Genomic DNA, 144179 nt, shown 5'->3' with positions numbered 1-144179 from the left:
GCATCAAATTAAAACGTTTCAAGTAAGAGACAAAAGATAGTATGGTATCAGGTTCATGACGTGCTAATGTATTTGAATTGAATTAAATCCACTGAAAGGAAATGATGGATCGACAGGTATGAAAGCAGTGAAGATGCAGTTACTTGAAATGATACAAGTGGAAACTTTTCATTTTAGTAAATGTGTTGCGACAATTGAAAATCTAGATCCGGCAAAAATTCAGTTTCCAGAATAAAATTTTCATTCTGCAGAGCAGAGTACTCTGATATGGAACTTCCTGGCAGATTAAAACTGTGAGCCAGAGCGAGACTCGAACTTGGGACCTTTGTTTTTTGCGGGTGAGAGATCTCCTGACGCAGCTGCTCAAGCACGGCTCAGAACTCCTTCTCACAGCTTTACTTCCGCCAGTGCCTCGTCTCCTACATTCCGCACGTAACAGAAACTCTCTTGCGAACTTTGCAGAACTATCTCTCCTAGAAGAAAGGGTATTGCTAAGACATGACTTAGACACCAGTTGGGGGATGTTTTCTGAGTGAAATTTTCACTCTGCACCGGAGAGTGCGCTGATTTGAAGCTTCTTGGCAGATTAAAACTGTGAGCCAGACCGAGACTCAACTCGGGTCCTTGGTCTCTAGTAGGCAAGTGCTCTCCCGACTGAGCATATCACCGCACACACCGCTGCAGATTGAAAATTTCACCTGGAAACATCCCCTAGGCTGTAGCTAGGCCATATCTTGGCAATATCCTTTCTTCCAGGAGTGCTAGATCTGCAAGGTTCGCAGGAGAGTTTCTGCGAAGTTTGGAAAGTAGGAGACAAGGTACAGGTAGAATCGAAGCTCTGAGGAGCGATAGTGAGTCGTGGTTTGGTAGCTCAATGGCGAGAGCGCTTCTCCGCGAAAATCAGAGGTCCCGAGTTCGACTAGCGGTTTGGCATACTGTCTTAATCTGCCAGGAAGTTTCAGACTTTCAGTTGTCAGGTCATATTAATTTAACTTTATTAATTATAACTTGATTTCGATGATCGAAGGCAGCTATTCTGAAATAATTCTCATAAGTCCTTTTAAAAATAGAAAATTCCGTAGCAAAGTAAACAATTAAAATTCAAAAAGTAAATTCAAATTACTGTGACCCTAAAGTCAATTGAAAATACTGTGACACGAGAAAACAAGCTAGCCTCTGCAAATGTGGAGACCGATAACTCCGTCCAACAGGCCTGGAAGGCCCAACGCCACCGACCGGCCGCCTTTTCATCCTCAGTCCACAGGCGTCACTGGATGCGAATATGGAGGGGCATGTGGTCAGCACACTGCTCTCCCGACCGTTTGTCAGTTTACGAGACCGGAGCTGCTACTTCTCAATCAAGTAGCTCCTCAGTTTGCCTCACAGCCCGGCAGCGCTTAACTTCGGTGATCTGGCGGGAACTGGTGTTACCACTGTGGCAAGACCGTTGACCGGAGACTAATATGTGAGCTAATATTAATGATTAATGAAAAGTGCCACAATTACTTTATTTGCTCAATTTTTAATTTATTTATTTATTGACTCTAATCCGATTGGGGAAGCCAGGCTTATTCTTACAACGTACATGGTTTCACTCATTTTTATATCATAGTTTCGAAACAAATAACAATTTCAATATGAGAAATAGTATTAAAATAATTGAGTCTCGGAAGTGGCAATATGAAAAAAATAATGCCAGACATGAAGGTAATGCTGGCAGTACTTGTAGAACAGCAGCCGCCGCTAATAATAGTAATGATAATCATATACCAACAGTGATACGGCATATATAAAAAGAATTTATAGATCTAGCAGACAGGTGTGTCGTGATACAGCGAGTTCTGGGAAAATGAAATTTAAGGAGACTGCATCAGCTAAGAATCCTGGGAACAGAGGAAGGTTTGGTTCGGAAGAAGGATGTTCAGGGACAACAAGTATGTACAGTGACTATAGTAATATTTATTTTTGCTTTTATAGATATGTCATTAGCTATCTTCCGAAACTGGAGGTGTTACTCAATTTTCTGATATTGAAAAAGTCGCGGATGTAAGTGTTGTTCTTCAGACATTTATTCATTCAAAACTATCTTTCTGAGTGCCTTACCGAGTTTTAAATCTAGAGGATATGCAAATTCGGTACGTCACTAGTATGAGTATCAAGGAGTATGCATACATTTCCTCTTTCTTACTCTCTTTACCTTTTAATTCAGTAACCTGATTTCTACTTCTTTTGACAAATTCTGTAACTGCCTCTGGTTGCAGTGAGTTGGCTCGTAGCAGCGCAGACTGTGCTAGGGCTGAAAACGAAGGCGAATTTCACTCGGGACCGCCACCAGCGTAAAGCCCTCGGGTTCCAGATATATGCCATCATTGCCGCAGAGGCGGGGAGGCATCACCCGCTGAGGTGGACACTACCGTTCGACAAGCGGCCACAGCCCGTGGGCTACCCAACGTAGAAGGTTTCAGGCTCGATGAAAACTTTGAACAAGCTTTCTCGTTGCCGTCTCACTGCACTGCAGCAGGAAGAAGCGTTCCTCATCCCGCGCTGGGAAGTCGGCTCTCATGGAAGTCAAAATCTTAAGAGTTTCGGTAGAGGTACGGTGGAATTCCTCTCCCGACCACTGCTGTTCACTTCTTCTCTTTTTAGAGAAATGCAGAAATCATTGTGAGAACACTGTGACTTTAGTAAAGCGTAGAAAAAGAAATTCTCATAGGCTTGCACGCCGTGAAGTCAGAGAAGCGACAGGAGACGCTTCCCTTCCTATGATAAAATGTAACAACATGTGGGATTGTACAGAAGTTGTTATTCGTTTTCGTAAGACAGACTGTGTGAGCTGTGCTCGTTCCTGTGATGGGAAGACGCATGCAAGAAAGGATACGAAACAGTGGAATGTGAGGCTAGATAACTTTTCATTGGAGAGTCTCTTCAGAATTCATCTGTTGTTTTCTGAATTAGGCACAATGCATTATGAGATTAACAGGCATCTCTATGTCCTGCTGCCCTGGCAACGCGCAAGAGGAGTTTCTGTTTGGTAATCAGCAAGTGCAGACCGCCCACCTGGCTTAGCACACAGCCAAGTGGACAGTTTTCTGTTTAACTTTCAGTTGGGACAGACTAAGCTCTGTTCATAATCACACGATTTACAGTCTGCTGATTACGATCGCCGAAAGTGTAATGTACTTAGAAAAGGATTCTTTTGCTCATCCATGTTAGGGGAGATTTGATTCTAAGTGTTTATTCAGGAGTTTCCTCAGGATCATACGTTTTACTATTGCGTTGGAAGTTTGTTCACTTTGTGTTGAACTTTGCACAAGTTTGAAGACTGGTTTTGCTTTTGTTCTCTTTCACATAAATTAGGATACTTTTTTTTTAATTATTTCATCGTAGTAGAGTTTCAGTCGTGATTCAACAACCGGCAGACGAGTCTGTAAGCACAGACCAGATATGCAGAACGCCAGTCAACGTGGCTACGACGCCGCTGTACAATCACTTGTTATGGCGAAGTACCACACAGCTCCGGAACTGCAGGGAAGTCGGGTGGAAACACTCAGGATAATCTCTTTCCGTTCAAGACTTTTTCTTTTCCTTTCACGGTATGCCCAGTTTCGTAAACATTTGTAATCGTCGTTTCTTGTTACTTGGGAAGGACGATTCGTCTCGTGAACGATATCAGACACTTTGTGGTTTCCAACACTACTTTTCTATATGGAAAGACACGTCAACTACTTCAGTTAAATTGAGTCTTCTTTTTCTAATGACGTTTATGGCTCATGTTTAATGTGATCAGCAGTTGTTGAAGTCATGTCCCATGTTCATTTTTTATGTGGTGAGAAAACATGGTGTGACGTTTGGTGTAATTGTGCGTGTGTTCAGCAAGAGTACAATAAAATTAGCTACTTCGTATTAATGTAACATGAGGTTTTATTTAATCACTGCTTTTCCCGGTTAATGAACGCTATTTTGTTAAAAAAATCTCCACCTGGGACGTGTAGCAATGTTGTCTGTCAAGCAGTATAAATGTCACTACGTTCATTCACTAAAGTCATCATTTACAACCAACAAACAAACTGAATGTGTGGTAAGTAATCTGGACTAAACACGATTAATGATTTTTAGTAATTTCAGTGCTGCCATTTGAAAGACTCTTTGCTAATTGCAGATCGTGTATCAAAATTAACGCTACTGTTACCTCGAGGAGGCGACACTTTTCTTTGCGCAAAATGGACAGTTTTGTCACACAATACCACACGTACACAACACTAATGTATTTTCCTATCAAAATATTACATAAAAGTTGTAACGAAATTACCAGCCTTCATGCATCAGCAAATAAGAATTAATATCTCTTTGCATTCATAGAAGTTCGATGTATCCACAGTCTAACTGGAATTTACTATCTGAGGGTGGGTCCTCGGCCACTGGTACACAATTATTATTGCAGTTATAGCCAATAACATTTAAGTCTGTATAGAAACTCAGTTGCAGTATTTCACTAAGATGGCGGTTAACATAAGTCAATGACTTATCGATTCTTCTTCAGGCTGTGTTTTACTCGTGATAGATAATAAGTATAAAATCTTTTCTCACCTTCACTATATGCATTAACATTTGAAAATATTTCTCAATGTTAAAAGACGCGTTAATATTCACCATTACCAATAAACTGCGCTATAGATCAACAGCGCTGATGGCTGCGCTTTTTGGTAACTCAGCAGAAAACTTAACATTTATATAGCACCAGAATTACAATCAAATAAAACCCCAAACAAAGAAGATTCATTTCAGTAACACATAAACTCTATTTTCAAATATCGGTTAGCAACATAACAGTATTTTAGTACAGTTTTTTTTACAGACCTCTGCATTACGAGACATCAGTCACTTCCTATGAGTGCAATAGTTCGAACAAGAAGAAGGAGGATTTTTCTGCAAAATCATAGATAACAAAAGAGGAAGATTTTCATTATTTTTTTACATGGGTACTTTCTGTGATACAATTTTACACGATATTAAATTATGTCGTTGACAATAATTATTCATTATTTTATTAACGCTGAAGTCCTTTGTATTAGTATTACTTGAATAGGATTAAAGTTCAGTCACATTCCACATACAATGCTGTCGTGAATATTATTCTGAATAAAAAATGGGCTGAGAAAAAATAGAACTAATTTATGTATCGCATTTTTTTCTGACCACCATATCCAAGTTACTTATTGTTCACTTTCAGTTCATTAACACACTGTTCTCATTATGCAAATGTTCACATATAACGTTGAGTAACAGATGACACAGTTAGTGTTGATGTGGTTGTGTAAATGAGTTCAGTAACTTGGAAAATGCGCCGTAGACTTACCGGATTGACTTATTCCCCCACCCCCATCTGGGTTCACTGGATCCGGAAAACCGGAACAAAACCATGCAAGGGGCTTCAAGAGAAAACAGTTACCTACTCTTTTGGGTCAGGCTTGACATGATTATAACAGAAAATGTTTTGAACACAAGTATTTATGTTTGTGTTTATTTGTATCAGAGCTAAAAAACTTTTTTTCAACAAGGTTGAACATGAAAATTAGAAGTTGATGTAGTTCAAATTAACAAAAGTTCATATAACGATTCTCCATCCACGTCGTGTAGCCGACCCCGCGTCGAGCCGCTGGATAGAGGGCAGGTGGGGCCGCTACTGGAACGCCCCCACCGCGTGAATGGAGCGTCGGCTGCCGTCGGCCGCACGCTGGTCTGGATCTGTTGCTGTCTGGAAGTATTACTGCTACATGTCTTTTTCCACGTCCTTCTCGCAAATGGAGAGTGCATGAAATGTCGAAAAGGGGTGTTAGTAACAAGGTAATAATTAAATTCATCCTATCCTCCCCCATGAACCACGGACCTTGCCGCTGGTGGGGAGGCTTGCGTGCCTCAGCGATACAGATGGCCGTACCGTAGGTGCAACCGCAACGGAGGGGTATCTGTTGAGAGGCCGAACAAACGTGTGATTCCTGAAGAGGGGTAGCAGCCTTTTCAGTAGTTGCAGGGGCAATAGTCTGGATGACTGACTGATCTGGCCTTGTAACAATAACCAAAACGGACTTGCTGTGCTGGTACTGCGAAAGGCTGAAAGCAAGGGGAAACTACAGCCGTAATTTTTCCCGAGGGCATGCAGCTTTACTGTATGGTTAAATGAGGAGTTTGTGGCACAACTTGACGAGAAGAAGGGACCGGTTGGTAGGACATGTTCTGAGGCATCAAGGGATCACAAATTTAGCATTGGAGGGCAGCGTGGAGGGTAAAAATCGTAGAGGGAGACCAAGAGATGAATACACTAAGCAGATTCAGAAGGATGCAGGTGGCAGTAGGTACTGGGAGATGAAGAAACTTGCACAGGATAGGGTAGCATGGAGAGCTGAATCAAACCAGTCTCAAGGCTGAAGACCACAACAACAACAACATGGAAGAAATGTTAGTTTTTAGTTCACTTTCATTCGGCTGCCGTCGGCCGCTTGCTGGTCTGGATCTGTTGCTGTCTGGAAGTATTACTGCAACACGTCTTTTTCCACGTCCTTCTCGTAAATGGAGAGTGCATGAAATGTCGAAAAGGAGTGTTAGTAACAAGGTAATAATTAAATTCATGCTATCCTCCCCCATGAACCATGGACCTTGCCGCTGGTGGGGAGGATTTTCGGATGATGTTCTGCATCTCAACGCTGTTCATTTGAATGTAGCTATTCACTGTCAACTTTAATATGCTGTGCACATATACGACGCTGAACCGTTTTTCAGTCTGGTGTCCATCGTGTGCTATGTTCATTTTCTGCGGTATGCAAAAGTTTGCGCTAGGCGCTGCGGAGCCAGCCTTGCATCATATTGTTACCACGCGGCTAGCTGTACAGTCTGTCTCATAACATTTGACACGCGAAGATGAAACAGCTTTATTTAAGGTCTGGAATTTTATATCAACTTTTATACTGTGAACAGTTTTTCAACTTCCATGTCGTTGCTGCTAACATTAACACTCCATGAGAGCTCATACATTCACTGATCACAACTATAATAACTGTTCATCACTTTCCTTAAAAGAAATCACAGTTTTTCACGCGTCCACTAGAATTTCACTATTCTTGTGAGACACTGACCTGATTACTGGTAGTGTTTCATAAACCGTGCAACAGACAAACTTTTATACAATTGACAAAGTAATGACTTTTGTTCATGTTCACATTGTTCCATATCGTAATAACATGATGACAAAGATCATATACTGTCAAAAAAATTATGAAAAGATGACTTTTGAAATCCTCTACATTGTTCTTACCATAGGATAATCATTGAACTGTGTAGACATCAGTATATTTTATTTCAGGTCCTCTGCACTCATTCATTCATATTCTTGCTAGAATTATTAGTGGATTATGTGACAGATGTCCATGACTGGTTCACCTAATAAGAGAAAAGTTCACGAGAGCAAACGGAAAAGACAGCCGGGTATGTAAAACGTACCCAAAATGGCACACAAGAAAGAAAATACTCCAAACGTAACGAATGCGAATACAGACAAACACGCTACTAACACGCAACAAACTGTGTGCGTTTACCTAGTTGAGGCCCATGGAAACATTCATGACTCATTTACCCTCTACATGAATAAATACAGTATATATTGGCAATTTCTGTAGCCTACATAGAAAAGACAGGATATTTATGTTTACTGAGATAGCATTTACACTAACTTTTCAGAATAATCAAAACTTTTATCACAAAAACATTATTCTCCCCATTTGATATTTACACTTCATGAATTCTACAGTGTAACTAGTGACATGCAAACTTACAAACTAGTACATATAAATTCATGAAATCGCTTATGATAACATTTTCACTATAACTACTATTTACATATTTACATTTGTGTAGTTTTGCATTTGCTCTGGCTATATTATTCTTTTTCCAGAGGCACAAAGGTTGTTTCCTGCTGCAAATACTTCTTAATGTCTCTATGACAATACAGTTCCTTTAGGTTCCCTGTACTGACATGTAGTACATAACATCCGTCATGTGGGATTGAGATTATTTTAAATTTTCCTTCCTACAATAATTGCCATTTTCTATTCTTCCTCTTGATTAGCGATGCCTTGGGATTCGTTCTTAGCAATACCAATTCAGCGACACAGTATTCCTGTTGGTAAGTTTTTTTGTTAAATTTTGCCTTGCAGAGTTCTGCTTGGCGACTTATATTCTGTAATGTCATATTCAGTTTCTCCTGATGTGTTAGTTTTTCTTCTTGGGTCTTTGGTATGACATTTACTTCGTTCTTCTGCTCGTTCATTAGTTCACACGGTGTAAAACCGGTTCATATGTGCTGTATATTATTGTCGGTTTCCATAAAACTATTTAGACAGCCTACCCATTTAGTGTGCTTATTGAGGGCGTCAGTTCGTATGAACCGTTTCAGCTCTCTAAAAGTTAATTCGTTCGGATTACTCCTGGGAGAAAACAGTGATATCAAGACATGTATGATGTTATGTTCTTCCATGAGATCTTTCCAGTTCTCCCCAGTCTAATACGTAGCATCATTAGCTAACACTTTAGATTGGCATCCGACAAGCTTGATATAATCGTTTGTTAACCTTTTCCCAATACTGATGGCAGTTGACGTTCGGAGTGGACACATTTTTATGTATTTAGTAAGCAAATCATACACTAGAATGAAACTTTCACTGTACAGTGGAGTATGCGCTGATATTAAACTTCCTGGCAGATTAAAACTGTGTGCCGGACCGAGACTCGAAATCGGGACCTTTGCCTGTCGCGGGCAAGTGCTCTACCAACTGAGCTATCAGTTGGTAGGAGTCCTGCAATGCCGATATCTGCGATCTGTCCCGGGCGTCGTGGAACGATGGGATGTAATTCAGTGCCCCTACATACAGCGCTTTCACTTTCTGCCATATCTTACGGGCTCTTATACGTTCTTTTTTTTCCTCCAAATTGGGATAGTAACAAAACTGATTAATCTTCATTGTGCATTTGATAATGCAGAAATGACCACACGCTCGATGTGTTAACCAAATTAGGTCTTCAAGCTGGTCCGATGATATACACACTCGCCAGTTACTGTAAGGATTGTCTAATATGTAAAACAGAATATCGTTGCTTAACCGATAATGTTGGTGAAAAGCACTGTCATTTTGCTGACGCCATATCTCTTTGACGTTCTTCCACATCGGATCACTTTCTTGGTATTGCTTCAGTTTTTTGCACAACGCTGGATACCTTTTTCCATAAGCTTTATCCTTTACCAGCAAGATCTTATATTCTGTGGAGTTTTCAACTAAGGCTGAAAACTATGGTAAGCCTTGCGGTTGGCTGGATAATGAGTCGGCAACTACATTATCAGGTCCATGGACGTACCTGATTTCAAAGTCATGTTCTTGTAGAGCTTAAGTCCATCGAGCTAAACGTCCGTGCATTAACCTGCAAGTTAACATAAAACACGATGCCTGATGACCACACGGAACGTTAACATGCTTCCCATACACATAGTAACGGAATTTTTTAAAAGCAAATACTACAGCGAATGGCTCAAGTTTCGGTCACTTTTATTTAATATCCTACTGGCAAATCCGATCATTTTTACTCCCAGTTTATCGTCTACCTGTTCAGTTTGAAACAGGCATGCACCGATTCCATAATTCGAGGCGTCTGATGCAATGAAGAAATCCTTTGACAAATCCGCCTGATGGAGAATCAGTGCATTAATGAGGGCCTCCATGATATTGTAAAAAAAAGTCTTCCCTGAACTGCAATGTCCAGCACCGTTGTGCATTTTTTTTAACAGGCTCAGTACCACTTCGTTGTTAAGCTGCTGAGTCGCTAGAAACTTTCTAAACAAATTATGGCAAACCATTGAAACTTCTGAGTTGCTTTTTCGTCCGTGGGTACGGAAAATTCGCAGTTGCCACTGTGGTGCCGACTTGCTTTCGGTGGTCGAAATTCCCCAGACGGGATCTCCAGGCCAACAATGCCATAAAATCATTTCATTTTTTTTTCTACCTATCATCATGAAGAATTACTAAATTTAAATTCGTGCAAGGCAGATGCATTGTTAAGAGGTACCAGCTTAAATTCATGGAAGTATTACAAAATTGTCCAAAATGCCGGACTTTAAATTGAATTTCACAGGGTCAAATTCATTTCATTAGATGAGGTTTTCAGATCCTTACACAGGTTTATCAGATATTCAGCTTGGGAGGTGGCTTTTCACGTGTGCACACAGGAGTCAGACGACAGCTAATAAAATAATCTCTCCAGCCGGCATTTCGCGTAAAAGTGGCATCCATTGCATAGATGCGAAATTTTGTCGTTGTCCTATGAAGCAACCATTAAATAAATTTAACTTCGGATGTACATTTAAATTTCAAAATCATTGTTTTTTATTTCGATGATAGTAGTCGCTTGATATTAGTAGTGTAGCGCTGACACATTTTGCAAACACTTGTATTTTCAGCTTGGTTCTGTAGGTTCTGCCCTACATCCCGTCGTTGTAATTCGGCGTTGCACTTTGTCGTTAAATTCACGGACATGTTTTATGATACCCAAAGCAATTTGTACCAGGGCTGCGCATTGCTCTGAAAATACATTTTTTTTTTGTCTTTGTCAGTTTTGTTGTCAAAGTAAATGTTACCTATGAACAGAGCTCGTAATGAAGAGCAAAATAAAGTCAATATCGCAGCTAATAACACGGAGCAATCGCAGAATAATTCTCAGGTCCAAATAACAGAGGTAGAATCAATTGTACCAGTGGAACAACCAATTCCCATCGGTTTCTGAAATGAACCGTTTGATAACGAAATGTTGATTCCAGAGAACGAAAATTTTGTAGTCAAGTCCATATTGGAAAATGCAGACCAACAGTACATAGAAGCTGTTGTAACTATTCAAAATTTTCGTGACAGTGACGAAAAGAAAACACGTTCACCTTCTGTCAACCACTAGAATGTTCAGATGAATTCTCTGGAATCATCACCTAACAGATTGACTGATAACGTAACTAGGAAGCATGATAAACTTGGCATTTTGTTTGATTTTATGAAACGTACTGTCGAAAAACTCACTGAGTATATTGACCGCAGGATCGAGTAGATGGTAGATAACTAGGAGAGAAATTGAAAAGAGTTGAGGACAAGTGTAATAAAATCGACGAAATAAAAGCAAGGCAAGGAGAAATGCGTAAAGGCTTTGATGAGCGGATAAGAAATACATTAGGAAATTGCGATGGCAATCGTATAGCAAGCAATTCGTTGTCTGCTTTAAAAGAACCAACAAAACAGGTTCCTGTGGTTCAAAATTCGGTTATCGAATTACAGAAAGAGCAACCGAATAGTGAGCTATATATTAAAGCCAAAAGCATAAAATTAACGCAACTGAACAACACTTCGCGACTAAACTTGTCAAGCTACCTATCAGTTGTCGAGAAGCAATCAAAATATATTAAAACAAAAATTCCTAAAGTGCAGGAATGGTCAGACGTCGTGAATCCAACTCCAAAAGGTGAAACCGAAGAAATAAAGGACGTGTTGGCTTCCGAAATGGGACAGGAGGCTACAGTAAGTGGCAGGAAGAGTACTTCTAGAGCTTGGAAAAGCGAATTGATAACTTTCAGAGTGAAACCACATAAACTAGAGTTACCCCGTTGTTAGTTAATTCTCGACAAAAAAATTGCATTCCTTTGCTTAAAAACTTCGCCGGAAGGCACACGTCGTGCCGATCTGATTTAGCAGTAAGTTTCGAACCCACAGAGCTTGCTAGTGAGAGTATTCAGAATGGGGGCACAGTAATCCAAGAGGCTGCAGGTTTCGACTTCAAACATTTCATTTATGTACACAATTTTCAGACATACAGAGAAAGCGGGAATTTTTTACATCCCAATGTTTGGCTGTACCAATTCAAAGTACTCTTATCAACAAATTGGCCTCTACAATTTAATTTTGTCCTACATTTACGGGTACCTCGAAGGAAATGTATCAGAAAGAATGTGCGGCATTGCTGCTACACCAAAGTCGTACGAGGCAGTCAAAGAAGCGTTCTTGGGTAACGCTGGTCCAATGATACGAATGAAAGGATACAACGAGAAATTATGATGTTTAAAGATTTCAGAGCATCCGGTTACAAGAGCCGTCTCATACATTTGTGGCGATGATTAAGGAAAATCAGGTCTTGGATACACCTTGAAGCACTAGCGAAATTATCCTCTTGTGCTATATGAAGTTGCCGTTACAGTATCAGCAGACCTTAACGGAAAAGTGCGACAGTGACACCGAAGAATTCAAGAAATCTTTACGGGAATTAGAATTTGCATTTGGAGAACCCAAGGACAGTGTAATAACAACAATAATCAGTTTGGTGGATGGCCTAGTCATGATAATAGTATTAATAATGATTGGAACGGCTGGTACAAAAGCAGAACTCCAGGATAGGGAAATTACAGTCCACAGCAGTTTAACAGTGATAACGGAAACCGAACCGTTAACACAACAGGCGTAACTGGTGTTAGCAATAGTCAAGGACAGTGGAACCAGCCTCACTATGGAAATGACCAGAAGCGGAGAGCGGAGAATTCTTGGCGAAATGAGAGAGGGGATGGCTAGCCAACAGAAGCTATTGAAACTAGGACACCGCAACTGAGATTACAAGACTCAAAACCCAGTCTTTCTCAGCAATAATGAGTAATTAACGCAAGCAAGAACGGCACCTTAAATCCCCCGCGAAAATTTCTCGGAGAAAGCCAAAATAGAAAGATTATGATAATTAGCTTTGCAGGATTTGATAACCGTATATGACACTGCCCACATTCAACCTTTTTTGAATAATGCTGGATAATGTATAGAATGCTTTTCCTATCTTGTGGTATTTTATATCCTTTTTGAGTGTGTCTATGTACATTATTTTGTGTCTATGGTTAATAATAAAGAGAAATAATAGCAGTTTAGCATATGTAAAGGTGTATTGTTTGTTGTATTTTCCTTCATGTAAAGAGCAGTGTGTATGAGAGAAGGGAAGACGAAGTTTTGTATTGAGGGTAAGAAGTTAGTAGTGAAGTCTGTTGTGTTGATTAATGTGTAATTTTGTGTCTAAGTTTATGCCAATGAAGAACGCATTACTGTGGCCTAGACAGACACGAAGTCCACACCTACTACAGTAGTACAAGTTTATATGCCAACTAGCTCTGCAGATGACGAAGAAATTGAAGAAACGTATGATGAAATAAAAGAAATTATTCAGATAGTCAAGGGAGACGAAAATTTAATAGTCATGGGTGACTCGAATTCAGTAGTAGGAGAAGGGAGAGAAGGAAACGTAGTAGGTGAATATGGACTGGGTCTAAGAAATGAAAGAGGAAGCCACCTGATAGAATTTAGCACAGAGCACAACTTAATCATAGCTAACACATGGTGCAAGAAACATAAAAGAAGGTTGTATACATGGAAGAAGCCTGGAGATACTGATAGGTTTCAGATAGATTATATAATGGTAAGACAGAGATTTAGGAACCAGGTTTTAAATTGTAAGACATTTTCTGGGGCAGATGTGGAATCTGACCACAATCTATTGGTTATGAACTGTAGTTTAAAACTGAAGAAACTGCAAAAAGGTGAGAATTGAAGGAGATGGGACCTGGATAAACTGAAAGAACCAGAGGTTGTACAGAGTTTCAGGGAGAGCATAAGGGAACAATTGACAGGAATGGGGGAAAGAAATACAGTTGAAGAAGAATGGGTAGCTTTGAGGAATGAAATAGTGAAGGCAGCAGAGGATCAAGTAGGTAAAAAGCCGAGGGCTAGTAGAAATCCTTGGGTAACAGAAGAAATATTGAATTGATGAAAGGAGAAAATATAAAAGTGCAGTAGATGAAGCAGGCAAAAAGGAATACAAACGTCTCAAAAATGAGATCGACAGGAAGTGCAAAACTGCTAAGCAGGGATGGCTAGAGGACAAATGTAAGGATGTGGAGGCTTATCTCACTACGGGTAAGATAGATAATGCCTACAGGAAAATTAAAGAGGCCTTTGGAGAAAAGAGAATCACTTGTATGAATATCAAGAGCTCAGATGGAAACCCAGTTCTACGCAAAGAAGGGAAAGCAGAAAGATGGAAGTAGTATATAGAGGGTCTATACAAGGGCGACGTACTTGAGGACAATATTATGGAAATGGAAGAGGATGTAGATGAAGATGAAATGGGAGATACGATACTGCGTGAAGAGTTTGACAGATCACTGAAAGACCTGAGTCACAACAAGGCCCCGGGAGTAGACAACATTCCATTAGAACTACTGACGGCCTTGGGAGAGCCAGTACTCTGGTGAGCAAGATGTATGAGACAGGCGAAATACCCTCAGACCTCAAGATGAATATAACAAGTCCAGTCCCAAAGAAAGTAGGTGCTGACAGATGTGAAAATTACCGAACTATGAGTTTAATAAGTCACGGATGCAAAATACTAACGCGAATTCTTTACAGACGAATGGAAAAACTGGTAGAAGCCGACCTCGGGGAAGATCAGTTTGGATTCCGTAGAAATGTTGGAACACGTGAGGCAATACTGACCCTACAACTTATCTTAGAAGCTAGATTAAGGAAAGGGAAACCTACGTTTCTAGCATTTGTAGACTTAGAGAAAGCTTTTGACAATGCTGACTGGAATACTCTCTTTCAAATTTTAAAGGTGGCGGGGGTAAACTACAGGGAGCGAAAGGCTATTAATAATTTGTACAGAAACCAGATGGCAGTTACAAGAGTCGAGGGACATGAAAGGGAAGCAGTGGTTGGGAAGGGAGTGAGACAGGGTTGTAGCCTCTCCCCGATGTTATTCAATCTGTATATTCAGCAAGCAGTTAATGGAAACAAAAGAAAAATTCGGAGTAGGTATTAAAATCCATGGAGAAGAAATAAAAACTTGGAGTTCGCCGATGACATTGTAATTCTGTCAGAGACAGGAAACGACTTAGAAGAGCAGTTGAACGGAAAGGATAGTGTCTTGAAGATGAACATCAACAAAAGAAAAACGAGGATAATGGAATATAGTTATTAAGTAGTAAGTAGTAATTAAAACGGGTGACGCTGAGGGAATTAGATTAGGGAATGAGACACTTAAAGTAGTAAAGGAGTTTTGCTATTTGGGGAGAAAAATAACTGATGATGTTCAAAGTAGAGAGGACATAAAATGTAGACTGGCAATGGCAAGGAAAGCGCTTCTGAAGAAGAGAAATTGGTTAACATCGAGTATAGATCTAAGCGTTAGGTAGTCGTTCCAGGAAGTATTAGTATGGAGTGTAGACATGTATAGAAGTGAAACATGGACGATAAATAGTTTAGACAAGAAGAGAATAGAAGCTTTCGAAATGCGGTGCTACAGAAGAATGCTGAAGATTAGATGGGTAGATCACATAACTAATGAGGAGGTATTGAATAGGATTGAGGAGAAGAGAAGTTTGTGGCACAACTTGACTAGAAGAAGGGATCGGTTGGTAGGACATGTTCTGAGGCATCAAGGGATCACCAATTTAGTATTGGAGGGAAGCGTAGAGGGTAAAAATCGTAGAGGGAAGCCAAGAGGTCAATACACTGAACAGATTCAGAAGGATGTAGGTTGCAGTAGGTACTGGGAGATGAAGAAGCTTGCACAGGATAGAGTAGCACGGAGAGCTGCAACAAACCAGTCTCAGGACTGAAGACCACAACAACAACTACGTTCAATCAGGTGCTAGAAGGTTTCTTGGGGAATGGCAGCCCATTCTTCACGGAGTGCTGCACTGAGGAGAGGTATCGATGGCGGTCCGTGAGGCCTGACACGAAGTCGGTGTAACAGAACATCCCAAAGGTGTTCTGTAGAATTCAGGTCTGGACTCTGTGCAGTCCAGTCCATTAGAGGGATGTTATTGTCGTGTAACCACTCCGCCACAGGCCGTGCATTACGAACAGGTGCTCGATCGTGTTGAAAGGTGCAGTCGTCATCCCAGACTTGTTCTTTAACAGTGGGAAGCAAGGAGCTGCTTAAAGCATCAATGTAGGCCTGTGCTTTGATAATGCGACGCAAAACAACAAAGGGTGCAAGCCCCCTTCATGAGAAAGACGACCACACCATAACACTACCGCCATAGAATTTCACTGTTGGCACTGTACACGCTGGCAGATGACGTTCACCGGGCATTCGCCATACTCACACCACGCCATCGGATGGCCACACTGTATGCTGTGATTCGTCACTCCACACAACGTTTTTACTCTGTTCAATGGTTCAATGTTTATGCTCCTTATACCAGGCGAGGCATCGTTTGGCATTTACTGGGGTGATGTGTGGCTTAGCAGCCGCTCGACCATGAAATCCAAGTTTTCTCTCCTCCCGCCTAACTGTCATAGTACTTGCACTGTACCCTGGGGCAGTTTGGAATTCCAGTGTGATGGACTGGATAGCGGTCTGCCCTTTATACATAACGACCCTCATCAACTGTCGACGGTTTCTGTCAGTCAACAGACGAGGTCGGCCTGTACACTTTTGTGCTGTACGTGTCCCTTCATGTTTCCACTTCACTATCATATCGAAAAGAGTTGACCTAGGGATGTTCAGGAGTGCGGAACTCTTGCGTACAGACGTATGACGCAAGTGACACCCAATCGCCTGACCTCTTTCGAAACGGAGCGTCCCATTCTGCTTTCTCATGGTATCTAGTGACTACTGAGGTTGCTGATTTGGAGTACCTGGCAGTAAGTCACAGCACAATGCTCTTAATGTGAAAAACGTATAATTTTGGGGGTGTCCGGATACTTTCGATCACTTAGTATAAAGGGAATCATATTAAGACGACCATTAGTCTATAATGCGAGGATGTTTCAGGTAAGATATTAGACAAAGCAGATATGGCATTGATAATTTATTTGTTTCTCTGTGAACTGTTACACAAACACAAAGGTATTTTTGTTCACGAAGGAAACACATTTTTGGAGAGAGATATCATATAATATGGGGTGATATACAAAAGGAAACCATTGGAAGAGTAAACAACGAATGACTGCACACAAAACCGTATGCAACGAAGAGGAAAAGTGAAGCATAAATCATTAATCTGTAAGTAGCTCCAGCTTATGTGTACGTCACAATGAATTTAAGATTTGTTTGGTCAATTGGTTTTCATATTAACTTCGAGAAAGACATGTGTTTTGTATAGTCAAGGCCGGCCGCTGTGGCCGAGCGGTTCGAGGCGCTTCAACACGGAACCACTCGGCTGCTACCGTCACAGGTTCGAATCCTGCCTCGTGAATGGATGTGTGTGATGTCCTTACGTTAGTAAGGTTTAAGTAGTTCTAAGACTAGGGGACTGATGAGCTCAGATGTTAAGTCCCACAGTGCTTAGAGCCGTATGAACCATTTTTTGTAGAGGGAGAAATGACCATTGACTCACAAGCCATTAGGACAGAGGGGCAGTAGAAGACGAATCTGTGGCAAATACTGAACGTAACAACACGCAGGGCTGCACAGAAATTTGTTTTCCTCTTGCAATACAGATTCTCTGAACTGTTCTCTAGCTGTGTGATTGGGATAGGCTTGCAAGAAATGATAGAAAGTGGGGGAATACGAAGCTTTGTAATTTCCAATGCGAGAGTCTAGCGTCATTCCTTATTTCACTTTTCGGAATACTTCTGCTATTTTCTGAGGCTTAAGGACTGATTTACGAGATTCACGGTCATCTGTATGTTCAACTGACCTGGCAATGGACAGGAGGTACTTCTGCTTGCTAACCAGCGAGTAAAGAGTGGCCATCTGGCTCAGCACAAAGCCAAGTACACAGTTTTTCCTTACCTTTCAGTTGTGACATACTAAGCTCTGTTCATAAATGTAAGATTTCAAAGTCTGTTGGTTATGATCACGGAAAGAGGAAAGTACTTAGAAAAATTTTTCATTGAAATCGATTATTGTTTTCCTGATGGTGCTTATGGTTGATGTTCAATGTGATCCGTAGCTGAAGTCATGTTCCAAGTCAGTTTTCACGTGGTGAGAATAAATGGTATTCATTGAACGTTATTTGAAGCAGTACCACCATTCATCCCTGAAGTTTGGTTGTTATGAATGCAGTTTGAAGAAAGTATCAATTTGACGTCATATAAGTCAGATGCTCCTTCACTTAAGACTTCCGGGTTGATAGGCCGTGGTCGAAGTATAAAACTCTCTCCTCACGTTTCGTCTCCGACTGCGGGAGACATCCTCGGAGGTAAAGCGGCGAACTGCGAAGAGAACTCGAGGAAGCGCTGATTGTATAAGCAGTACAGAGGGCGCCACAGTCGATCACGTGGCGTCGGCTATGAGATTATCTCTGGTGATGCCAACATTCTCGATCGTCACGCTTGCGGTGCAACGCTGACATCCAAATTTTATCCAGTTTAACACCTTCATCTTTCCTGTTAAAATTATTACGATGTTTATCAATCTCGATAGCCTCTCTATATAAGCGTGCATAATAATGCGAGGTTTTTGATATGACGCTTGTCTCGCTGAATTTTATTTCATGATCACCTTCCTGGTAAACAAGTTCCGCTACGGCCGATTTATCCGTGTGACCCAAGCGGCAATTCCTCTTATGTTCAACAAGACGGGTGTTCACACTTCTCTTTGTGGTACCAATGTAAGCCTGTCCACAACTACAAGGAATTTTATATACCACCGGTGTAGCCAAAGGGTGTCGTGCATCTTTTGCCGACCTTAAAAATTCTTTTATTTACCTTGTGGGTCTGAAAGTGGTTTCCACCCCATACTTGCCTAAAACTTTACCAATGCGATCTTTGACCTTCCTAATGAACGGAAGAAAAACTTTGCCCTTGGGCGACTGTTGTTCGTCGTTGCTCCTGATTCTCTGCCTAGAACGAAGTGCTCGATCTATATCCTTGCTAGAATAGCCATTCTTCACGAAAGTTGACCGTAGATGTTCAATCTCATCTTTTAAATAAACAGGTTCACAAAGTTTGTACGCCCTGTCTACCAAAGTTTTTATTACACCTCTTTTATGTCTAGGGTGGTGGTTAGAATCTTTATGTAGATAACGATCAGTATGTGTGGGCTTTCTATACACCTTATGGCCCAACGTTCCGTCCCGTCGTTTAATCACAGACACATCCAGGAAATTCAATTGCCCATTCCCTTCCGTCTCCATTGTGAATTGGATTTTCGGATTAATGCTGTTTAACTGTGTCAGGAAGGCATCCAACTCCTCTGCTCCGTGTGTCCATACTACGAACGTGTCATCGACATAGCGATACTATCTGGCTGGTCTCTTACTGGCAGTCTGCAACGCCCGTTATTCAAAAGTCTCCATAAATAAATTAGCCACAGCAGGACTGAGAGCCCATAGCCACCCCGTCAATCTGTTCATAAAAGTCATTATTGTATTGAAAGTAGGTTGTGGTGAGGCAGTGTCGGAATAATGCCACAATACCGATAGGAAAATATCCACTATGCATAAGATAGCTTCGTTTACAGGAATCATGGTAAATAACGCCACAACGTCAAAACTGACGAGGATATCATCCGGGCCCACGCTCGTTTCCTTTAACTTGTCAATGAAATGAGCTGAATTTTTAATATGATTGTCCGTCCTACCAACATAAGGCTGCAGCATTGAGGCAAGGTGTCTAGCTAACTAGTGTGTTGGTCCACCTATGGCGCTGACAATTGGCCTCAACGGAATCCCAGGTTTATGAACTTTGGGTGAGCCATAAAGTCTAGGTGGGTGCGCTTCCGTTTTACATTGTATGATTAAGTCAGATGTGTGAAGTAGAGCCAAATTTAATTTCATGCAAGTCATATGCATTATTAAGAAGTGCCACATTAAACTCGTGTTAACGAGATGTTTGATTACAAACATTTAGGGGTAGCAGTAATTTGTGCTAAATGCCGGACTTTAAACTGAATATCACGGAGTCATATTCATTTCTTTAGATGCGGTTTTCACGTCCATATGGAGGTGTATCAGACATTCAGCTTGAGAAGAATTGTATGGCACTTCACCTATGCACGCACGAGTCAGATGACTGTTAATAATGTAACCATTGAAGCCGGTATTTTACAATTAGACCAGGAGCTTTTGCTGAGTCGATATCCTGCTACTGAGAAGAACTTGAAGGAAGTGGCTGAACGATGGAGTGGGACAGAAAGGATTTCACTCTGATCGGAATGGATGTTTCTGCCATGTCGTTCAGATAAGAGCGTTTAGGTCGAAAAGAGCTATGAAAGAGTGTTGGGGTCGAAAAGAGGTAGGAAAGAGCTTTTAGTTGGAAAAGAGGTGTGAGCGACAGTGGCCGTTAAGAAAACAGTAGAGTAGACAGGGAGTATGGAAACAACTGCGCTTGTCTGCACGCAGCCAGGATGGCTGTGCATGGTACGGTGAAATGTGATCAAAATTTCGAACATCCGTGAAAGGCATTCCAGGATAACATCGCTGTAATCAATACTTGGAAGTACACATATTTGTTTTGGTTTTCAGGTTAAGTGGACGTAGTTTTTTATATTTATGTAGGGCATGGAGAAATACTGATGCCTTCTTACACACTGCAGTTACGTGCCCAGTGCTATTTAGGGTTTTAACTATTATTGATCTAAGTACCACTTGTGTTTTGAATGGGATGGGCTTTCACACGATACCATTTTGAGAGTGCAGGCAGGTCGGTGCTCAGATTGCTGGTAGTGTGTTCAACTTTGTTGGTTTTGCACTTGGATACAACTGGAGGTCATCAACGTACATGCGGAATTTGTAGTACGCCACATCTGATGACAATCATTTACGTAGAATAAAAACAGCACGGGAGCTAATACCGAACCCTAGGGGCGCCAGACACTACTTGCCTCCATGGTACCAGATATGCATTACTGGCGGGACATCAGATATGGACGAAATCATTACATTTCAACTTGGCGAGAAATTTAGGCCGATAAGTTTGGCAAGTAAAGTTTAGAAGTCGACAGTGGCGTAGGCTTTTCTGAAGTCTAACAACCACATGACAGTTGCCTCTTCGGCAACTATGGCAAGTTTCTGGTCATCTGTTGCGTTCGTTAAGGCAGATGTTGCGCTGAAATGTTTACAGAAATCTGGGTGGTATTCATCAAATAGGTTGTTAGTTATTACGTAGTTCGTTAGCTGGTCGTGGACAACTCATTCTAAGACCTTGGACAATGCAGGAACAACGCGAATAGGTCGCTTATCAAAATATGCTATGACAACGTCAATTTTTGGTTGTAGCATAATTAGATATTGATTGTATCACGACCGGTTTCGTTGCTTTAGAACATCGTCAGGTAGCTGAGTTCCACCAGTATCGTTATATAAGTGATTTAGCAACATTTGAGACAAAATCTGGAAATTAAATTACATAAAAATTATTGCGATGGCCTGGTGGAAGCATGTCGAGCAATAACGGTCAAACACAAGATTATTACATCTGGGGTGGGGATGATTCGGTCCGCATATCGTGAGTCAGCGCTTAATCAGGGTAGATACTACGCTGAGATGACAAAACCCATGCGATACCTCCAAATGTCGTGTCGAACCTCATTTTTCCGGTTTAGTGCAGTAACTCTGCGTGGTACGTATTCAACAAGTCTTTGGAGGTCCCCTGCAGAAATACTGCGCCGTGCTGCCTCTATAGCAGTCCATAACTGCGAAAGTTTTGCCGGTGCAGGATTTTATGCACGAATTGACCTTCCGATTAAGTCCCATAAACGTTCGTTGGGATTCATGTGGGGCGATCTGCGTGGCCTCATTCACTCGAGTTGTCCTAAACGTTTTGACAAGGCGCATTGTCATCCATAACACTTCCATCGTTGTTCAGGAACATGATGTTCGTGAATGGATGAAAATTATGTCCAAGTAGTCCAACATAGCCATATGCAGTCAATGATCGGTTCAGCTGGACCAGAGGACCCAGCCGGTTCCATGTAAACACAGTCATTGTAGAGTCACCACCAGCTTGCACCGTGCCTCGTTGACACCTTAGGTCCGTGACTTCTTGGAGTCTGCGCCACACTCTAACCTTACCATCAGCTCTTACCAACTGAAATCGGGCCAGGCCTCGGTTCTCAAGTCGTCTGGGCTCCAACCGATATCGTGATGAGCCTAGGAGTGGTGCTGCAGGTGATGTCGCGCTGTTGGCAGAGACACTAGCGCCGGTCATCTGCTGCCGTAGCCCATTAACGGCACATTTCGCAGCACTGTGCTAACTGATACGTTCATCGTACGACCCATACTGATTTCTGCGGTTATATCAAGCAGCGCTGCTTGTCTGTCAGTACTGGCAACCCTACGTAAACGCCGCCGCTCTCGGTCGTTAAGTGAAGGACATCGGTCACTGCGTTTGCCCGTGGTGAGTGGTAATGCTTCAAGGTTGGCATTCTCGTCACACTCGTGACACTGTGGATCTCGGAATATTAAAGTCGCTAACGAATTCCGGAATGGACTTTTCCATGCGTCTAGTTTCAACTATCATTCCGCATACACAGTCTGTTAGTTCCCACGGTGCTGCCATAATCACGTCGGAAATCTTTTCACATGAATCACCTGAGTACAAATGACAGCTGCGCTAGCATACGCGAAACTATCGCCATCCGAATATACGGTGAATCACCTAAAAGTTTCACCGAAAGTATTTTGGTAGTGAAAAGCGCTGTTGGTATGCGATTGTCACAGAATGGATTGGTATACAGTGGATCGTATTGTTAGCCAATAAATAGATTGTAATAATATTTAGAAAGTGTATTTTTTGTTCAAACATACACTTTCCTAAATGGAACAATGCCCATCGTCATTAACACACTAAGTGTAGGGTAAATTAAAATGTAATCGGTGTTTGTGACATGATTTAAGTGCAAGTCGTTTACGAAGTACCGTATTTTGAGAAGTTGCTGTATAAACACATTTCTGCGCCATTTGCGCCAGTCAGCCTGCACATTTGCTGGTAGGTACGATGTTGTTAGAGTTGCTTGCACTCTGCTTGTGTGTCCCTTGCGTGAATGGCGACTTGCTAGTCAGTTAGTGTGTGACAGTCCAAGCAGTGAGTGGACGATGGGATTAACTACTACAGAAAAAGCCGACATACTCGTGGTTTTAGCTCCCGCTAAATCGCATGAGGAAGTGGCAACAATCAGGCAAGTGTCCTACATATTTCCCATCGACATGGATTACATCCCTGTCACATCTCTCTCTATCAGCAGCTGCATGCAAACAACTACGATAATCGTGTTAACTTCTGTATATGGGCATCAAGACAGGATACTCCAGATGTATCACGTATCTTGATTAGTGATGAAGCCACATTTATCGATCATGGCCAGTAAAGCGCCGAAATGTGCCTTATTGGTCCTTTGACAATTCCCGTTTGTTTCGTCTGGTGAAACGTCAGTGTCTTTAGAATATAAACGTCTGACGTGGTATAGTGAACCATCACCTAATAGGCCCGTTTTTCATAGATGGAACATTGAACGGGCACAAGTGTTGTGGCCTCTTACAGACCATCTTCCACGGGTGCTAGAAGACGTTCCTCTGCAAGCGAGGAGGTAGTGGTGATTTCAACGTGATTGTTGTCCGGCCCATAGGGCACAAAGTACTACTGTATGTCTTTACAAATTGTTTCCAAGTCTTTGGACTGGACGCAGATGACCTCTACCTTGGCTGGCCTGTTCCCCGGATTTGACTCCTGCAGACTTTTTTCTATTTGGTAAGCCAAAAGACGCTGTCTACAAGGGCTTAACAACTACACCCGATGATACGCATTGGCGTACTACTGCAGCCTGCTCGGACATCTCCGCTGAAATGCAATCACGTGTGCATTAGTAGTTCCATACCAAAGTATAGGGGAATATTGCCACTGCCGGTGGTGATTTTGAAAACAAGGTGTGATGGTGAATTGACTCGTTATTGGTAAGAATTCACATAACTAGATTATGCACTTGGTTGTTCTTAAGTGTGTGGTACCACATGTACTGCACAAGTGTCGGTATGGGAAATGACTGGCACTAGAATCCTGCAATAAACAGCAATGTCATTCTAATTTACCCTACTTTTAATTTTAAATGTCAACAGCCATTATTCCATTTAAAAGTCTATGTTTGCAAAAAAATACACTTTGTAAGTATTATTATAATCTGTGTGTTGGCTAACAAAACGAGCCCCTGACTACCAGTCGATTCTGTGAAAACCACACAGCAATATCACTTTCCATTTCCGCAGTATTTGCCGTGCAAGTTTTAAGCGATTCGCCCTGTATGTGCGTATCACTATTCTATGACTTCTCTCACTTTCGTGTGTATGAACAAGTGCCATGAAAGCATTCACAGTATCGTGAGTTTTTTCTTAGTCACCAAGGTACTTGTTTACTGCGACGCCGCCGTCTGTTTCCGATAAAGGCCAAGTGCGGTAATAGGTGATCGAGTAGCAAGTATATGCGACTCAGCTTGTCTGTACACTAGACTCAACATGATCAAGATTATTGAACACAGCATACCGTGTCGTCTGCATATATTGCTCGCAGCCTCTCGCCAGGTGGTTGGCAGTTTATTTATGCGATCGTTGTCTTCTGAATGGGCTCTAAACCTCGTACGTCATGGTACTGGCACGACTCGACAACTTGATGGTGTTCTAAAAGAACGAGATCGGTAGTTACACAGTAAGCGTGTATTAATACAGCTGTAGTGGTTTTCATTAATGGTTAATATTAATGTTAGTCAGCTGTGGAGCTCACAATTAGCAAGCATACATGAGCGGTCACACGACATCAAATATAACGAAAGTGACCAACATTAATTACAATCATATTTATATTCCTGCAGAATATTGATTCCCTGATTACAATTAAAAGCATTTCGGCAGTAAATTTTTTTCAGTGTCTGAAAAAGAAGCTTTTTATGCGGAGTTTCTTCAAAATTGCAACAACCGTTAAGACCCGCACATAATTTCAACAGTTCTTTCTCATAAAGGAGGCGCCTTGCTAGAGAAAATCTCCTCCTTCACTTCGTTTGGCGCTCTGACATGATGGTAAATCTCTGAGGCTCGAAGGTGTAATCTGCTTTCTGTTCCCAGCAGTTACAGCTGCCTTTCTCAGCAGTTGACTGGAGACTCTAAATTGGTTGGGGTACCATGGGTGTGGTGGTGGCTGGGGGGGGGGGGCGGGGGGGGAGAGGTCGAACTGTTACCGAACACCCATCACTCGTAGGTCATAAACCTCCGAAACGCGGCCGCCTCCAACCCATTCTCCTCTTTCAGATATCAGCGGTTCCATCTTCGTAAGACGCCAACGGGAATCTCATTCGGTTCCAGACGCTTGCTGCGTAGATTCTCCGTTTGTTGTTCATAGCCTTGGACAGAGACGCGCAATGCACTTGAATAGGACACTGTCGTTTTAACGTGGCGCGAACAACTGATTTGAGCAGGAACGTTACAGTAGCTTACTGGATGTAGCACGCCACCTTCGACATCGCCATGATGTAAGAAGACATCGCTATTGTCCCTTCGACGTAGCTCCCAGAGTGCACTGATCGCTCTGATTTATAAACGCGGCTTTCAACAACAGTGTCAGCAGTGTAGAGACAAGATTTAGCTCCAAGAGTGATGGAACGTTATCCGGCTGTCTGTGACTACTACTTGTTTCGTAATTTCTTAACAGTGGTTGTTTCTCTTTAAGTGTTTTGCATGTGTTTGTCTGCAGTGAATTATTGAGAGCTTCCGTATTTTAATGGAGCTGTTCTCGCAGTACGGAAGTTTTACGTTTCAGTTCGTAAAAATTGTAATTATTAGACGTTTCCCTACGTACTGTAGCCCTGCTCACGTCCACAGTTTATAAATTAATCAATTTAGAAGCCCCTGTAAGTAACGACGTGTTTCATTGTCTTACGTAGCCAACATAAAGATCGGAAATCATAGTTGCTTTACCCAAGGACTGAGCACAAGATGAAAGCATTCGAAACTCTCACTTTGACTAAGTGACTGAGTCAGGCCAAGCGGTTACATCCCGCAGACCAATTCAGTGCTCTTTCGGGTTCGAACCAAGCCATATTACATCCTGGCAGCTGCGTCTAGAGCTCGTTTCGCGTCCCACCAAAACATTACTACCTGCTGCCAAGTCTCAGATTCACCCGAGCTGAAGGCCTATTTTCTTTGACCTAGCAGTAACGGATGAACTTTAGCACCCCCTGCTGAGTACCTCCACCCGGAGTTTCCACCCTGTCGCATGTAGTGGCGGTGACAGACAGTTGTTTCCCCGCGGAAGTTTAAGTACAGCAGTGACAGGCACAATAGCCGCTTCAATACGAGAGAGAAAGTTGTTACAGTTTTTCAAGCTCAACAAAATATTGGAGATATTTGTGCAGGTTACTTCTAATTCATGAAAAGAAACTATTCACAATGAACGCAACACAGGAATGTTCCAAATTCTATCGTGAATGTTGTTAAGGTGAGTCTTATTTTAAATTTCCCTCTGACACATTTTGACGTCACTGTACTGCAACGTATAAATTTACGTGTAGCGTTTGGTCGATGCCACCAGCGTTAACCTCGACTCAAAATTAACGCCTTGATAGTTACCTAACTGAAACAGCCTACCTGCTATACGACTGTGATAGGTTATAAAGGAAAAGCATAATATTGTGTATTTCTTTTATATTTATGAAGTTTTTCTGATAAGAAGTGATGCAACATTCGGTTAACTATGATAAGAATAAAAATTCACTCTAATTTATTTGCTAAGATGTAACAGCATGGGTTCAGTTCAGAACCGCAGTTCTGTAGAGCTCTTCACTTAGCCAGTAGTCCTGAATCTATTACATAGATGCCTAAAAATCTAAATTTAGTTATGTAAATGTGCCCCAGGCTATTTTTACTAATTCCTTTGCCCGTATACTAATATTCAGTCTGTTTCAGCAATTTGATAACTGCTTATTACAGAGAAGAAAGTAATTTTCATCAACAGATTAAAGCTGACACAGTCAAAGAGGCATCAATGTCATGTTCTTGTTCAGGTAAAGTTGTGCTGCAGTAAATGTTAAACCTCTCCGCAAGATTTCATCGAGTAAGAGCATGTGAAAATGTTGATGGTGGTCTGTCCGTTCCACGTGGACGTTAAATTCAATGGTCCCTTTGGTGTTGTTCTAGAAGCGTCGACTATGTTCTGGAACCAAGTTTCACCCTTATCTTTCTCAATTATCGTCATAACAAACACAAACACTTCAGTGCAATTTGCATATTTTATTCTGCAACATAAAGATACCAACAGAACCGTTACATAAAGAGGTATCGAGTAAATTAGCTGAAACTACCTGTTAGTTTTTCCAGTGAACAATAGGGACTTAAATTTTTTCTTGCACCTTAGCATCAAGCCTACCTGTTTTGTTTCGTGATTCTCCAAGCACAGGGCTTCCCAACATTTTCAGCTGGTGGACCCCTTCTTCAGTCGAAAATCCATGGCGGACCCCTATTCAGTCAAGAGCACAGTAACTTTAAATTTCAGAGCGAAACTCATGGGTACTGAAAGCTTCCTTATGCAAGTTCCATGTTCCCAATAACTCCCCCCCCCCCCCCCTCCCGAAGTATCAATAGTCTTTGGTTTAGAAATGAATGAAAACAACTTGAAGGTGAAAAATCGACTTATGAAAGTGGTGCACTGACAAAGCAAGTTAAACACTTAAAGATGCCTGGGGCCGCATACGTGCCAGCGAGCGCTGTTATTGGTCGACAAAGGTCGCTATGCGCATGCGTAAAAGATTAGCGCATCTACCGCCGTGACCCGGAGCATTGTTGCGAAACAATCAGGGAAGCCGCATTCTCTGGCACTAAACTGTGTATGCGTTCTCACTTAGGAACCGCAAAGGCTGTTTGGGAATACGACCTGAAATAAAAGTACACATGTTTTTTCACACGAAAAAAGTGATGAATTTGATTTTCACATTTTTATTCAATAATTTTACTCATCATTTTACACGATTTGGTGAAGGGTGGCCGCGGACCCCCTAGAAAGAGCCGGCGGACCCCTAAGGGGTCCGCGGACCACCGGTTGGGAAGCCCTGTCCTAACACATTAGGTAGACCTCTTTGAAGCTATCCTCGTTGGTAATTACTCCACAAACGTTACTATCTACATCTGTTCTTACATTTGGCAAGGCAAATCTTTTTTCTCTGCTAATCTGTTTCTACCATAAACCCTACAATAATTTCATTCCTAGAACTGGGAAGAAAAATCGGAAGACGTACCGTTTTCGTTCTATTGTCACCCACGAGTCAATAAGATTCTCTCAGCTCTTTGAGATGTAATGTTTGAACTAATAGTTACAAGACAGACACATAGGTGTTAGATGAAGGTGTTTAATGATGGTTAATGAAAATACAGGGTGGTTCAAAAGTCCGTTAACATTTCAAAATGCAGTAATTTACGGAATTATGTAGGTGGAGAGGTATAGACTGATACACATGCCTTAAATGACGTGGTGCTAAACCCAAAAAACCGCAAAATCTGGTCAACAGATGGTGATGAACAGCAACACATCAGTGGCACCACAAGATAATTGTGTATAAAATGATCTATAGTGAGAGGGAGAGTCAGATCATCCCTATCCCCACTGGAAGCTACGACTTTCATGCAGCATGGCGCTCCACTCGGTACTCCTAACTGAGTGAAAGATCTCTTGCGCACATCGTTTAGCGCTGAACGCGTGCTGAGCTGCCAAGTATGTCTTTCTTGGCCCCCAGGTCCCCAGGCCTCAATCCGTTTGGTTTTAGGGTTACATGAAGGCGCAAGTCTACCGCGATTGTCCGACCTCATTAGGGATGCTAAAAGAGAGCATCTGGCGGCAGTTTCTCACAATACTTACAGATGTTCTGTACGTTACTGTTCACAACATTGTCCCTCGACTAGGGGAGACCGGGCCGGAACGGCCCGTCGAACATTTGGAGGAAATTTTGGAGGTCTGGGAATGGACTCCCTTTTATTCCTCCTTACTCTCTTCGATGACACATCTTACAAGTAAGCTGGGCTGCATCGTCCTCAGTATCTACGTAAGCACGCGCGTTATAAGCCCACTGCTTGTACTGCTTCCTGAAACTCGAAGCAGGGAGGGCCGAGCCAAAGATCCAAGGACCCAGTTTCTCCAGCCAGTTTCGTTCCGTTATGGAATGGGTGCTGGCATCCGTTTCTTTCTGCTCGTTGATACGCTGATCTGCGCATTTCTGTCATAGTCATACCAAAACATCTCTTTCCAGATTCTTCATATATATGACATGTCATAACTCTTCCTCCTTATTGAAAACACAATGATATTTCCGTAGGTTTTATCAGTTGTTGGAAGGCGATTGCCATTTCTCATCTATACGTATAGTTTTAAAGCAAGCAAAGGCACGACAAGTTGTTTCGATGTTTTTCGTGCCTCATCGCTTTATTAATTTTCGATTCGACGTCTCGGTCCATGCTTTTCATGAACCACTTTTGTCTCTCCGTTTTCCGTACATAATTACCTACAATCTGCAAGTGAGAAAAGCATACAATGCGGTAGAATTCGTCAACGACCGGGAAGGAACGGACCATTCCGCCCTAAACGCTTATCTGTTGATTCAAATGGCTCTGAGCACTATAGGACTTAACATCTGAGGTCATCAGTCCTCTAGAACTTAGAACTACTTCAACCTAACTGACCTAAGGACATCACACACATCCATGTCCGAGGCAGGATTCGAACCTGCGACTGTAGCGGTCGCGCGGTTCCAGACTGAAGCACCTAGAACCGCTCGGCCACACGGGACGGCGCTTATCTGTTGAGAAAATATTCAGTGACCCCCGTAAACAATTTTTTTCAACTGCGTTGTATAAAAAGATAGCTACTAAGTACATGGTAATGTAGGTGGACTAAACGTTGATCGTGAAGAAAAAAACTGACAGATTTACCTTAGTTGGAAATGGTCCGGAAAGTTATGAAATAGCCGACAATTCGCTCACTTTTATAGGTAGGACACGCAACTCGCGCGACCACGCCCGCAATCTTACTAAACCATAACAGACATTAGCTTTTTAAACACTTGTCAGTCTGAAGACACCTTTGCGCCTCTAGACGAAATTAGACTACCGACATCGTTCTGTCCCGGTAATCCATTCCGCCTCCGTCTCCCCTATAGGCGTTGTTGATGAGCGACTGTCGACATACTGAGCATCTGTAACAAAGGTCATCGTCTTCGCTAAAAATCAATTCTTATTAATTATGAAGCGCTATCTGTTAGTCATTTGTGCACCTTTTCTTTGTTTCAGTTAACCCAATGTCATGTCAAAAATGTATTCAAATGTTTACCTCTCCACCTATTTTATTTCGTGAACTATTGATTTTTTCAATGTTTACTGCACTCTGTGTCACTCTGTACATACCGGCAGAGGAATGCAGAACTGTATGTTATATAGGAATGCTCAGAGCTGCCTTCACCTCAGGTGGCATGCAGCTGACGAGAGCCATGTTATCTGTTTCGTGTCGTTCCCTCGATAACACGCCCCCGACGAGGTAAATTACTCGAACCCAATGTTGCACGCGCATAAACATCGCATGCATGCAAACGGATAGGCAGCAAACCACAATTATTTGTTGGGAGTACGTCACTTATTGCCTTAGGAGAAAAACAATGAGCCTCTTGACCTTACGATAGTCCGTACAACTTGACAGCTAGAAAAATGTTAACACTACTTACGACCAAGTGACGCAACGTGGAATTTTCCAGTGCACTAAAGCCCCACGCAAGGTCTTTGTCTGACTATATAAGTTTTTGCTCGCAAAAGAACTGCTTGTTTGTACACCATGGAGTTGAAACTACTGACTGTGTTGGCACTCTTCGCCGTATGTGGTAAGTCTGCTCTCCACAAAATGCTATCGAGAAGCCAAAAATGCATGTGTCCTACTTCACACTTTAGTTACTGTTATTAGTATTCAGTAGTTTCATTCGTTGATAATTATTTTGTCACATGTCGGAATGTTACTCACGTAACTTTCTCGGGTGACAAATGATATTATCGTATGCAAGCGTCGTAGTCAGTATGGTACTTTACACAGTAACCACATCTTGTGGATCACAAAATGGATGAGCCGGCCGAAGTGGCCGTGCGGTTAAAGGCGCTGCAGTCTGGAACCGCAAGACCGCTACGGTCGCAGGTTCGAATCCTGCCTCGGGCATGGATGTTTGTGATGTCCTTAGGTTAGTTAGGTTTAACTAGTTCTAAGTTCTAGGGGACTAATGACCTCAGAAGTTGAGTCCCATAGTGCTCAGAGCCATTTTGAACAAAATGGATGAAATCGGAAACACGACTGAAAATAAGTTCTGATCGCGATAAACGGGTTGTTAACTTTACATGGCTGGGATGTGTTACTCCGTCAACACGGTTATAAATTTTTGCGCGAGACTTGCGGGTATTTGTCCATGGTGCAGTAGCTCCCAGTGCTCAGTGAGACACCATATCCTGCGTTCAAATGGTTCAAATGGCTCTGAGCACTATGGGACTTTACATCTATTGTCATCAGTCCTCTAGAACTTAGAACTACTTAAACCTAACTAACCTAAGGACATCACACAACACCCAGTCATCACGAGGCAGGGAAAATCCCTGACCCCGCCGGGAATCGAACACGGGAACCCGGGCGTGGGAAGCGAGAACGCTACAGCACGACCACGAGCTGGGGACTATCCTGCGTATTCTGCAATCTACCAACTTACGTTACTGGAATATTGTTCATGAATCCAACTCATGACTCTCGTCCTCTGTATTAACATTGCTAAAAACCAGAAATTTTGAACTGTCACACAAAAGAACTGTGAGAAATGATGCGATATAATTTTTGTAGCACAAAATGTGTCAGATTTAGAAAAAGACTTTAAGAACATTGTTACTGCAGTTTACAAATTTAGATCAGAGTGCATTTCGACCATATATCACGCATTTTGAAAGAAAACGACAGTTTGTCAATGGAGTGAGTGATTGATTATTTTGTAAAATAAAAAAATAAATGAACAAAACACATTTAACAATATATTACGCATTATTCAGAATAAACGTTTTTCTGCTAAGTAGATTCTTTATCTGAAGCATGATTTGTCATAGAAAAGCGTGATACAAAGTGAACACAAATAAAGAAGATAGTCTGAGTTACTGATCTTTTATAGGGGAGAGTGTTGTATCGTGGGACATGCCTCAGACTTTCGGTTTTAACTAGCTTATTCCATGTTTAAATGATGAAACTAACTTTCTTTTTGCTGCAGTATTTTTCAGAAGTTACAAAAATTAGTTCGGAAAATTAAGATTTTTGCAAATCTAAAATTATGTTCCATGGTAAAAAATGGTCATGTACCATGAAGCAAATATTCTGCTCACAAGTTAGAGGAGTCGGTGGAGCAGTTTATTACTCTGAGATTTATTTCACCTGACTACCATTATGACCAAACCGAATGCTGGAATGTGATATAACCTGAGTTGTATTAATGTATCGGTGCCAGTAGTTAGTCACTTAGGAGCCCTGGTGCCGCTTAGATTGTATTAAATCGGGCGCACAGCGGCCCAACGTCCACCTAACGTTTGTTACGTGTCGTAAGCACCACAGACCACGACCTCTGTATTTCACGAAAATATTTGGCTCTCAGAGATAGTTCTGCACTCCTGCTCTCGATGCTACTCAATGTAAGCAATTTTGGGAAGCAACAAATCGACCATGTATTACTGTAATGAAAAAGGGTGTTGCAACGAATAAGAACACAGACCTTCCGTGATAAACAAAATATAATTAAGATGAGCTGTGTCCTCCAATAAAGCACATGTTACAACTGCAAGAGATTGCTATTACAGCAATGTTTGACCCCTGTAGTTAATCCGAGAGCACACAGATAACAGAGTATCAGGCTAACGTCTTCCCTTACGTGCTTTATGATGACACATCTCTCATTTATGTTCAGAAATTACCTTCACACTGAATCACGTTAAATCCTTCAGAACAATACAATATACGTTAGCCTTCTCTACAACAATCTGTCTTCTCTTTACGTACATAGAATTTAGGTACCAGTTTTACTCAGAGCTAAACAACTACTTTTGCTCTGCCACGCGGGACTTCTAATGATGCAGCTACAGCAAACACTCGCTCGCCTGAACAATACCATATTACGCAGTTAATTTAGATACGTTTAACTGCATTCAACTCTACGGCCATCTTGTGTACAGTAAAACCTTGAGACCATGAGGATCAAATTAGAGAGATTAGAGCCCACATGAGCCATACCGACAATCTTTCTTTCCACGAACAATACGAGACTGGAATAGAAGGGAGAACCGATAGAGGTATTCAAAGTAACCTCCGCCACACACTGTCAGGTGGCTTGCGGAGTATGGATGTAAATGTTGATGTAGGTATCAGAAATTTACACCAGCCCTGAGCCAGGCAAGATATCGCTTACCCATGACGATGAGGCTACATGTTGATCGTTATACGCGGTTCTACCGTTGTTCTAAAGTTTATCAGAGTCTCAATGAGTCTCGTATCCCACAGTCAAAATCACTGCTTCGCTTACGCTTTTACTGGCGTATTAAATTGCGGAATAACCTGTCGCTACTCAACTGCTGTTCCAGACACTCGGAGCTGTGCCTGGCAAGCCATTTGCACTGTAAAAGTACTTACTGATCTAATAAAGTTAGCATTTCATCGGAGCGGTCTGATGTGGATCTGTCCATCATGAAAGACCCAAAGCGATTCTCCAGAGCGAAAGTATCAACACCGAAACTAGCACCCACCTCCTCCTTATTCGTACTTCTGCGCCACTGAGCAATCATGCCGTTACTCATTTTATAAATTAATGCAAGAAAATAGCATGTAGAAGAGGAGATCATTTTCTTAAGCCCTTTCCTAAATCATGTGCTTTAGATTACATCTGAAATATATTTTTCTTAAGCTGAAGGGTTAAGAACAAGTGGGACTATCTTCTCTCGACTCTGATGTCTCACAATATCGCCATCGAAGTTCTACGGGGGAGTGGCTCCCCCCCAGCATTCACAATATAACGCGTTTTCTGATGCAGGAACGGTATTATCACGCTGAAATTGGTCTATAAGGTACTATAAACCTATCATTTTTCCGCGCAACTGGCACTCCAATCTACACACTCGAGATGACTCAGAGCCTTCTATACCGATCGTTCGATGTATGCCTGCCCACTGCCTTCTGCATACTCTCATTTACATTTACTTTGATTAATAACGAAAACATGTTAATTAAAATCGCCTTTTGGATGGCGTGAATTACTTTGGTTTAAATTTTGGTGAAGCCCTTACATTATTATTATTACTATTATTATTATTATTATTAAAATTACTATCGAAGCCTTTAAATAAAATTGCAAAATATAGTGGGCATATTTATTCAGCATTACGTAACGTAGTTGCTACGTTACATACTGAAATTTAAAGGCGTTGAAAACGAGAAAACCTTGCCCAATCTGTATTTAGTCGTCTATCTGTGACATTATTATTTCGCTACACAGCAATAATCAGCAAGTGAAATCAAATTAGGCATAAGTATTGTGAAAAACGAGTTTCACATTAATATTCCAGTTTTCAACAAAGCTAAAACTGTTACAACGTTAACGAAACTCAATTAATTTTCAGATACCCCATGTTCCATGGTAAAAGACCTTCGAAGTATGGTCCACACATATAATTAATTTTAAGGACGTATAGAAATCCACTTTCCGTAAAATTCTGTAACTGAAGAATCAGTGTACAAGCGACAGGGCTCATACCTCAGATTCTATTGATTATAGAAAGATAGAGTCAAGTGTTTTAGATAGCCCTTAGACTAGGGACCCTATTTATACCCAAAGAAGGATCATCTTACTGTAAATATCCTACAGTACAGGGCCAAAGTTCTAACAACACACACTTCCTCTAGCTTGCTATATGGGACCTAATCGTTTGGTTCTTTTTGCATCAGATGTGGTCAACGGAACGCATTACGCAGCTGATGGAGGCACTATTTAGTTCATTGGCGGCTCCTGAGAAAACCCGAAAAATACGGTTTTTGATTATCAGAAACGAGCTCCGGATTCAAATGGTTCCAATGGCTCTGAGCACTATGGGACTTAACATGTGAGGTCATCAGTCCCCTAGAACTTAGAACTACGTAAACCTAACTAACCTAAGAACATCACACACATCCATGCCCGAGGCAGGATTCGAACCTGCGACCGTAGTGGTCCCGCAGTTCCAGACTGAAGCGCCTTTAACCGCTTGGCCACACCGGCCGGCCGGATTCAGAGACGGCTATGTACAGCAAGTGGATGAAATGTGTGGGATATTTTTCTAACATCCAGATCCTGGAGACCCCTGAAAATATTCTTGATATCTTTAAACTTTTTCGAGATGCAGCAGTTCAAAGTAATTCAATTTGTACACGTAAATTATGCACGTAAAATCCAGTGTGAGACGAAATCTAAATAATAAATATCCACAGAAAATTACTCAATTTTTGATGGTTTATTCTCTAAGTATTTGTCTATAACTACCATGTTTCCGTTTTCAAAATCTTTATGTGTTTTCGAGAAACACCTCCAAAACATGGTTTTTGAGTACTGAAACCTAGCCATGGATTCCTAGAGGGCTATGAACAGAAAATGGCTCTAATTTTTACGGTATATTCCTAAGATCCCTCTCTCGAAAGAACTTGAAAATAACTTTGGTATCTTTACCTGTTTCCGAAATATAGAGATTCAAAATTTCCCTACCGGTACACATAAAATCCAGCGGCTGTAAAATGCCTCCATTATCATCAGAAGCATTCTGGGAACACATGTTTTTTTCGTGCAAATAAAATCCGGTGTGATGTGAAAAATTACGTAACTGTGCACTATTGCAATTTCACGTAAGTAAATTTTTCTGAGTCATAAATTTCTTTTCAGATGAGTGGTATGCCCTGCCGTAGCAGGAGAAATAAGGGAACCAACGGAAAATACTCATATCGGAGCACAAAAATGAGAATATGCCCCTCTTTATTAAAAGACTAGGACTGAAAAGTGGGGTACTGGCTACCTCATTCCACCTTCCTCAGTACCTTTACAAAGTTTTCCTACAATTTTGACATGCGAACATATTCATGCTTTTTTTGCTAAGAGACGAGGAAACAGTGGCAGTGCCAAAAAGAAGAAAAGTAATAAATACTGGAAAATAGTAGTGGTTGTGGTACAGAGAAAGCGAAGGAGACAGGGGAAGTGTCGTAGAAGGAGACGGACATAGTCCCAATGGAACATAATTGGCAGTGACAGAAGATTGCTAGGAAAGGAATAAAGGAGGCAGTACTATTGGGAGAGGAATAAAGAGAAGGACAAAGTGGAAGCAAGTGAGAGTCAGTGATAATGAGAGCCCGAGTCCATGACAACCACAACGAAGAAGAGAGAGAGAGCTACAGTGAGAAGAGAAGCGTAAGTGGAAAGGAATTAATGAGCTAGCAGCAATAAGAGGGAGCAAGAGGGAGACAGTTAACAGCGAGAGGAGACAGTAGCAGTATTAGGATAGAACGAAGGGGACTGTGGCTGTGAGGCAGGAGACAATGACAGTTAGAGAGACACAAAGAGATAATGATAATGAGTTGGGCTGAATGAGTAAATGAGAATAAGCAAGTACGAGTGAAAGGGTTTGAGCTACTTACAGCACTAGACTAGTGGCTGTGAGCCGGATACAGTTCTGGGAGCTTGTGTGGGTGTCAGTTGCACGATAAGAAGAGCGCAAAATGTGTTGGCATGCCCAAGAGTTTTGGGAAAATCTTAAAGGTGTTGACGAGGGTATAATGAGGCAGCTGGTACCCCTTTCCCTGTCAGTCTTATATTAAACAGGAGCATATTCGTCTTGTTCGTGTTCTTATTGGAGAATTTTTCCGCTGGTTAACAATATGTTCCTAATACCTGCAATATATTATACTGCACTTCAATATGTGGAAGTCGAAATAAATTAAAATGTTGCATAAAACAGAATCTCATATATAACAACAACAAAAACTGTAGAAAATGGTGGAAACTGTCTGCGACGGGCACCAGTGGGCATTCCTACATGTCATTCTGAAATCAGTCGCTAGAGTGAAGTATCGACCAAAAAACTTCGTGTATGCCCTCCATGTACAACCATCTTCCCTAGAGAGAAATTGGTTTGCAACGAAACGAATTTCAGAATCAGTTCCAAGAATAGTTGTGTGTCTCTGGATTCACGATTTTTTCGCTTGGTTTTCTACTTCAACTTTTTAGTTGCTTCGTTGTATGTTTCGGAATTTATGGTCCCTGTTTGTGCAAATCGGTGCTATGATCATTTCTTATTAATTTCATCGGTATTTGTTCTGTTTAGCCCTAGTTCACTATACAGTGTGAGATAAGTACGCAATGTAACCGATTACAATAAACACAAGAATAGAGAAAAAGTTTCTCAGAACAGGGGCATAGCTATTTAGAAGTCTTTAAAGTTACCCAGAACATAAACAGAGCTATTTAGAAAACATCTAATAATTTGGAGTCTAAGGTGCCTGAATTAATTTCTGATATTTATTTTATCGACGAATGTAACCTACACCGTTCTCCCTGCTTCGCACATAGTTAAGGGCTCAAACTGACCGGTTGTCATAGGTTCAGCATTCTTTACTATAATGGCAAACTTATTGTAGTTTTTATCGTGCCTTGTGTGCAATGTAGCTATCGTGATAATTTTAACCGCACTTCAGATTTCTTAGTAATGTTAACAAACTGAGGGACTACACTGGAAAACCTGAGAGAAGTAGTCAAAACTGAAAGCAGATGTGTACCTATTATTATATTTTCTTCAACGTGGAAAACAGACTGTTGAATCTCTTGACTGCGCTACGCAGCAAACGGAAAAATGAACGACATTTACGCAGTGTTAAATGTGTCAGATATAGTTTGGGTATGAAATTACCTCTTCATTGCAATTAAGTTTCTACTTTGGAAATGCTAACTGATATATTTCGTAACACGTAAGAACACCTTTTTGTCGGGATGATTGATAGAACACGAATACGTACATTAGTAAGTAATGTTTCAAATATGTGAATGGAATAGAAAGGTTGTTTACATTTTCGAAGTTAGTAAAATTTTACAGCATCATCATTATCTTCTCCAGTGTGCTGCCTTAGGGCAGGTATTCACATGTAGCTCTACAAGCAAGCTTGTCACTTTTTACCTGCTTAGTTTTCTCTTATTTGTTTTCTATCCTTACACTATCAACTGGTATTTTCTGCGTCCCCTTCTTCTTCCATCCACACCATCCATCGATAAACTACATTTTTTCATTCAGTGTCCAAGAAAATCGTATTTTCTTTTACTGGTAACCATTAAAACTCCTCCCCCTTCACCCACTCTTCTCAGCAACTCCTCATTTTTCACTTAGTCTAACCATTTTATCGCTTCAGTCCTCCTCCAAATCCACATCTCAACTGCTCCTGTTCTTGCACCTTCCTCTTTCCTCAGAGTACATCTCAGCTCTGTATAATGCCACCCCCCATACAAAGCTCTTTGTCAGTCTCTTCCTCTGTCCATGCACTCACATCAAAGCCTCGTCTTGTTATTAAATGCCTCCTTGGCAATTGCTACACCCGTTTTGACCTCCTTATTGCTTGTCATGTCTTCTGTAATTATGTTCCCCAGATATATGGAAGCACTAACCTTTTTTACAGTTATCTTCAATGACGTTAAAAGTTATTATTGTTGTTAAATGTTAAGTCCTTTCTGTGACCACCATAAAGTATTAATATGTTAGTAACCAACATGGGTTTTCTTGTTTCAGGTATCGTACAGGCCAGGCAGGTCGCTCCGGTAAGTTATCCTGTTTTAGCTTTGACAAGTTTCCTAATTTTGAACCTCGAACGCACTTATATTATGTTCCATTTTAGAGACTTTCGCTTAATAACTCTATAGTGAATGGGCTTTTCTAATCCCACCTGTTTCCAAGAAATTATATCAACTGCTAAATATCAGTTTCCCTTACAAATGAATTCCTTCTTTGCAAATAGATACCAAGATGAGATCCGTTGACAATAGGAAAATACAGGAAGTTGCTATCTGTACAGATATCATTGATGATCTTCCAGCTCTCTAACAATGAAGTTATATAAAATCTAGACCTTTCGCTGCTTATAGGCATTGATAAATATCAAAGGGGACAGTTGAAAAACGTGTGCCTCAACTGGGACTCGAACCTGGGACTTCTTGCTTGCGTGGCAGACGCTCTATCCGACTGAGCCACCGAGGACACAGACAATATTGAAACTGAAACTTCCTGGCAGATTAAAACTGTGTGCCCGACCGAGACTCGAACTCGGGACCTTTGCCTGCAAGGTTCGCAGGAGAGCTTCTGTAAAGTTTGGAAGGTAGGAGACGAGGTACTGGCAGAAGTAAAGCTGTGAGTACCGGGCGTGAGTCGTGCATCGGTAGCTCAGTTGGTAGAGCACTTGCCCGCGAATAGGCAAAGGTCCCGAGTTCGAGTCTCGGTCGGGCACACAGTTTTAATCTGCCAGGAAGTTTCATATAAGCGCACACTCCGCTGCAGAGTGAAAATCTCATTCTGGACATATTGAAACTGCTTATCTCTGCCACGCTCTGTCCACACACTACATTTCTGGTGCCCCTGCCCACCATACTCATTACTCGCGGCAGTCAATCTACCGATTCCCGTAAGAGATTAAGCAATGTGAGTACACCCGGACTGGGACATGTCCGAAAGGATAGATATCATCTTCATATAGATAAGCCCGCATCTCGTGGTCGTGCGGTAGCGTTCTCGCTTCCCACGCCCGGGTTCCCGGGTTCGATTCCCGGCGGGGTCAGGGATTTTCTCTGCCTCGTGATGGCTGGGTGTTGTGTGATGTCCTTAGGTTAGTTAGGTTTAAGTAGTTCTAAGTTCTAGGGGACTGATGACCATAGATGTTAAGTCCCATAGTGCTCAGAGGCATTTGAGCCATTTTTCATATAGATAAGGATACCGGCCCATGGTCTTCTTCAGTGCGGATGCACTAAAATTGCCCGAACTCTTACGGGAATCGGTAGATTGACTGCCGTGAGTAATGAGTATGGTGGGCAGGTTCACTAAAATGTAATGTGCGTCTCACGGGGAGCGTGGAGGAGATACGTCTCTGCACTCGTAATACCGTCTGTGTCCTCGGTGGCTCAGTCGGAAACAGCGTCTGCCATGTAAGCAGGAGGTCCTGGATTTTAGTCGCAGTCGGGGCACACATTTTTCAACTGTCCCCATTGATATTTATCAACGCCTGTAAGCAGCGAAAGGTCTAGATTCCATATAACTTGCTACGTAAATACAGTCGCGAAGTACTTTGGAAACTGATTTTGTTGACTAATAACTACGAACAGAACACAGTAAAACGTGCAGTATAATTTTTCGTTTGGAAATTGAATGAAAATGTAGTTGTTAATTAAAAAATCTTAAAAGAAGTAGTTCTTGATGTACTGCAGCTCTAATAATGTTGTTCGTTTTTTAATCGTAGTGAAATACGCGGTTGCTATTCGGCAGGAAGGTCCAATCTGTCGCGAAATGGAAACCACTGTGAAAATCAAAGATGTTTTATTTGCAACAGCTATCTACACCTTCCAGCTAGTTCTCTACAAAGCCGCATCTCCAACTAAGACATCTGTCGTAGCGTTGTACCAACTTTCCAATACCCTCATCATAGAAAGCAACCGGCTGTGCTTTCCGCCAATTCTCTATATTGGTCCACAGCTCCTTGTCTGTGCCAGAATGTGGTCTTCGAAGCCAGCGGTTCATGTGAGGAGATACGAAACGCAGGGGGAGACAATTACTGGCTATATTGTGCGTGTTCAAACACTTTACATCGAAAACGTTGCAGGAGCATCTTCATTTCCTCTGCACAGTGCGGCCGAGAATTGTCGTGAAGACATCAGGCAAAATCTCCCACCAGACTCTCACACGTCACGGGAGACTCTATTTTTTAGACATATTTCTGTGCACTCTGTGCGCTCAGAACTGAAAAGAGTGAAGGGACGCGATCGATGGGAATACTAGAACACAGCCCATCACGTCTGTGCAAAGTTTCATTGGATTTTCAGCGAGATTGCACCTTACATTTTGCGGCGTGCACTGTAGCTGTAGCGGTTATAAGCTAAGTACTGACAAACTTATTTGTGCTCTGTAATACAGTTATTACATTTAATAGATTTCAGCGGTGTTGCGTACCGTTTGTGGCGAAATAACGACTTAATAAACTTTTGTAACCGTTCGCTCGCTGTGTTTTATAGAGTTTCCAGTGTGTTGAAGTCGTTTATGTCCATTATAATTATCCGGGCTGTTATGCCGTGGTCGGTTGATGAATTCTGAGGTGATTCCCAACGTTTCGTCTCCGACTGCGGGAGACATCTTCAAGGGGGTCCGTAGCTTGATGGAAGGTCCAACACACACACTGTCTCGCTACTGACTGACCTTCCACCAAGCTACGGACCCCCTTGAAGATGTCTCCCGCAGTCGGAGACGAAACGTTGGGAATCACCTCAGAATTCATCAAGCGACCACGGCATAACAGCCTGGATAATTATAATGGACATGATATTTCCGGCCGTGAAAGTTTACATTTTAGTATGAAGTCGTTTAGTAAATTTCGTGCTTTAGTTTTCAACTGACGTTTATTATTCTTTCTAGTGAAATATTTCAGTAAAATTTTCATTTAGTGTTTTAACTTCGCTTAGTGTTACAGTGGTCGTTTTAATTTTTTGGTTTTAGCTAATAATTTTGTGAAGTTTTGCTGGTATTGGTATCGGCTGTGTTGTAGTAGTATTAATACAAGTAGGTGCTTTCTTAGTAGGCAGAGAATTTCGAGACCATTATTGTTAGTTCTTAAACAGTTCTACTTGTGTAACTGAACTTTGGTAACGTAGACGTATAGTTTATTTTCAGTAACTGTAAAATTTTACCATGAGTGAAAAGTGTGGGCTCCGTCGTAGGTTTGTGAGTAGTGGATTACGGTGTGGGATTTGTTCAAAGTATTTTCATTGGGGGGAATGCAGTGGGGAAGCCAGTGGTCAATTTAGGGACATCCTCTCCTGGGAATGTAGAATCTGTAGTAGAAACAAGTTAATAGAGGAACAGGAGCGTAAGATCTGTGCCCTTCAGGTGCAGTTATAATGCACAAAGGAGGAACTAGGTAGGTTGAGGGGGGTGAAGGGTGGTGGGGAATGGGAACTGGCAGTTGGCAAGAAGGTAGCTAGGAAGAGGAGGTATTCAGTTTTACTTTGCATGAATGCAATAGATACGACCAACTGTCAGAGTTGAGTGGAGAGGAGCCTCGTGTAGCTGTAGATGTAGGTAACTTGCAGCAGTCCTCAGCAATTAGGAGGCCTAGGTTAGTTGCAAAGTCTAGCAGAAAGAAGGTTCTGCTGTTAGGTACTGACACGTTCCATGACCTTGGAGATTTGCACTTCAATTTGGTCCTACTGAACTTGACATGTAAATAAAATAAAATAAAATAAGCCTCGTAGTAGGTGACCAATACCAGTGGACTTTCAAGTACGGGCTCCTGGTGTCAGTTACCTTGGAGTTTCTGGAATATCACCGTATTCGAGGGAATGGTATCCGAATCTTCACAGGATTCCTGTTAGTTACCGTATACATTCATTACTGTGGGAAGTATACTAGCTCTAAAAGAATTATTCTCTGATTAATAAAATGTTGGACACACAGTAATATGAGGAGCAGCCAGATGAAAACTGAACACACGCCGCAACGGGACCTTGTAAGTAATAAACAGACACATTAAGATATTTGTCCCACTGGGAGATGAGACGACTAGTTCCTGTTTCGTTGGGCGCCCTCGGCCGCTGACGTATCCCCAAGCACACCTACTGTTCCACTTCCTCGTCCGACTGAAATCGAAGTCCACGCATGTCTTTCTTCAGGTCGCTAAATACATGAAAATCATGCGGTGAATGATCTTGGCCGTACGGAGGACGTTGTAGTGTTTCCCAAGCAAATTGCTGAAGAGTATCATTCGTCCCACTAGGAGTGTGGAGCTGGACGTCATCGTCCGAGACATTCCCGAGCGTTGTGACTTTATGGTGCACCGCAGTTTCTGCAAAGTGTTTCCATAGCACTGTACACTGATTATGGTTCCACGTTCGAGGAACTCGACTAGTAGCGCGGCCCTGCAGTCAAACACAAAGGTCATCATGACTTCAAGTAATGAAACCATTTCAAGGCCGAGGACAAACGCGAAGGCCAAAGTCGCCTTTCGGATGCGACTTTGTAATCCAGGCACCTTGTCGTGTACTGCCATAAAAGCCGAGACGTCAGCGACTCAGTCTACGGTATTACATCTACATCTACATCCATACTCCGCAAGCCACCTGACGGTGTGTGGCGGAGGGTACCTTGAGTACCTCTATCGGTTCTCCCTTCTATTCCAGTCTCGTATTGTTCGTGGAAAGAAGGATTATCGGTATGCCTCTGTGTGGGCTCTAATCTCTCTGATTTTATCCTAATGGTCTCTTCACGAGATATACGTAGGAGGGAGCAATATACTGCTTGACTCCTCGGTGAAGGTATGTTCTCGAAACTTCAACTAAAGCCCGTACTGAGCTACTGAGCGTCTCTCCTGCAGAGTCTTCCACTGGAGTTTATCTATCATCTCCGTAACGCTTTCGCGATTACTAAATGATCCTGTAACGAAGCGAGCTGCTCTCCGTTGGATCTTCTCTATCTCTTCTATCAACCCTACCTGGTACGGATCCCAAACTGGTGAGCAGTATTCAAGCAGTGGGCGAGCAAGCGTACTGTAAACTACTTCCTTTGTTTTCGGATTGCATTTCCTTAGGATTCTTCCAATGATTCTCAGCCTGGCATCTGCTTTACCGACGATCAATTTTATATGATCATTCCATTTTAAATCATTCCTAATGCGTACTCCCAGGTAATTTATGGAATTAACTGCTTCCAGTTGCTGACCTGCTATTTTGTAGCTAAATGATAAGGGAACTATCTTTCTATGTATTCGCAGCACATTACACTTGTCTACATTGAGATTCAATTGCCATTCCCTGCACCATGCGTCAGTTCGCTGCAGATCCTCCTGCATTTCAGTACAATTTTCCATTGTTACAACCTCTCGATATACCACAGCATCATCCGCAAAAAGCCTCAGTGAACTTCCGATGTCGTCCACAAGGTCATTTATGTATATTGTGAATAGCAACGTTCCTACGACACTCCCCTCTGGCACACCTGAAATCACTCTTACTTCGGAAGACTTCTCCCCATTGAAAATGACATGGTGCGTTCTGTTATCTAGGAACTCTTCAATCCAATCACACAGTTCGTCTGATAGTCCATATGCTCTTACTTCGATCATTAAACGACTATGGGGAACTGTACCGAACACCTTGCGGGAGTCAAGAAACACGGCATCTACCTGGGAACCCGTGTCTATGGCCCTCTGAGTCTCGTGGACGAATAGCGCGAACGGGGTTTCACACCATCGTCTTTTTCGAAACCCATGCTGATTCCTACAACCGAGCCAGATCGACATGGACTGCCAGAGACTGTTAACATTTAGTGTTTAGTTATGAAGCGTGACTCGAGTTGGAAACGGATGACAACCACATACGAGTGTAGAGGCAGCCTCGTGAACGTTACGGTTACGCCCTCGCTGCCGTGCACCACATCACCTGCACAGCTAGCGTTACGGCCTCAGGGCTATAGCCCACGGTAGGCGGTCCCCTTTAATTATGGTACATGGGACCTTAACGGTCCAGCGTTGTGTTGGCGATATTCTTGAGCCTGATTCTTCACCAGGGGTAGTTTTCCAGTAAGATAATGCTCGTCCGTGTAAAACTCGAATTGCTCAAGACTTCCTACGTCATGTTTCGACTCTCTCATGGCCGGCCTGCATCCCGGACTTGAACGCTACAGAGAGTGTGTGGGATCAGGTGAAACGCAGATGCCGTCACTCCGTACGTGATTTGGGGGTGTCTATTCAAGATTTGCGGGCCACTGTGCAGTGGGACATCAGACATCTAATCAGCTCGAAGGCAGGCGGTGTTGCGACATGTATTGTAGCAAAAGGCGGTCCAACGGGGTACTGAAGTTGCACTATACTAGTCTGCTTGTATTCACTGTATTTGTTTACTTGTCTTGATTTTAAGATCAGCTGAATCAGTCCACCGTATCATTATGCCTAATAAATGTCATTTCGATCCGGTGCTCGTCTCTTGGTGCGGTATTTTCGGTATTGCTGCGTCTATGTAAAATATTTTACAGGACGCTCGTGTGGAAGACTGACTTCTCGCATAGGCAAGTCAGACGTCCAACGGTGCTTTTGTTTTGGACACATTGGGTCATTTTGAACCAATTAATGTTCCAGATCGTAAAGTATGTTTTGAATGTGTGACACACAGGAAGGCTGCGGTCCCAATCATTCAGAGACGTCAACCTTTCCATGTAAAAGTCCAGCTGCCAATGTTCCGTTTGTCTTGAAGTCTTACGCCCGCTTATGGTGTCACCCATATAAATACCAGGACGTGCCGAGGAATAATGTCTGTGAATTTTTTGTTTTATTCGCAGTATCGGTTGAGGAGTTAAATGCCATGCATATTACTCGACCCACTTTCCCACTTCGCCGATGTAAATTGCAAACCTCTGACGCTAGAGGGATCCAAATTGGCGATGTGTACCGTAATTATGTGAGTTCGTGAGAAATAGTGTGTTGTAAACATGCAGAAAACGTGCCTCCAGCTGAGTGCCCTGTCCTTCTGTAGGACAATGGCAGACTGCACACGAGCGCTGTGCCATGTGCAGCACACCGACGCCTTGGGTTCACTGACACGGATCATCCTACATACAGTCATGGCTCGACCCCTTTCGATTTTCTTCCGTTTCGAAAATTTAAAGCAGCTTCGAGGACTTGACTTTGATAATGGTGAAGCGGTGGAAGCAGAGATGAGGTTGTCGCTCCGTGAACGAAGTCCAACATTGTACAGTGATCGTATCAAGAAACCAGTCTCTCTTTGGATGACATGTGTTCGTAAGCGGGCTGACTATGTTGTGAAATAAATTTGTAGACATGAAGAAAAAAGATATAAAATGTTAGTAAAGTTATTTTATTTAAAGAGCTTTAAGAATTTTCGCATAAAGAACTCGGAGGCATTGCTTCTCAGATTGTCATCTTACCTGCACAAAGGGCACTTCGTATTTTAAGTTAATCTTGATGTGTTACGGAAGTATGTTACTCGTATAAGTAAAGGGTAAATGAAATTAATTTGCTACAAGACAGATACATATTTGGGGTAATGAAGTGATAATGACGTACTTGAAACGCCCGCTAAACCCGCAGGGCAGAACAGGTGATAAGGATTGTGGAAAGGTCCAAACAAGGTGGCGGTCAGTTTCACTTCAAAATTGTAATTCATTGTAATTTAATAACACGTTTAAAACAAAACGGCGCTTAGCCGGACCTTTACTACTACGAGTTACAAAATGCAATTCTTTCACGGCTGAAGGCCCCCAAACAAGAAATACTGAAGACACCCAGCTAAAATTCCAAATAAAATAATTAAAATATATACGTATATCACAGCTAGGCTGAAAACCTCAAGGCAAAGGTGGCTAGAACAAACATAAACAAGGTTCAATACAAACGGCTAAATTCCACAATTAAATTTCAACATTTTAAAATATATTACCACAATCTCTTAAGGTAGAAGGCCGGAACGTTTTCGCTTAAGGGGAAATTTTAAGAATAAGGCTTTAAGCGGCTGAAGTGCCACAGTTGATTTTCCAAAAATTCAAAAATACCTTAAAACTTTAGGTTTTAAGTGACCGAAAGCACACTAAATGAAAAAGTAACGCAACGACAATAACTAATTTAATAATAAGGTTTTAAGTGGCTGAAGGCCTACAATTGATTTTGCAAAAATTCAAAATAGCTTAAACCTTTAAGTTTTAAGTGGCCGACAGACAACTAAACGAAAAGATAGCACAACAGCACTAGCTTTCAGCAAAATATCCGCTTGCCAGAATTCAAACTTACTTATACGGGCTGAAGGCCCTTGATTTACATAAACCACAATAATAACTTTTTTTAAAATCATTGGCTATAATACATTACCAACAGACCATTAAAAAAAGGACAGTAGAGACAACGGCACTCAGACGCCTCCAGGGGGGGGGGGGGGGGGGGGGAGGTTGGAGGGAGGGAGGCCTGCCCTCGAAAGATTAACGTTTACTTCGATGAGACAGGTGGTGGGCCCAACTACACTTGGCTGAGCACTATGGGACTCAACTGCTGAGGTCATTAGTCCCCTAGAACTTAGAACTAGTTAAGCCTAACCAACCTAAGGACATCACAAACATCCATGCCCGAGGCAGGATTCGAACCTGCGACCGTAGCGGTCTCGCGGTTCCAGACTGCAGCGCCAGAACCGCGCGGCCACTTCGGCCGGCCCAACTACACTTGATCCGTCGGTAACCCAACCAAGATACAGTCACGGACCGACTGACCAAACCACTTTCTAGCCACCAATCGGTACGTGAACTCAAGTACCAAACTGTTACAGACGTGATTATCCGCAATGAAATATGTATTAAGCTGTCAAAACTACACACCGTGTTGGACAGTGACAACAGGTGAGGAAAGGACACTGTCTGAAATTACGTTAGTGGCCAGGGCAGGTAACCGGAACACTAACGACCACAAGGCAGAAAATTCCGCTTGTGCACTTGAATTGTAGTGAACCAATACAGTTAATTCCACACCACGGCGGCTCGATTTCTCCACTACAAACACTCGGTGTTGCTCACAGGAAAAGCTCCCCAACAGCAAACCACCGAAACGAGCAACACAACATGAACGGACGTAGCTTGGGTACTTAGGACACCACTCAACTTTGACGCCCAGGGTCGGTGAGCCACGAAGCTCGTAGCGATCGGACGGCTACACACACGCTCCGACACTGCGCAGGGACTGTCAGCGGACCCAGCCGACCGGCCGCATTGACAAGGGAACCTCCCCATCGCACCCCCCTCAAATTTTGTTATAAGTTGGCACAGTGGATAGGCCTTGAAAAACTGAACACAGATCAACCGAGAAAACAGGAAGAAGTTGTGTGGAACTATGAAAAAAGTAAACTAAGTATACAAACTGATTAGTCCATGCGCAAGATAGGCATCAAAAAGGATAATGTGAACTCCGGAACGCCGTGGTCCCGTGGTTAATGTGAGCAGCTGCCGAGCGAGAGGTCCTCAGTTCAAGTCTTCCCACGAGTAAAAAGTACAATGTTTTATTTTCGGACAATTGTTTTGCGAAGCTGCACAGGTACACAAAGCAGTATTGTTTCCGTGATCGTGCGTCAATTATCAGAGTTCAGGCACTCACACATAATCAACTTCGCTGTCCAAAATTCCAAGACATATTCAGATCTGCTTGGACATATGCAGGATTTGACGGTCTACACACGGAAAAATTTGAAAACGTTAAAAACATATGTTTTGACAGAGCACAGGGAAAACTGTGCGACTGTGAAACTGTTTCATTCATTTGTTGCAGTTTATGTGACAAACTCTTATGTTTTCATCACTTTTTTGGGAGTGATTATCACATCCACAAGAAAACCTAAATCGGGCAAGGTAGAAGAATCTTTTTACCCATTCGCCAAGTGTACAAATTAGGCGGGTCGACAACATACTCCTGTCATGTGACGCACATGCCGTCATCAGTGTCGTATAGAATATATCAGACGTGTTTTCCTGTGGAGGAATCGGTTGACCTATGACCTTGCGATCCAATGTTTTCGGTTCCCATTGGAGAGGCTCGTCCTTTCGTCTACTAATCGCACGGTTTTGCGGTGCGGTCGCAAAACACAGACACGAAACTTATTACAGTGAACAGAGACGTCAATGAACGAACGGACAGATCATAACTTTGCGAAAATAAAGAAATTAAACTTTTTACTCGAGGAAAGAGTTGAACCAAGGACCTCTCGTTCCGCAGCTGCTCACGCTAACCACGGGACCACGGCGCTCCTGAACTCGCGTGAGTCTTGATGTTGCATATCATACCTATGGACTACTCAGTTGGTATATTTTGCTTATTTTTTCATAGTTCCACACAACTTCTTCCTGTTTTCTCGATTGATCTGTGTTCAGTTTTTCAAGGCCTATCCACTGTGCCAACTTATAACTAAATCTGAGGGGGGTGCGATGGGGAGGTTCCCTTGGGAGATATCCTACCTGGTCCGCACCAACCGACCGACTGTCCGCACACACACAACTATATGCACATGACCAAAGATGGTACACGGTGGAAATATCTATACACATCGCTGCTGCCACATGTAGAAGGAGGAAGAACCATGGTATAACCGCAACAACGGCGGGAACCGGAAGCAGATAGACAGCGAAGTTCAAGGAAAGTCATAGTTCGGAGTGAGCACGGCTCAACCTCCCCCTCCTCAAACTTAACCCAGAAAGGGGTTAATTCAAACCCCGAGGTACTTGAACTTAACTTCACTAAGCTGAACCCGATGTTGCTCGCCTGAGCTGTTCTCCTTAACCAAGAGATTTACTGGCCTTAATAGTTGCATAATAGCGCAAGGCCCCAGGAAACGCGGATTGAATATACTAAGGTTGGCACCGCACACCTGCCTCCCTTAGAAATTGCGGGCATAAACTTGGTCCCCTGGCCTACCCTTAAAGGTTTCCCAATTACGTTTATAAAGCTCGGCTTGCTTATTATGAGCTCTGAGTATATTAAGCCTGGCCCTTTTCCAGTTTTCCTTGATGACCCGCGGATTAACGTCATGTGGAATAAGGTTCTGGATTCCCCGCAAGTTGGAAAGAAGGGAATTGCCTGGATAGGAAAAGATCAAGGATGCAGGCGTAACTCACGAGGCTTCATGAATGGCGGTATTAAAGGCAAAACTGAGCCAGGGAAGACTGCAGTCCCATTTGCAGGGTGTTTTCTGATGGTAAATAATCAAAGGGGCTTAAGATTCCTATTAACCCTTTCTGCAAAGGACACCTGGGGATAATACGGGGTGGTGATGACATGCGTAACACCATTCTGAAAGCAGAAGGCCTTAAAGGGGTCCGAAAGAAAGGCAGGAGCGTTATCACTAACCAGCTGCTTATGTGCCAGAAAACACTAAAGACTCTAGTCAAGTCATTAATCATGGTGGTAGAGGTAGCGTTACAACTCGGAAGGAGCCAAGTAAACCTAGAAAAAGCATCAATCATAAGGAGTACATATCGATGACCCCTTTTGGTCCGAGGTAAAGGCCTCAGGTAATCAATATAGGGCTTGTGCACGGGAGAGGACTCTCGTTCAGAACTCAACCAGCCTTGTTGAATGGCATTGCTGGATTTGGCTACTTTACACAAGAGACATTTGTCTAACATCCTGGCCCATAGAGGGTCAAGTTAAATGCTCCTTGATCTTTTGGAGCGTCTTGTAAGTCCCTAAATGTCCATCCACCAATGAATCATGAAAATAACCGAAGGACGGACGCACAAAGGTAGCAGGCAAATAGATCTGAGACTGCTTAGCATTGCCCACCTTCCTGCAAAGAATACCCCTCTTAATCTCATATTCTTCCGAAAGCTCTACTGCCAACACACGTTGCTTAATACCAGCCCACACATAGTCCTGATCCTGATGGCGTGCAATGTCCTCAAACAAAAGGGGAATTACACCTAACACCATACAATTAAGATTGTCGCTGTCTACCTGCTCCCTTCTCTGAATACACACGTCTTTGGTAAACATCCGGCGGAGAACATCCGCCAAGACATTTTCAGAACCTTTAATATGTTTATCTTCGAACTGAAATGCTGAAATACGTACTGGCCACCTGGCAGTACGGCCAATTTTACGCGGCCTCGCCGGTACCCAGCTCAACGTTTGATTGTCGGTTTCCAATTGGAAAACCCGATGATCAAGGTAGAACCGACAATTTTCTAATGCAAACAAAACGGCCAAGGTCCCCCACTCATAGACAGTACTTAAGGTCGGCATCTGTTAACCGCCGAAACGCGAATGTAAATGGTTGTCTCTGCCCCTCAAATTCCTGGAGGAGAACAGCTGAAATACCGGCATTACAAGCATCAGTCTGCACGACAAACCTTTTGCTAAAATCGGGTACCCCAAGAAGCGGCGGGTTGGCCTTCGCTGTCTTAATATGCTCAAAGGCAGCGTCCTGGGCAGGTCCCCATTCAAAACGCACTCCTTTAAGTCGCCTAAAGTAATTTGCCATGCCTATAAATCTAGCATTCCCCGCATATCAACAGGAGGAGGCAATGCCCACAGGGCTTTCGTCCGCTCTTGGTCAATGCGAATACTCTGACCCGAGCCTATATGGCCTAAGAAAGATACCTTCCGCCTAGATAGCGCAGTTTTACTAGGTTTAACAGTCAGACAAGCTCGCTGTAACCTCAAAAGAACCTGCCGAACGTGTCCAAATGTTCCTCAAACGAACGACTATAGATAACCAAGTCGTCCACATGATTATAGACATCGACTAACTTCAAGTCCCCAAGAATATTATCCAATAAAGGAGTGAGCACCGCCGCTCCGCTAGCTAACCCGAAGGAGACTCTGTTAAATTCGAACAAGTTCCAATCAGTACAAAAGGCAGTGACATGTTTACATTCCTCAGCCAACGGAGATTGATAATAGGCCTGATTCAAATCAAGAACAGTAAACCAATTAGCACCGGCAAACCAAGTAAAAGAATTATGCAAATCTGGCAAAGGTACTGATTCGAGTACAACATTGTCGTTCAAACGCCGGTAGTCAACGACAGGTCTGAAATTCCGCCCCTGATCCTTAGGTACACGAAAAATTGGAGAAGCATAAACAGAAGTAGAGGGTCTGATGACTTCTTGTTGCAGCATCTGAGATATCTTAGCCCTGAGTATCTTAAACTTCAGGGTTGAGAGGCGTTGTGGAGATATCCTAGCGGGAGTGTCATCAGACAAACGGATATAATATTCAAGAACGCCGATGACAACCAGGTTATTGTTAAGCAGTTTAGAAAAACTATGCAACAAATCGCGCAGGTGAGACGCCTGATTGGGTAAGAGATGCGCCAGATCAAATTCATTAGCTGCAACCTCTACGCCGAAGGGCCTGGCAGTTCGCCATACACCAGGTTTAGCACACTTGCGAAAGCCAAACATCTCACCGGGTCATAACCTAAAGGAAAAGGTATGAGCGGAATAATCCAAAATGAGTCCGGTTTTATAAATGAAATCACACCCCAATATTAGATTAACAGGCAGTCCCTTAACCAAAGATACAGGCCAGGAATAATCGGCAACCGATGCATTCCCCGTACCCAACCCTGCAAAGGTAACACACAGCATTTGGCCACCCAACATCTCTGCACCGAGGATGGGACCAAGCGGAGTCCGGTAAGATGCATAAATTCCAAAAGCCACTCAAAACTCAATAATGACAAGGAACTACCGGAATCCAAGACCGCGCAAACGGGCTCGCCACCTATCCGAGAACAAACTTAAGGCAAAGGGAATGATGCGGGGGTGACCACGCCAGTGCACCAAGGCCTAGAGACTCGAACTCTGGTTCGCGTGCCAACCCGGCGTCATCTATTGGCTCCAGGAGCACGGGGCTGATCACAAAAGCGTACCAAATGAGCTGTAATGCTGCATCTGAAACAACGCCTGAATTCCATTTTGCTAACTTCAGCGGATGTGGATAATATGTAATCCGCCCCCATGTCGCACCCTGCAACCTTCCGACGCCCGTGGATCTCAAAGGATAATGCAGATGCAGCAAGGACAAGAAGCTGTGTGGACTATATCGACATACTGATATAACTGCTCATGACCCCGCTGCACTTCCTAAATGCGGCAGCACTCAAGTCGTTTCCGAATCCCAGTGGTTAATCTTTGACTAATCACGAGCCCCCTTAATTGTTGCAAGGTAAACACTTCGGCCATGGCTCGTGAGAGGATGTTCTGCAACTCGCCTCTAGCTAGCGGGTATACCAATGACAGCATCACGTGGTGTGAGAACGCGAAAAGTGGCCGTCTGTTGTTCGAGACGAACCGACAACCACAATACATTTTCTACTTAAACAGTTCGCTCTACAATCAATTCGGTCGGACCCTGAAAGAAATAAGCCAGAGGGTTAGGCAACTTAGAGAAACACGGCATCTAACTTAACAGCCACTGGAATAATGCGACCCCTGGCCTGGCCCCCATGTTCTGTTCTCCGTGATAGCGCAAGTCACTATCTTCAAACTTCCTCCCATCCAACTCCAAGCATGAAGGCTTTAACTGCAACACGCTCACCCGAGTCAAAATACCTCAAACCTTTAAGATTTAAGTGGCTGACAGCCCACTAAACGAAAAGATAGCACAACAATAGTAACTTTCAGCGAAATATCCGTTTGACAGAATCCACACTTACTTATACGGGCTGAAGGCCCTTGATTTACATAAAACACAATAATAATTTTTAACAGCATTGGCTATATTACATTACCACCAGACCATTAAACATCCATGAAAAGGACAGTATAGACAACGGAACTCAGACGCCTCCAGGGGGGGGGGAAGGGGGGGGGGGGAAGGCCTGCCCTCGAAACATTAACGTTCACTTAGATGAGACAGGTGGTGGACCTACTACAATTGATCTGTCGGTAACCCAAGCAAGATACAGTCATGGACCGACTAACCAAACTACTTGCTGGCCACCAATTGGTACATGAACTCAAGGACCAAACTGTTACGGACGTCATTATCCACAATGAAATATGTATTGTTGTTGTTGTGGTCTTCAGTCCTGAGACTGGTTTGATGCAGCTCTCCATGCTGATCTATCCCGTGCAAGCTTTTTCATCTCCCAGTACCTACTGCAACCTACATCCTTCTGAATCTGTTTAGTGTATTCATCTCTTGGTCTCCCTCTACGATTTTTACCCTCATCGCTGCCCTCCTATACTAAATTGGTGATCCCTTGAAGCCTCAGAACATGTCCTACCAACCGATCCCTTCTTCTAGTTAAGTTGTGCCACAAACTTCTCCCCAATCCTATTCAATACGTGTCCTACCAACCGATCCCTTCTTCTAGTTAAGTTGTGCCACAAACTTCTCCCCAATCCTATTCAATACCTCCTCATTAGTTATATGATCTACCCGCCTAATCTTCAGCATTCTTCTGTAGCACCACATTTCAAAAGCTTCTACTCTCTTCTTGTCCAAACTAGTTATCGTCCATAATTCACTAACATATAGGGCTACACCCCATACAAATACTTTCAAAAACGACTTCCTGACACTTAAATCTATACTCGATGTTAACAAATTTCTCTTCTTCAGAAACGCTTTCCTTGCCATTGCCAGTCTACATTTTATATCCTCTCTACTTCGACCATCATCAGTTATTTTGCTCCCCAAATAGCAAAACTCCTTTACTACTTTAAGTGTCTCATTTCCTAATCTAATTCCTTCAGCATCACTCGACTTAATTCGACTACATTCCATTATCCTCGTTTTGCTTTTGTTGATGTTCATCTTACATCCTCCTTTCAAGACACTATCCATTCCGTTCAACTGCTCTTCTATGTCCTTTGCTGTCTCTGACAATGTCATCGGCGAACCTCAAAGTTTTTATTTCTTCTCCATGGATTTTAATACCTACTCTGAATTTTTCTTTTGTTTCCTTTAATGCTTGCTCAGAAATATGTATTAAGCTGTCAAAACTACACACCATGATGAACAGTGACAACAGTTGAGGAAAGGACACTGCCTGAAATTACGTTAGTGGCCAGGGCAGGTATCCGGAACACTAACGGCCACAAGGCAGAAAATTCCGCTGGTACACTTGAATCTGAAATAAGGTAATAAGGTAATATGGTTGACTCCACCAAAAGGAACACGGCCTGAGTGTACGTCAGTGGTCAGGGCAGATAGCCAGAACACTAACGGCCACAATCCAGAAAATTCCGCTGGTGCACTTGAATTTTGGTTGACTATAGTAGTTAATTCCACTGCATGGCGGCTCGAATTCACCACTACAAACACTCGCTGTTGCTCACAGGAAAAGCTCCCCAACGGCAAACCACCGAAACGAACGACACAACATGAACGGACGTGGCTTGCGTACTTATGACACCGCTCAACTTTGAAGTTCTGGCTCGGTGAGCCACGATGCTCGTAGCGATCGGACAGCTACACAAACGCTCCGACACTGCGCAGGGACTCAGCAGAGCCATCCGACCGGCCGCACTGAGATATCCTCCCTGGTCCGCACCAACCGGCCGACTGCCCGCACACACACTAGCTGGAAACTATATGCACAAGACCAAAGATGGTACACGGCGCAAGTATCGATACACATCGCTGCTGCCACTCGTAGAAGAAGGAAGAACCACGGCATAACTGCAACAACGGCGGGAATCGGAAGTAGATAGACTGCCAAGTACAAGGATAGGCATAATTCGGAGTCAGCATGGCTGAGTAGTCTATTTACATTTCAGCAACTGCCGTTCCTAATACTCTCGTTTACTTTATTAACTGCTAATTCCACACTTCCGTGTTTTAATATACGAGGGTATGTCGGAAAGTAAAGATACACCGTACGCCAGAGGAACAGAAGAGTTTTGGGCACTCGTGTTAACCTTGAACCGTTAGCTTTCTCCTCGCGGTCGTTCAGCAATTGAACGTTGCTTCTGGTTGGTGTATGTCGTGTTTAAAATGGCTGCGCCGATATAAAATCCCACCAAATACGAAGTGCGCTCCGTCATACGTTTTCTTCATGCAAAAGGTCAGCGACCAGCAGATATTCAAAAAGAAATTGTTTCTGATTATGGGAACATCATGAATCGACAAAATGCAACGAATTCTCTGAAGGTAGGACCGATGTCCATGACGAACAAAGAACAGGTCGGTCATCTGTGATCTCTGATGCCCTTCTTCGGAGAACGGAGGAAGCAATTCATGCGAACAGACGTCTCACATTGAATGAATTGCTTCAGATAATACCGGACGTGTCAGTGAAAACTCTGTATGACGTTGTGACTGTCAAGTTAGGGTACAGGAAATTCTGTGCGCACTGGGTTCCAAAACTGTTAACAGAAGAACACAAAAAGAAAAGGATGGGCTTTGCACTCGACTTCCTCGCACGCAATGCTGAAGCAGGTGATGAGTTCCTTGATCACATTGTGACAGGTGCCTAGACGTGGGTTTATCCAAGCAACAATCAATGCAATGGCGCCATTCTAATTCATCAAAAGCCAAGAATTGCAAAACGTCGATTTCAGCGAAGAACATCATGGCTTCTGTTTTTTGGGACAGACAAGGCATTCTCCTATTGGAATTTATGCCTCCTGGAACGACGATTAATGCTGCTGCATATTGTCAGACTTTGAAACGTCTTTGAAGGGCAATTCAAAACAAACGTAGGGGAATGCTGACAAATGGAGTCCGCTTGCTTCATGACAATGCTGGGCCTCACACAGCGCTCGTAACCAAAGCACTACTCAAACAATTCATATGGGACGTATTGGACCTTCCGCCATACAGCCTGGACCTTGCGCCGACCGACCTCCATGTCTTCCGTTACCTGAAGTTATATCTTGGTGGAAAATCATTCCACGACGATGAAGAGATCAAAGATGAAGTTGAAATGTGGTTCTGACAACAGGTGGCAACCTTCTATGACTGTGGGATACAAAAGCTTGTGCACCGACTTAACAAATGTTTGGATAACGGGGGTGATTATGTCGAAAAATAACAAATAATCAAGTTAATAAGATGTAACTGACGATTTCTAAATAAATGTTCTGTTTAAGGACTGCCAACCACTGTATCTTTACTTTTCTAAACGCCCTCATATATATGTCAGTAATGTACAAAAAAAACTCTTAATTAAATCTCTGAATCTGAATGACAAATTGAAATTGATTGCAGTATCAAGTTTATCTTTTTGAGGCCGTTTTCCTCCTCTATTTTGAGACACTAGTTCTCACATCTATTCCAGTGTTTTGTACTCCCTTCTTAAGTTCCTTATATACACATGTGACACCCAGTTCCTAAACCACTATGCAGCGTTTCCCTCTGATTCAAATAATTTACATGTCACATATCACTCTTAATATCATTTATGATCCCGATCAAGACTGATTCCTGTTTATACATAATTATTACAGGTCGCTGTTTTCCTATATAAGAACTATGTTCTTTAATTGTTAAAAATATGATAATTTCTTTTTTACAGGATGATTGTGACTCAATCTGCCTCCACCAACGTGAAGGTATGTACAAGTTTAATTCATACGTAACTTATACACTAAACTAAGCTACAGTCCGTCCGAACTGGCCTTGGAAGGCCCAACAGTACCGACCGGCCGCAGTGTCGTCCTCAGGCCACAGGCGTCACTGGATGTGGATATGGAGGGACATGTGGTCAGCACACCGCTCTTTCGGCCGTATGTCAGTTTACGAGACCGCAGCCTCTACTTCTCAATCAAGTACCTTTTCAGTTTGCTGCATCCCGCTTCCCAACAGCGCTCAGCAGACCGGATGGTCACCCACCCAAGAAATAGAAGAACAGTTTATGGGAGAACATACGATCGGTACCAAGAACGAGAGAGGAGAAAGATTAATTGAGTTCTGTAATAAATTTCAGGTGGTAATAGCGAATACTCTATTGAAGAATCACAAGCGGAGGCTTTATACACTCCTGGAAATTGAAATAAGAACACCGTGAATTCATTGTCCCAGGAAGGGGAAACTTTATTGACACATTCCTGGGGTCAGATACATCACATGATCACACTGACAGAACCACAGGCACATAGACACAGGCAACAGAGCATGCACAATGTCGGCACTAGTACAGTGTATATCCACCTTTCGCAGCCATGCAGGCTGCTGTTCTCCCATGGAGACGATCGTAGAGATGCTGGATGTAGTCCTGTGGAACGGCTTGCCATGCCATTTCCACCTGGCGCCTCAGTTGGACCAGCGTTCGTGCTGGACGTGCAGACCGCGTGAGACGGCGCTTCATCCAGTCCCAAACATGCTCAGTGGGGGACAGATCCGGAGATCTTGCTGGCCAGGGTAGTTGACTTACACCTTCTAGAGCACGTTGGGTGGCACTGGATACATGCGGACGTGCATTGTCCTGTTGGAACAGCAAGTTCCCTTGCCGGTCTAGGAATGGTAGAACGATGGGTTCGATGACGGTTTGGATGTACCGTGCACTATTCAGTGTCCCCTCGACGATCACCAGTGGTGTACGGCCAGTGTAGGAGATCGCTCCCCACACCATGATGCCGGGTGTTGGCCCTGTGTGCCTCGGTCGTATGCAGTCCTGATTGTGGCGCTCACCTGCACGGCGCCAAACACGCATACGACCATCATTGGCACCAAGGCAGAAGCGACTCTCATCGCTGAAGACGACACGTCTCCATTCGTCCCTCCATTCACGCCTGTCGCGACACCACTGGAGGCGGGCTGCACGATGTTGGGGCGTGAGCGGAAGACGGCCTAACGGTGTGCGGGACCGTAGCCCAGCTTCATGGAGACGGTTGCGAATTGTCCTCGCCGATACCCCAGGAGCAACAGTGTCCCTAATTTGCTGGGAAGTGGCGGTGCGGTCCCCTACGGCACTGCGTAGGATCCTACGGTCTTGGCGTGCATCCGTACGTCGCTGCGGTCCGGTCCCAGGTCGACGGGCACGTGCACCTTCCGCCGACCACTGGCGACAACATCGATGTACTGTGGAGACCTCACGCCCCACGTGTTGAGCAATTCGGCGGTACGTCCACCCGGCCTCCCGCATGCCCACTATACGCCCTCGCTCAAAGTCCGTCAACTGCACATACGGTTCACGTCCACGCAGTCGCGGCATGCTACCAGTGTTAAAGACTGCAATGGAGCTCCGTATGCCACGGCAAACTGGCTGACACTGACGGCGGCGGTGCACAAATGCTGCGCAGCTTGCGCCATTCGACGGCAAACACCGCGGTTCCTGGTGTGTCCGCTGTGCCGTGCGTGTGATCATTGCTTGTACAGCCCTCTCGCAGTGTCCGGAGCAAGTATGGTGGGTCTGACACACCGATGTCAATGTGTTTTTTTTTCTATTTCCAGGAGTGTATTTAGTAAAGGCCGGGAGATATAGGAATATTTCAGTTAGATTACACATCAGTCAGGCAGAGATTCCGAAATCAGATACTAGATTGTAAGGCGTACCCACGAGCACATATAGACTCGGGTCACTGTTGAGCATTGATGAAGAGCAGGCTGAATCGTAAGAGAATAGACTAATCAACGACCATAGAGGAAGGACTACGAGAGTGCTAAGGAATGTAGAGATAGGGTGCGACAGTGATAGCTCGGTAGGCAGTTCAGTTGGAGAGGAGTGGACATCTCTAAAAGGGGCAACCGGAGAAGTTGGAAAGAAAACGTAGGTACAAAGGAGGTAGCTGCGAAGAAACCAAGCGTAACAGAATAAATTCTTCAGTTGATCGCTGAAAGAGGATAGTGCAAAAATGTTCAGGGAAATTTAGGAATACAGAAATGCAGTTCACTTAGGAATGAAACAAATAGGAAGTGCAGGGAGGCTGAGGTGAACTGACTGCACGGAAAAATGTGAAGAAATCGAAAAAAGATATTATTTTCAGAAAGACTGACTGAAAGTGTAGAAAAGCCGAAACAGGGTTCAGTAAAATTAAAAGCAAGAGGGCAATGGGTATTTTCATGTTAAATGCATAGAAGAGATCAGATAGATTGAAAGAGTACATTGAAGGCCTCTATGATGGGGAAGACCTGATGATGATGTGACAGACGAAGAAACATGAGATTACAGGGAAGAAACATCGGAATTTAAGAGAACTTTGGATGAATTGAGAACAAATGGCGCAGAAGGGATAGATAACGTTCCATCATAATTTTTAAAATCGTCGGGTAACGGGTAAAAAAACTACTATTCACGTTTCCTTTTCGAACAAATGAGTCTGACCGTATACCATCTGACTTTGGGGAAAACGTCATCCACACAATTCCGAGGACTGCAAGAGTCGACAAATCCGAGAATTATCGCGCAATCAGCTTAACAGCTACTTTCAAGAGTAATACACGTAAGACTGGTCAAGGAAATTGAGAATGTGCAGATGACTATCAGTTTAGCTTTAGAAATGGAAAAGGTACCAGCGAGGCAATTCTGGAGTTGCATTTGATGATGCTAGAGAGACTAAAGAGAAATCAGGACACGTTCATAGTATTTGTCGACCTGGAAAAAGAGTTTCACGACGTAAAATTGTGGAAGGCCTTCGTAAATCTGAGGAAAATTGGGGGTAAGCTATAGGGAAAGGCGGATAATATACAATATGTACAAGAGCCAAGTGGGAACAGTATGAAAGGAAGACCAAGAACGAAGTGTTGGGATTAAAAACGGTGTAAGGCAGGGATGTAGTCTCTCACCCATTCTGTTCAATTTATACACCGAAGAAGTAATGATCAAAATAAAAGAAACGTTGAAGATTCGAGGTGAAAGGATATGAACAATAAGGTTCACTGATGACATTAGAGTCCTCAGTGAAACTGAAGAAGAATTACAGGCTATGCTGAATGGAATGAACAGTCTAATTATTTCAGAATATGGGTTGAAGGTAGACCAAAGAATGACGCAAGTAATTAGAAGTAGCAGAAATAAGAACAACTAGAAACATAACAACAGGATTGCTGATCACAAAGTAGATGAAAAAATGGCTCTGAGCACTGTGGGACTTAACATCTGAGGTCATCAGTCCCCTAGAACTTAGAACTACTTAAACCTAACTAACCTAAGGACATCACACACATCCATGCCCGAGGTAGGATTCGAACCTGAGACCGTAGCGTTCGCGCGGTTCCAGACTGAAGCGCCTAGAACGACTCGGCCATACCGGCCTGCAAAGTAGATGAACTTAAGGAATTTTGCTGCCTAGGCAGCAAAATAATCCATGACAGACAGAGCAACGAGGAAACAAAAATAACTCTAGAACTGGCAAAAAGAGCACTCATGACCAAGAGAGGTCTACTAGTACGGGACATAGGGCTTAATTTGAGGCAGAAATTTCTGAGAATGTAAAACTGGAAACGAAGAGAATCGAAGAATATCAGATTTTGAAAATTAGATCGACGGATAAGGTAAGGAATGATGAGGTTTTGCAAAGAATAGCTGAGTAAAGGAATATATGGAAAACACTGAGAAGAAGGAGGGACAGTAGGACGGAAAACTTCCATGCTACTAGACAAGGCTGTATAGGGTACAAACTGTCGAGGTAGACAGATATTGAAAAGAAAAGAGAAAAAAGGAGGCGTTAAAAAGAATTGAATTGGGGGGTGGGGGTTACAAAGTTCAAGCAGCTCCACATAAACCATCAGCACAACTTTGCACCCTGTCGTAAAGAGGCATCTGTGAAACAACGTTTCGTATACAATATACCTGAAATAGAATGGCCTACCCAGACGCCCTGTCTGAATCCAATGTAACCTTTGGGATAAGTCAGAGTGCCGGCTGAACTCCAGATCTCAGTGTCTAACATCGTTACCTTCTCTAGTTTCGAATCTTGATGAAGATTTGGCTGCTGTTCCTTCACGGACATATACACCCTTTATTGAAAGTGTTCACAGCAGAGTTCAAGCCTTCGTAAAGACGAAAGATGAAAAAAAAACTCGTTATTATTTCCGCTAATAGGTATCCGGATACTTTGTATTAGATAGCGCTACACATAATGTTGTGAACTACGTACTCTAATCCCGCACATACAGCTTGCTGTTATTACTTTGTCTATGTGGCCTCAATAGACAGAGTGTATATAGCTTGCGCACGATTAGCACTCCAAAATCTCCTACGACTACCGTCTATACCAATAACGAGCGGAGCGATGATTGGACCCTCAACACTGCTACGACTTCCGTGGAAGAATGGAGCACTGCTTTTCCCAGTGGTGTCTCACTGACACCTCACCATTGTTAGTGTCTGCATTGACCATTACACCACTAAATACTTCTCAAGCTAGAGCTATTGTGGGTCGCACAGTTTTGCTACAAGATTTATATCATGTTTCTGTATTCCATTTATACCCGATCAAATTAGTCATTAAGATCTTACTCAGAACTCTGACTACTCATTTTCTTCCTTCCTAAAGATCTCCCATTTTTAAATAATAATTTAATCGATACTAACACTCCTGTCACTGAGCTTATCTTTGTTTGACAGTGTAATTATCATGTTAGCATAGATTTGAATTATAGTCTTCCCTTGTCGTCTTCAAAAGATTTGGGTTTTACAGATCATAATCTCATTAATTACTGTTCAATGGGTTTCCTCCATTGCATAGATACTCGTCCTGTCAAAACGTGATTAGATGCACTTTCAAATAAAACATCGTCTCACCACTGGGTCGTAGACCATCACCCACAAATTCGCATCAGAACAAAAAAAAAAAAAAAAAAGATAAAATAAAATAAAATAAAATCGCTATGCCACAGACTCCGTGGATTCCTCGCAATTGGCGACGTTAATCCCTCTCTTACACGACTCAATTCATGTTTCCTCAAAAACATCATAAAAAAAATCAGTGCACCACGCCTACATCATTAATAGGCCGCATTCACACTGAACATATCATGAAATGCTGTAAAGCCGTATGTTTCACCAACATATGTGTGGTTTCTGTTCTTTCGGAAGTGTATGAAAAATCAGGCACCACACATAAAAAAGTAAGAGTACAGGCGTGGCTCTAGCAAACATGAGACACTGGTGTTACATCTCACAAAAGATAATTAACACGGTAATCATCTATCATCTAGCTGTGAAATGAAACAATCACACAACTCCTTCTTTACTATAAAATTCTATGGTAACGTATGCACGCATATGAAATTATTACAGGCACTATTCGATCTCAGGAAAAGAATAAATCAGGAAAATTGACAATATTTTAAATTGGACAGTCCTAATCCATTAATTTAATTTCCCGGCAAAGACTTCTTAGTTAGGTAAAGGGCATATAACCATAATCTACGATTTACTTACAGGAAGACAAATATGCAGTGGAAACACAGTGATTGCCCGAATCTGCCAGAAGAATGAAAAATTACCACATGCAAATAACAACACTGGCCGAGTCGTAAACGAACCTTCAGTCACTCGAGAAAAGCAAAAGATTCGCGCAACTTCTTTTACCCTACAAACGCTGGGATATTCTCATACTTGCCTAGTCCCACCAGCAGCTTCTCACAACCTTCTGCACTCAGTGGAAAAATGGCAAGCGTCGTGATCTGCTGCTACTGACTGTCAGAACTGCCGTTCTCTTTATCTGCAGACGCCTCTTTCCCATTCCTCCGGATCATGTTATTGTTCCGTTTCTGCAGCTGAAGTATTCTCTAGCAGCTCAGAGGTCTCTGTTACTGACTACCTTCTGCAAAGCTTATTCAGATGGCGACCCGTCGGTACGGCCCAAAGTTCCTTTGCAATGCGCTTTCGTCGGAAGCATTGGGTCTAAAAACTAAGATTGTGCGCGAGTACAGGTGTTCAGCACGCTGCGTTGTTCGACTTCACGTTGCACAGGGAGCATTATGCGAGAAGCAGCCGTAAAGCAGCACCCATTCTGGTCCGAGCAATGCATTGGTTGCTACGTATGCCGGCCGGAGTGGCCGAGGGGTTCTAGGCGCTTCAGTCTGGAACCGCGCGACCGCTACGGTCGCTGGTTCGAATCCTGCCTCTGGCATGGATGTGTGTGATGTCCTTAGGTTAGTTAGGTTTAAGTAGTTCTAAGTTCTAGGGGACTGATGACCTCAGAAGTTAAGTCCCATAGTGCTCAGAACCATTTGAACCATTTGGTTGCCACGTATACTTATCACCAGCTGGTGCTTCGTCTCATTCCTCTGCTTTTCTCCTCCGAAAGACAAGCCGAAACTCCCACGAGCGCCCGACTGGACACAAGTCTCTACCCTTGGTCGGTCTCCGTGTGACCGTTGCTAGTCATGGATCAAGCTAAAAACCAGTGAATACCCATGAAAAATTGCCTCTAGTAAAGGATCTTTTTGAAGTGAAATATGGTAAAGGTAGGAAAGCAATTGATCCGACGTCTGTCATAGATGTGGCCACAGTTCCGCAAGGAGGGGTCGAGCGGTGGGGTGCAAACTTGCAGTGCGCGGGGAATTGCCCGAACCTTCGTCATGCCTGCGAGCACGGGGGGTAAAATGCTACGAAACATCCTACATTGCTATCCATACTACATCACCCACGTCCAGGAGTTGCCTCCTGCTGATCTGCCAGCAAGACAAACATCCGCGCTGGAATTTCTTGCTCTCATGGAAGCGGACAATGAATGGTCATGGAATATTGTGTTCCGAGAAGAAGCCCATTTCCATATCTAAGGATATGTCAATGCGCAAAATTGCAGAATATGAGGAAGGAAAATTCAGCGCACACGTCAACCGGTACCACTTCAGTCTGAAAACGGGACTATGTGGATGGTTGATGACATATTTTATCGCAGACCTCCATTATTTCAAGGAGGAGTTCTATGGATCCTGTTACCTATACTGTCACTGGTAAACGCTTCGAGACACTTTTCCGCACCATCTTCACGACAAAGCTTCAACAGCGTGGAAATGAGGGTAGTATTATTTTTAAGCAAGATGGCGCTACTCTTTACGCTGCACAGCCAGTGAAGCGGTTGCTGCAAAAGCGTTTCGGAAACGCTGTAATTATCAGCCGTCATTTCCTTATAGCCTGGTCATCCAGATCACCCGGTCTACATCCGTGTGACTTTTGGCTGTGGGGTACCTTCAAGATGTTGCCATCAGTGCTCCAGTTAGGAACATACCTGAACTAAAGACATGCTTTACGCAATGCATTCTGAACGTGACCCCCGAGACACTACGATTTACTGAGAAACATACTGTTTCTCTATTTCAACTTAAGGCAGGGAACGGCGAACAGCATACTGAACATATCTTGCTCCAGCCTCAATACAATTATAATCCAATATCATTTTGCTTTTTATACGGTGCCTGGCCCCAGGTCAATTAGAAACCGAAGTCTCTCTGCCTTTTATGCAGTTTTTAGTCTCAGGACAATTAAAACCCGATTCATCCATCTGGTGTGGTACGACCTTGCTGTGGTAGAATGGGCTTACCTAACTAACAGTGCCACAGCTGTTGATTTCCGAACTTGTGCAGTTATGTACATTGAACAATACAAATAGTGTAATGTGCAATTCAAAATATTGCAGTCATATTGCGATTCGTCTGTCATTTGTAGCCGACCCCATTTACGTTAAGAGCCTTACAACGTCATCTAGTGGTAAAATTTTGGTTAGTTTTGTTCATGACGTCTCTCTTGCGTCCATAACATTCTCTTCAAAGTTATACCGAGCAGAGGTTCTCTTTCCACAGCGTTTTGAAACTGGAATTTTAACTACGGACACCGTGTTTATTAATTGTTGGGAATAGAACGCAGATTGTAATGACTTTAAATAAATTATGAACGACACTTGAGACGCTTCAATGCAGCAATGGACTGACGCTTGTCACTTGACGTTTGAGCACCTTCTTGCAGCGAGTCCGTTTTTGCTGCTTCTGATCGACTCTGACGTCTAGGTGAATATATGTCTGACCTGCAGTACAAAATTCGATTGTTATCTCGCACAGCACTCAACAATTACGGAATGCATCTTTCAAAAAGCATTTTCATACCTAATTCTCCTCGAAAAATGTACTTCACTCTACATTCGAAATTCGTAGGTCGACAGATATTTTATATATCTGAAGTCGTAGTTAGGCTGGAAATATTTCGGATTTATCTGTTATTCTAAAATAAAAACTTGTGCCTTTGACGCCTGTGCAAATTCACTACCAATATTGTCTATTCAAATTTTTGGCAAACTCTTTTCTAACGTAACAAAAAATTGTTCAAATGTGTGTGAAATCTTATGGGACTTAACTGCTAAGGTCATTAGTCCCTAAGCTTACACACTACTTAACCTAAATTATCCTAAGGACTAACACACACACCCATGCACGAGGCAGGACTCGAACCTCCACCGATACCAGCCGCACAGTCCATGACTGCAGAGCTTAAGACCGCTCGGCTAATCCCGCGCGGCTAACGTAACGATAGAGAGTTGCTTTTCTATCTGGAAGAGCTAAATTCTCAGAGGAACGTTTTGTTACAGACAACAACTTCTTAACAAAAACCCTAACAGGATAGGCACGCTGGTCTACCCTGTTATGAGTTGCTCGTGGGTCAGTTCCCAGAGCAGTCTTTCAGAAGATTCGCTAACACGTTATTTTAAACTAAAGTATCCTTCTGCGAGGCGTTTCCACAAGTTTGGTAGGTGTCCCACTGGTCAGATACTACTTCTCAAGGAAATAAGCATTTAACAAGCAGCTATTAAACAAGGAGCCTGGTGACCTAACGATGCCTTCTTTGGTCCTCGTTGGTGAATGTATGAGCACTCGTCTTTTTACCACCCTCTAAACGATTAATGACTGACCGTCTTGGGCTCCTTTGGGTCTCTTAGAAGCAACTAATGGTCTTCTCCAGCTTCAAAACCTTTCACGTTTTCCCGAATTGTGGAAGTTTCCCGTTCCACGTCTTATTGTTTGCTAATGGATGAATATTATATGCCTTCAGTACATTGGTTTGAGACTCTCCGAATTACTAAACGATCATAAACTAAATCTTGCTCTCTCTCTTATTTTTGTGGGGTTATTTTAACTTGTGTGTTCCTGTAAAAGCTGCTAGTTCTCTTGTGATATCAGATAATGGCGCATATGTTGCCGGTACACCTTTATAAGAACCTGAGATCATCTAATTTTTCCATCATAGTCATTACCCATGATTTTTTTTTCTTCGAAGAACTGTTACGTTTCTCCATGTTCCTCCATTTATATTCGAATTTTTAGCTTTTAATTTTAAGAGAATAGTTCCACTATCCATGACTCTTTTGTTGTCTTCCAGTTCGGTCTGTCGATCATTTCACTGGAGCTCTAGCTTTTACGCCACCGTAGAAATACTTCTGTCGAATCCTATTCACTTGGTGGCAAAAGAGGAAAGGCCGCTGGACCTGATGGTATACGAGTTCGATTTTACACAGAGTACGCGAAGGAACTAGCCCCCCTTCTTGCAGCGGTGTACTGTAGGTCTCTAGAGTGTGCGCCCTGCCGCCGTTGGATAAGCAGCTGCAGCAGCAAGTCGTATACTCCTGGCTCACTCATTTGTTACATAGTTTAATTCTTAATTTCTTTGCGTGTTTTTGGTACTTACATTGTTTGATTCATAAATTTCGGGCGTATTATAGTATTTGAGAGTTGTAGCATCGCGTTTTAGTACCTGAATAGTGTAAAATCGCGTAGTCTCCTTCCGCCGCCGAGCAGTGTGTCAGCAGTGCGCAAGTAGCAGCATTACTGCATTTACTAAGCAATCTTGTATTTTAATAACCGTTTAAATTTTGTATCGATTTGTTTGCTGCTCTCTGTAGATTAGTTTAGACGTTCTTTGCACAACAGTTTTTAGCATGGATAGGGACTGCAACTGCTGTGTTCGGATGCAGGCTGAGTTGGCATCCCTTCGCGCCCAGCTTCAGGCAGTGTTGGCTTCGGTCACACAGCTTGAGGCTGTTGCCAATGGGCATCACTGTTGGGGTCCGGATGGGGGTTTGTCGGGGACGGCCAGCTCGTCCCACGCATCCCCCGATCGGACTACGACTGTGGTTGCCCGGGATACTGCCCGCATTGAGGCTGATCCCTCACCTGTGGTAGAGTGGGAAGTCGTCTCAAGGCGTGGCAGGGGGCGAAAGACATTCCGGAGGGCTGAACGGAACACCTCTCCAGTTTGTCTGACGAACCGGTTTCAGGCTCTGTCTCAGGCTGATACTGATCTTCGGCCTGACATGGCTGCTTGTCCTGTTCCAGAGGTTGCCCCTCAATCTGCAAGATCCGGGCGGTCGCAGAGGGTGGGCTTACTGGTAGTTGGGAGCTCCAACGTCAGGCGCGTAATGGGGCCCCTTAGGGATATGGCAACAAGAGAGGGGAAGAAAACCAATGTGCACTCCGTGTGCATACCGGGGGGAGTCATTCCAGATGTGGAAAGGGTCCTTCCGGATGCCATGAAGGGTACAGGGTGCACCCATCTGCAGGTGGTCGCTCATGTCGGCACCAATGATGTGTGTCGCTATGGATCGGAGGAAATCCTCTCTGGCTTCCGGCGGCTATCTGATTTTGTGAAGACTGCCAGTCTCGCTAGCGGGATGACAGCTGAGCTCACCATCTGCAGCATCGTCGACAGGACTGACTGCGGACCTTTGGTACAGAGCCGAGTGGAGGGTCTGAATCAGAGGCTGAGACGGTTCTGCGACCGTGTGGGCTGCAGATTCCTCGACTTGCGCCGTAGGGTGGTGGGGTTTCGGGTTCCGCTGGATAGGTCAGGAGTCCACTACACGCAACAAGCGGCTACACGGGTAGCAGGGGTTGTGTATCGGGTGCTGGTCGGTTTTTAGGTTAGATGGCCTTGGGCAAGTACAGAAAGGGCAACAGCCTCAACGGGTGTGGGGCAAGGTCAGGACATGTGGGGACCAAGCAGCAATCGGTATTGTAATTGTAAACTGTCGAAGCTGCGCTGGTAAAGTACCGGAACTTCAAGCGCTGATAGAAAGCACCGAAGCTGAAATCGTTATAGGTACAGAAAGCTGGCTGAAGTCAGAGATAAATTCTGCCGAAATTTTTACAAAGGTACAGACGGTGTTTAGAAAGGATAGATTGCATGCATTCGGTGGTGGAGTGTAGTAGTTTATCCTGTAGTGAAGTGGAAGTGGATAGTTCCTGTGAATTATTATGGGTGGAGGTTACACTCAACAACCGAGCTAGGTTAATGATTGGCTCCTTTTACCGACCTCCCGACTCAGCAGCATTTGTGGCAGAACAACTGAGAGAAAATTTGGAACACATTTCACATAAATTTTCTCAGCAGTCTTAGGTGGAGATTTCAATTTTACCGGATATAGACTGGGACTCTCAGATGTTTAAGACGTGTGGTAGGGACAGAGCATCGAGTGACATTATACTGAGTGCTCTATCCGAAAATTACCTCGAGCAATTTAACAGAGAACCGACTCGTGGAGATAACATCTTGGACATACTGAATACTGATAACAAACAGACCCGAACTTTCCGACTCTGTAAGTGCAGAACAGGGAATCAGTGATCATAAGGCCGTTGCATCATCCCTGAAAATGGAAGTAAATAGGAATATAAAAAAAAGGGAGGAAGGTTTATCTAAGAGTAATAGAAGGCAGATTTCAGACTACCTAACAGATCAAAACGAAAATTTCTGTTCCGACACTGACAATGTTGAGTGTTTATGGAAAAAGTTCAAGGCAATCGTAAAATGCGTTTTAGACATGTACGTGCCGAGTAAAACTGTGAGGGACGGGAAAAACCCACCGTGGTACAACAACAAAGTTAAGAAACTACTGCGGAAGCAAAGAGAGCTTCACTCCAAGTTTAAACGCAGCCAAAACCTCTCAGACAAACTGAAGCGAAACGATGTCAAAGTTAGCGTAAGGAGGGCTATGCGTGAAGCGTTCAGCCAATTCGAAAGTAAAATTCTATGTACGGACTTGACAGAAAATCCTCGGAAGTTCTGGTCTTACGTTAAATCAGTAAGTGGCTCGAAACAGCATATCCAGACACTCCGGGGTGATGATGGCATTGAAACAGAGGTTGACACGCGTAAAGCTGAAATACTAAACACCTTTTTCCAAAGCTGTTTCACAGAGGAAGACCGCACTGCAGTTCCTTCTCTAAATCCTCGCACAAACGAAAAAATGGCTGACATCGAAATAAGTGTCCAAGGAAAAGAAAAGCAACTGGAATCACTCAACAGAGGAAAGTCCACTGGACCTGGCGGGATACCAATTCGATTCTACACAGAGTACGCGAAAGAACTTGCCCCCCTTCTAACAGCCGTGTACCGCAAGTCTCTAGAGGAACGGAAGGTTCCAAATGAATGGAAAAGAGCACAAGTAGTCCCAGTCTTCAAGAAAGGTCGTCGAGCAGATGCGCAAAACTATAGACCTATATCTCTGACGTCGATCTATTGTAGAGTTTTAGAACATGTTTTTTCTCGAGTATCATGTCGTTTTTGGAAACCCAGAATCTTCTATGTAGGAATCAACATGGATTCCGGAAACAGCGATCGTGTGAGACCCAACTCGCTTTATTTGTTCATGAGACCCAGAAAATATTAGATACAGGCTCCCAGGTAGATGCTATTTTTCTTGACTTCCGGAAGGCGTTCGATACAGTTCCGCACTGTCGCCTGATAAACAAAGTAAGAGCCTACGGAATATCAGACCAGCTGTGTGGCTGGATTGAAGAGTTTTTAGCAAACAGAACACAGCATGTTGTTATCAATGGAGAGACGTCTACAGACGTTAAAGTAACCTCTGGCGTGCCACAGGGGAGTGTTATGGGACCATTACTTTTCACAATATATATAAATGACCTAGTAGATAGTGTCGGAAGTTCCATGCGGTTTTTCGCGGATGATGCTGTAGTATACAGAGTAGCTGCAGCATTAGAAAATTGTAGTGAAATGCAGGAAGATCTGCAGCGGATAGGCACTTGGTGCAGTGAGTGGCAACTGACCCTTAACATAGACAAATGTAATGTATTGCGAATACATAGAAAGAAGGATCCTTTATTGTATGATTATATGATAGCGGAACAAACACTGGTAGCAGTTACGTCTGTAAAATATCTGGGAGTATGCGTGCGGACCGATTTGAAGTGGAATGATCATATAAAATTAATTGTTGGTAAGGCGGGTACCAGGTTGAGATTCATTGGGAGAGTCCTTAGAAAATGTAGTCCATCAACAAAGGGGGTGGCTTACAAAACACTCGTTTGACCTATACTTGAGTATTGTTCATCAGTGTGGGATCCGTACTAGATCGGGTTGACGGAGGAGATAGAGAAGATCCAAAGAAGAGCGGCGCATTTCGTCACAGGGTTATTTGGTAACTTTGATAGCGTTACGGAGATGTTTAACAAACTCAAGTGGCAGACTCTGCAAGAGAGGCGCTCTTCATCGCGGTGTAGCTTGCTCGCCAGGTGTCGAGAGGGTGCGTTTCTGGATGAGGTATCACATATATTGCTTCCCCCTACTTATGCCTCCCGAGAAGATCACGAATGTAAAATTAGAGATATTAGAGCGCGCACGGAGGCTTTCAGACAGTCGTTCTTCCCGCGAACCATACGCGACTGGAACAGGAAAGGGAGGTAAAGCCAGTGGCACGTAAAGTGCCCTCCGCCACACACCGTTGGGTGGCTTGCGGAGTATAAATGTAGATGTAGATGTAGAAGAGTGTAGCGCTCCAAAGTATTGGAAAAGGGCACAGATCATCCCCGTTTTCAAGAAGGGACGTCGAATAGATGTGCAGAACTATAGACCTATATCTCTAACGTCGACCACTTGTAGAATTTTGAAACACGTATTATATTCGAGTATAATGACTTCTCTGGAAACTAGAAATCTACTATGTAGGAATCAGCATGGGTTTCCAAAAAGAAGATCGTGTGAAACCCAGTTCGCGCTATTCGTCCACGAGACTCAGAGGGCAATAGACACGGGTTCCCAGGTAGATGCCGTGTTTCTTGACTCCCGCAAGGCGTCCGATACAGTTCCCCACAGACGTTTAATGAACAAAGTAAAAGCATATGGACTATCAGACCAATTGTGTGATTGGATTGGAGAGTTCCTAGATAACAGAACGCAGCATGTCATTCGCAATGGAGAGAAGTCTTCCGAAGTAAGAGTGATTTCAGGTGTGCCGCAGTGGAGTGTCGTAGGACCGTTGCTATTCACAATATACATAAATGACCTTGTGGATAACTTCGGTAGCTCACTGAAGCTTTTCGCAGATGATGCTGTAGTAAATCGAAGGTTGTAAGAATGGAAAATAGTACTGAAATGCAGGAGGATCTGCAACGAATTGACGCATGGTGCAGGGAATGGAAATTGAATCTCATTGTAGACGAGTGTAATAGAAAGAAATATAGGTCAGCAACTGGAAGCAGTTAATTCCATAAATTACCTGGGAGTAGGCATTACGAGTGATTTAAAATGGAATGATCATATAAAGTTGACCGGCGGTAAAGCAGATGCCAGACTGAGAATCATTGGAAGAATCCTAAGGAAATGCAATCCGAAAACAAAGGAAGTAAGTTACAGTACACTTGTTCGCCCACTGCTTGAATACTGCTCACCAGTGTGGGATCCGTACCAGATAGGGTTGATAGAAGAGATAGAGAAGATCCAATGGAGAGCACCGCGCTTCGTTACAGGATCATTTAGTAATGGCGAAAGAGTTACGGAGATGACAGATAAACTCCAGTGGAAGACTCTGCAGGAGAGGCGCTCAGTAGCTCGGTATGGGCTTTTGTTGAAGTGTCGAGAACATACTTTCACCGAGGAGTCAAGCAGTATATTACTGCCTCCTACGTATATCTCGCGAAGAGACCATGAGGATAAAATCAGAGAGATTAGAGCCCACACACAGGCATATCGACAATCTTTCTTTCCACGAACAATACGAGACTGGAATAGAAGTGAGAACCGATAGAGGTACTGAAAGTACCCTCCGCCACACACTGTGAGGTGGTTTGCGGAGTATGGATGTAGATGTAGATGTGTGTTCAGTGTTTGTAGCGACGTCATCCAACTTCCAATTTTTCTGCCACTGGATCGTGAATTCCAGTCTTCATTGCTTACCGAATTTTGTCTGTTCCCAACATGTCATATGATAGATTATGAGACCTGGCAATGAGGGCTGATCAGTAGGGTCACAACTCTGGAAAACCTATTTTTAACCATTAGTGGTGGTACTTCCTTCGTTTGCGTTCAGACCCCCACAAGTAAATACTTTGTAACCTCCACTATTTCGCCTTAGTGGTAGAGGAATGGATGTTGCAACGCTGACATTACTGTGATATCTGTTGATTCCCGCAACTTCATATTAGGGACGTTTTTACTTCACGTTAAAAGTTTCATTTGAGACGTTCTGAGGTACCTTCTTTGCATTTTATCCTTCCAGTACTTCTATATCGAACTATATCAGTTTCCTGCTTCTTATGTTCCAGCGTGAAGAAACTTACGTTTGAGACACCAGAAAGATGTCAAGGTTGTTTTCAGTTATGATGTCATGCTAGTTTCATTTAACGTAATTCGTTACCACTCAAATACTCCATCTCTGCTGTTCGGTCATGTTATGAGTTACCACAGCGTACAAATTATGCATGCTAGAATGCACGCTAGAACCAGTTGCTAGTTGGCATCGTAACAATAACTCTAGATCCTGTAACGACCAAGTACATCTACGTACGCCGTTCAGCGTAGCTTATTACACACACTCAAGTTATGACAAGGGATATTCATAGTTTAAAGTGTTTTATATTTTTACATTTTCACACACACGTTCGAGGTTAAGGTCTTCACAGCAGTTTTTTTTCCACATTTATTATATATTCTTTCATTTTTCACGCACGCACACGCCACAGACGCACACACACACACACACACACACACACACACACACACACACAATAAAATCACTTACAAAATGTTCTTAAAGCTTTTCCTTTGTTAAGGCAGTAGAGACATCAACTTACGGTGTTTACATTAGGTACAGTTCTCATCAACTATATTTTTCATACGTATACTAAAATCAAAATTAATATTTTCACGTTTTCCTACATGTTATAAATGGAGGTTGTGATGCGTTTGGATACCTAGTTTAGGCTGATTCAGGGCCATGCAACCACCCACCTCGAACTACCTCTCAGCATCACCATCTAAAAGATGTATGTAGTTCATCATAACTAGGAGAGGTTTTAAAGGTTATTTGTAGGGTAACATGTAATAAAACAAATTTATGTTCACAAAATCTTTGTTAATTTTTGATCATCAATATACCCAAGAAACAATTTTATATTTGTTTAGTGTGGTTTTAGGAACATCCATCTTAACTTTAACTTACAATGTAAATCTATATTTAAGTCACCTGATTGTTTGTCCAACCACTAACTTCATAAATACAAAGAAAATACGTTACTGAATTCTAATACATATCTAATTTTTCTCCTACGTACTACCCCTTTTATCCCCTTAACAATCATCACCGTTGTTTCTAGTAATTCTTCTAGTTGAGAACTTTAGAGGATTTTAATGTTGCCTTTTGCTTCCCGCTTTGAACGGTTGGTAAAACATTCCACACCTTCATGGACGAAAATAGTGCACTCTTCACTGCCACGTTCTTGCAGAACTCCCATCTAAAATTTCCAGTTTAGTATGATTGTAAGTGATTGCTTGTTAAATTTAGTTATTCTGATGGTTTTAAGCTCTACAAACAGCTTTTCTGTTGCTGGATGCATAATGCTCAGGCCATCATATTTAGGTACAATACAGTTATCGTTTCTGAGCAGATCCGATTGGGAATGGATGTTTATAAACAGATTTTTCATATGTCTTTTAATACAGTAAACATCATCTGATCAATCCTTTTCTGTGTCTACCGGCGCCTCAAGATGCTGGAACATTCCTTTGATATCGCAGCATATGCTGTTGCCTTGTATTAGTTGTATGCAGATTTCTGCAATGGACTGTGTTTAAAGTAGTAGGTAAACATTGCTTCCACATCTGCAATGCTTTTTTTCCAGCAGTAGTTTATGTTCTTCCTTCACAACAATTTTTTCCGCCAGATAATCCAGTTTTTGTTTTTTGAATACAATCTCTCCTGTTTCCAGCGTTCTTTTGGGTACATGTAACACATTAACCGTACTTAAAGACATAATTACTTTAAATGAGCATGATTCAGTTCTATTTGATACTTTGGATCTTTTTATTAAACAAGAGTGGAATAATGTTATTTGTGGGAATGAGTCCCAATTTGGAAATGTCTTTATTTCACAGTATTGTGGACACCACTGTCCTTGATTTAGAAAAATTAGTTTCCTAAACTTCGATTTAACACACATGTATAGTACGTACATTCTCCTTGTTGGAGTCTGAGTTGACAGTTTCAAATAGTTTTCAGGTGTATAATTAAAAGTTATGTCCTTTTTCTGTACTGTCTAGAATGTTGATTTTTACACCCGTCGACTTTTGCATATTCTTACTGCTACAGCAGAACACTGTTAAACATAACACAGCAACTGATCTGCTAGCTATCCAGTAATGTATACCACAGAGAAGCATTTGGTGCAGAGTGTATTGGAGCACATTTTAAGTACTATTCGTTGGTTTTTAATATATTTAAACAGCCTTCCACTGGTTCGAACGCAGCAACATCCTTCCTATAGCTCTACATCGTAGCTTCCAGTCTGAGAATAATATGTTCTTTAGCCAAGGATAATGTAAATTTATTTTGTAGACAGATACGAGGACACTTTATAAAATCGATAAGATGTTGGTCAATATCCTGTGCTTGTAATTTGACACACATATCATTACAATTGGAGTTCAGTCATTTTAATCAGCCTAATCCAACTGTCCTATTGTTGCTCTCCATGACATTGCTTATTCGTCCGAAGTGTCCTTGCACTCAAAGGAGGTGGTTTAATGTTAGTGACCCCACATCTCTATTTTGCGAAAAATTACAGAAAAATCTTGTGTTATATCTAGTCGTCTACACAAAGCTGCTGCAATATCCGAGGCAGCTGATGCATTAGGACAGTCATTTTGATGTCATCCAATTCTACTTTATATGATAGAGCCATAGAATTTTTATATTTCCTGAAAATGGTTCCAGCACTTTGTAGCCGACATATTATCATCCAAGTGTAAGAGATATGACAGTTTTGCCTTCACGCCATCTCTTGCAGAGTTGACCATGGACAATTTACCACATAGATAATTGTTAAATGTAGCACACAGTTCCGTCTTTAATATTACAGACCGTCCCTTCTCCAAATTAATGTTCTTGGCAGTCCACTTGATCACCGATTTTAACCACCATAATATTGTTCTGTTATAGGTTTAAGCACATTAAAATTCTTCTGGTGAAAGAGTATGCCATTTTCGGAGAATTTATGTTCCCAATGTCAGTAACAAGACTGTCCAGGTTCTCTCATAATAACGACAAACCAAAGCCTTCTTCAGTTAGCCTCGTGCTCTTCCCTAATAGCTGAGTGGTGCTTAGCACCTTGGAGCAAGGCATGTTGACTGATTCTTCTACCACACAATACTGATGAGTTTTGCTTATCAAAGCTTGTTGTAGATGATAAAGCCCCAATATGGAGACACTATCATGAAATCATGCCTCCACTTTTAGTTGAGACGTTGATTATGTCTAGATCTAGGTGCCGTATACCATCGAGGCCATTGTTTATTATCTACACAAAAAGCAGTATTTAACATTTGTAGAGGTAGCAAACAGGGGTCTCTATGCTTTAAACAGTCGTCTTTCAAAGTCGGCCGAATGTAACAGTGACTCTATGCCTGCCATACGAAACATTTGTTACCCTATACTCATATCAGTAGCTTACGTTATCGCACAGTAGAAATTACATAATACGTCGCCCTCCACACATCATCAACTACAGATCAATTGTAAATAATTGCCCCACACATCGCTGTGTTATAGTAAAATCGTAACAAATTATGACAGTTAATTTACAGGGTGACTCCCATTACTCGCGTTGTGGGTCAATGAAGGTCAGTTCATTGGGTGGAGCAAACACAGTCAATTTATCGTTGTACAGTCATGGTCAGCTGACAGGGAGACGGCTACTCCTCACAGATTCTACTGCTTGGGACAAAGAAGGTTAGTCGACAGGGTTGCTCCTATTACCCCAATCTCGGTGACTAGCATTAGGCCTCGAATTTATGGTGACAGTATACGAGTACGTTGCAGAACTCTGCGGTAGGTGCAGGCTACTCTGCCTCAATAAAGTAAGATTGTAACCAGTTACTCAACATATCCACCTGAGACCTTACGGACTAACTGACTAAGTGCACGTAAAAATCTCAGTACACAGTGTAACATTATGTGATTGCCTTATCATTTTCAATCATTCACTAATCGAGCAGTCGCTCGGCAGCAGCTACAGTTAGCAAATAATATTGCGAGAATGTAAAAGGTGAACGACCTGTGACGTAACTTGTTTATTGTCGAAGCGCCGTCAGAGATGCAGTGAGTTACTGACTTTGAAAACCGCGCCGCGAAAAACGGACAGAAGAAGAAAACTTTTACACATTTTTTTTGATGTACGAGATATTGTCGATGAACAGTTACTCATTCGTCTCTTGTCTCTTGTAACTTGTGTCGGACGTGCATGTCTTGCCGCCGTATTCTTTTTCTTCTTCGCGGATGGATCACTTAGGACCACGCGTAATCAACATTTGTTGGCCTTCCTTTTCGCCCAGTATTCCTTCATAAACAACGAATGGGCTAGCTTTCGTTGCGTAGACCATGTATGTCGGTTAGTTTTTCTCTCTTCTTCCTCAAAACCCCGTGTGTTTGTGATTTTTCTGATTTCATTTCTATCATGTAGATTTGGAGACCCTAATTCTCTCAGGTCTTTCTCGATCTGTTTGTACCAGTTCGGTCTTGTAGTTTTGTCCTTTAAAAATGTATGGATTTTGTGCGTTAACCTGTTTGAGTCCATTCTTTCTAAGTGCCCCATGAAGTGGATTCTTCTCATGCGCATTGTGTCTGTTATTTTGGAGATATTTTTATATATTTCTGCATTGGATTTTGGATAATGTATCCCATCTTTAGTTCTTGGTCCTAGAATTTTCCTCATTATCTTACGTTCTTTCACTTCTAATTCCTCTTTTAGTGCTCTGTGTTGAAGGTTTAGTGTCTCAGATGCGTAGAGAGCTTCGGGTCTAATTACTGTTGTATAGTGTCGTATTTTGCAGTTCCACGACAGACTCTTTTTGTTGTAAATGTTTTTTGTTAACTGAAACGCCGTTAAAAATAATATTATTTTAGCGTAAAGTAAAAGTGCAATACTAAAAGTGCAATACTGCATAGCAGTAAATTTATTGTGCAACGTGAATGTGAAAACGTCAAAGGAATAATTTTTATTACAAGAAGAGAAGTGCCAGTCGAAATGGCATCCATGTTAAATCTTTCATTGCAGTGTAAGTTCATCTATTAATTGCCATAAATTCAGATTTAAATGGAACTGGTGTATGGACTATTTAATTAATATAGAATCTATGTCTCACTCCTTCATGAAGTTATTTAATTTTCTTTATGTTTCTGCCAAATAGAGAGTTCACAGTCACGAATTCTTTCGTCGAAATCGGACGGAAGTTGTATGCGGCGAAATATTATCTCCGCACCATATTCTACTGGTAAATGCATCATAAACTACGGTCCCTTAGGAAATTCATGTTGAGCTATCCAAAAATAATTATATTTTGAATAGGCATTTACTCTCCTCTGCAATGCAACTTCCGACTGATCAGACGATCCAACAAGAAACAGCCGCAAACGGTCGGCGTTCGCAAATATATTTCCACCGCTGATTATTGCTATATGTTACAGCACAAAAGTAAACATATTGTTATAATTAGCGACTACGAACGGGGACATTTATAACTGTATGTTTATGTATACACGTTACGTAAACATATCGTTATAACAAAAAAAAAAATGGTTCAAATGGCTCCGAGCCCTATGGGACTCAACTGTTGTGGTCATTAGTCCCCTAGAACTCAGAACTACTTAAACCTAACTAACCTAAGGACATCACACACACCCATGCCCGAGGCAGGATTCGAACTTGCGACCGTAGCAGCAGCGCGGCTCCGGACTGGAGCGCCTAGAACCGCACGGCCACCACGGCCGGCTATCGTTATAACAGTCCCCTTTTACGTGACTAACCCATAGTCGGCGAGTTGAGGTATATATGAACGCGTGTCAACCCAGCCTCCCTCGCATTACACACATGAGGCAAGGAAGGAGTGGACCACATACATCGAAACATGATATCTCTGTCATGCAATTAGCAACGTCTCCACAGTGACCTAATTACACGCTGACTCCATAAAACCGGCTGACACATACACACCAATTCACTGCCATGAATTACGTCAGCAAAGAAGGGGCACATGACCGCGAGGCAGCCGTTGTATACCACCTACAGCGCTCCAGAGTGGCTAGCGTCTTCTTTTCAAGCTTTGACCAATATTTGGTCCGGTGAGCTTACACTCATATACAGCGATGACAACCACTCTACCAATAATCGAGGACGACCAGGAATACGAACAAGATAGTAGAGAGTGTGTAGATGTAATGGAGACACACATTTCTATTACGGCACATCAGATTTACTGGCTGTGACTGTGCAATATTTCAGTAACAAGGAAAGACACACTGAGTGTATGTGTTCCTTCCAATTTAAGTTGTTCATAACTGTAATTCCCAGGTATTTAGATCATTTTGCGGCCTTTAGATTAGTCTGATTTGTCGTGTAACAGAAGTTTAACGGATTCCTTTTAGCACTCATGCGGACTACCTCTCACTTTTCATTATTTAGAGTCAATTGCCAATTTTCGCACCCTACACATCTTTTCTAGATCGCTTTGCAATTTGTTTTCATCTTCCGATGACTTAACTAGACGCTAAATGACAGCGTCATCTGCAAGCAGCCTAAGGCAGCTGCTCAGATTGCCTCCCATGTCGTTTATATGATAAGGAACAGCACATGGCATGTAAAACTACCTTGCTCAGTAACAAGGGAAGACACACTGACGTTGACGTTCGTCCTCACGTCTTTGTTTTCGGATTTTGGCAGGGTATAACGTTCACAGGGTGCCTGCAGTTTCCTTAGGTCCTATTCTGTGGAACCCGTTTAGCTACAGTCTGAGAACATCACACCAGAAAAAAGTAATGAGCCAATAATCACTCGAAAAATGGAAGAGGTACAGAACCGAGATGTAGCATTAAGAGAGTAAGATTGCTGAGCGTTCAGTGGTGCCATACCTTGTATAACAAGAAACATTAATATTAGACAAAGCGCGGTAAGATTAATGCCATTAAGTGAAGTGGAAACTCAACAGCTAGCGCATTAGCCGTCTCTCCTTTGCATGTGGCTCACTACTCGTCCGAAATTCAAACACATCACAACTTTCAGTCTCTCCAACTAGCTGTTCTGGCTTTGTTTACTGTATTCTCATGTTACCCCTCCACCTCTTCCTCTCTCTATAACGTCTCTCTCTGTCTCTCTCTTTCTCTCTCTCTCTCTCTCTCTCTCTCTCTCTCTCTCTCTGTCTCTCTCTCTCTCTCTCTCTCTCTCTCTCTCTCTCTCTCTCTCTCTCTCACACACACACACATTCACACACACATATTTCTCATTATTTCGTTGGATCAGTGGAATGGTGGCCCCACCTAGACTGCTTCGACATGTATTTTAATCTGTTCCAGGCTCCAGTGCCAGAAACGTGGTCCGTGGGAAGAAGCACCGCGCCTCCCGATCAAAGGGACATCTGGCGCCGGCCAGCCGACAACACGATTATGACTTCAGCACATTCTGCGCGTCTTGTTACGGCTCGGAGAAAACTGGAACATTAGTAAGCAGTTTCCCATCGCATACAAGACAGTTTATAGTAAATAATTTGAATAACCCTACCAAGGTGTCTTTCTATGAAGTATCTTGTAAGAAATAATCGTTTGGTATGCGTAAATTGGACCTTACCACGGTAGGTTACCACTGGAAATTAATTATTTACGGACATTAGTACTGAGACACGTTTACGAAAAATACTTTCTGTCTTAACATCTTTTTATAGTATTAACATCGCTTTCATTAACAAGTGTAGTGCGAGGTAGGTACTTCTGAGCGTACAATATGAACAGTAGGTCAGACGGACAGAAAGGTGGAAAACAAGGCGAACCTATAGCAATTCCCTACTAACAACCACTGTCCTATTGGACTGGCACAGTTTTCCGCTTACATAGGCACGATTTCAGCAACTGGAACCAATTAGAGACGGTTGAAATAACGTATGCGCGGATGGCGAGCTGTGCAGCTGACAGCAGTGCCAGTTAACCGCGGGACCAGTGACGTCACGGGGCACTAGGGGCCTACGCCTCGCGTGAGACTGCCGGTCCCGCATCCAGAGCCCGTCCGCACGGCCTACTAAATGTGTACCCTTGATCTCTGTTGAAATTTTATTTATTCTACTCGCGGCTAAGTCTTTTATAACAGAGTTCGAGCACGTTGACGCACGAGTCAAGACTCTCGGCTTTTCAGATTGTATTACGTGTCTATTAACCAGTCTATGCTCTGCTATGGCCGACTTGTCAAAGTCCCCTTGTTTAATATGTCGCTCTGCGAACTGTTTGACCAACACAAATGCTGCCGCATCCACAAGGGACATTATACACACCGGGCACACGAAAATCTACGTCGTTTTTAACATGGCGCAGCATATCTCGTATCTCAGCGGTGGGTCATTCCAAGTCTCTGCAGCACACGTTCTAACTCGCTACTCGTCGCCCTACAGTATGGTAGGACAGCAGGCGGTTGGCCTCTTCGGCCGATCTACAAGGCATCCTTCGTCGATGGCACCTATAAGCGTTGGCAGTGTCACCCTTGCTGTTACCATTCTCTCCGAACACACGTCACAAATGCTGCAATTAAGACTGTAGGTGGTCGTCATTAGAAATAATATTTGCTATGTGTAATAACGTGTCCAGGGCCGCTTTCTTGTGTACAGGGTGGTGAAAACGACTGGCAGCATGTATACAGGTCAAACGGTTCGCGCAATTGTACTGAGCACTAGTGACGTATTAAACAAAGGCATCGTAACAAGACGGCCTGAGTTGAGCACTGCCTGGAAAGTGGACACAACATACAATTTGGAAGGACGAGAGTCTAGCCTCGTGCGTCAACATATTGAGATTCCGCTAAAAAGGAGGCCCCCGGGATCAGAATAAATAGCAAAAATTTTAACAGAGCCCAGGGGTACGCACTTATCTGGGGGGGTGGTAACGGGCTTTGGATGTCGATAGGGAGCAAAGATGGACGCTTGACGTTTGTGAGGAGGCGGGTGCAGTTGTCTTAAACGTGGCGCCGACAACAAGCGCTAGAAGACATCACTGATCCTACAGCGGACTGCGAACTGCCGAAAGCGGCTTCCCCAAACGCATCACATCGGCCCTATCTGATAGGCACAAGATGCTACAACCGTTTCTACATAAGCGGGAAACAATACCAGCCCTGCACCATCCGTATCCCTGACTTTTATCTTACCAATTACGCCTGATCTCTCCAATTAACTAATCAGTTAAAATATCTTGGACTAACCCTCGACCGGCAACCTCAGCTCGTAACCATCCAACAGAAAGGCCGAAATAGACTAAAACTACTAACAGGCCGAACTTGGGTAACTCCCCTCCTCTATTCTCCACACATGGAAAACGCTGATTCGACCCACCCTCTACTACGCAGTTACTGCATGGATTTCCACCCCACCAAATTTCTATACGTTTCTCCATATCCTTGGACGACATGCACTCTCTCTCGATTTCCACATTCTTTTATCTGCCCCACAGGTATCCTCTACTATATCATCATATTACCGCCCTTCCTCACCTATTTCGAATACCTTTGGATCTCCTATACCATCCCCAAACCACATTCCAATATCCCATTGTCGACCCTCTGGTAACCAACCCCTGTACGTTGTTGCGTGTTTACAAGTACGTCCCACCATCCCTACACCAATATCCAATCCCAGCAAGACGTTAACCAACTCCCTCTCCCAGACAATGAGACTCACCCCGATATTTATCCCTCCAAGCAACCTTAACTCTTCCCCATCCATCCCACTCGCATCAGGGCTACTCTGTCCTTTTCCCTCTCCATCCTTACTCATCCATTTCCCCTTGTTAGCGCTAGCCTACCCACACACCAGAATCCTCCATGCCCTTTTGTTTTTCCAACCTGCTGTCTTTCCACTATCCACTCCAACACCAACCTTCATCTCATAGATTTCCTACTAAACAGACCCCTGAACCCTATGGAACATATTCTTTCAACCTGCAAACTTCTCTACCAGTTCACGTCCTTTAGATTTCAAGTGTAAGTGCAGTACTGCAGTGCTTTTAAATTTGTCTCTCTTTGATTTTTGATTTAAAAAAGATAAACAGTCCTAATGTTTTTCTCATGTTTGTTACATTTTTAAAAATGTTCTTGGCTGAAGAACAGAACATTGTACCGCTGGCTGCCAACCCCCACCCACAGGGGGTAGGAGGATGAAATAACAATAAACAAAACAGTTCTGCCAGTCAGCGGGTTTTTGCTCCTCACGATGATGGCAGAGACTGCCATCGAGAGCTCGAGTGTTTTAGTTCGCAAACCTGAAAAATTTTACTCAACCAAACTATGTGCAACCGCTTTTTTCCGTATAGGTGATCCAGAAGAGTTGGGTATTATTGGCAAAATATTGTATCACCGATTGTTTGGTAATCTATGAGAAGAGCCTCATTTGTATCTCATACTACTTACTGAGCATAACATGCCTGCCAGATGGACCAATGAGACGTTCTTGTTTCAGGGCCATTCGCCACCAAGCCGTGTGTTTATAATGCTAGTTTCTTTTAAGAAAGGGTAACAGATATATATTAATAGTAAAAAACTGCCACACAGACTAGGGATGATTCTATATGAAACGGTCCAAATACTGTCGACAAATTCGTTTCTACGTTTGCTCTTAGACAGCTTTCCGTTCAGCTGGCATCGCCATTGTACAATGTGTTTTAATGGTTAATTCTTCATCTAAAATATACCGTACGCCTCTTGCCGACGATTCTCTGGTGGTAGCTTTTGCATACAAAATTAACTGCCAATCTTCCGATACCATGTTAAACAATTTCTTAATGTTTTCATATGTGGGCAAAGTTTTGGGTCTTTGTATGGATCGATATTCCTGTTTCATCACTTCAACGTTAAGCAAACAACACAATTCTTCTGGAAAGCCGTGTAAACTAATCCAGTCACTAAATAAACACTACTCTTGAGTATGTTTGGACATCATGCACCAAAATGACGAAACTAAAATGTTATTCAAACATCTCTGACAGACCTTTTCATCTGGCCTTCATATATATTGTAACTCACATATTCTTAGTGTACAATGTACTAATGTCTGAAATTTTTACAGGATCGAGCGATCTCTTCAAGACAATCACAATCATTCCCTGCATCGATCGTGTCGACAGCGATGCGTAAGTTTCCTAGATGCACATACGAGTTAAGAGTTTAGAGTAAGTACAGTGCTCTTGTTAGACTAACAACTGTAATGAGCGTTAGTTTTATTTAGTTCCACTGCTTGTGACCAAACGCCACACACACAAGAGCAATGGGAAAAGGATTTTGGGTGAACAATCGCCATCAGTCATGTTCAATATTTTTCTACAATTCCTCAGATGTGCTATTTCTATATTAATTGAATTTATTCCACTTCAGAGACGACAAAAACAGTAGGTATATTGTGTTCATTCTTTCTTTGTGAGGTGTTTAGTGTGTTAACTGTGTAACTCTTCAAAGACGATTTTGATTTCCGTTTTGCAGAGAAGAATCTTCCTGTACTTGAATCAGCTCAGGCGTAAATAGTGATGACATTAATCTTAAATGTACTACCGTCATTTTGAGGCTTTCAGTTTTTGTCCAGTACAGGGCTAACAAAGAGTCCCTACTCAACATACCTATGTCTGTCCTGAGCTGTACGACGGAAACTAATGTTGTTAACAAGACAAATGTCTTCTCAGCTTACAAGTAATTCAGGAATTTTATTTTCGCTGCAAACCGTGTAGCGGATAATCAGTACATTTGGCCTTTGTGCTCCAAAGGCCAGCATGTTCGAGTTCTGACTACAGCAGTGCATATGTGTTTATATTTATTTTGAATTCAGAGTGCTGAGACTGTAGCAAGGGCGAATACTGTATTAATTGCTAATGCAAATGGAAATGAAGTCCCATACTTCTTGACAGAGCGTAAGGGAACGATACGGAAGAGAGGAAGAGAGGATATAAGGTGGGAATTTAAGGAGATGGGACCTGGATAAACTGACTACACCAGAGGTTGTACAGTTTCAGGGAGAGCATAAGGGAACAATTGACAGGAATGGGGGAAAGAAATACAGTAGAAGAAGAATGGGTAGCTCTGAGCAGCTTTGAGGGATGAAGTAGTGAAGGCAGCAGAGGATCAAGTAGGTAAAAAGATGAGGGCTAGTAGAAATCCTTGGGTAACACAAAGTATATTGAATTTAATTGATGAAGCGAGAAAATACAAAAATGCAGTAAATGAAGCAGGCAAAAAGGAATACAAACGCCTCAAAAATGAGATCGATAGGAAGTGCAAAATTGCTAAGCAGGGATGGCTAGAGGACAAATGTAAGGATGTAGAAGCGAGTATCACTAGGGGTAAGATAGATACTGCCTACAGTAAAATTAAAGAGACCTTTGGAGAAAAGAGAACCACTTGTATGAACATCAAGAGCTCAGATGGAAACCCAGTTCTAAGCAAAGAAGGGAAAGCAGAAAGGTGGAAGGAGTATATACAGGGTCTATACAAGGGCGATGTAGTAGAGGACAATATTATGGAAATGGAAGAGGGTGTAGATGAAGATGAAATGGGAGATACGATACTGCGTGAAGAGTTTAACAGAGCACTGAGAGACCTGAGTCAAAACAAGGCCCCCGGAGTCGACAACATTCCATTAGAACTATTGACGGCCTTGGGAGAGCCAGTCCTGACAAAACTCTACCATCTGATGAGCAAGATGTATGAAACACCCAAAATACCCTCAGACTTCAAGAAGAATAAAATAATTCCAATCCCAAAGAAAGCAGGTGTTGACTGATGTGAAAATTACCGAACTATCAGTTTAATAAGTCACAGCTGCAAAATACGAACGCGAATTCTTTACAGACGAATGGAAATACTAGTAGAAGCCGACCTCGGGGAAGATCAATTTGGATTCCGTAGAAATGTTGGAACACGTGAGGCAATATTGACCCTACGACTTATCTTGGAAGCTAGATTAAGGAAGGGCAAACCTACATTTCTAGCATTTGTAGACTTAGAGAAAGCTTTTGACAATGTTGACTGGAATACTCTCTTTCAAATTCTGAAGGTGGCAGAGGTAAAATACGGGGAGCGAAAGGCTATTTACAATTTGTACAGAACCCAGATGGCAGTTATAAGAGTCGAGGGACATGACAGGGAAGCAGTGGTTGGGAAGGGAGTGAGACAGGGTTGTAGTCTCTCCCCGATGTTATTCAATCTGTATATTGAGCAAGCAGTGAAGGAAACAAAAGAAATTCGGAGTAGGTATTAAAATCCATGGAGAAGAAATAAAAACTTTGAGGTTCGCCGATGACATTGTAATTCTGTCAGAGACAGCAAAGGACTTGGAAGAGCAGTTGAACGGAATGGATAGTGTCTTGAAAGGAGGATATAAGATGAACATCAACAAAAGCAAAACGAGGATGTTGTCGAATTAAGTCGGGTGATGCTGAGGCAATTAGGTTAGGAAATGAGACACTTAAAGTAGTATAGGAGTTCTGCTATTTGGGGAGCAAAATAACTGATGATGATCGAAGTAGAGAGAATATAAAATGTAGACTAGCAATGGCAAAGAAAGCATTTCTCAAGGAGAGAAATTTGTTAACATCGAGTATAGATTTAAGTGTCAGGAAGTCATTTTTGAAAGTCTTTGTATGGAGTGTAGCGATGTATGGAAGTGAAACATGGACGATAAATAGTTTGGACAAGAAGAGAATAGAAGCTTTTGAGATTGGTGCTACAGAAGAATACTGAAGGTTAGATGGGTAGATCACATAACTAATGAGGAAGAATTGAATAGGATTGGGGAGAAGAGAAGTTTGTGGCACAACTTGACTAGAAGAAGGGATCGGTTGGTAGGACAAGTTCTGAGGCATCAAGGGATCACCAATTTAGTATTGGAGGGCAGGGTGGTGGGTAAAAATCATAGAGGGAGACCAAGAGATGTATACAGTAAGCAGATTCAGAAGGATGTAGGTTGCGGTAGGTTCTGGGAGATGAAGAAGCTTGCCCGGGATAGAGTAGCTTGGAGAGCTGCACCAAACCAGTCTCAGGACTGAAGAGCACAACAACAACAACAACAACGGAAGGCTGCACCGCCGTACTAAGCAAGGTCCTAATGGAGGTGGTTTGCCGTCGCCTTCCACCACCCGGAATGGGGATGGATGATGATGAAGGCGACACAACAGCACCCAATCATCTCGGGGCAGGTGAAAATCCCTGACCCCGCCGGGAATGGAACCCGGGGCCCAATTTCGGGAATCGAGAACGCTACCGCGAGACCACGAGCAACGATTTCGATTCGATTAAATCATAGGTTTAAAATTTCCGAGCTCGCCGGAAAATACTATAATTTCAGTGATCTGTACGTAACTTGATTTTTTTCGGTCAGTTCGCAGTTAACCGGGAACTATGCCCTATCTTTGGCAGGTCACCTGCACTGGCACCGTCTGGCAGTCATCGGGGGTGCAAACCTTTACGGAACAGAGCCGACAAAGCCGCCAATCTTTTGTATCTTTCTTCCTCGTGCTGCCAATACCGATCTACAGAAAAGGGTTATTTGAACACCCTTGCGGGTTGATACTGGCTGCAATTTTCAATAACATCGTGAAGATGACTGCTATATACAAGTACAACACTTCCCCTTGCTGAACAACGTAATCAGAGTAGAAGTTTGCTATTATATGTTGACGAGGAAGACATGACGGTATCAGTCTGCAGTCAGGTTGATTTTGTTTCTTTTTATTTTCTGACTTATTCACCCCGGCAAGAATGACAGACCTTGCACAGTAGACTCCGAAGAGCATTGCCATGCTATAGGTGTGAGCATCCGTGTGAAAATATGTTCTCTATATGAACTGAGAGCTTTAAAAAGTCGGGGGGGGGGGGAGGGGGGCGGGGAATGGCGCTGGGCTGCACAGCACTACATACAATCATCGAGTTAGTTTTCAATCCTACAGTCGAGATCACCTTGGCTTAGTACTAAGCAGTTATAAAAATATAGCTTCCAGAACATGTCTGGTTGCCCTTTAATTATCCTAGTCGATATTAAATAGTGCAATGCTCGAACATAATAAAAACAACATTAACACTGTGGGACGAAAAAAAGGCGTAAGCCAGAAAAGTTTTGTATATGGCGTCACAGTTGAATAAATCACTTTTGAACCACTTTCTCCACTTTGAGGAGGCATGCTTTGATTGTTAATTTGGTTCCTAACCAACGGAATTTTCGCAATCATCCTTATTTTTCTATTTCATATTTTTAACTTTCGCTGATAACATAACATTACTCAAAAAGTAAGTTACGTTTCTTGTGTGTGAAAACAATAACGAGGATTTCATAACAAAAATGTGCGTCTGTTGGTATTATTAACGTAAAAAGACGTATTGTGCCGATGCCGATGAAATACGCTTATCACTTAATATCAAAGAAACATATTTTGTGTACTTTGTCAGTTTTAGTATTTTGGGCACATTACCTTTTCATTCTCACTGGAACAATTGCACATAAAATGTAAATTTTGGAATCTTGGCTCCTCTTGGATATATACCAACCGTCCAAAATGTTCCCGGACTGAGTTTATTCCTGGCGTATAATCGACATCGGTGCAGTAACTACAATGGATGTTTGAACTAGCAACACTTAGCAATAGATGTGCATTCGACTTGCCAACTGTGAACTGGGTGTGTGGAGTACTGGACGTGCAATCGTAATACGACAGTGCTGTTGCTTCACAAATCGTAAAGCAACAACATCTCTAGCTCAAGTGACAAATACATTGGCCAGCCAGAGTGGCAGAGTGGTTCTAGGCGCTACAGCTTGGAACCGCGCGACCGCTACGGTCGCAGGTTCGAATCCTGCCTCGGGCATGGATGTGTGTGGTGTCGTTAGGTTAGTTAGGTTAAAGTAGTTCTAAGTTCTAGGGGACTGATGACCACAGAAGTGAAGTCCCATAGTGCTCAGAGCCATTTGAACCATTTGTCAAAGACATTCCCCAGAATGTTTTGATAAATAATAGAGTGATACAAAATTTTCCCCCTACACTTTTCCTCAGAACAAGAACAGCCATACGTTGACGTCTACTGTTTCTGACAAAATTATCACTTATGACAAGACTTAGTGTAATCAATTGGACCATACCACAAAAGGACTAGAAAGTAAACTAAACTCCTCCAGAACAGGCCAAGAAGACCGAACGCTACCTACCTGCCACCGCGTCATAGGCGTCACTGGATGCGGATATGGAAGGGCATGTGGTCAGCATACCGCTCTCCCTGCCGTATGTCAGTTTCCGAGACCGGGACCACAAAAGGACAAAACGAAGAAATTCGAGTGTAGGGTTGGCTCTTTGACAACGTGACCGACATTGAAGGCAACGTGATGCGTAATTTGGGTAACATTCCAAAGTATGACTTTTCTGATACTTTCACGTGCTTGTATGATTGTTATGTGCATTTCACTCAAGACGGAATTGCGAAACATGGGTACATAGTATCAAAATTCAGAAAAAGATTGTCGATTTGACACGCTTCCCGACAACATGTTTTTGAACAGGATGAAAGTGAGGGTGGCTCTCCTGAAATGAGGCACGGTACAAGTAACTACAGTGGCCCTCCCAATGAAGAACGGCCAGTAAGGACTATTCAGGAATTCTCATGTGGAAATATGACAGTGGACGGATGACCACAAAGGTTTCATGATTCATACTAAGAGTTAAAGCAGTCTACCCTAGTACATCTACGTCTACGTGACTACTCTTCAATTCACATTTAAGTGCTTGGCAGAGGGTTCATCGAACGACAATCATACTATCTCTCTACCATTCCACTCCCGAACAGCGCGCGGGAAAAACGAACACCTAAACCTTTCTGTTCGAACTCTGATTTCTCTTATTTTATTTTGATGATCATTCCTACCTATGTAGGTTGGGCTCAACAAAATATTTTCGCATTCAGAAGAGAAAGTTGGTGACTGAAATTTCGTAAATAGATCTCGCCGCGACGAAAAACGTCTTTGCTTTAATGACTTCCATCCCAACTCGAGTATCATATCTTCCACACTCTCTCCCCTATTACGTCATAATACAAAACGAGCTGCCCTTTTTTGCACCCTTTCGATGTCCTCCGTCAATCCCACCTGTTAAGGATCCCACACCGTGTAGCAATATTCTAACAGACGAAGAACGAGCTTAGTGTAGGCTGTCTCTTTAGTGGACTTGTTGCATCTTCTAAGTGTCCTGCCAATGAAACGCAACCTTTCGCTCGCCTTCCCCACAATAATATCTATGTTATCTTTACAACTGAAGTAGTTCGTAATTTTAACACCCAGGTACTTAGTTGAATTGACAGCCTTGAGAATTGTACTATTTATCGAGTAATCGAATTCCAGCGGATTTCTTTTGGAACTCATGTGGATCACCTCAAACTTTTCGTTATTTAGCGTCAACTGCCACCTGCCACACCATACAGCAATCTTTTCTAAATCGCTTTGCCACTGATACTGGTCTTCGGATGACCTTACTAGACGGTATCCTTAGCGCGGTGCACTGCGGTTATTTATTGCACACTGAAGTACATTCTTACTTACAGTAATTACAAACTAAATAATGTTTAGTGCCTTGCAGAGTCGCTGACTCTGCCACATAACGACAGATAGGAACCAGTTCGCTAGTGAACAACTGTAAATTAACATAAAAGATAGCATGTCATGTCACACACTATCATTTAATGAAATTAGTCTTAGAAGGTACCAGCAGCTCGTAAAGCAACTTGTTTTTGTTTTATGTTACAGAGATTCCAGAAGAGGTAAGTCATCCAGTACATTTATTGAACGAACCATTTCCACAGAGATGCAGGTAAGTAGTTTGAATTAAACGGGACACTTTCAATGATCTCTGACCCTCGCCTCACGAGTAATCACGTAGTGGTGGTGGGTAGCACATTCTTTCCTGGTCAGCGGCAGAATGCATTCCTGCTGACGGTGTTCTGTTGCTTGTATCAGGAAATCCCCCTTAAAGTTGGGCCGACTTTACGGATGAAATTTCTCATCATTTTAATTCACATGTTGCCCACGTGCTACCAAAGTTTCTTAAGGTAAATTTTATTTCTTTCGTATTGTTGAAGTGCGACTCTAAGGTAACGCACATAAATGTGCACAATGAATGCAAAGAAAATTAGTGAACTGGGTGATATATACTATGAAAAATTTTCCACTATTTCTATGGTTTAATAAGTTGTACTCTGCCTGTGGTGGCTGTAGAGTTACTGTTTTATATAATTTTGATATTGTAGAGTTGGTAATGTAGACCTATTAAACCCTATTAGTTCTTAAATCCACTAGTGATAGTGATTTTTTATATATAAATTGAATTTTGGTGAAAATTACTTGATGTAAGGATTCGGTGATTCGATCATGTGAATGTCATGTTGAAATGACACTGTAAATGAATTCTGGTAGACGTCATATTCTATATGGATTTGGTGAGTCTAGCTCTGTTGCATTTCAGTTAAATCATCTTCTGGGCTACGACACTTACTGTTAGTTATCTCTTACCCTCGATCGAAATAGTAACGAAAGTTTCACTCTCTAACTGAACATCAAAAGTATAGCTAATGATGCCTCGTCAAGTACTACAATTTTGAAGTCTAAAAATATCGTAGTATAGTTCGAGGAAATTCTTTCCGTGTGAAAGTGAGCCGTTAGTACTGTTACATTATAAGGGTTTTGTGAGCCTCAGGTGAACATTCGACGAGGTGAAAACACTCTCCAAAGATCTTTAATTCATTAAACAAAGCTTGAAATGAAGCATTTCCTCGTAACTGTGTGCCTTAGGAAAGTAAATCTCTTTTGGCTTTCATAAATGAACCACCACAATATTAGATACACCTCGGTCAAGATGATCGGACAAATATTTAAAAATTGTTGACTACGAACATATGAATTTAGGATTGATGTGCTTTAATTTCTATTTACCACTAAGAAGATGAGTATACTCTAAGTAATGTGTAAAGACAGAAGTGACTAATTTCACTGGGATTGTCTGTAATACCTCAAACCCATATTGGTATGATTTATAGAGCCCCCAAACAGGAGAACAGACTAACAGCAGTGTAATCTCACATTATTTCTACATGACTTCGTGGTATGTCAGTTGTTATATTTAGACATGATATTCACTCTTTGTGGTTAATTCCCGTTTGTTACCAGTCTTTCTTTAAATACACAATTGCCCCACACTGAGGTGAAAAACGTCATCGGATACCTCCTGATACCGTGATGGACCTCCTTCTTCCCAACCTAGTGCAGTAACTCCACGTGGCGTGGACTCAACAAGTCGTTGGAAGACCTTTGCAGAAATAATTGCCTGTTTAGCAGCCCATAATTGTGAAACTGTTGGTGGTGTAGGATTTTCCTCACTAACTAGCCTCTCGATTGTGGCCCATACTTGACGTCGGGCAATCTGTGTGGCGAAATCATTCGCTCGGATTGCTCAAAATGTGCTTCAAACATGTTGCGGCCAATTGTGACCAGTGGACATGGCGCTCTCTTTTCTATAAAAATTCCACAGTTTTAAGTTGAAACTTCCGGGCTGAGAGGCCGTGGTCGATGTATAAAATTTCCGCCTAACGTTTCGTCTCCATCTACGAGAGACATCTTCTGAGGTCGTCCGGCTACTGCCACTGAGGCTCCAGGTACTCTTTCATCTATAGAGCTCATAGAGGGAATCACCATTTGTCACGTGATGCCGACGGTATGCCTATCTTTGGAAGGCGTCATCGTTCTCGGTTAAGGGTAATCGATTGTCATTCTGCTGGCGCAACGTCGACATCCGTATTTTGTCTAACTTTAAAATTTGCTCTTTTCTATTAAAATTTTTATGGTGTTTGTGAATCTCTATTGCTTCTCTATACATGCTCGCATGATAATGGGATGTTCATGCTAGAACGCTTGTCTCATTAAATTTAACTTCGTGCTTCCCATCTCGAAAAACATGCTCAACTACATCGAGTTTTCGATGTGTCCAGCGAAACCACCTACCAGCAGTTTGCCTCAAGCGGAAAGGCGGGCACTGAGGGAGATCAATGCGGATAAAAGCACTATAGTACTTGCAGCTGATAAAGGAAATGGTACGGTTTTGCTGAACACCGAAGATTGTCACAAGTAGATTAGTGACATTTTGGATCCCACTACGTATAAAAAACTTCAGAAGGATCTTACAACCAAAATTTTGAGAAATACCAATCAACTGGTAAAACAATCTTCTCTTTCTTTGGATGATATAAAGAACAACTCTGCAAAACGGAAGCTTATCCACCCAGTCTTTATGGACTCCCAAAGGTACATAAACCAAAGGTCCGGTTGAGACCGATTGTGAGTGCCATAGGATCTCCAACACAAGAGGTGGCCAGATATCTCGCCTGATTGCTACAACGATACATTGACAGAAAAGACAGTTACATTAAAAACTCGGCGCATTTTATTGAAAAACTGAGGGAGATTAACATCAGCCCAAGTGATATTCTTGTAAGTTTCGATGTAGTGACATTGTTTACCATGGTGGCTGTAAACGAAGTTATTTCATATATAGCAGATATTTTTACGACTGACATTGTGGCTTTACTTAAACACTGCCTGACGACAACTTATTTCCAGTACAACAACGACTTTTACGAACAGATCGACGGGGTGGCGGGGGAAGCCCTCTCAGCCCTGCTGTTGCAAATTAATTTATGGAGATCTTCGAACTGCGAGCGCTGCAGACTGCCAGTAAAAAGCCAGCTAAATGGTACCGCTATGTTGAAGACATATTTGTAGTGTGGACTCATGGTGAAGAAGAGTTGGATGTCTTCTTGGTGCACCTGAACGGCATTAACCCGAAGATACGGTTTACGATGCAGAAAGAGAGCAACGGTGAACTCAATTTCCTGGATGTGTCGGTAACTAAACGGGCGGATGGGACGCTGGGTCACAAGGTATATTGAAAGAACACTCACAGGGATCGATACCTCCACAAGGAATCAAACCATCATCCTAGGCAAAAAAGAGGTGTCATGAAAACCTTGGTGGACAGAGCCAACAAAATCTGCGAGCCGGATTACTTACAAGATGAACTAAATCACTTACGGTCAGCCTTCATGAAAAACGGATATACCAGCAAGGAAATTGATCGAGCCCTCCATCAAAGAAGAAAAGAAGTCAGAAGTCCAGAGCAACAACGGTCACCTACTGGAAAAGTTTTCCTACCGTTCATTAACAAAGTCGCGGACCGTATCGGGAAAGTCCTGGCCAAGCATGGGATCCAAGGAATCTTCTGATCCACCAAGAAGATTAAAAAATATTTAAGAACTGCAAAAGAGGCCCGACACCCCCTAGCAAGACCTGGGGTATACAAAATTCATGCAGTTGTGTACTTTATATATTGGAACAACGAAAAGAAGTGTAAACACCCGCTTAGCCGAACATAAAAGAAACTGTCGCTTAGGACACATCGAAAAATCGGCCGTAGTTGAGCATGATTTTCGAGATGGGAGCCACGAAATTAAATTTAATGAGACAAACTTTCTAGCACGTACATCCCATTATCATGCGCGCATGTATAGAGACGCAATACAGATTCACAAACACCATAACAATTTTAATAGAAAAGAGGAAGTTTTAAAGTTAGACGAAATACGGATGTCGACGTTGCGCCAGCAGAATGACAATCGATTACCTTTAATCGAGAATGATGACGCCTTCCAAAGATAGGCATACCGTCGGCATCACATGACGAATGATGGTGCCCTCCATGAGCTAGATGAAAGAGTACCTGGAGCCTCAGTGGCAGTAGCCGGACGACCTCAGAAGACGTCTCTCGCAGATGGAGACGAAACGTTTGGTGGAAATTTTATACATCGACCACCGCCTCTCAGCCCGGAAGTTTCAACTGAAGACAACACCGGCCGTGAAAGCCTACACTGTATGATTAATTCCACTGTTGTTTAGGATGACTGAGACCTTGAATGGCTGCAAATTGTCTCCAAGTAGCAGGTGGAGCTAAGGATCCAATCCATTACAAGTTAATACGTCCCCACCATTGTGGAGCGACCATCAGCTTGCACAGTACCTCGTTCACAACTTGGATCTATGGCTTCGTGGGGCCTGCACCATATTCGATCCCTACTATCAGCTCTTACCAACTGAAATCGGGACTCATCTGACTAGACTACGTTTTCCTCTCTCTAGTGTCCACCCGACATGGTAACTAGGCAAGGAGAGGCGCTGTAATGTGTTATTAGCAAAAGGCACTCACGTCGGTTTTCTGCTGCCACAGCCCATTATCACCAAATTTCGCTGCACTGTCATAACGGATACGTTTGTCGTACGCCCTACCTTGATTTCTACGGTTATTTCACGAAATGTTGCTTGTCTATTAGCACTGACAACTCTAAGCAAACGCCACTGCTCTAAGTCATTAAGTGGCGGCCGCCGGCGTTGCGTTGTCTGTGTTGATAGGTAGTGCCTGAAATTTGATGTTCAGGACACACTCTTGACACTGTGGATCTCAGAATACGAAATTCCGTAACGATTTGTGAAATGGTATGTCCCGTGGGTTCTGATTACTGCTACCGTTCATTGTTTAAAGTGTGTTAATTCCCGTCGTGAGGCAATAATAAAGTCGGGAACCTTTTCACACGAATCACCTGAGTGCAAAAGACACCTCCGCGAATGCACTGCCCTTTTATAGTTTGTGTACGCGGTATTACCACCATTTATGTACGTGCATATCGCTTCCCATGTCTTATGTCATCTCAGTATATTATGTTTATATTCTTTCTCAAAAGTACAATTGCGGCTGGCATCACTCCAGCAATAACACTGTATGGCGGAAATTGGTTTCTAACAATAAACTGAAGAACTTACCATAAAAGCACTGCTCATCGTTTCACACGAGAGCTAGATGTTTGTTTCTCTGTAAAAATTTTACAGTCTATGACAGCACTGTATGGTAGTGAAACATGGACTATGGGAAAACCGGAACAGATGAGAATCGAAGCACTTGAGATATGGTGCTATAGACGAATGTTGAAAATTAGGTGGACTGATAAGGTAAGGAATGAGGAGGTTCTACACAGAATCGGAGAGGAATGGAATATGTGGAAAACACTGATAAGGAGAAGGTACAGGATGATAGGACATCTGCTAAGACATGGGGGAATGACTTCCATGGTACTAGAGCGAGCTGTAGAGGGCAAAAACTGTAGAGGAAGACAGAGACTGGAACACGTCAAGCAAATAATTGAGGACGTAGGTTGCAAGTGCTACTCTGAGATGAAGAGGTTAGCACAGGAAAGGAATTCGTGGCGGGCCGCATCAAACCAGTCAGTACACTGATGACCAAAAAAAAAAAAAATGACCAAGCGAACTTACATTTCAATAACACAAGAGATCTTTAAAACCCTCAAACCAATTTCGCCTCATGGTGACGCTGCGTGCGTGGATTAAATCGTGCTGACATAACGCGCAGCAACCGACGTACATGAAACGTCAGTACAGGTGTATTTAGAGAGTCTCAAACCATTTTCATGGGCGCACGCCTTCAGTATAGGTAAGGTTCCTGATGGAGAGTTCTGTGGATTCTGTGGAGAAGCAGGACGGCCCAGGGAACACATTTAGAAGACAATATGCACCGATGAGTCTTTAACGTGGTAGTGGGTTACTGTTCACCTTCAGGGTAAATTAAATTACAAGCTGACTGCCATCAGTAGAGTCGCTTTGCAGCTGTGGAGAGCATTCCAGGATTAAAATTCATTGGAAGTACTAAGAAGACCGAGCACATGCTAACGCTCAGTGTCAAGTTCGTTAGATTGTCTTACGTGCCACAAGACGTTCGAAAAGTAGTTGCTTTCTTAGTAGAGAGAGAATTTCGAGACCGCTATAGTATTCTCTAAATTGTTCCACTGGTGTAACTGAACTTAGGTAACGAAGCTGTACAGTTTTTTTCCAGTAACTGTAAAATTTTACCTTGAGTGAGAAGTGTGGGCTCTGTCATAGGTTTGTGAGTAGTGCGTTACAGTGTGCGATTTGTTCAAAGTATTTTCGTTGGGGATGGATACAATGGGGAAGACAGTGGACATTCTAGTGAGATCCTCTCTTGGGAATGCAGAATGCAGAATCTGTAATAGAAATAAGTTGATAGAGGGCAGGAACATAGGATCTGTGCCCTTCAGGTGCAGTTACAACATGCAAAGGAGGAACTAGCTAAGTTGAGGAGGGTTAAGGAAGCTGACGAATGGGAACTGGCAGTTGGCAAGAAGGCAGCTAGGAGGAGGAGGTATTCAGATGGTTATAATTTGCGTATATGCAATAGATTTGACAAACTGTCAGAGTTGAGCGGGGAGGAACCTCTTGTAGCTGTAGGTGTAGGGAACATACAGCAGTCCTCAGCAGTTAGCAGGCGTAGGTCAGTTGCAAAGGCTAACAGAAAGAGGAAGGTACTGCTGCTAGGTAGTTTGCACGGTAGAGGTGTGGGCCAGCAGTTGCAGGAAGTGTTGGGGAGTGAGTACCAGGTCACCAGCATTGTATAGCCTATTACGGCGTTGGCTCAGGTGACTGACAGCATATGGGGGTTATGCAGGAATTTTACGAAGGAGGATCAGATAGTGATAGTGTGTGGAGCAGGGAACAGTCTTAATAGGGACGGGGAATATGATTTAGGTGGTGACCTAGTAAAGATAGCTACTCAAACTGGTACCACTAATGTGCATTTCGTGCAACTGTATCAGCGTCGTGATCGGCCTCATCTTAACGTGGCTGTTAGTCGAGTTAACATGGGGCTGGGGAGGGCAGTGACGGCAGAGGGCATGGGTCACATTTCAGTGGTGCCAGTTGAAACTATCAGTAGATCTGGTTTCACTAGGCATGGCTTGCACCTCAATATGTACGGGAAGGTCAGGCGGGCAAAGCTCATAGGTAACAGTGTAGTGGGTGGTGGTGGGATCACTCATGGAAAAATTCCTGTAGTAGTTTGTGGTGTCACCGCCAGACACCACGCTTGCTAGGTGGTAGTTTTAAATCGGGCGCGGTCCATTAGTACATGTCGGACCCGCGTGTCGCCACTGTGTGATCCCAGACCGAGCGCCACCACAAGGCAGGTCTCGAGATACGAACTAGCACTCGCCCCAGTTGTACGGACGACTTTGCTAGCGACTACACTGACGAAGCCTCGCTCCTTTTCCGAGCAGATAGTTAGAATAGCCTTCAGCTAAGTCCATGGCTACGACCTAGCAAGGCGCCATTAGCTTTACATAGCAATTGATACTTATCGTATAAAGCATGTCTCATCAAGAACGATGTATACAACAAGGATGGATTAAAGTTAAGTATTCCAAAAGCTGCGTACTTTTCTTTATAGCATTCATTACGTATCCTGTTTCAGACCTCACGCCATCCTTCGTGTGTTTATAGCGTGCATTGCGGTCCCCTCAAATCACACTGTGTCGGCACTTCTGTCGACACATCATAGTTGGTGCTGGAATTCCACCTTTTATAGAGCTATACCTGCTCTCTAACTAATGACTCACCTTCAGAGAACGTCACGTTTCCAAGTAGAGAAGCAATTAGCATACTTCATCAAAATATAAGAGGTATTAGAGATAATGTTAGTGAACTGCTTATTGATATTGACTCTGAAATGATTGGTATATCGGAGCACCACTTAAATACTTTGACAGTTAAGAGGCTTCCTTTACCAGGATAGAGATTAGCTGGCTGTTTTTCAAGGAGTTCCTTGCGGGGTGGGGGAGTGGCCATGCCATAAAAAACAGTATTCCACTTGAGTCCAAAGACGTATCATGGCACTGCACTGAACAGATATTTGAATGTTGTGCAAAGACAGTTCAATTTAGTGAAACTAATTTTCTAATTATTGTTTATAGGTCCCCAAACTCTGACTTCAGACCATTTCTGCTCTAGCTAGAGATGGTTCTTGATTCACGTTGTAGAAAGTACCAGAAATTAGTTATATTTGGTGCCTTCAGCATCAATTTTGTATATGATGGTGGCAGAAAAGCAATGTTGATAGATCTCCTAAACTCAAATCATCTGATACAGACTGTGTTTTTTCCAGCTAGGGTGCAGGGGAACAGTAGGACAGCCATAGACAGTATTTTTATTCATTCTTCATTACTAGATGGGCATTCTGTTAGTAAAAGGGTGAATGGCCTTTAAGACAATGATGCTCAAATTTTAACACTAAAAGGTAAGAAGGAAATGACAAGTATTTTGGACAGATCAGGATATCTGCTGGTGAATCCTGTGGATGCCTTGGGCAGATGGAGGGAATATTTTGGAGAGTTGCTCAGTGTAGGTGAAAATACGATCATTAATGTTTCAGATTTCGAGGTAGAATGGGATAGGAATGATGATGGAAGTAGGATCACATTTGAGGAAGTGGAGAAAATGGTCAATAGATTGCAGTGCAATAAAGCAACTGGGGTGGATGAAATTAAGTCGGAACTCATCAAATACAGTGGAATGTCAGGTCTTAAATGGCTGCACAGGATAATTGAAATGGCGTGGGAGTCAGGACAGGTTCCATCAGACTGGACGAAAGCAGTAATCACACCAATCCTTAGACATGGAAACAGAAAAGATTGTAACAACTACAGAGGTATCTCTTTAATCAGCGTTGTGGGTAAATTCTTCTCAGGTATTGTTGAAAGGAAAGTGCGAGTATTAGTTGAGGACAAATTAGATGAAAATCAGTGTGGGTTTAGGCCTCTTAGAGGTTGTCAGGACCAGATCTTTAGCTTATGGCAAATAATGGAGAAGTGTTATGAGTAGAACAGGGAATTGTATCTATGCTTTATAGATCTAGAAAAGGCATATGACCGGGTTCCTTGGAGGAAGTTATTGTCTGTCCTACGAGATTATGGAATCGGAGGCAAACTTTTGCAAGCAATTAAAGGTCTTTACATGGATAGTCAGGCAGCAGTTAGAGTTGACGGTAAACTGAGTTCATGGTTCAGAGTAGTTTCAGGGGTAAGACAAGGCTGCAACCTGCCTCCACTGTTGTTCATATTATTTATGGATCATATGTTGAAAACAATAGACTGGCTGGGTGAGATTAAGATATGTGAACACAAAATAAACAGTCTTGCATATGCGGATGACTTAGTTGTGATGGCAGATTCTATTGAAAGTTTGCAAAGTAATATTTCAGAGCTAGATCAGAAATGTAAGGACTATGGTATGAAGATTAGCATCTCCAAAACGAAGGTAATGTCAGTGGGAACGAAATATAAACGGATTGAGTGCCAGATAAGAGGAACAAATTTAGAACAGGTGGACGGTTTCAAGTACTTAGGATGCATATTCCCACAGGATGGCAACATAGTGAAAGAACTGGAAGCGAGGTGTAGCAAAGCTAATGCAGTGAGCGCTCAGCTACGATCTACTCTCTTCTGGAAGAAGGAAGTCAGTACCAAGACTAAGTTATCTGTGCACCGTTCAATCTTTCGACTAACTTTGTTGTATGGGAGCGAAAGCTGGGTGGATTCAGGTTACTTTATGAACAAGGTTGAGGTTACGGATATGAAAGTAGCTAGGATGATTGCAGGTACTAGTAGATGGGAGCAATGGCAGTAGGGTGTCCACAATGAGGAAATCAAAGAAAAAACTGGGAATGAACTCTATAGATGTAGCAGTCAGGGCGAACAGGCTTAGATGGTGGGGTCATGTTACACACATGGGAGAAGCAAGGTTACCCATGAGACTCATGGGTTCAGCAGTAGAGGGTAGGAGGAGTCGGGGCAGACCGAGGAGAAGGTACCTGGATTCGGTTAAGAATGATTTTGAAGTAATATGTTTAAGATCAGAAGAGGCACCAATGTTAGCACTGAATAGGGGATCATGGAGGAATTTTATAAGGGGGCTATGCTCTAGACTGAACGCTGAAAGGCGTAATCAGTCTTAAATGATGATGCTGATGCTGATGATGATGCTGAGGCTTTTGTACTCAAATGTCACATGTAATTGCAGACTATGTAGGAAAGCTAATCCAATGGAAATTGAGTTTTTTAAACCTTGACAAGGAACAAGAGTGGCAGGATGTTTATAGTGCTGTTAACAGAAGGCAAATATAATGCTTTCCTTGACACATTTCTCATAATCTTTGAGAGTTGCTTTCAATTAGAACGTTCTAAACGGGCTATTAGCAGTAAAAGGCAGCCCGTGTGGCTACTAGTGGGATAAGGATATCATGTAGAAAAAAGTGGGAATTATACCAAAATGTTGTAAGTAGTCACAATTAAGATACAGTAGCCCATTACAAACAGTACTCTAGGGTGCTTAAAAGTGTTACTAGAGAGGCGAAGAGCATGTGGTGCGCAAATAGAATAGCTGATTTACAGGATGATATATCATATGGATGGATCATATGGTTAGTTGTGAAGGAAGTGTCTGGTCAGCAGCACAAGGTCAACGATATATAATCGGTTCATAGTATAAACATTTCTGTTACTGATAAGTCAGATATATGTACAGTATTTAACTCATTTTCTGAGCACTGCTGGTGAATTAAATAAAAATTTAGTTTCTACAGGGAAGCATATAACTCGCTGGGAAAAAGTCTTTTCGAGATTGATGCCTGAAATAATTCTCTATGATACAGAAAAGGCCGAAATCGAATCAATAATCAAATCACTGAAGACTAGGGAATCACATGGATATGATGGAGTGCCTAGCAGAATATTAAAGTACTGTGCTGCTCATGTTAGCCCGTATTTAGCCATTTTTGTAATTTTTCCTTTAGGAATGGTCAGTTTCCTGAAAGATTTAAGTACTTAGTAGTAAAGCCACTTTATACAATGGGAGAAAGGGGTACTGCAGACAATTTTAGACCTATTTCTATGCTACCAGTGTTTGCTAAATTTATTTAAGACTATGTATGTAAGAGTAATTGATCATTTTATGCCACACGATTTTCTATCAAGTGTACAGTTCGGCTTTAGAAGTATTTTAATAACTGAAAATGATATATTCTCTTTTTTCTGTGAGGCACTGGATAGGGTAAACAGAAGGATTTGAACTCTAGGCATTTTTTAAAATTTAACTAAGATGTTCGATTGTGTTAATCACAAAATATTGCTCCAGACGTTGGACCATTACAGAATACGGGTAGTAGCTCACAATTGGTTCACCTCTTACTTTAGCAACAGACAGCAAAAGGTCAGTATTCACAGTGTTGAGAATGGCTGCGATGTGGGCTCTGAGTGGGGTACATTCAAGTGGGGGGTGCCCAGGGATCAGTGTTGGGGCCACTACTGTTCTTTATTAATATTAATGATATGTCCTCTAAAATATTTCTGTTTGCTGATAACACTAGCTTGGTAGTAAAGTATGTTGTGTGCAACATTGGCTCGATTTCAAATAGTGCAGTTCGTGACTTAAGTTCATGGCTTGTAGAAAATAAACGAACGCTAAATCACAAAAAGACTCAGTTTTTACAGTTTCTAACACACAATTCTACAAAACCTGACCTTTTGATTTCACAGAACAGGCATAAGGATGGTGAAACTGAACAGTTCAAATTTATAGGTGTTCAGATAGATAGTAAACTGTCGTGGAAAGCCCACGTTCAGGATCTTGTTCAAAGACTTAATACTGTCGTTTTTACTATCCAAATGGTATCTGAAGTGAGTGATCGTTCAACACGAAAATTAGTCTACTTCGCTTATTTTCATTCGCTTATGTCTATGGTATTATATTTTGGGGTAACTCTTCCCGTTCTAAAAGGATATTTGTGGCTCAGAAATGGTCAGTTAGGGCAATGAGTGGTGTAAGTTCACGAACCTCTTGTCGACTCTTGTTTACGAGTCTGGGTATTTTGATATTGGCCTCTCAGTATATAAGGTCCTTACTGTCATTTCTTGTTAAAATAATTAGTTTATTCCCAAGAATAAGCAGCCGAAGTTTTAGAGTCCACGTTCAAGAAACCGTTCATGCAGGACAATCGCACAAACGTACTGCCGTTTGACCATATGACAGAGTCCCGTATGGATGGCATAGTAACAAACATTAGAGAAGCAACTGAGAGAGGGAAAAACAAATAAGTCGCCAGGTCCGGATGGGATCCCAAAAGGGTCTAACGAAGAGTACTCTACGTCAGTAGCCACTTACTTAGTTTGGATTTATCGCCATTCTGTCGACCAGTTCAAAGTGCCAAGCGATTGGAAAAAAACCGCAGGTGTCTCCTGTATACAAACAGGTAAAAGAACGGACCTGTACAGTTACAGTACTATATCCTTAACGTCGGCTTGGTGCAGAATTCTAGAACGTATCGTGAATCGAAAATCTCATGTCTACGAATCAGCACGATTTTAGAAAGCATCGCTGGTGCGAAACCCAGCTTCCTGTTTTCTCACATTATATACTACGAACCATGGATGGAGGACAACAGGCAGATTCCATATTTTTAAATTTACGAAAAGCATTTGGCACGGTACCCCTCTGCAGACTGTTAACGAAGGTACCGGCATACGGAATAGCCTCCCAGGTATGTGACTGGCTTGAAGACTTCTTCAGTAATAGTACCCAGTATGCTGTCCTCGGTGGCAAGTATTCATCGTAGATAGGGGTAACATCACGAGTTCAAGGAAAGTGTCATAGGACTGTTGCTATTTCCTGAATACATAATGATCTGGTAGAAAGGATGGGCAGCATTCTACGTTTGTTCGCTGATAACGTCTGGGGGCGCAGGAAGGAGTCGAAGATAAGTGACTGTAGGTTTAGTTCGTGTGCTGAATGGCAGCTGGCTCTCAATGTGGAAAAATGTAAGTTAATGCGGGTAAGTAGGAAAAACAAACCCGTAATGTTCGGATACAGTATTAGTAGTGTCCTGCTTGACACAGTTACGTTGCTTAAATATGTGGACGTATTGTTGCGAAGCGTTATGAAATGGAACGAACATGTGAGGATCGTGGTAGGAAAGGCGAATGATCGACTTCGGTTATTGGGATAATAATAGGAAAGTGTAGTTCATCTGTAAATGAGTACTGCTCGAGCGTTTGGGATTCGCACCAAGTCGGATTGAAGGAAGAAAGCGAAGCAATTCAGAGGCCAGCTGCTAGATATGTTACCGGTGGCTTCGATCAGCATGTAAGTGTTACGGACGTGCTTCGCGTGCGCAAATGGGAATCCCTGGAGGGAAGAAGACATTCATTTCGAAAAACACTACTGAAAAAGTTTAGAGAAGTGTCATTTGAAGGTGACTGAAGAACGATCCTACTGCTGGCAATGTACATGTTTCGCTTAGGGATGCCGAAGATAAGATACGAGAAATTTGGGCAATACGGAGGCATACAGACAGTCGTTTTTCCCTCGCTCTACCTGCGAGCGGAACAGGAAAGGAAAGGAATAGTTGCGGTCCACCACGCATCGTTCGGTGACTTTCGGAGTAGGTACGTAGATGTAGATGTGAACGCCATTCTGTTCAGAGTTATAAGAGGTTTATGACTTCTCTGTCACTCAAAGTAATACTGAAACGAGGTCCCCCGATTGTGATCATGTAGTTTGTAGTATTTTGGCGAAACAGGGCGATGGACGCGTGTTCCCGTGTGAATAACGTAACGAATTATGGAGCATGACAAATTTTGCACTCTGGTTTTTGGATTATGGTCGCAGAACCTCGACCCAAAAAAACACAGCACGTTCCTTTGTACCTTTGGGCTTAGGTGTAGCATTTAATAAGTAATTGCGTAAAGGACTTAAACGGTACGCCTCACAAACTACGCAACGGGCTCTGTCTGTGACATATTCTCGCCTTCACCAAATCAGATTACTTTATTCACTTTAGATCCAATTGAAAGGTCTATGAAGATAATTATTTTCCCCTTTTTGTCTTTAGTGATAAAAATCACTCCGTCTTCAGGCCACAAGTGTCCCATCAGGACCATCCGACCGCCCTGTCATCCGCAGATGAGGATGCGGATGGGTGGGGCGTGTGGTCAGCACAGCACTCTCCCAGTCGTTAATTTTTTTTTTTTTTTTTTTTTTTTTTTTTTTTTTTTTTTTTTTTTTTTTTTTTTTTTGCTGGAGCCGCTAGCTGTTCAGTTGAGCAGCTCCGCAGTTGGCATCACGAGGTTGTGTGCACCCCGAAAAATGGCAACAGCGTATGGCGGCTGGATGGTCACCCATCCAACTGCCGGACACGCCCGACAGCGCTTAACTTCGGTGATCTCACGGGAACCGGTGTATCCACTGTGGCAAGGCCATTGCGTGTCGTTAGCAACAGTAACGTTGAAATTCCGACAGGAAATATTAATTATTTTCCCCAGCTAGCAAACAGTTACGTGAAGCTAGAAATTTTTAACTATACATTGCATTCAGTTCCCTCAAACAAGTGACTACCATGTAGCGTGGCGCTCATTGTTTGAAAATTCCGGTAACTAAAACTGAAAGTAATAACCTTAACTTCAAGCTATTTGATTTGCTTTTAACTGTTACTGACTCTCTGTTTATCTATCCAGCATAGAAAACACTGCTTGATATTCTTTAATTAATTACAGTTTTTAGGGAAACACTAACTTTTGGGAAATGTAATTTCCATTTTAGTGATGCATTTAACTTTTCATAAATAATGAGATACGCTATTTAAATGAATCTGGTATATATTGCTAAACACTTCTTTTTATCGAAAAATTTGTATAAGGAATCATATGCAGAACTTATTCCGAAAAAAAATGTGCGTACACGGACGAGATAACAACGAAATCTAAAGCATACATATATTGTCCCTGGCAATCTAAGGTAGGGAGCTATAGCTCCCTAAACTTTTGCGTCCTTTGCCTCTTTCTTCCACCCTTTTATTACGTTTATATCGAAAATCTCCAAACATTTTCTCAAAAACTCTTACTGAAGGAAAAGAACAACTAATCTAGGCTTTGTTTCACTTACCAAAAATGAGCGAATGCTTACAATAACAAAGGGTGCGAGAGGCTGAAAATACCGCTTCAGTTGTAAAGTTCTTTTATTATCACACGACCGGTTTCGGGCTCTCATAAGGCCACTTTCAGGTGTCGTGACTTGGTGCTCTGACGTGTACTAGGCGCTGTGTGCTGCGTACCTGTTCTGCGCTCGTAGGTAGCACGCCGCGCCTAGTACACGTCCACCGCGGCGCTCAGGGGTCACAGTATCAAGTTACGATACCCGAAGATGGGTAGAGTCCGAAACCGGTCGTGTGATAAAAGACCTTTGCAACTGAAGCTCTATTTTCAACCTCTGGTATAATGCTCAGTTGCGGATGTTCCATCAACAGGATTGTTTGTACCCCAGATATGATTTATCTTTCCTTGCACATTTGATCCCATTTATGCAATTTTTTTCAAAGAACATATGTAAAGTATACTACATACAGGTCTTTCAACTTCTTTTCCCACGTCCTGCAGAAGCCTATGAAGTTTTTGTTGTTTAAAGTTAGTGTTCAAAATCCACCCGTTCACTTCGAAAATAAAACAACACTAGTTTGTGTTCGAGGAGACGACGTTAGTCTGATCGCTTGGCAACGCAGTCGTCAAGTCACTGGAGGCGATTACTAGCACTTTGCGAACGATTTAGTGATGAGTCACTCTTCAGCCTGAGGCATCCCATTCAAGTACGCAGAAAACGATTCCCCCGCGACCAGTCACCAACTCGAGCCGTCAACGAGTTTCATTTGAATTCCTCCATGTGGATAGATCATTACTTGTAATGTGTATGTAGTCTACCGTATGAAACTACTCATCTTCATTGTCTATGCCTATGTACTGACAAATACTCTCGCCAGAGCAACACCAGCTGGTGTTTCATACGCTACTAACAAATTCTGAATTATAACGAAAGACACATTTTAATGTTATGAACTAACGATGAATTTCTTTACATTGTTGCAGGCAATGAGTGGCGTCTTTGGTGGATCTGGTGGATCTGGATCATCGTTTCGTAAGTTCATTTACTGTTTAGGTTAGCAAAATGGTAGTCTAAGCAGCTGCATTGGGAAATGGGTCCGACGGGAATAATAAGACACATTTTCAGCTAGAGATTACAGAGATTCTGTTAGTTACCGTAGTTAATTCAATAGAGAGAAGGGTACAGTCATGTAGCCAACTATATCCTTAGAGACGGAGCGTAAGTACTTTCAAAAAAGATAGTTTCTGTATTTTGGTCGTAACTTTATTAAAGAATTTATCTCCGTGCCATGGGTCCCTTAGATTCTCATGTCACATAATAGTGCAAGGAGTAAGGAGAGCTAGAGTGTTTATTTATACCATTGGTGGTAGAAATGGGAAGGCAGGCTGGTTGCTGCAGCAGCAAGTATGTAATGCCAGGTGGACGATTTTTGTGAGTTAATAGAAACATTGAGAAAATAACAGCCTGTTTATTATTCACTGGCAGTACAGCAGTTGAAGTAACATCACGCTGCAATCAGCGCCAGGTAGCACAGCTGACTCCGCATGGTGATATAAGCTTCGTCAGCACGTGCCCTCAGCAGATGGCTGGTTCACAAGTTGTCAGATAGCCGCCAGCGGTGACAGAGTTCTTTCGTCAGCCTCTTGGGGAGCGTAGCGCTGCGTCAGGCCAAGGCAGGAGGCCAACGCACAAAGACGATAGATTCAGTAGTAAGACGGTCAAGCCGAACGGCTCTGGTGTGCTTCTTTGTGCAAGAGGTACTCAATCGGATGCATTCCAAGGACCAGCAGTGCAGGAGGCAGAGGCAGCGATGCACTGCTTCAAGCCTACGGTGGTGGAGTGCTAGCACACAGGGCAGACATTGGCTTCGCAGTGAGTCAGGCCCAAGTGCGGATCGTGGACTCCCTGGGTGGACAGCCCGAGATTGGACAGTCAGACACCAGCTGGCCCCCCAGCGTCATCAGGCCTGAGCGTGCAGGTAGCGTCTGGTTGTACCAGATTGGTGATCTACAGCAGATCGACAACTGTTGTGGTGTACGGCTCGCAGCTGGCTTCCGATGACAGGTACAGCATATCTGGGACAGATGGGATTTAGGGTCACTCGAGCCAATTTCCTTTGACAGAACATCGTTCCTAATCTCAAAGGCTTGGAATTGGGGTAGTCCCAGGCTTGGTATAATCCAGGTCATCATTACGACAGTATGGCTCTCCCATTTTGCTCTGTTAACTGTGTTCCAAACCTGCCAGCAGTGTCAAGGCTGGATATGTTACAGGCGCCAAGTTAAAAGGCAGCGTTGGAAAAATAGCAACTGCAGAGAAAGTAGACGAAGCGAGATAATTTGTTAATGGATTAAGGGGGAATGGCATGACGCTATGCCACACCTACAGCTTGTTAGCTGAGAAACGTTTCTTTCTCTCATCCTGAGTCCTAATACACGGTACAAAACATTACAGATAATTGGCTCACCTCGAAACGCGTGCCGGCCGCTATGGCCGAGCGGTTCTAGGTGCTTCAGTCCTGAATCACGCTTGTGCTAAGGTCGCAGGTTCGAATCCTGCCTCGGGCATGGATGTGTGTGATGTCCTTAAGTTAGGTTTCATTAGTTCTAAGTCTAGGGGACTGATGACCTCAGATGTTAAGTCCCATACTGCTTAGGTCCATTTTTTTCGAAACGCGCGACTCAGAAAAATCTAGTAATATCTGTGGCGGAACAGAACCCGAAAGTCGGAGCGTATGGCACTTCAGATGCTACAGTGGAAGGGGCTTTTGAATCGTGTGTTTCGTAACTGGCTTCCAACATCATCTAACAGAACGTGGCTTAATTCTCTTCTATGAGATGTATTAAAGACTCCATCTCTGCGAAGAATTTTCAAACGATCTTGGGTCATCTGCCACGCTGCACAGCAACAGCAGTTATTGCAGTAACTCAAGATACAGGCAGATTACAAGTAAAATTGCAGTTTCAAAATTCTCTAAGAAGATAACAACTGCTCAGAATGGCTTCAAATTCGAAAAAAAAAAAATTACAGAAGAAGGAGGAAATGTCGTGGGAAAAAAATCTTCCCACTAGATGGGGCTGTAAGTCTCACAATGTAAATAGATTTGGCTATAAACGACAGATGACGCGCAGTAAGATAGTTATGGTCTGAGCTGCAGTTTAAACCAACCATACTGTGCAGTTTAAAACCAAACAAGTTTGGTATTCAGCAGCTGTGACACTGTTCGTTAGGTGAGCACGTTCAGTACAGCAGGGCTGTAGCACGTTCAGGGAAAAATCGCAGGAAAAGCATCAATGAATCTGTTTTTAAATGCCGTGAGGCCAAAATCCGCATAAAAAGAATCAATGAAATTGGTTGTTAACCATGCTGTTAAAGGGTTGGAGTGAAGTTGGTATGCAAAAGACTCTCATAGCATATACTAGCAGAAGTATAAGTAACAGAACCCGCAGGATCCATCAGAAAAATATGGTCCGATGATAAATGATGCCGTCAAATCGCAACACACAGCTACCTTTGCAGAATGAACCGGTACCGGCTGACTTGCGAGCCGATTTTCATAGCTCATATTTTGCAGTTTCGTGTATTGACAAGCCATTGAAGATGGAAATAGGCTTCGTCTGTCCACAGAACGTTTCATGGTCATCCATTGCCCACTTCAGTTGGAGGAAGAAATTCTGGAGCAGAAAACTGTTTGTAAATTGTATGATCGCACTCGACACCGCCTGAAATTCTGTGGCCATATCTTATACTGGCGTCGGATCAACTGTTTTCCTGCCTGTCTCACGCTGCACTTGAAAAGAGCCTTTTTCTCCGAAGTTAACAATCATTCTCTCGAGACCCGTGGCAGATTTCGGACAAACGACTTTCTCATGCCCTTCACTGCCCGGAACTTTTGTGCCGAGCTACCGGCGCTCGTTCACCGTTTTTGTGTAAGACCTTTGACAGCAGCACGTGGTCCTGTGTTTAAACCGTGAAGACAAGCGCCTCAAATGCAGGCTGAGACAGCCGTGTATCCTACATAATTTATCTTGCATATTCTGTCGCTTACAGCACCATCTACCGGTAAATCTTTTTTCTTTTATTTCCATAACGTTTCCCCTTTATTCGATAATATTCTGTTAAAATTTGACGTCATTCTGAGCAGTAGCTCATCTTCTTACAGCGTTTCGGAACTGCAACTTTAACTATAATCACCGGGTATACTTGCAGAAGTGTGGGACAAATTTGTGTGACTTCTGTACGATTGACACGCATTGTGGGTGACATGTTAAATACTTGTGTAAAGAAACTAAAGGTTTTACCCGTAAACACAACTGTAAACAGTACTGCAGCGTTGTATATACATGCTAGTAAGAGATACAGCATTATAAAATGGAATAGTCCCTTCGGAATGAAAAACTTTCTAGCCCTATGCGTACCGCATGTTCAAATCTATTCCAGGTTTCTATCTTCACTCATGTAGAAAAGACTGCACTGTGAAACTGGATAAATCTTTCTGAAACGCTCTCCATTTTTCTCTGTCTTGACCGTCTCGCTGTCTAGATGGGAACCTAAGACAAAATACATACTTTCGTGTGTACAAAGTTCAATGAACGGCTCGAACTAAATGAAAATGTGTGCAGTGGATTTGGGAAATTCTGTAAACGATAGTCACAATAAATATATTTATTTATCGCCGTTGCAAAATATCATTTGATTAGCAAATATTAAATTACTGTAATGGTGTGCAATCATTTATTTAAAACAATCGAAACTTCCCTATCTGAAAAGTTAATTATATTGCAATTTTTGAAACCTTAATTAAAGTCAGTTTACAACAGCAATTAGGTGAAGAAGAGGGCTTTGTTAGATTAGTACCAATTATTTTATTAACGTTACAAAAAGAAGAATTGTTAAACAGAACCTTAAAGAAGTTACAGCCAAAAGCCATTTAACATTTGGTACTAACGACTGTAAAAATTGCACTACCATAAGACTATAGGTGACAGAAATTACCTCTACAGAAGGCGGAATCTGGATCGAGCTCTGAAAGGTTTCCAATATCTGAGACTAGACAGGAGAACGTTCGATGGAACCCGACAGTTAATGTCAGACAGTCGCAGATCTATTTGTGACAATAGCTGACAATCTTTACATACTAACTCAGTGTTCTGTGTATTCATACCACTTCCGTTGAGTCTAATGAATAAATTTTCACAATAAGTATAAGCAAGGACTGAAAGTCTCCAACTTCAAAAGAGGCTATGTAACTTCTTTAGCAGCTACAGTTAGTGATCCGGCACTCTTCATACTAACTACTTGAAGTACAGTTGCTTGTAAACGTTCATTGAAGTCCGCAAGCAAGGGGAGATGGAAGGAAAGGAAGGGCTTTAACGCCTGATAGTGGAAGGGGTCATTAAATGTTCGAAATGGACAAGAGTGTGAAAGGATTACTATCTTGATCGTGTCACAGGAACCTTCCCGATATTTGCCTAAAGTAATATGTGGAAATCACAGAAAACATACGTCTGGAAGTCCGGACGGAAACTGGAATGCCACCCTCCTGTATGGGCGTCCAGCGTGGTAACTACTGGACCACATTTCCCAGTAACCACTCCTCCGAATGTGAGTACAGAGTGTAAACCATGTATCCGTGTTACACAATTTAAAATCTGTAAATCAAACCTCACTGACTAACCCCAAAATGAAATGAATTACGTACTGTCCATCTGTTGGAGATTCCGCTGTGAAATTGACGGCTATTGCATGAGACGTGAAATGGTTGGAGTAGTCAGGTGTTAAAATTAATTATCTGCATAAATTAGATAGAAAACCATCGATTCACACCTGATATTACATTAAACTGTACAAAGCTAAGAGGAAGTAATGCACTATTATTTGTGAAAATTGTTTCATTGAGATGAAAGTGAACGGATTAAAATCGATCTGATATGCCAGCCTTGATGTACATTGGAATATCATGATGGGTTTCAGGTGAATTTATTGCGCTGCATTTGTCTGTAGAAAAAGTTCTATGAGAGAAGAATTCTCCTCTTCGGCTTGATAGTGTACAGTATCGCTAAATTATGTAGTCTGAATGGAGGAACAAGACTGTGCATTGTGGTATACATTTTTCACGTTCTGTGTTTACAGCACTACTCAGTGATACCAGCGCAGATGAAAAAAAACAAAGAGAATTAAAATAAAACATTTACTTCAACGTGTAAAGTGATGACAGGTATTGCAAGTGCAGGGTCTAAACTCGTTTCGTAATCATCTGATATGTGAAGAATTCGAATACTACTGTTACAGCCTTACCACTTCCTCTCCTCGCCGCTTTAAGCACACATATTGAATTGTGAACTACGTTTAGAAATCAAAGAAGAAGAGACTTGTGCCAGACTTACCACATTTGCTAGGGATTTCATTAAATGCAGGAATATTTACAAAAAAGATATTTGTTTCGTTTTCTAAAATTTTGAATGACACTAGGGCAAGAGAGTAATTTAGTAGAACATTTTGAGAATCTTAGTAAACTGTCATTAATTCTTATGCCAAATCTTGCACATACATAGAATGTACTACCAAATGTACTGTGTATTAACAATTAACACCGTTTCTCTCTTTTTTTCAGTTTCTGGCTTCCCGGTAAGAATTCCATTCACTTCTAACGAGATACGTTGATACTGACTTCAGTAATTTTCATCGCAAATTGAAGTACTTTCTGACCGTTATTCGACCCATGTGTCAATGTAAAGCACCCACCCAGGGAAGTATCTACTTGTATAATACGTATCTCATATGTACATCACTATGGTTAGTTTAACTCAGATTTATAAATTTTTATCTTTGAGCGCCAGTATAAAGCATCGCTGTTGAAATGAATGTTAGGCTCATATAACTTACGAAGAATCTTCTAAGATAATAATGTTTCCAGTTTTCTCATTTAATCTTCATAACTGATGAAAGAGGAGTCGAATATGGATTAGCACTAACTTAGAAGCAAAACTAATGATACATCCCCCACAACAAGAAGACCCATGTGCTTATACCTAGTCGCTGTTTAAGAGAAAAGTTTTCAGTGTCCACTAAATTTGTTACTTATTTGATAGGCACTACACACTATCCTAATATGTTTTAATATGCCTACGCATTTTTTCAACGTAGTCACGCTATAGAGAAGCGTGACACGTGACCCAGATTTTCTTAACGCGAATGACTATTGCCTCATTATATCAGATGAATGAAGCATTACAACGGAGTAGAAAGTTAATTTTTCAACACAGAGACGATAACAGTGACGTAAATTAAAAAGGACGTCGTCAGCTCCTAACATGTAGCAGCCTTTGCTTATGTGAGACTAGCGATCCGCCTCGACTGTATGGTTAGCACTAAGAAATCAATGGCCGTATGACTTACATGGCGCTGCACCAATTTCGTTTCCAGCGCAGACTTATGATAAAAAACCCGAGAACGTGGGCAGGCAACTGCATATCATCACTTTCATATAAATTAAACAATTTAACCAGCATAAGCCGCTTGCTGTACTGCCACACCACAACCCGCGGGAGGTAGATCCAGTCTGCCGCGATAATAGCTTGCACATACACACATAAGAAATGTGTTCAGCAAGTCTGCATCAAAAGTTAATAAATTATATGAACCTTCCTCGCAAAGCAGTGTACCCTCTAGTGAAAATCTTATCAAAATTCCTGCTGTAGTCTATGAAATTAGCGTTCATATACTGCCAGTAAAATGCGGTGGGGTACTTTGATTTACAGCCCCTAAACAAGGAATGTGCACCACTTCAAAAATGCCCTGACGGAGGACAAAAATAGCAAATATGCCCGTTTTATAAGATTCTGACAGAAAAGTCTGAAACCAACTGCCTGAATCATCATTCGCACTCTTTGAATATGGAGCTTTGTAAATCCTTTTACTCATTATCCCTTTGTAGCGAAGCCTCAATACTCAGCATCTCGCGCACAGTGGTACTGCCTCCTGTTCCTCCCATTCGAACTATCCCCTCACTGTCTCTCCCACTGTCACTGTCTTCATCTTTTTCTCTCTCTCTGCCTTACTATTACCTCCCCCTCTGCCACTTTCACCGTCTCTCTGTCCCACTGCCGTTGTCTTTGCCCCATTCCTTTTCCCTCCGCTCAATTTCTTTCTCGCTTACAGTCTGCTGTCTTTCCCTTCAATCACCATTGTCTCCTCTCCACATACGAGTTTTGGGATGGTTTGTTCGAGATATTTACTCCTAGTCCTGGAAACTTTAATATATGTTTGTAAGGGATGGGTTAATGTGGGAAATTTTTTTCATCAGTAAGTTCGTCAGTCATGGGGGGGGGGGGGGGGGGAGGAGGTTGGAGGGTCTCCACGCGTACGTTTTGCATTTCCAGTATCACCCCTTTCTTTAATTACCACTGCTAGTATCTCACTCATATCTCTTTCTCTTTTACTGCTACTGCTCTTCAATCACCATCACTATCCCTTCTGTCTTTGGCTCACATTCCTGCTGTCTCCATCCACCCATCTATCTTTTTCACTTCCTCTCTCTTTCTCTACAACTGGCAGTGTCTCGCAGTGGAAGTGCATCATGACGTTTTATTACTGAAAAACTTGGTACTAAAACCGTAGTTTGATGACGTCAGAACCCTTATCATAACCCCATAAACCTTACCATTTCTTTACTACGTCAATTTGAATAACATTTACACCTCGCACCGGATATTAGGTGCATACGCTATGAGTACGGTAACTCTCAACTCTGGCTCTCGGTAACAGGTAATGACAACGAAAAAATTTCGTGTTTTCGCGAGAACGTTACCTTAAGAACACATGGTTAAAATTTAGACGATTTGACATGAATAGAAATTATAGACGTAGCCATCCCCTCAACTTGTTCCTTTATTACCCAAAACTGGTGGTTTTTTGGGGGTTTCTCAGGTACTGCTCATGAACTGACAGTGCTTTTATAAATCATTTGAGGTCCATCCTAGACCACACATAACTCAAAAGCAGCAACCGATTTGCTCAATTTGCCTGGACTGGAGGAAGCGTTTAACGTTTAAATTTTTGACACTTAACTGTGGCATAGCTACAGTATGACAGTTCTTCCGATAGGTATACAATTGGTCGCTAGAATAATGGATATCCAGAACTCGTCACCTCCCACCGCTATCATCAACAGAACCCGAGATATGAGATAAATAAAATCGTAATTTGGGCATGCGGCTTTTCGGAACATGTTAGTGCCCTGCAAGGACCGATAGATTATAGTAGTACCAACTGCGCCTGGTTCAGTGTCCTGGTGCAAACCTTTAACTTACGTCTTGCCAGCCAGTTATACAACTGGCGAAAGGCGACCCACAGATGAAGATGGAATCCGACAAACGTTTCATTTATGACTTATTTCCGCATCATTGATAAGCAATTGCGAAAGGCAAAGGTCCCGAGTTCGAGTCTCGGTCGGGCACACAGTTTTAATCTGCCAGGAAGTTTCATATCAGCGCACACTCCGCTGCAGAGTGAAAATCTCATTCTGGAAACATCCCCCAGGCTGTGGCTAAGCCATGTCTCCGCAGTATCCTTTCTTTCAGGAGTGCTAGTTCTGTAAGATTCGCAGGAGAGCTTCTGTAAAGTTTGGAAGGTAGGAGACGAGATACTGGCAGAAGTAAAGCTGTGAGGACGGGGCGTGAGTCGTGCTTCGGTAGCTCAGATGGTAGAGCACTTGCCCGCGAAAGGCAAAGGTCCCGAGTTCGAGTCTCGGTCGGGCACACAGTTTTAATCTGCCAGGAAGTTTCAAGTTTCAAGCAATTGATAAGTTTGAAATGCTTGCGTTGTTTTTCTTGACACCTATCCTAATACTGGATTGATGCAGTTCTCCCAGCTACTCTGTCCTGTGCAAACCTCTTTACCTCCAAATAACTAATGCCACTTAGACCCACTTGAAACTGCTTACTGTATTCGTCTCTTTGCTTTCCTCTGTAGTTTTTATCTCTGATACTTCCCTCTAATGCTAAGAAGAAAATCCCTTGATGTCCCAGAATGTGTACCATCTACCGATTCTTTTAGTGAAACGGTGCCATATAATTCTTTTCTGCCCACTTCTGTTCAGTACTTCCTTATTAGTTACATCATCTATATAGTTAACCTTCAGCATTCTTCTATAGAACCGTATTTCAAAAACTTCTATTCTCTTCTCGTCTGAACTATTTATCATCTTCGTTTCACTTCTATACAAAGCTACTCGCCAGAGAAATAACTTCAGGAAAGACGTTCTAACACTTAAATCTCTATTCGATGTTAATTAGGCTACCATCAATTATTTTACTGCCCAAATAGTGAAACTCATCTACTACTCAGCCTCGTTTCCTAATACAGCTCCCTCAGTATCTAATGATTTAATTCGATTACATTCCATTGCCCTTTCTGTGTTCATATTACATCATCCTTTCAAGACATTCTCCATTCCATTCAACTGCTCTTTCAAATCATTTGCTGACTTTGACAGAATAACAATTCTTTATACCTTCTCCATAACTACAAACTGTAATTATAATTTCAGTACATTATACTAACTCACATGTTGGTTACATTTTCAGTTAAGTTATTTCCTGCGTTTCCAACATATACAGTAGGTTACAATTTTAGTACATTAGATTCACATTCAATAGGCTGTAATTCCACTTTCATCCACAATCAGTATTTTACTACGTTTGATTCCATCGAAACACTTGTGGTATTTTTCAAAACAGGAAATGGAATTCAGCAATCAGTCGCAAATGCAATCTTTATTTTTTTGCACATCTGGATTGTAGCTATTCAACAGCAATAACATCGTCAAGCATATGACAACTCATTTTACTATACGAGTTGAATACCTTCGTAGCCAAATTCTAACTCAGTTAACTGAATTCCTTTTCGCGGTATTTTACTGCTAAATCATCTGTAAATCACGTTTCCGCTTGTCATAGAGTATGAATGATAATTTCTTTTGCCGATAATGACAGTTTACATGCATTGTAATGGAAACTGTGTAACGTGGTTTGAATTATAATATGAAGTGTCGGTTTATCAACATCAGTTATTACACGTTCTTCGTAATCATCAGTGTTCGATTTCTCAGGTAATTAGATTCTGGCGTCTTTCGCTTTTCACATTACTCGTTATGTTTTCTTCTACAGTGTATATCTTTGTGCTATGAGTTATATAATAATGCCTTCTCTACAATAATAAATCTTTTATTAAACTCGATTTACGTTATAATCAGTCAGGAGCCTACTTTTTGCAACGGTATATCTATGCGAACAGACCTCTGAAGTCACACTAAATAATTTTTAATTGTTGTTTGTCCGTTATAAGCTGAATGGAAATATATAATGTTATCATCAGGCTATCTCTAAGTGTAAAATCACCTATACATATCAGTTTTCATAACATCATAGGTATGTGAGGTAGTCACGTGATATATCAAGGTATCTATGTCTTAAATGTGAGTGTATGCTTTCCCGGCGTATACAGCTGGCGAAGAGTTCTCGGGCTTCCAGCCGGGTGGCGGTGTCTTCAAACAGCGACGTTTCGACGAGTGACATACTCATCATCTTCTGGCGAAGTCGCCAGAAGATGATGAGTATGTCACTCGTCGAAACGTCGCTGTTTGAAGACACCGCCACCCGGCTGGAAGCCCGAGAACTCTTCGCCAGTATCTATGTCTGTTTAACACATTATAACACTTCTTGCGTCAAATGTCCTTAACATATGCCGGTAATTGAAATAAATAGGAAGAGTCTTAGCACTATCTAAATTAGCTATGAAATATTCCTTAAATACGACACTGAGCCTTGAATTTTGAATTGGTGTACAGTTCGGCAGTTTCGTAGCTACCTTCTCAACACGTTCCCTGCTTCACATCACTCATATTTGGGATATTCTACACAATTTTGCCAAAAGTAGTGTTACACAAAAATTTGCATGGATTATTTATAATTGTGTGATTGTAAGATACAGGCGCTGTTACTATAACGTAATGAAATTGTAATGTATAGGTTATAAATGTAGAAGAGATGTAAGGGTTGACTGACCTGAACTGCGTGTTACAGAAATATTGTCAAAATGAAGATGTAACATACTGGTTATAGATGTATTATGAAAATGTAACTATAACACACTGCCTGTATGTGTAGAAAAGGTGTATTCGATGTTTTACGAAAAACTCACGTACTATGTTTACGTACTTACCTTAGTGTTTTCCTTGTGATAGAACGTTTCACAAATGGAGTAATAATGACAGATTTAAAAGAGGGTGGTCATGCCAAGGTAACATACTCGAATTGCCACTGTAGAAGTTTCTGTTATAGATGTAGTAGGGACGTGCATCAGCAATTCCCATCTTAAAACTCAGCTGAAGATGGCTGCCTGGTTGTCAGCCGAAACATTGCAACTAGATCGTTACATCATTCAGCTGTAGTCCTGAAATCTCGTGGAATAATCATTATGGTTGGAAGAAATCAATAATCTCATAAGCTGCCTTCGCTTACTTCCTTTCGTAGTCAGTTTTCTCACCACCGTCTTCATTGTGACCATATGCTATCTTGAGCCTTGCAGCGTTTTGAGTGTAATGGCTGTTACTGAACTCGATTGTTTATTGTGAATATAATTACACAGCAGTGGAGCCTTATGTACATTTTTCTCATTAACTAATAATTAAAAATAATATATATGAGTTCACATCCAACCATATGACATGAAACTTCATTCCTTAATACTAATATAGCTAATGCATACCCACTTAAACCTTGAACATAAAGGCATTTTGACTTTATATGGAAGTTAAAGGTATCACAAAAGGGTTTGCAGCATTTATCCATATTTGAACAGTGAATGGATTTATACTCTCACGACAGACCTGAGACTGTTAATAATGTGCCACTTGCCAATGAACCAAGATCTGTGTAGGTCTTCCTAACTTCTTACTTCATTACATCTCATTAACGGAACTCTAACTAGTGCACTTATTAGTATCAGATCCACGCTCCAAATATACTGTTCCACGTAATTTGTAGTTCAAATAAATGTCTTTAAGCTGTCTATATTGCCGATATATAACTCTTCGTCAGTCTGTTAGAACATTATACTACTGATAATGAACAAACTGAACCGATTGCCAAAGTGCGAAACGATATGTACTGTATTATTTCTGTTATCAGTGTATGTATTACACGTTTCATTGTTTTTAATGGTCTTCTAGTGGACTCCATTATTATAAAATACTATTATAATTTATTTTACAGGTAGCATTCATTTAGTTTATGAGTTATAAGATACATGACTGTGTCGATATATTAGTCTCGTAAACGTCACACTCTGTAGTCACATGGTGAGAATTATTGAACTATATGAAAGAAAGAACTCATATCAGTTACAAACCACGGCGTTCACACACTGTATTCAGCACGTAAACGTCACTACAGATATTTGGATTTAGGTTATGACATTTTCGGTATGGGTGCCATCGTTGGCGATGATGTGGCGCAGACGAATAGCGAAATTCTGCATGACCCGCTGAAGTGTCAGAACGTCAATGCTGTCTGTGAACTCCTGAATGTCTATTTCAGCTCAGCAATGGTTTTCAAATTGTTGCTGTATACCTTGTCTTTAATACAGCATCACAAAAATGAGTTTCATGTGTTCGGATCCGGAGAATATGGCGGCCAATAGAGGCCCATTCCAGTGGCCCCTCGGGTACCCCAGAGCCAGAATGCCGTCCCTAAAATGTTCCTCCATGACATCAAACACTCTCCTGTTTCGATGGGGTCGAGCTTCATCCTGCATGAACCACTTATTGTCGAAATGAGGGTCACTTTGGATAATGGAAATGAAATCATCTTCCAAAACCTTCACTTACTGTTCCGTATTCACCGTTCCATCAAGGAACGTCGCAACTGGACGTTGCCCACCACACAGGTACCCGTTGAGGGTGAAGAAAGAGACTTCTCGATAGCGAAATGTTGATTCTCAGTAACCTAAACGAGCCAAGTTTGCTTATTGACGAATCCATTCAAATGAAAGAAGGCTTCGTCGCTAAACCAACCTAAACAATGCCCATCATGCTCCTGCGGCCAACCATGTAGGGTGAGCGTCCTAACGCAAACCGATCAGAACTTATGACGATTTTATTTCATATAGTTCAATAATTGTCAACCTGTATAAAGGCAGGTGCAGCAATTTCCAGGCTGTCTCGTTCTACGTAAAAAATGCTGTTGTACGTGTGCGTAGTGTGTCAGTTACCAAAAGAACCCACCTCCACCTGAATTATTTATTGGGCTGGAAACGTTTTTCTTCTACTCATAACTTCAGATGTTGGACTATGTATCGATCTGAGAAGGCAAATCTGTTCAGTGGGATGTATGTGTCTATTCCTTCTTCATTTCCTTTGTCTCACCGTCGTGGCAACCCGGTAGTTGGGTGCAATACCCAAATGAAAGATTATAATCGTTTTTGCACTGTAACTCTATTATTCATATAACTGTTTAGAAAATTTCCTTAGCCTTTCCCACCTATTGATTTGTACTTTACAAGGCGATAAACACAGAAACACTTTAGCAGATCAAATCACACTCTCCACAAAATTTGTCGTAGACTTCAGTTTCTTTTGCAGCTCTAGTACAGACGTTTTGTACCGGATTTTCGTTTCTGCAAAGGAATCGTCGAGTAACGTCTTATCCGCAGTAACAAATCAACGTAAAATATTTTCATGGAAAGAATCCTTTCAGTAATAACGTTATCAAGAAATCCGTTTCCACATATGATATGTATCGGAATTATACAAATTAGACACCAATCTTCAATACAGATCTCTTCCAGTTCATTATTAAAGTAACTATATTGTATCCTTTCTTCTAACATGTCTGTGATCCCAACTGTTCGATGCACGTTCCGTGATAAACGATCAAAAATTAAAAATAAAAGCATAATATTATTTTCATCTACGAAATATCAGTGACTGATCCAGATATTTTCACATTATTTTGCATGATAGATTGTGATACGCATACTCCACATAGTACATGCTACCAATGTCTGGTTATTTTCCAGAATCCGTTCAGCATCTTCTCATCTGGTTCAGGATCATCTGAAAGCGGATCTGGATCAACCGGTGGTGGCTCGGGGTCATCTGGTGGCGGAATCTTCGGTACGATTTCTAGCAAACAGTATGTCTTAAAATAGGTTCAAGTACGTCCATTAGTCTCGACAGCCTGTGTTTAGCATCAATTATTAACCGTAGAAATACCAAATCATTTTCAATCACGTGTATTGTCAAGTGGATTGGGGTGGTACTTTACGCCCACTCTTTAAAAAAGTTAAAGGAAAATAATTTGTTAAGTGAAGATGATTTATGTTAGCAACATATTTCCTGAAGAGGATGTGTAGCCATAAAATATCTTGTAGCACACTTAACAACAAACATTCAACAACGTGTACTACCGAGGGCAAGAAGGGTGTACTGTATAACCAACACAAAAGAATTAAAAATACCTGTTTTGTTAATTGTTGTTGGCTATTTCTCATTACATCCTTTTTAAAGAGACACTGGTTCGTATGTAGGATCTTGAGCACGAAAATGTGGAATATGTGGTTCATTGTGAAAGGTCATTGCTACTACTTAGACTTATATTTTCGGTTGTGTAACTGAAAGATTAGAAACATTGATGGAAACTTAACATAAGACTCCATGATTATTTTTCTGCAGAATTTTAAAATAAAGTGTACCGCACTATATTACAATACTTTCCAAGGGTGGCCATAAGGTACCCTCACCCCCACCCCCACCACCACTCTTGGCATTGCGAGTGATAATAATAATGAGGATTAAAATAAAATGAATCACACATCTGAAACGGTAGCAATATAAAGATCCTGCTGATGTACATCAGTAATTCCATACCAGACTAGCGTAGAGGTACAAGTACGGTCTGCAAAAAAGGATCATATGAAGGGAAATGCAAAGCAGTGACTGTAAATAACCGTCGAAATTTCCCACCATCATTCTTTTCTCCATCTACATACTACTCGAGCCACTCCTACTTCGAGTGCGCACATAACCCAAAACATCGAAACCGATTATACTGAATCCTTAGTCAAATGAATTTATGTGGTTCCAGAGAGGTTTTGAACTCTCAAACATTTATGATACATAGATGCAGACTAAAGTGACTAATTAAAATTTATACAAAGGTCGGGATTTGAACCTAGGGCCACTGATCACTAGGCAGAAACGGTATCCGTTATGCCTCCCTGGCTCTGTGGCTTTGCACAACTGCACAGATTATCCTAGCACGTCTCAGCCCACTTGGTATTCTCTGTAAGACCGAACACAGTTGTTGAGTTTCTCCGTCTGCATTGGGATATCATCTCAACAGCGAATGAAAGCTAGCATTTCGCTTGAAACCCAGGCAATGGTACTTTAATCAAAGGAACCTCTATGGTCCCAGAGATCTCTTCAATTATCAAATATCTGTGATGTATATGGATACTGAAGGGACGATTGAAAATTTGTATCAAGGCTGGGATTCGAACCTGGGTCTCGTGCTTATCACCGAGAGGGCCGGCCGATGTGGCCAAGCGGTTAAAGGCGCTTCAGTCTGGAACCGCGTGACCGCTACGGTCGCAGGTTCGAATCCTGCCTCGGGCATGGCTGTGTGTGATGTCCTTAGGTTAGCTAGGTTTAAGTAGTTCTAAGTTCTAGGGGACTGATGACCTTAGAAGTTAAGTCCCATAGTGCTCAGAGCCATTTTATCACCAAGATGGGTGAGGCATCAATGGGAATTTGGATTGAGGAGGGAGACGTCCTAGGCCGCTGTGTTAGGGGGCCTTGTGGTTAGCGCATCTGTCTGGTGAACAGGAGACCAGGTTCAAATTCTGACCTTGGTACAAATTTCAGCCTGCAAATATATATAAATCCTCTGTGTTGTGTTTCCTATTTCTTTGCGACTTAGTGACACTAAGAAAAGGACATTCCACAAACTGATATTTGGCTTCAGTTTTTGAACGGTAAAATCTTCAAATGCCTAGAGAAAGGGAGGGCGTATAACATACTCTCAACAGTATAAAAGAGACAATATATTTAAATAAGGCTTTATCGAATGTTCCTTATGTACAGAAATGACTCCTACGGTTCTTTATAAGGCTTACAGACAGCAAACACTCCACAACGCGGCCAACTACTACATCGGTATTGCATATAATTATTCAGATGGTTTAAAGGTGCAACAGGACCAACAATTTCTTGACTAATTGCGTATTGTAAGCTGAGACGAGTTACTGTAAGTTTGAAAAGCCCAGTTGCACATGTGCCACACAAAGACGAGACGGATCACTGTGTAGACGACAAAACTGAAGCTGAACAATTAACTAAATGAAACGGTGAGATTTTTGGACTCGGCCATTACTTCCGTTAGCAGAGTGAGTCTCTTCGGCCATTTGTCTCGAGGACCAGTAGTAGACGAGGCAATCACAGGAATATCAAGGAAAGAGACCAGTGTGATGACGGTGCAGCCCTGGTATGGGAGAGGGGTGGGGTTGATATGAGATCTGATCGACGTATGAAGCTAAACATCTTCATTAATGACACAGAAGTAGAGGAACACACAACGAACAGAGGTAAAATACTGGAACCAGAGATGCCGTCTGGTGGTTGAAGGCCTCATACTTCCTAGTTAAAGTCAAGGCGTGTACGCCACTGGTGTAACTTCAGTATTCATGCCCTAAAAATAATACTTTTCTTGAACAAAATTTTCACCCATGAACGAACCACAATGCGATCTGCCCTTTTCTGATGGAAATATTCGTTAGTTTATAGGATTCTCATGGTGTATCGAGAAAATATAGTGTGATCTTGCACACACAGTTAAGAGATGATAAATAGGACCAAGAGGGTCGGGCATTATAACACAAACTAAAAGTGTGAATGTGAGCTCCCGCACAAAGACAACGCGGACTCTGGAGATATATAGTGCGCTTTTCATCACCGACCATCTATCCACAAGAAGTGTGGATCACAAAAGCCATTCTCAACATATTCAGGATGGAAACATGTGTCTCTAATTTCTAAGCAGCTCACGCCTATCCCAAATTTAATTTTATATGCATGCAAAGATACGAATATTTCATTTTCCGACTGCAGTTTAGCACTATAGTGATTCGATTGAAGAGAGAACAGACGCAGTGAGTTGTGCTCGGATGAACTTCTGAGACAAAAGATAAGTGACTACATTGGAACTGACTGTGAGAAAACAAAATAATTTGTAACTTCTGGATGCAAAACTATTAAAGAGAATTTGAAGTAACTTTCGGTTATTATTCAATTAGCAAACGCGAAAGTCAGTAACAAGGTTACTTATGTCCTCCAAGGGACATTGTGGCAATGCGATGGCTCACATTATCAAAAACATAAATCGTTATCAAAAATAGAACACAGAGAAACAACATGTAATATCAACTCACCGAGGTAATATAAGGAGAACATAACGTAAACTACAAAGGATAACTCAATTAATCCTTGTACAGGGGTCAAAGACTCGATCGGCACAACAGCGTTAACCTTGATCGCACAGAAAACACGTCTGTAGAGCTGAAAATCATGTAATAAAGTGAAACACCAAAAGCACGTTCGCGGGCAACGGTCTCACCGTGAATTCCCGAATCTTGCTGCTTATAAATGACCACCTTGGCAGTACACAAGATAAGGGCCTTTGAACTCTACAAAATGATCCATGTTGGTTTCACTCGGTGTCCAGAGAAATACATCTACACGACTAGAAGCATTGCCTGACCCAAATCTGAAGCGCCAAGTCACCTGGCAGTTTCTTCGAACGGGGACTATGCGTTGGATGTCACCTGAGTAAAAAGTTGTCCGGGCCATTTGTAACCTTCTACAGTTGTTAACTTCGGCTGTCGTGACTATGATGTCGAACGCGAAGGAACACCCACAGCTAAACCAAGACTAGTCCGACCTACATCTACATCTACATACATACTGCGCAATCTGTGGTGTCACCGCCAGACACCACACTTGCTAGGTGGTAGCTTTAAAGCGGCCGCGGTCCATTAGTACATGTCGGACCCGCGTGTCGCCACTGTGTGATCACAGACCGAGCGCCACCACAAGGCAGGTCTCGAGATACGGACCAGCACTCGCCCCAGTTGTACGGATGACTTTGCTAGCGACTACATGGACGAAGCATTGCTCATTAGCAGAGCCAATAGTTAGAATAGCCTTCAGCTAAATCAATGGCTACGACCTAGCAAGGCGCCATTAGTAACATTGCATGTATCTAAAGAGTCTCACTTGTATCGCCACAATCTCCAGATGTACCAAAAGGATGGATTAAAGTTAAGTATTCCAGAAGCTACGTACTTTTCTTTATAGCATTCATTACGTATCCTGTTTCAGACCTCACGCCCTCCTGCTTTAGCTTAGCGCGTGCCTTTCGGCTTCCTCTCATTGTGTCTAGGCTGTCTTGTCTAGACACAACACAATCCACAATACGGTTCGTGGAGGAGGGTACCTCGTACCACAACTAGCACCTTTCTCCCTGTTCCACTGCCAAAAAGAACGAGGGAAAAATGACTACCTATATGCCTCTGTTTGAGCCCTAATCTCTCTTATCTTACCGTTGTGGTCTTTCCGCGAAATATAATTTGGCGGCAGTAAAATTGTACTGCAGACAGCCTCAAATGCTGGTTCTCAAAATTTTCTCAGTAGCGATTCACGAAAAGAACGCCTCCTTTCCTCCAGAGGCTCCCACCCGAGTTCCTGAAGCATTTCCGTAACGCTCGCGTGATGATCAAACCTCCCAGTAACAAATCTAGCAGCCCGCCTCTGAATTGCTTCTATGTCCTCTCTCAATCCGACCTCATAGGGATCTCAAACGCTCGAGCAGTACTCAAGAATAGGTCGTATTAGTGGTTTATAAGCGGTCTCCTTTACAGATGAACCACATCTTCCCAAAATTCTTCCAATGAACCGAAGACGACTATCCGCCTTCCCCACAACTGCCATTACATGCTTGTTCCACTTCATATCTCTCTGCAATGTTACTCCAAAATATTTAATCGATGTGACTGTGTCAAGCGCTACACTACTAATGGAGTATTCAAACATTACGGGATTCTTTTTCCTATTCATCTGCATTAATTTACATTTATCTATATTTAGAGTTAGCTGCCATTCTTTACACCAATTACAAATCCTGTCCAAGTCATCTTGTATCCTCCTAGTCACTCAACGACGAACCTTCCCGTACACCACAGCATCATCAGCAAACAGCCGCACATTGCTATCCACCCTATCCAAAAGGTCATTTATGTAGATAGAAAACAACAGCGGACCTACCACACTTCTCTGGGGCACTCCAGATTATACCCTCACCTCCGATGAACACTCACCATCGAGGGTAACCTACTGGGTTCTATTACTTAAGAAGTCTTTGAGCCACTCATGTATTTGGGAACCAATCCCATATGCCCGTACCTTAGTTAGGAGCCTGCAGTGGGACACCGAGTCAAACGCTTTCCGGAAGTCAAGGAATATGGCATCCGTCTGATACCCTTCATCCATGGTTCGCAAGATATCACATGAAAAAAGGGCGAGTTGCGTTTCGCAGGAGCGATGCTTTCTAAAGCTGTGCTGATGCATGGACAGCAACTGGACCTCATATATTGACGTACAGGGATCATCGAGTATGGCAGAAGATTGTTGTAAAAATCCCATTAATTCACCTGAAGGAATCGTTCCTGGATTCTAAACTGCCACCAGCTGTCCTGGCCGGCACAATGACTATCCATCAGGGATTAAAAATAACATGGTGCGATGTTCGAGCAGCTACTTATGAGCCATACTTAAGAGGCGATACTGGACAGTTGATGACTCGGAACAAGTGATTTGTGGCGATGAATCACCCAATACCCTGTCACAGTGTGATGGAACGGTTTGGGTTTTGTGAATCCCTGGAGAATATTTACTGGAGAATATTTACTGGAGAATATTTCCTGCCATCATTTGTAGTGCTAACAGTGAAGTATGGAGGAGGTCGTGGTACGGCATGGGGCTGTTCTCCGTGATTGGGGCTCAGTCCACTTACTGTGCTTAAGAAAACACTAACTGCGGAACAATTCAAGCACATTTTACAGCATAGTGTGCTGGGTGGAGTAGACGAATTGTTCTATGACGCTGATTATATGAACTTGACTATACATTACGTCATAGGGCCGCATCAGTGAGGCAGTGGTTTGTAGACAGTAACGTTCCTGAAATGGATTGGTTTGCCTAGATTCGGAATCTAAACGCAGTGGCTCTTTGGGACATGTTACAACAAACAATTACCTCCAGAATCCAGCGCTCAACGTCAATAACTTAAGCCCTGTCAAACAAGAGCGAAAATAGTCGAACAGAGGAAAAATCGTGCAATGCCTAATTTTTGTGCAGTGGAGGAAGTTGACGAAGAATACATTAAACATTCCCATCGTTGAGTTGCGAGCATTTGCCTGGGAGGGAGGTATGTGGTTTCTTTAGAAACTCTACAGGCGCAGTTTCTAGCAAAACGGTTTCTCTGCATAAAATTAAACTACATTAAATTTTCTAATAGAAGGTCCTATTTTTTTCTCTAAAAGTAATTGCTTCCGCCTTGCAGATGATGGAAAACTCACGAATTATTAAAGTAGTGTTTTAATGGTAAAGAATTATTGCTTGCTATTAAATGAGCAAATAATAACTGATTTGTAAAATGTTTATACGCAGTAGAGCTGTACTGGGGGTGAAATTTTGCTCTTTGTATGTAACTGGATGGAGAGGGCAGGGGTCGATGGTAGAAGAGCGAGGGGGGCAGGTCGCCGGATTATGGTCACGCACGTCGTTTGTTTATAGGCCTCCAAACTAAAGAGCGAGCAAAAGAAGCACTACAGGGTGTTTCAAAAAGTTACACCAACAGTCTGTAATTCGCCTTATATACCGTGGGCGATGGAATGTGATGTAATGTGGCTTGATTTTGTACAGGGAAATATATTCGCTAGAAATCGCTGTTTTCGAGTTTTAAAAGAAAAAAAGCTTCAAAATGCGACATTTAAGCTTCACCCACACGCCTACGCCCCACGAGTAGGGAATTTCAGTATGTTGTTCATGACACTCCTTCCTACCACTGTATAGGAATTTGCAAGTACACGAGTTCTTCCCTTAATTTTGTTTGGTTGATCGGAGTACTTATTCGGGTTCGGCCTTTGTGGAAGAACAAACTGTCATTTCTTCCCAGACATTACACACCAGCTGAGTTCAGGACATCGCAACAGCGAAGGGTAGACACATCCCGTGTTAACATTAGCTAATAGTCCTCTGGATATTTTTGATCACGAAGTGTGTCAAACGTGTTTAACTTAACACCCCGCTAACTGTTTTCTGTTACAAAAGAGATTTTTAGGAATAATAGCGTACTGTTAAAGACATTCGTATATTTGGTTAAAAAACACATTTAACTATACGTTACAAACACTAGCGAATGCCGAAAGCCTTTTGATGCACCATAGCCTTTCAGCACGAATCTTCCTTCAACTTTCCTACGAAAATTATTAACATTATTTAAATGTTCGCTAATATTACTAGAGGAGAGAGGAGTAACGTGCCCATTATATGCCTGAGCTAGGTTATTGTTGTGATCAATGATGACTTAATCGACCATTCACCGTCAATGAAGGATTACAGAGACTTGAAGTTTCAGTGACCCAGAACAAGAACAATACCATAAAGAGTTGGACGTGTGGGGTGTCGCATTGTCCTACTGGTATTTCCCAAGTCCGTCGGAATGCACAATGGACATGAATGGATGCAGGTGATCAGGCGGTATGCTGGCGCACGTGTCACCTGTCAGGGTCGTGTCTGGATGTATCATGGGCCCCATATAACTCCAACTGCACACGCCCCACACCGTTACAGAGCCTCCACTTGAACAGTCCCCTGCTGACATGCAGAGTCAATGGATTCATGAGGTTATCTCCATACACGTACACATCGATACAATTTGAAACGAGACTCGTCCAACGTGGCAACATGACTCCAGTAATCAACAGCCCAATGTCGGTGTTGAGGGGAACAGGCGAGGAGCAAACCTTGTGTGCCGTGCAGTCATCAATGGTATACGAATGGGCCTTCGGCTCGGAAAGTCCATATTGATGATGTTTCATTGAATGGTTCACATGCTGACACATGTTGATGGCCCAGCATTGTGATCTGCAGCGAATTGCGGAAGGGTTGCACTTCTGTCACGTCGAACGATTCTGTTATGTCGTCGTTGCTCTCTTTCTTGCAGGATCTCTTTCCGGCCGCAGCGATATCGGAGATTTGACGTTTTACGGGATTCCTGATATTCGCGGTCGTATTGTAAAATCCTCACTTCATCGCTACCTCGGAGATGCTGTGTCTCATCGCTCGTGCGCCGTCTATAGCACCACGTTCAAACTCGCTAAAATTTTGATAATGTGCCACTGCAGTAGCAGTAACCGATCCAGCAGTTACGCCAGACGCGTGTTGTCTGGCGCCGTATGCTGCCTGTTTACATACCTCTGTATTTGAATACGCATGCCTATACCAGTTTATTTGGCGCTACAGTTTATTTATGAATGAGTATTAGCATCAAGTATAACTCTGTTCAGTTGATGCTCAATTATATTTATAAATATTTTAATAATAGCTTAAAATCGAGGTAGGGCTTAATGGGGATTTGCATTGTACTACTGAACTCATGGTTAAGCTCAAGTTTTAATTCACCAACGTAGGTTCACATGAATTCAATTGGCAAATAAGGAGTTAATATGCATACTCAAGGGACGAGTGAAAATTTGTACCAAGGCTGGGAAGAAAACACGGATAGGAGCTCATTAGGCAAATGCGCTAACCACTGCGCCACCCTGTCACAGTTGCTTGACACACCTGCACGGACCACCCTGTCGCGCCACTCTCCATAGTCCAAATTCCCATCAACGTCTCAGTCCACTTGGTATTCTTCCTAAACTCGGCCAGAAATGCAGAGGCTATGTAAATGTACTGCAATAGCATTTCAGGATCGAACGAAAGGGAGGATCCTGCCTGAAACCCAGGTATTAGTTCTTTAATCAAACGAAATTATATGTTTCCAGAGATATTTTCAAGTCTCAGACAACTCTACCTATTGAGCAGGAGGCCAGGAACAAATTTTCATGTGTCGTTTCCGCCTACATACACTACTGGCCATTAAAATTGCTACACTACGATGATGTCGTGCTACAGACGCGAAATTTAACCGATAGGAAGAAGATGCTGTGATATGCAAACGATTAGCTCGTCAGAGCATTCACACAAGGCTGGCGCCGGTGGCGACACCTACAACGTGCTACCATGAGGAAAGTTTCCAAACGATTTCACATACACAAAAAATGGTTCAAATGGCTCTGAGCACTATGGGACTTAACATCTATGGTCAGCAGTCCCCTAGAACTTAGAACCACTTAAACCTAACTAACCTAAGGACAGCACACAACACCCATCATCACGAGGCAGAGAAAATCCCTGACCCCGCCGGGAATCGAACCCGGGAACCCGGGCGTGGTCTCATACACAAACAGCAGTTGACCGGCGTTGCCTGGTGAAGCGTTGCTGTGATGCCTCGTGTAAGGAGGAGAAATGCGTACCATCAGGTTTCCAACTTTGATAAAGGTCGGATTGTAGCCTATCGAGATTGCGGTTTATCGTATTGCGACATTACTGCTCGTGTTGGTCGAGATCCAATGACTGTTAGCAGAATATGGAATCGGTGGGTTCAGGAGGGTAATACGGAATGCCGTGCTGGATCCCAACGGCCTCGTATCACTAGCAGTGGAGATGACATGCATCTTATCTGCATGGCTGTAACGGATCGTGCAGCCTCGTCTCGATCCCTGAGTCAACAGATGGGGACGTTTGGAAGACAATAACCATCTGCACGAAAAGTTCGACTACGTTTGCAGCAGCATGGACTATCAGATCGGAGACCATGGCTGCGGTTACCCTTGACGCTGCATCACAGACAGGAACGCCTGCGATGGTGTACTCAACGACGAACCTGGGTGCACGAATGGCAAAACGTCAGTTTTTCGGATGAATCAAGGTTGTGTTTACAGCATCATGATGGTCGCATCCGTGTTTGGCGACATCGCGGTGAAAGCACATTGGAAGCGTGTATTCGTCATCGCCATACTGGCATCACCCGGCGTGGTGGTATGGGTGCCATTGGTCACATGATCGGTCACCTCTTCTTCGCACTGACTGCAACTTGAACAGTGGACGTTACATTTCAGATGCGTTACGACCCGTGGCTATACCCTTCATTCGAGGCCTGCAAAACCCTACATTTCAGCAGGATAATGCACGACCGCATGTTGCAGGTCCTGTACGGGCCTTTCTGGATACAGAAAATGTTCAACTGCTGCCCTGGCCAGCACATTCTCTAGATCTCTCACCAATTGAAAATGTCTGATCAATGGTGGTCGAGCAACTGGCTCGTCACAATACGCCAGTCACTACTCTTGATGAACTGTGGTATCGTGTTGAAGCTGCATGGGCAGCTGTACCTGTACACGCCATCCAAGCTCTGTTTGACTCAATGCTCAGGCGTATCAGGGCCATTATTACGGCCAGAGTTGGTTGTCGTGGGTACTGATTTCTCAGTATCTATGCACCCAAATTGCGTGAAATGTAATCACACGTCAGTTCTAGTATCTATTTGTCCAATGAATATCCGTTTATCATCTGCATTTCTTCTTGGTGTAGCAATTTTAATGGCTAGTAGTGTATATATGTCATGCATGTTCGGGACTTGTTAACGTTTCTGGGACCATTCTGTTTCATTTGAAAAACCATGGGATTGATGTCTTGAGATGTGATAGTGTGCAAATAAAGTTACAGAAAGGAATAACTAGCGGTCAGGTTAGGAATAGTGTCACAGTCTCCAGCACACTGTCTTTGTAATAATATGCAACTACATGCGTCTCATTATGATCAAATTACTCAAAGAAATTAAACAAATGTTTCCTACTTTCTTTGATCGTGCGGTGTAGTACAGTGGTGTCACGCTGGACTTGGTTTCAGGAGTGATTTTGCATGTAATCGACGAGACGCGAAGCAGGATTACATAACATAAGTGCTAGTTTTTGGAGGCATGAGCAGCTGCTAATGTGATGTTTAAAATTCTGTGTTTCAGGCCTTCCAGCAGAGGTAAGCCATCCAACACCATGACTGGACACACCATTTCTAGAATGATGTCACTAAGAGTTTGGCATACGGTATAAATTGTTATTGAACTGTAATTCTCACTTACTGAGTGAAATTTTCGTATAGGTAGGTGATGCATTGTCTTACGATTTGCGAGGTAGTGAATACTTTTTAATCTTATGCTGTTACATGTGTCTGAAATCCACTTTTAACTTTCTGTTGAAGACAAGTGTACGCGTAAACGTAAGTACCCGTATAGTAACAATACATATTACCAATTTCCTTCATTTCATTTCTTAGTGGAATTAATCGAACATTTACACCTCGACTTCCTGACCATAGATACGCTGAAATTAAATACACTCCTAGAAATTGAAATAAGAACACCGTGAATTCATTGTCCCAGGAAGGGGAAACTTTATTGACACATTCCTGGGGTCAGATACATCACATGATCACACTGACAGAACCACAGGCACATAGACACAGGCAACAGAGCATGCACAATGTCGGCACTAGTACAGTGTATATCCACCTTTCGCAGCAATGCAGGCTGCTATTCTCCCATGGAGACGATCGTAGAGATGCTGGATGTAGTCCTGTGGAACGGCTTGCCATGCCATTTCCACCTGGCGCCTCAGTTGGACCAGCGTTCGTGCTGGACGTGCAGACCGCGTGAGACGACGCTTCATCCAGTCCCAAACATGCTCAATGGGGGACAGATCCGGAGATCTTGCTGGCCAGGGTAGTTGACTTACACCTTCTAGAGCACGTTGGGTGGCACGGGATACATGCGGACGTGCATTGTCCTGTTGGAACAGCAAGTTCCCTTGCCGGTCTAGGAATGGTAGAACGATGGGTTCGATGACGGTTTGGATGTACCGTGCACTATTCAGTGTCCCCTCGACGATCACCAGTGGTGTACGGCCAGTGTAGGAGATCGCTCCCCACACCATGATGCCGGGTGTTGGCCCTGTGTGCCTCGGTCGTATGCAGTCCTGATTGTGGCGCTCACCTGCATGGCGCCAAACACGCATACGACCATCATTGGCACCAAGGCAGAAGCGACTCTCATCGCTGAAGACGACACGTCTCCATTCGTCCCTCCATTCACGCCTGTCGCGAACCCACTGGAGGCGGGCTGCACGATGTTGGGGCGTGAGCGGAAGACGGCCTAACGGTGTGCACGACCGTAGCCCAGCTTCATGGAGACGGTTGCGAATGGTCCTCGCCGATACCCCAGGAGCAACAGTGTCCCAAATTTGCTGGGAAGTGGCGGTGCGGTCCCCTACGGCACTGCGTAGGATCCTACGGTCTTGGCGTGCATCCGTGCGTCGCTGCGGTCCGGTCCCAGGTCGACGGGCACGTGCACCTTCCGCCGACCACTGGCGACAACATCGATGTACTGTGGAGACCTCACGCCCCACGTGTTGAGCAATTCGGCGGTACGTCCACCCGGCCTCCCGCATGCCCACTATACGCCCTCGCTCAAAGTCCGTCAACTGCACATACGGTTCACGTCCACGCTGTCGCGGCATGCTACCAGTGTTAAAGACTGCGATGGAGCTCCGTATGCCACGGCAAACTGGCTGACACTGACGGCAGCGGTGCACAAATGCTGCGCAGCTAGCGCCATTCGACGACCAACACCGCTGTTCCTGGTGTGTCCGCTGTGCCGTGCGTGTGATCATTGCTTGTACAGCCCTCTCGCAGTGTCCGGAGCAACTATGGTGGGTCTGACACACCGGTGTCAATGTGTTCTTTTTTCCATTTCCAGGAGTGTATGAAAGTCAAAGGAATAGTAACTGACAACTTTTTCCATGGTTTATCTCATAAAACAATTGGTAATGTGATTGAATTACACGTAGAGGTTTCTTTTCTAGTGTTGTATAAATATTGATGCAGTAGTTGTCTAACCATTCTGAGAACTCTCTTCTTTTATAAAACATTCCTTGCTCCTGCATGTTATTCATATATCAGAATAACTGGTTTAAGTTTAGTGCATATCAAATAGACCTTCTTTTCATGAAAAGTGGTATGTAAAGGAGTGTGGTATACGTTTCAGAAACTGCTAATATTGAAGAAATGGTATCAGTACTCGTTAATTAAATGGTCTGAGTGCAACTCGCAGTTATTTAGTGCTTCTTAACATGGCAGCATATCTTTCCATTATGAGTGGCGTCAGTTTCTGACTGTATCGCTCAGTCCATCGGAAAAGAAATATTGTTCATGAGTAGTTCTACGTAGAGAATTCACTACCTTTTTCACATTCGCGATATGAATAGCTCATGACATTACACTCAGTGTTAAAGGATCACCTATCAGCAGTGACATATCACATGTTTGCATGATGCAATATTGGTTAAGGTTATGTTCTTGTGAAACCTTCCTTATGATTGCACTGTATTTTTCCTTAGCGTGATATCTGAATATTGTTGCAATTCATACACACTAGTACATTAATATACGAACAAGATGATAACTGTGTGTAACTTACTGTTCATACGTTGGAGAGACTTTTGAGACCTACGAGGAAATACAATTTCTTGACGATGCTGCAATGGCCCCCTCATCCCCTCCCCCATGAACTATTGCCGTCGGTGGTAAGTCTTGTGTGCCTCAGCGATGCAGGTAGCCGTACCGTTACTGCAACCACAACAGAAGGGTATCTTTTCAGAGGCCAGACAAATGCGTGTTTCCTGGAGAGGGCACAAACCCTTTCAGCAGTTGCAGGAGCAACAGTGTGGATGACTGACCGATCTAGCCTTGTAACATCAACCAAAACGGCCTTGTTGTGCTGGTACCGCGAGTGGCTGAAGTGTACAGTGTAGTTTTTCCCCAGGGTATGCACCTCGACTGTATGGTTAACTTATGATGGCGTCCTTTTGGAAAAATACGCTGGAGGTAAAATAGTCCCCCATTCGGATCTGACTAGTTTTATAGGGGCCGCCACGAATTTCTCTCTCACGCCAGCTTAGTCATCTCAGATTAGAACTTGCACCCTGCATCCTCAATTATTTGCAGAACGTATTCCAATATCTGTCTTTCCCTACGGTTATTACCCTCTAGTTTTGTCAAGTGTCATGGAGATTATTCTTTGATGCCTAAACACATGTCCCATCCTTCTATCCCTTCTTCTTGTCACTATTTTCCTCGTGTTGCTTTCTTCGCCGTTTCTGCTGAGAACCTCCTCGTTCCTTATGTTATCGGACCTCCTGATTTTCAACGTCATTCTCTAGAACAACATTTTGTTGGATTCTCTTCTGTTCCGGTTTTCCCAGTGTCCTTGTTCGACTACCGTACAGTGCTGTGCTCCAAATGCACATTCTCAGAAATTTCTATCTAAAGCTAAGGCCTATATTTGAAACGAGAGGACTTATCTTGGCCAATAATGCACTGTTTGCCTCTGCTAGTCTGCTTCTTGTGTTCTCCCTCCTTCGTCCGTCAAATGTTCTATTCCTTGTCAAGTAGGGGAGTACCATAACTTCGTTACCGCAAAGTTTGACGCTAAGTTTCTTTTCTACTTCTCGTTACTTTTCTCTTTTTCCTGTTAAGTTTCAAGCCATACTCTGTCTTCATTAGACCGCTCCATTGAACTCTAATTCTTCTTCACCTTCACTGATGACAGAAACATCATTAGCGAAACTCTTCATCGAAATCATTTCAATCTGAATCTTAATTCGCTACTGAACCTTTCTTTTACCTTCATCATTGCTTCTTCGCTGAACAGATTGAACAATAGAGATATTAAACAATTACAATGGACGTTCGTGTTCGTAAACTTCTCCGAAATCCAAACTGATCTTCCTCAAGGTCGGCTTCTATCAGTTTTTACATGCTTTTGTAAGGAATTAGTGTCAGTATTTTCCAGCCATGACTTATTAAACTCATATTTTTCAGACCTATCAGCAACTGCTTTTTTTGGAATTACAATCACTAGATTTTTCTCTGAGCTGAGGATACTTCGCCCGTCTCACACATCTTGCTCAACTGATGGAAGAGTTTTATCATAGCTCTTCTAGTCTATCAGTAGTTATTTCTCCAAAAGTCTCTAATATTCCTGTATGCGGTATCCATTTTTTCACTTGAGAAATATGCTTGTAAATCCTCAAATTTTTCCTCTAGCCATTCCTGCTTAGTCATGTTGCACTTCCTGTCAATCACATTTCTTAGACATTTGCATTCCCTTTCGCCTCCTTCATTTGCTGCTTTCTTATATTTTCTCCTTTCGTCAGTTAAATTCTGTGTTTCCTGTGTTATCGAAGGATTTCTGTTACCTATTCTATTACCTATTTGGTCTTCTACTGCCTTTACTATTCCATCTCTTGAAGCTACCCATTTGTCTTCTACTGTATTCTTTTCCCCTGTTCTAGTCATCCGTTGCCTAATGCTCTGTCTGAAACTCTTAACAACCTGTGGTTCTTTCAACTTATCGAAGTTCCATCTCCTTAATTTCCTACCTTTTTCCAAATTCTTCAGTTTAATCTACAGTTTATAAAAAATAAACTGGTCAGAGTTTACATCTGCCTCTCGAAACGTCTTAAAAATTAAGATCTTGTTTCGAAGTCTCTGTTTTACCATTATGTAAACCTTCCGGAGTTTAAAGGTTTCTTCCATACATTAAACATTCTTTCATGATTCTTAAACTAGTGTTAGCGATGACTGAATTATGCTTTGTACAAAATTCTACTAGGCAGCTTCCTCTTTCATTCCTTACCCAAAATCCACTTTCACCGACTATGTATCGCTCTTTCAGTTCGTCATCAGAAATTTTCGTCTTCCATAACTGTCTCAATAATTTCTTTTATCTCATCATACGTTTCTTCCATCTCTTCGTCATCTGAGAAGCTACTTGGTATATACACTTCTACTACCGTGATAGGTGTGGATTCTTGTATGTTTTGGTTGGAGTAATGGATGGATCGATGGATGTGCTGTTTATATTAGCTTACCCGAATTCGTATTTTCTTATTCGCTATTAAAACCACTCCTGTATTATCTCTGTGTGGCTGTGTTTAAAACCCCGCGTTCACCTGATCAGATATCCTGTTTCTCCTGCCGCCGAACCTCACTAATACCTACTACAGCTAAATTCAACCTATCCATTTTCCGTTTTAAATTATATAGTCTTCCTGCCAGATTAATGGATCCACCATTCCACGCTCCGATCCGTGGAATGTCTGTTTAGTTTCTCCTGATGGCGACATCCTACGAATGAATGCAAAATGTACTGCAGACCTGTCACATTGCTTACTTTCTCACACCACACCACGTTTCCTGTGTGAAATCCCTCCTCAGAAAACCGGAAGCTTATAATTGTGTAGAGCTAATGAACTCAACCCACTTGTTCATTTTCAAAATAAAACAGCTATGTTCTAGGAGATCACATGGCGAAGTGGACGCCGAGTTGTCGCTTCTGACTGTCAAAACTTTGCTGACGGTTTACTGATGTGCGACTCTGAAGTATGCGAGATTCTATTCAGCTACGTTGGACACAAATTGCAAGCGACGAATCAAAAACTCGTGACGCCGACGAGTTCCATTTGGACTGTTCTGTGTGCACCAGGCGTTATTCATTCCACATACGTTGTCTCCTCATGAAATTACATATCTTTATAATGATATAAAGGCAAATATTCTTGCTAGAATAAAACCGGACGTTGTTTCATACACCAGTAACAATTTATTAGTACCCACAAACAAGTTTTTGAAGTTATGATCTAATGAAAAATTTCTCTTCACCCTTGCAGATGATGAACAGCATCACCGGAGGATCCGGGTCATCGTCACTTCGTAAGTTCGTTTGCTGTTTAGATTAACAAAATAGTAGTTGTGTAGTTGCGTAGCAGAGCTTGAATGAATGTAATTTACATTATTTGAACTACAGAATGTACGTAGAGATTCGGATGGTAATATAGCAACTGATTAGAAAGAAATGTACCGTCCTGTAGCCAAACATATTCTTGGAGATGGAGCACGAAATCGTTAATAAAACATAGAGTTAGTACTTTGGTCGTGACTATTGAAGACTTTCCTCGGCATCATAGTTTCGCTACATCACATATACACTGAATAGCCAAAGAAACTGGTACACCGGCCTACTATCGTGTAGGGTCCCCGCGGACACACAGAAGCATCGCTACACGACGTGGCATCGACTCGACTAGTGTCTGAAGTCCCGCCCGGTTAGTCGAGAAGTCTGATTCACTGCTTTCCGGGCGGAAAGGCGTGCCGGCTCCCGTCACGAATCTGCCGGTCGGATTAGCGTCGAGGTCCGGTATGCCATCCAGTCTGTAGATGGTTTTTAAGGCGGTTTTCCATCTGCCTCGGCGAACGTGGGCTGGTTTATCTCTTTCAGCGTCAGTTACAATACGTCGGCGATTGCTGCGCAAACACTTTCTCCACGTACGCGTACACCGCAATTACTCTACCACGCAACCATTGGGGCTACACTGGTCTGGTGTGAGACGTTCCCAGGGAGGTCCACTAGGGACCGAACCGCACAATAACCCTGGGTTCGGTGTGGGGTGGCGGTAGGGGGAGTTCACTGCTGTAGATTGTCGTGGGGTTGCTGACCACTGCGGCTGCGGCGGGGACGGATCCTCTCCGTCGTTTCTAGGTCCCCGGTCAACATACAATACAAGTGACCAGGCACTCTTCATTCAAAGTAACTCAAGTGCAATTGCTTGGAAACAGCCAAAACATTCGTCCAATTTCGCAAGTTTTCGGAAGATGGGCAGGTATTTGGTGTTTTAACGTCTTGTAGATATAGTGGTTATTACATGCTCGAAACGGACAACGATGAGAAAGGATATTGAACTTCTCTGTACCACAGGAACCGAACTGATATTTGATTTCAGTTATATGTGGAAGCTAAAGGGCACAGAAAGCATAAACGAGAATAGCTGGAAGAGGAACTGAGCTCCGAAAACCAGAAAAGAAAGGAAGACTAGGGTTTAGCGTCTCGTCAACGACAACGTCATTAGAGAATTAGCACAAACTCAGGTTAGGGAAGGTTAAAGAATCAGTCGTCGGTGTTCTTTTCAAAGGGACCACTCGAGCATTTACCTTAAACGAGTTAGGGAAACCACAGAAAACCTACGTGTCGACGAACGGGCGGTATTTGAAACGCTGCCCTCCCCCATGGGAGTCCAATGCGCTAACCACTGAACACCCTTTTTCGTTGGCGGCTGTCCCAAAGAGCAGTCCAGTGTGTGAACCATAAATCCGTATTACACGATTTCAAGGCTGAACATGAAACGTTATTGACCTCCCTAATATAAAACGAACCACATACTGTGTAGTTGTCTGAAGATTTCGCTATAAAATTGATCTTTGTCGACGGATATAGCATGCAGTGGGAAATCGTTAGAGGGTTCATGTTTTCCGTTCCATTATCTGTACAAATTAGGTAGACGACAATCGTTTCAAACCTTATACTGCATAATGCAGTAATTTTTTTGCAAATTGTTTCACTGGGATGAAAGAAAGCGGATTAAAACCGATGTGATGTATCACCCTTGATGCATTCTTTGGAATTAAATGATTAGGTGAGAATTTTTTGCGGCGTTTGATTATCTGTTTGTAGAACAGTTTCATGACAGAACAACTCCTCTCTTTGATGTGAAAGTGTATGGCATCGCGAGATTATGTAGTCTGATAGGAGCAACAAGAATGTGTAATGCTACAAGGATTCTTCATATTGTGAATGCATGTTTACAGCACTACTCATTGAGACCTATGCAGATGACGGGGAACTAAGGAAAGTTTTAAAACCTGTGGTTCAACGTGTATTGCAATTGTATGACAAAGGCATTTCCAAACCATCTAGTATGTTAGAAATGCAAACAATACTTGCACAGCCTAACCATTTCCTCTCCTCACCTAGTTAAGCAGATGTATTGAATTCTGCACTACACTGTGATTACAAAGAAAAAGAGACTTGCGTCACAGTTCCAAAATCTTTTTGGGTTTTGATAACATCCAGAAACTTTCACAGCAACTACTGTGTTTCATTTTCTAAACTTTTGAGTGACATTAGAGGAAGGGAAATGTTCAGTAGAAGATTGTGAGAACATTAGCAACAGTTCATTAAATCTGACGCCAATTCTTGAGATTATATAGAATGTACTGCCAAATGTGTTGTCAATTAACCCAGTTTCTCTCTCTTTTTCAGCTTTCGGCGTCCCGGTAAGAATTCCTGCCACTTCTAACGACATAATGTGATACTGATCTTCCTAACTACCATCGCAAATGGAAGTATTATCTGACCGTCATCTGACCCATGTGTCTATGTAATGCATGCGCCAGGGAAGTATGTAATTGTGTAGCAAGTAACTCATAAGTACATCACCAGGGTTATTTTAACTATACATTTATTAAAATTTTCATTGAATTAGATTAAAAATCATTGAAATGGGAATAAATTTTAGGTACATATAATATTTCAACAAACGTCTTAGACAATATTTTTTTCCATTTTCTAATTTAATTTTTATAATTAAAGAAAGAGGAGTCGAATGTGCTGAAGCAAAACTCACATCAACAAAACGCACAAGTTTATATCTAGCCGCTGTTAATGAACAAAAACTTGTCACAGTCCAAAAAATTCGTAAGTTAAATGACAGATACCATAGGGCATATCAGTATTTTTTAAAATGTTTGTATATGTGTCTAGCATAGCCACGCTATTGAGATGCGTGATACATGAGCCAGCCGTTTTTACTGATAATGACTATTGGCTCATTAAATCAACTGAACTAAGCTCTTTAACTCAGTATAAAATTAATTTTTCAACTGAGTGAGAATGCTAATGATGTAAATTAAAAAGCGACATCGTCAGTTCCTAACATGTAACAGCCTATTCTCACGTAAAAATAGCGATCCGCACCAGCTGCATGGTTAGCTCTACACATCTACGGCCGTACGACTTGCTTAGTTTAGCGCAAATATTGTTTCTGTCACCTTGAACAGAAAAATGATAAAATAACTCCTAGAACAACGTTCTGTAACTGAATATCATCACTCTAATATATGTATGTATCTACCAGATGAAAAATGCTCCTGTCAGAGCACGAAAGTGGCGAATATGCACCTCTTTAAAAGACACAGAGGTCAGGTGCCTCAATACTTCTTACGCCTCTCTGGAATAAAAATTGGCCTGTGAAAATAATCACGCTCTTCGAACACAGTGTTCTAAATCCTTTTACTCAGTCTCTCTCTGCAGTGAAGCCTTAATACTCAGCATCTCCCGCTCAATGATGCTATCTATATATCTCTCTTTCCCACTGTCTCCATTTCCTCCCATTGGCACTTTCTCCTGTTTGCCTCTCCCTTGGTCACTGCCTTCATCCCTGTCTTTCGATCTTCCTTACCAGTGCCTCCTTCTTTGCTATTTTCACTGCCTCTCTGGTCTATTGCCATGATCTTTGCCCGATTCTTTTTCCCACCCATTGCCACTATTTCTTTCTTTCTCGCTTACAGTGTGCTTCCTCTTCAACCACCACGTCGGCTGCTCTCCACACAGACCGAGCGAGATGGTGCAGCGCTTAGCACAGTGGGATCGCATTCGGGAGGACGACGGTTCAAACCCGCGTCCGGACATCCTGATTTAGTTTTTCCGCGATTTCCCTGAATCGCTTCTGGCAAATACCGGGGGTAGTTCCTTTGAAAGGACACGGCCGTTTTCCTTCCTCATCCTTCTCAAATCCGAGCTTCTGCTCCGCTTCTAATCATCCCGTTGTCGACGGGACATTAAACACTACTCATTTCCTCCTTCTGTCCTCTACGTAAATGTCCTTTTGGGGTGGTTTACTCGGAGTCTTTAACCCTATCCTGGATTATAGAGGATGGTAGGCTCGCCATTCGTGGGGGGAGGGGTGTTCATATCCTCTCCCTTTTGCTCCCATTGCTACACTCTCGATCCACTATCTTGCTCTTTCACTGCCACTTTCTCTCTCCCACCACCACAGTCTCCACTCTCTTTTTCCACTACTAGCAATGTCCGCTCTCTCCCTATTCCACTGCCACTGTCTCTCTGCTATTCTCTTTCAGAAAGAAGACTGTATGGGAATGAAGAGCCCATTATACAGAAAAAAGCGTCATGAAGTTTTATTGGCAAGAAATAGCGACCAAAAACATAGACTGGTGATCTCAAAACCCTTATGATGACAACAGATACCCTGCCGTATGTTCACTAAGTCAGTCAGAACTACGTTTACGACTCATATGGGATATTATTCATATAATTTGCGTGCATAAGTACGGTAACCTAGAACCTCCGGATCTCTGTAACGGATGATGTTATCGCTTAAAGTTTCGAGGTTTCCCGAAAGAATTATTTTAAGAACTTATGGCAAAAATTTCTACAATATACCATGAACTGAAATTATAAAAGTGTCAATCTCCAGAGTTGGTCCTTCTGGTACCCAAACATGTACCTTGATATCGGACCAAGATTTTCTAAATCGGGAAAACTGCGTTTCTAGATCAATGTCTAAAAGGTGTACAATTAAATTTTGAGTCATTTATGTGAATAGTTATCTAGATATTTGCGGTCAACAGTGAAAAAACGGCTAAAACCAGTTTTTGTGGTTTTCTTCATAATTTCGATAACTTTGAACCTCTGAATCTCGGTAACAGATAATAAAATCGAAAAAATTTTAGGATTTCCCCGAGAAAATCATCATAAAAACATATTCTAAAAATTTAGAAATTATAGAAGCAGTCCTCCACACCATCGATATTTTTGGTAGGTAGAAGTCACGGGTTTTCCAGGTGCACGCAACGTTAGATTCCGGTATTAAAAATGTCGGGTGACTGAATGTCCTGAAGCAAGTCTTTGAACTTGCGTCTCCCTTGACAGTTATCCAACTCGTAAAAGGCAACCTACAGTTCAACGCGGAATATGACAAACGTTTCTTTTTGACAAAACTCCACATTATTGACAAGTGATTGCTAGGTTTGAAATGACGTTGGTTTTTGTTGCCGTTGTTGTGGCCTTCTGTCAGATGAGTGGTTTGAAGCCACTCTCCAAGCTACCCTGGTTTCGCAAGCCTCTTCATCTCTGTGTAAGTACTACAACCAACATCCATCTCTACGCACTCTCTGTATTCATCTCTAATCCTCTCTGTGCAGTTTTTTTCCTCCCACACTTCTCTACAATACTAAAATGACGATATCTGATGTCTCAGAATGTGTACCGTCATCCGATCCCTTGTTTCAGTGAAGCAATACAACAAATTTTTATCTCCTCAGCTTTCTTCAGTACCTCCGTATTCTTCTTTAGACACATATTTCAGAAGCTTCCGTTCTCTTCTTATCTGAACTGTTATCCTCGTCCACTTTTCACTTCCACACAAGGCTACCCGTCAAGCAAATATCTCTAGGGAAGACTTGCTAACACTTGACCCTGTATTCTATGTTACGAATTTCTCTTCATTAGAAACGTTTTTCATGCCATTGCCAGTCCATATCCTCAGTACTTTGGCCATCATAGCTACTTTACTGCCCGTAGAGCCTCATTTCATAAATCAACTCCCGCAGCATAGCATGATTTAATTTGAGAACATTCCATTCCCCTTTTTCATATTCATCGTATATCCTCCTTTCGAGACACAGCTCAACTGCTCTTTCAAGTCCTATGCTATCTCTGACTGAATCACAATTCTTTATGCCATTTTCCATATCTACAATCTGTAAGTTACAATTCCACATGTACGCTACAGCTTTAGTTTAATTATTCTCTACGTTACAGTTTTAGTACATTAGATTCACAACCAGTAGCTTACAATTTTACTTACATCCACAA

At 42.4% G+C, this 144179-nt stretch overlaps 1 protein-coding gene across 1 annotated transcript; it reads left to right on the top strand.

The window, feature by feature from the left end:
* Positions 1–30816: 30816 nt before the first annotated feature.
* LOC126419509 (uncharacterized) lies at positions 30817–132377 on the top strand. Its single transcript, XM_050086699.1, has 9 exons — positions 30817–30888; positions 38855–38883; positions 57322–57358; positions 80543–80688; positions 84286–84349; positions 90982–90995; positions 107100–107148; positions 112730–112743; positions 132360–132377. Exons 1-9 carry the CDS (start codon positions 30843–30845, stop codon positions 132375–132377), a joined length of 417 nt encoding a protein of 138 aa, XP_049942656.1. The 5' UTR covers positions 30817–30842.
* Positions 132378–144179: the final 11802 nt, after the last annotated feature.

The sequence above is a fragment of the Schistocerca serialis genome, chromosome 9, assembly GCF_023864345.2.
Source record: "Schistocerca serialis cubense isolate TAMUIC-IGC-003099 chromosome 9, iqSchSeri2.2, whole genome shotgun sequence".
Taxonomy (NCBI): domain Eukaryota; kingdom Metazoa; phylum Arthropoda; class Insecta; order Orthoptera; family Acrididae; genus Schistocerca; species Schistocerca serialis.
This window is presented reverse-complemented; position numbering and strand designations above follow the sequence as displayed.

Coding starts and splice junctions, on each gene's coding strand:
- LOC126419509 (XM_050086699.1), top strand. CDS start 30,843: ATGGAGTTGAAACTACTGACTGTGTTGGCACTCTTCGCCGTATGTG. Junction 38,884..57,321: donor AGGCCAGGCAGGTCGCTCCG/GTAAGTTATCCT, acceptor TCTTTTTTACAG/GATGATTGTGACTCAATCTG. Junction 80,689..84,285: donor CGGAGAAAACTGGAACATTA/GTAAGCAGTTTC, acceptor AAATTTTTACAG/GATCGAGCGATCTCTTCAAG.